Here is a 144179-nt window from a genome sequence, read left to right as displayed (position 1 = left end):
AAGATGTATATTGTGTGTCTACACATGCCACTCTCTCCTCAAGGAGGCTCCTAATCCCTGTTGAACTAACGTGTATTCTTTGTGTATGTAAGGTGTATAACAAGGCCTACTATTTCATACAAACAATTCCCCCAGACTGTGTATTTACACTATATAGTTACATAAAATGCAGGCTACCTGTTCCACCCCTTTGGGTCGGTACCGACCGCAAAATGACATGTTGTCATGAATCCATATTTTTCAGAGTGTTGCATATTTTTGCGATTTTTAAATCAAACGTTTTCAAGTATTAACATCACTAACATGTCACAAAAGCATGTAGAATGTATATTATCATCAATACGTTAGTTTAGCAATAGGTTAAAAGTGGCATTAGATAGTTTTAAGTTTTCGATTTTCGATCGTCTACCCAAGCCAGAAACGGAAATGGAAATTTTGAACCATGGGAATTGTAGTCTTTTTGCAGCCATTTTGTAGAGGACATGACGCACGAATGAATGTGGACTGTTCCATCAGAGGGGGGAGCTTCAGTGGTAATGTGAGTGGCTACAGACCGCTGCACTTAAATATAAACATTAGTCTACCTGGAGACTCAATGAGGTAATTGTAGATGTCGCCATAAGACGCGTCTGGCCATTTAGTGGGATAATTTTTTCATTATCCTGTTCGGCTGAAAGGACACTGGCCACCGAAGCTCCCCCCTCTGATGGAACAGTCCACATTCATTCGTGTGTCATCTCGCGTCGTCCAGACTCCATGGGCAATCTGCGCATGTGCAATGCGGAATAGGTGCTTTAAAATGGGCTATTTCTCTGCCGATTAGGAATGGGTTGCGCCGTGTTCAGGAGATTGAGGCGCATAAACGTCTATTCGATCATGTCTCTAGCACCCCCACAGCCGTATCTGCAACCACTTACAGTACATCACGGCTCTCATCCACATTCATTCATTTACTCCCCCCGCAATCTCCTCCCCGATTTCAATGTAACGCGGAAGTGTAGTGGTCTATAGCTGTCGACCAGCGTTGGAATTTTTCCGAACTACACTTCCTGGCAAGTTCTATGGGGGTTCAAAGTTCAGAGTTCTGAATGAATTATGTCAATAACTGTTATTATTCGCGATAATAAGCCACAAAAGGTAAAGTTTTTGACAAATATTGAAACGCAGTTAGTTTCTCCTCCCTATTGTTAGCATGTAGGAACAATTAGATCTGAAATTAGTTTCAAAACGGTTGCACTGTGGGGGAAATAAAAAAGTACACTAGATTACAGTAGATATCATTATCTGTTCTTATGCACGCCTGGTGATACTAAATCCAAATTGAACTCAGGCATTTGAAAGATAATATATGTATATATATATAAATGTGCGAATTGGCTATAATAAGGTAATGTATAAGCATCATATTCTATATTCTATAATAATATTTCAAATTGCATTGGTCCGGATGGGAGAATTCAGTACTGTATCTACAGAACCTTCGGTTTTATCATCTTCCCTTTATTAATTTCCTTAGATTTTTGTACACATGATCTCAAGAGGGTACTGAACGAGGTCAGTGGCAGTTTTTTAAGTTTGGTCATTATTATCATGGTGTTATTCACTGTCAAAGATGCAAAGAAAAATCATAATTCATATTCTCCTTTGTTTCATCACAATTTAAGCAAGCCTAGTAATAGACACAATATTTCTGACACTGTGAATACATTCCCTGAGGTCCATAGATGTACCTAGATACCAAGAATATGCAAATAGCCCTTGTAGAAGTGGAGCAATATTCCATTTACCTAGGTATATATTTTATGCAGATTTTCACATCATGAGTGATAATTTGCATCTTCTCACACTCATAAATGTCTAGATGCAACAGTACTGTCTACCTGTATGTCATGTATGTCATTTATGTTATGATGAATTGAAAATGGGGGACCCTGATGTAAACAAGACGAAAGTCTTTCTCTGGTCTGCATCCCCACAATTGTGTGTATTGAGCTGTACTGTATTGTACCCATTCTGCAATATGTTAATACAAGTTTCAATCAATCAATCAATCAATCAATCAATCAATCGGTGAAGGAAGAAATACTTGATGAATTGAAGTTAATGGAGATTTGGTTTTACAACAGCTAAACTATATCAAAACGTCGTAAGTGGAAAATCGTTAGCCTTAACTCATTGAGCGCCACACTGTTTTCCCATCTTTACTCAATGGCGCCAGCGTTATTGACCATTTTCACGATGTTTGCAGACCCATCGTATATTCTGTTATGGAAATGTCCATCTGTGTTAAATCTCTGTACAGCTTGACTAGTTTAATATGACCAACTAGTGAACTAGTCTGACTACAGCAGACACTAGGCTACATATTCGACTGTCTCTTTAAGAACTCCAAGCTGTGGGAGCCGTCGAGCCGTGCCAAGGTTCTTTCCCACTCCAGTTAGAGACGTAACAATAACACCCGCCTAGCCAAGGCTTGTTCATATTTTGGTTATCCTTTGTCATATCTGGATGTCTAATGTACGTCATTTCAATTATGCATTTAATCGTATGTCTGACCAGGGCTCTGGGTCACTTTCTGGCCAGACGCTTGTGTGTAAACATGTGTGTCTCTCTATAAACTGCTAATTTTCATGTGTGGCCACAATGAATAAATCTATGTTCTTTTTTTTTATATAACTCGACTCAGAATGATTTCACTCGGCTCATCCTTTGTTCTTAGTCATTTCCACGGCAATTCTATATTATAGCTATGGAGACAATAGTATGGCTCATTTGACAGACACTGTCATAGTCCAACACTGACAAACCAGTTCATTTCTACATACTTTTGTTTGTGCGCCATTCCATGCTAAACATCGCCCCTTTTCAAAATAATCCAGTATTTTTTTCTATATTGCGAGATATGACGTGTTATATGCATATTTCAATTCATCAACTATGGCTACTGGTTTTTGGATTCTTCGTTCACCGTGGAGACATGGGAGAGAAAATACATGTTCTAGAATTCAAGGCATCACAGGGTGAGTCATGTGATTTTTGGGTGAAGTGCTCCTTTTAAGGCTGAGGTTACACCTTTCGTATCATCTTCGTATTGTTTTCTTATACGTATCGCCGCGTATCGCCGCGACGTCATGCGCCTCGAGTCACACTTTCGTTTTTTTTTCGTTTTTGTCAGCCAAGCACACTGATGTAGTACACTGCCAAAGCAGTAGGTGGCAGTAGGTGGCAAACATGAAGGCAATTTCAACCAATCAGAACGAATGTGCCAATACACTTCCTGGTGGAAGCTCCAGCAAAAGAAAATGTCAATAAGGCAGGCGCCTATGCCGCGCCACCATCTTGCTTTACTCAATGCAGCAATAATTTTTCAGCAAAGCCTAATAAAAGTGCAATAAACAAAACGGATACATTCACTGTGTGTTCTGCCTGTCATTTGTTGATGAAACAAAACTAACATCAACACAAGTGACCACCAAGAGCGGATAGTTTAGGCTAAAAAACGATCGGTAGCATTGTAGCATTGTTAGCTGCATGCTAACGTCAATGGAGTATGCCATTATAACAATATAGCATTGTGGCTAGAAGCTAACGTTAGCTCACGCTACTTAGCCAGCATCAAAACTGATGATATCGCGAGCTATCAGTAGTTAGATAACATTAGAGACAACGCTGTGTGTATTAAACAAAGGTGAATAGATGACTGGGCCATTTTGTTTAATGCTTCTTAAGTTGAAAGAGGAACTCTGAGCTAACAGGGTCTGAATCCTGATAGCTCACGTTAGCCAGCTGCTCATGCAATCGGTAATGCTAGCAGAATGAATGGATGTAAACTTTATTTAACATATTGCATATGGGTACAATACAATACGGCTCAATACAAACAATTGTTAAGGGAATGCAGACTGTTGTAGCTTGGACTGGGGTCCTTATAACAATAACTTGACAACACATGGTAGCTGAAGCTATTTGGGACACGGAGCTCTGTCCCAAACACACACACTGTACACAGGAAGGGCACGCAGATGGTATCTACTGCGCATGGGCGTTTTCGCAACAACTGCTCCGTGCTGACTACACGCTGTTGTCGAAGCGTTTTTTTTGCGTATCTCCAAACGCAAACACAATTTTGCGTTTCAGCCGTATCCACAAAAAAACGCCAAAAAACGCATTTCTGTGTAGATAGGACATGAAACGTCGTCAAAAACGTATAAAAAAACGCCAGGAATACACTAGTCTAACCATAGCCTAAGTGTGAAGAAATCTTCCAGCAGCTCAGGCAGATGACTCCTCAGTCCACCAGCCTCAGCTGTGAGCCACACTGACTATTTGCATAAAACATTACTGCAGTCAGTGTTTGCTATGGAGTAGAGATAAGCTCAGTGTTTGCTGTGGAGTAGAGATAAGCTAGAACTCTGAGTCCTGAAGGGGAAACTTCAAATAAATAACACAGAGGAACTTTCATCAACAATAACTCCTAAACATTTAGTGCATGGCACTTGGAGAATTTAATTTCTATTCATTCATATTTTAGATTCTTCTTTAGGGTAGTACTTATTTTTGTTACAGAAGACCATGAAGTAAAACATTTTGACATTTAGAGTAAGCTTGTTACGTTGAAACCAATTCGAGACAATTTCTAGGTTAAACTGGCATAACCACATTGATAATGTCTGCAAAAAGTCAATGATGATGGTTGGAATATTGAGAAGGGTCTGCCCCATGATACATCCCTCTGCCCATCTAACCTTATATTATAGCTTTTTATTTCCTTACCTTAACTACTGCAATATAGTCTGGGCTGCAACATATCCATCATATCTCAACAAATTAGTCATAATCCAGAAGAGGTTCCTCAGGATCATTTCTCACTCTACCAGATATGAACCATCTGCACCCCTGTTCTGCAAATATTCCCTACTAACAATTGATAAACTAAATACTCTTTAAACATGCTCATTTATATACAAGTTCATAAACAATAGGCGAGATCTTCCTGACACCTTCCATAGTTTCTTAATTTTTTCATCAGAAATTCACTCATATCCAACAAACCATAGTAATAAACTCCACTTACCTTTCTGTCTGACATCTAGCCATCAATTCAACATTAGCTTTAGAGGTCTTAAACTCTGGAACACTCTAAGTTCATCATTGAGGTCAACAACCTCTGTATCTATATTAAAAAAAAACTATTAAAATCTCATTTAATTTCATCATAAATGATCAACATATTAAGTTACTCCTGTGCATCAGTGTTACATATATGGCTGCTTATTTTGTTCTTCTTCGTCATTATACTTTATATTTATATTATATACTTATTCTCCTCTCCTTTGCCTTCTTGTACCTTTTCGTTCCCTCCTAGCACTGTTTTTTTTTAAAGATTGTATGTGCTAAATAAATAAACGAAACTAAACGAAGGTCCAAAACAGTAGTTCTCAAACCTTTTCATGTCAAAGACCCCAAATTGCAACACAGTCTCACCAGAAAACGTGATTAAAGTACTAAGCGTGTGCGAGTGTGTGCAAATTTGTTTTGCATTAGGCAACCGGAAGTATTTTTCAGGAATTAATTTCCAGCATTCTCCATTGACTTTCATGTAGTCTTTCTGTGGAGAGTTTATAGAGTTACACCTTTGTACCGTTGTTTTTACCAACAGCGGCTTTCGCTCTGCATTCACAGGGGTCAGCACAGCCAAAGTGCAATGGTCGAGCCTCAGCCAATGAGATCTCATCAACAGCCCAATTGTTGTACCTGGCAACAGCTTGGGGCAATGATTATCATTTTGAAAATGACAATATAAACATTTTGTGATGTGAATAGTAAGTATGGCCACAGGCCGCTGAGCCTCACCCACCAGCGCACCTCTCGTTTCCAGTACCCAGCTTGTGTTACTCTGTTGCGTTTTGAGACTTCTGGTTGGGCAGTCAGAGTTTCAACTTCAAATTGTGGACTATCTAACTAAACGCTAGCATTTCTTATTGGAAACAACTTGTGTATGCTAAAGGCAACATCAATCTCAATGAAAGCCATAGACTCACACACATCCTGCCACAAGAGACGACATAAAACATGTGTACATGCCATAAGTCCTTCATTCATTGGGGGGGGGGGGGACATATTTATTACCATAGCATGCCGCGGACATAATGTGCTCCAACAAGCATCCGCTTCTTTTTGTGGTAATTAAGATTTATTTGATAGTGTAAAAAATTGTAGTGTGTGGGCGCTCTAGTAGGACACCATGTATCGCACTGCATCACGAAGCGGACGTCCCGGGTTCGCTTCCCACTTGCGGTGACTTCCATTTGTCGCATGTCTTCCCCGCCTCTTCTCCCGTTCATCCTCTCCTCATCTGTCGGTCATGTCTGACCATGAAAAAGCGATTAACGCTAAAAAAATTATCTTTCAAATTGTAGTGTGTCTCAAAACAATTTTTAGAATAGTTTGCTTTTCTCGTTTTCTTTTACATTTACATTTAGTCATTTAGCTGATGCTTTTATCCAAAGCGACTTACAAGTTCTGTACAACAGGTCAGCAGGAAGGGTACGATTCTTACAACTGAGTAACAATGTTGATCAAACAGTGTTGAGACTTGGGTGCTACAGTATTAAGACATATTAGTATAGTAGGTAGTAATATAGGCAAGGAAGATTATTTAGTGGAAAAGTGCATGATAGTAAAAGATGGTACGAATGTTATTGTAAATTTTTTTCTTCTTCATTTCAGATTGAAGAAGTGTGTTTTTAGTCACCGGCGAAAGATTGGTTGGGTTTCGGCTGTCCTGACTGTCGAACCATTGAATTTGCGGCTTCTTTGATGACCCCCCCCCCCCGTGCGGGGCTCGGATAGGAGTGGGTCTGAGGCGGCCCAGAAGATGTAGAACGGAGGGGTCTTGAGGGTGTGTCATTAGAGACCATTGAACGGAAGTAGGCGGGAGCCGCTCCCTTCGCATGGAGATGGTGCAGCTCTCTAAGGTAACATAGGCTGACTTTGGTAGGTTGGAGATCAGGCGGGCCGCTGTGTTTTGAATGAGTTGTGTGAAAAGACCAGCGAGCAGTGCATTGCAGTAGTCGAGGCGAGACATGACTGTTGATTGGACGAGGAGTTGAGTGGCTTCTTTTGTCAGGAAGGGGCGGATCCTTCTGACGTTGCTCAGGAGGAATTTGCAGGTTCTGGTTGTTCAGCCGGTTGTCAAGGACAACACCAAGGTTCTTGGTGGTCGGGAATAAAGCCATGGCTACATTCTCCACTGTGATGGAAAGGTCGATGGAAAGGTCGGTCAGCAAGGAGGATTTGGCCGGCAGGTGAAGTAACTCTGTTTTGCTTAGGTTCAGTTTGAGGTGGTTGGTCATCATCCAGGCGGAGATGTCGGACAGACAGGCCGTGATCCGCTCAGATACTTGGATATCTGAGTGAGGAAAGGAGAGGTGTCAACTACATAGCAGTGATACGAGAAGGCATGAGACGTGATAATGTTGCCCAGGGATTTGGTGTAGAGAGAGAAGAGGAGGGGTCCAAGGACAGAACCCTGGGGGACACCCTTCTGTAGGAGGCGGGGGAGCGACAGGGTGCCTCTCCATGATACTTGGTAGGAGCGGCCATCGATGTAGGATCACAGCTATGCCAGTGCAGAGCCAACAACTCCCATTCCTGTGAGGGATGTGAGGATGATCTGATGGTTGACTGTGTTGAATGCTGCCGACAGGTCCAGAAGAATCAGGAGAGAGGAGAGGCCCTGTGACCACTCTGGGCCGTCTCTGTGGAGTCTCAGTGACCAGTCCTGAAGCCTGACTGATCAGGGTCTAGGAGGTCATTCTGTAAGAGATAATCAGCGAGTTGGTTGGATACGGCACGTTCAAGTGTAGTGTAGTCTAGTGTGACAGTGACACAAATAAACGCTTCTACTCTCTTTTGTTCCACTGTGTCGTTCATTGACCTCATGATGAGGTAGAGAGAGAGAGAGAGAGAGAGAGAGAGAGAGAGAGAGAGAGAGAGAAACACTGACGCTGTTATGTATACATAGAGATACAGGTGTGTGGACTCACACACACACACACACACACACACACACACACTCGCATGCATACACACACACACACACTTGAATGCATACACACACACAAACACACACACACGCACACACAAACGCATGCATACATATACACGCACACACACTCACACATTCACATGCATGCATACATACACACGCACACACACACTTGCATAAACACATACACACACATACACACTTGCATGCATACACACACACACACAGAACGCACGCACATATAATAATAATAATATAATAATAATAATAATAATAATAATAATAATAATAATAATAATAATAATAATAATAATAATAATAATAATAATAATAATAATAATAATAATAATAATAATAATAATAATAATAATAATAATAATAATAATAATAATAATTCATTACATTTATATAGCGCTTTTCTAGACACTCAAAGCGCTCCCCACAATGTAGGGTGGAAATTGCCTCCTTCACCTCCACTGTGTAGCAGCCAACCTTGGGCTATGCATGCTCAATGGCTGCCATACACTGGCACCAGACACACAGCACACTACACAATGGCTGCCATACACTGGCACATTTACATTACATTTAGTCATTTAGCTGACGCTTTTATCCAAAGCGACTTACAAGTTCTGTATGACAAGACAGCAAGAAGGGTACAACTCTATCAGCTGAGTAACAATGTTCATCAAGTGTTGCGTGTTACAGTGTAGGTTAGTTTATTAGGACAAGTGCATGACAGTAAGGTTAGTCAGGGTTAGATTTTTTCTTTTTTTTTTTTTTTTTTAATCATTTCAGATAATGGTTGAAGAAGTGAGTCTTTAGTCGACGGCGAAAGATTGGACGGGATTCGGCTGTCCTAACTGGGATGGGTAGTTCATTCCACCATTGTGGGGCAAGGACTGAGAATAGGCGGCTTCTCTTTGATGACCCTCCGGGAGCTTGGATAGGAGTAGGTCTGAGGCGGCCAGAAGATGCAGAGCGTAGGGGTCTTGAGGGTGTGTAGTTAGAGACCATTGACCGGAGGTAGGCGGGAGCGGTTCCCTTTGCTGCACGGTATGCTAGGTCGAGGGCCTTGAAGCGGATACGTGCAGCAATGGGGAGCCAGTGCAGGTCCCTAAGAAGTGGGGTGACATGGGCCGACTTCGGTAGGTTTGATATCAGGCGGGCCGCTGCGTTTTGAATGAGTTGAAGAGGCTTGGTGGCAGTGGCCGGGAGGCCAGCTAGCAGTGCGTTGCAGTAGTCGAGGCGGGAGATGACTGTTGATTGGATGAGGAGTTGGGTGGCTTCTTTTGTCAGGAAGGGGCGTATCCTTCTGACGTTGCTCAGGAGGAATCTGCAGGTTCTGGTTGTCGCTGCGATGTGAGCAGAGAAGTTCAACTGGTCGTCGAGGACAACACCAAGGTTCTTGGCGGTCGGGGACGCGGTCACAGCTGCATTCTCGACTGTGATGGAGAGGTCGGTCAGGGGGGAGGATTTGGCCGGCAGGTGGAGCAATTCTGTTTTGCTTAGGTTCAGTTTGAGGTGGTTGGTCGTCATCCAGGCGGAGATGTCGGACAGACAGGCCGAGATCCGCTCAGAGACGTGGATATCTGAGGGAGGGAAGGAGAGGAAGAGTTGAGTATCATCGGCATAACAATGATATGAGAAGCCATGAGACGTGATAATGTTACCCAGTGATTTAGTGTAGAGGGAGAAGAGAAGGGGTCCTAGGACCGAGCCCTGGGGGACACCCGTCCGGAGGGGGCGGGTGGCCGACAGAGTCCCTCTCCATGACACTTGGTAGGAGCGGTCGTTGAGGTATGATGTCAGCCATGTCAGCGCAGATCCAGCCACTCCCATTCCTGCGAGGGCCGCGAGGAGGATCTGATGGTTGACTGTGTCGAAGGCTGCAGATAGATCTAGGAGAATCAGGACAGAGGAGAGGCCTTTCGCTTTTGCTAAGTGAAGTGCCTCTGTGACCGCAATGAGGGCCGTTTCTGTGGAGTGGCCAGTCCGGAAGCCAGACTGATTGGGGTCTAGGAGGTCATTCTGTAAGAGATAAGCAGTAAGTTGGTTGGATACAGCACAGGCACACATCACACTACACAATGGCTGCCATACACTGGCACCCGGCACACATCACACTACACAATGGCTGCCATACACTGGCACCAGGCACACATCACACTACACAATGGCTGCCATACACTGGCACCAGGACACATCACACTACACAATGGCTGCCATACACTGGCACCCGGCACACATCACACTACACAATGGCTGCCATACACTGGCACCCGGCACACATCACACTACACAATGGCTGCCATACACTGGCACCCGGCACACATCACACTACACAATGGCTGCCATACACTGGCACCAGGCACACATCACACTACACAATGACTGCCATACACTGGCACCCGGCACACATCACACTACACAATGGCTGCCATACACTGGCACCAGGACACATCACACTACACAATGGCTGCCATACACTGGCACCCGGCACACATCACACTACACAATGGCTGCCATACACTGGCACCAGGACACATCACACTACACAATGGCTGAACGGATCAGGAGACTGGGATTGATATCAGCCAAAGGGATGATTAGGTGGCCTTGATGTCAGAGACCTGATTGGGAATTTATCCAGGAACGTCAGGGAACCTCCTACTCTTTGCAATAGACGCTCTAGGTTCTTTAACGACCGAGATTCAGTCAGGACCTCGGTTTGGCGTCTCATCCGAAGGACGGCACTCGTAACAGGGTCCCTATCACCGTAACAGGGGCATTGTTACTGACTAGTCCAAAGGATAGAGTGCCCCCTGCTGGACAACAACACCACTTTCCGACAATGGCCTTGACCGGGGCTCGAACCTGTGATCAATCATGAGTCCGGAGCTCTACTCATGTAGCCACGCTACATACACATATACACGACATACACACTCACACTTGCATGCACGCCCGCCCGCCCGCGCACACACACACACACACACACACACACACACACACACACACACACACACACACACACACACACACACACACACACACACACACACACACACTCACACACACACACAGCCAAGCTGGCAGAAGACGAGCCAAACTAACTTCAATTAATATCTCAAACTACTAACCTTCATACCGTCTTTTACTATTATCCACTTTACTATTAGTAATCTGACTTGTCTATACTACTACTTACTATGCTAATAAATGAGCAGAGCTCACACCAAGTCAAAGCCTCCAGACGATTAATCTACATGGTGTCAGAAGTAAAGTAGACAGAAATGGCTCAATTGCACCCGCCAGCGAGTTTTCCTTTCGACAAACCAGGAGAATGGACCGATTGGAAGCAACGTTTTGTGAGATTCAGAACGGCTACCAAGTTGGATAAGGAAGATGGTGCCGTGCAGGTTAGCAGTCTGATATATGCTATGGGAAGCAAGTCGGAGAATATATTCCGTTAGTTTGTATTTGAAGAAGTAGCACATGGCGGCTGGGTGGCGCAGCGGTCTAAGCGCTCGTCACCAACGCGAGAGACACCGGTATCGAATCTGTCTGTCAGCGTTGCCTCCGGCTTGGGCCGGCCGTCATACTGACTCAATTGGCAGAGTCAGCGGGAGGGGAGTCGATGGGTGGTAATCTGGTCGTTGTAAACAGCGACTCCTACAGGTCGGTCAGGGCGCCTGCACAGCAAGGACAGGAGATGACGAGGGTAGTGTGAGCCTCCCACACGTTACTCCTCGCCAATGAGAGTCCACGCTGGCAGGTGAAAAGAAGTGGCTGGCTGACTGCATGTATCGGAGGGGACATGCGATAGATTCTTCAACCCTCCCTACGACCGACCAGTGGGGGGCACATGTGAGCAATGATCAAGACAGGGGAGGGGGGAATTGGCACGACTAAATTGGGATGGGAGAAAAACAGAAAAAGGAGAAAAAGTGGATAAAAAAAAGTACTACATGGAGATGACTTTACAAGAGTGCTAGCAAAGTTTGACGACTACTTTGTACCGCGATGGAACGTCATACACGAACGGGCATGTTTCCATCAACGAGTGCAGAGAGCAGGAGCACTGTGACCTAAAAGGGTAAGACACACACACCCACTCACAACTTATGTCATCCGGGGGCCTACAGTAAACAACCTACTCAGCAGGCCAATGTCAGTGAAAATGAATCTAGTGAGAAGAGTAGAGGAAACGGTGAACAGCAGCGGGAAAAATGAACATTGGCAGGCATACGGGGAGCATGGGACATTACAAACTGAACCAATAAGAATACTGCTGAATGATGGCGCCCAGCCGTACACTGTATATACAGCACGACGTGTACCTCTCCCTATGCTGCAGAAGGTCAAGGAGGAGCTCCAGAGGATGGAGGGGAACGGCATCATCGAGAGGGTGACACAGCCTACTGATTGGTGTGCACCCATGGTGCCGGTCCTGAAGAGCACAGGCAAAGCCTGCATCTGTGTGGATCTCAAGAGGCTGAACGAGGCTGTTAAAAGAGAACAGTACACCCTGCCCACTACCGACGAGATCACAGCAAAGCTAAGGCCACAGTCTTCACGTCACTCGATGCCGCCAGTGGATTCTTCCAAATCCTGTTGCACCCAGACAGCTGTAAACTCACCACCTTCATCACGCCGTTTGGCAGGTTCAACTTCAAGCGACTGCCATTCGGGATCACAAGCGTGCTGAAATCTTCCAGAGGAAGATGATGGAGACCCTGGATGGGTTAGAGGGCGTCGAGATCTTCATGGACGACATTCTCGTCTACGGGGCCACAGAAAAGGAGCATGACAGTCGCCTGGAGAAGGTGATGCAGCGCATAGAGACGGCTGGCCTGAAGCTGAATCGAGAAAAGGGCTCCATCAAGCAAAGTCAGCTACGGTTTCTCGGGCACGTTCATCGACCAGTCCGGAATCCGGGCTGACCCAGCGAAAGTGGAGGCTATCCGGCAGCTGGCGCCGCCAACAGATGTGCAGGAGCTGAGGAGGGTGCTGGGAATGGTGAATTATCTCAGCAAGTACGTCCTAGACCTCTCAACAGGACAGCCGCTGTATGAGCTCCTGAAGCACAAGAATGCATGGACATGGAATCATGCCCAGCAAACAGCTTTTCAGAGGATCAAAGAGCTGTTGACCACAGCACCAGTACTCGTCTTCTACGACGTGAGCAAGCCCACCGCCGTGTCTGCCGACGCAAGACGGGTTAGGGGGCGTGCTACTTCAACTTCATGGCGAGCAGTGGAAACCTGTGGCGTACTGCTCAAGACGCCTCACCGAAGCAGAAACGCGCTACGCCCAGATAGAAAAAGAAGGTCTGGTGGGCGTGTGAGAGGTTCAACTACCCAGCCGCCCATGTTATGGCAATTCATGATGTATTTTTGTACGTTTGGGTCCCGGGGAAACACCAAATTTCTCTTTTGGGTCTCGAGCTGAAAAAGTTTGGGAACCCCTGTTTGTATGTGGTATATTCTATGGTATGTGGTATGTTCTATGGTATGTTCTATGGTATGTGGTATGTTCTATGGTGTGTGGTATGTTCAAGTTCAAGTTTCAAGTTTCTTTATTAGTTGTCATACAGAAGTACAGAATACTTTTATACAAAATGCTTCTTTCTGTTACACTCCAGAGACTGTGCTAGACAAAAATAGATAAGTATAAAATAAGTATAGCAAGTATAAAATAGAAGTCACGTACGTAGACACAAGTGTTCAGTATGTACATATGTACAATGTTCAATGCAGAGTAGAAGTAACTGAGTTACCATACAATATACTAATATACAATATACTATATAGTGCAAAGCAGAAATGGGATGAGGTACAATTTACAGTAAGGTGTAATGAGGTATGGGTTGTAGTGCAAATTCTTTGCCAATAAATATAAAGTGTGTTTAGGTGTTCTAAATTGTGTAAAGTGGGTGCTGCAGTGAGTTGTTTGTTTAAAGTGATTGTGTGCGTGTGGATGTGTGTGCTGTGAGTGCATTTGATGGTTGTTACATAGTGTTATTGTTCGTTGAGCATCCTGATGGCCTGGGGATAGAAGTTTATTCTGAGTCTTTCTGTGCTTGCCATGAGACTCTGACATGGAACTTCCTTAGGCGCCTGAGGAAGTAGAGGCGTTGCCGTGCCTTCTTCACAACACTGTCAATGTGTGTGGTCCATGTCAAGTCCTCGGATATGTGGACTCCGAGGTACTTAAAACTGCTCACTCTCTCAACCGGTGCCCCGTCGATGCTGAGGGGGCTGTAGTCCCTGACCCCCGACCTCCTAAAGTCCACAATCATCTCCTTTGTTTTGCTGATATTCAGGGAGAGGCTGTTCTCTTGACACCATCCCGCTAGGACCTTGACCTCTTCCAGGTAGGCCCTCTCGTCGTTGGCAGAGATCAGGCCCACCACTACTGTGTCGTCAGAAAATGTGATGATTGTGTTGTTGTTCCGCTGTGCCACACAGTCATGTGTGTACAGGGAGTAGAGGAGGGGACTCAGAACACAGCCCTGGGGTTGTTGAGGGTGATGGATGAGGAGGTGCAGTTGCCTGCTCTCACCACCTGGGGTCTGCCCGTCAGGAAGTCCAAGACCCACTGGCAGAGGTCATAGTTCAAGCCCAGGTCCCTGAGCTTGGCTATGAGTTTGGAGGGGACTATGGTATTGAATGCTGAGCTGTAGTCGATGAACAGCATTCTCACATAGTTCCCCTGCCTCTTGTCCAGGTGTGATGCTGCTGTGTGCAGCACATGGGTATGTTCTATGGTGTGTGGTATGTTCTATGGTATGTGGTATGTTCTATGGTAAATTATTTATTTCAAATAGATTGAGAATGTACCCATTTTCAAAGTTGAATAAATGTTTAATTTTCATATTGTGTGATGCTTTGTGTGTTCTGCTTTATGTGTCCACCCCGTCATGTGCTGGTCCACCCTGTCATGCACTGGTCCACCCTGTCATCTTGATATTTTTTAATAATAATTTAATCATACTGTGAGATATCTGTTTAAATAATCTAGTGTGTTCAATAGCTAAGTGGGGGGCAATAATATGCAAATAAAAAACTGCATCCAAATATCACACTTTTCTCCTAATTATAAAATATATATGTGCGAATTGTATGTGTTCCTTTAAAAACAGATGGTTTACATAAAATCTTTTATTTATTTATAGTTAAAGCAAACAAATAACCATGTTCAGGAAAGGGACATCATACCTTTCAGAAAAAGTAATTTTCATCTTAATATTGCAATGAAAACATATTTAACAGTAATGCATTATGTCCATGACAGGGTGGACATATCTCATGGTTTATTCTCTGAATATATGCCCATAATTATCAGGGCATATCATAAAAATGTCTGAGTATTGTGAGGGTTGAAACGCACTGTCAATCACTCCATTCTGATTGACAAGCTAAAAGCAATTGGTTTTGATAGCTTATCAGTGAGCTGGATGCAATCCTACCTGGAGGGGAGAGAACAGATGGTAGAGGTAAACGGTACTCTACCCCCCCCCCCTCACAGTGAGCTGTGGTGTTCCACAAGGAAGCATACTAGGACCGCTACTCTTCCTAATTTATGCAAATGACATGTCGTTAGCCTGTGACTGCAACTTGTTCCTGTTTGCGGACGACTCAGCCCTGCTGGTCTCTGACAAGAACAAGTTGCAGGTTGAAAAAACCCTCAGCTCGGAACTAGGCAAAATCTGCATATGGCTCACTGATAACAAACTATCATTACACATGGGCAAAACAGAGTCCATTCTCTTCGGTTCAAATAACAAACTCAGCAAGACCGACGGCTTCTCAGTTACAGTGGGTGACAATATTGTCACGAGGAAAGAAGATATTACCTACCTGGGTTCCATCCTAGAGGCAAATCTTTCCTGTGACAAAATGGCATCCAATGTAATAAAAAAAAGTCAACCAACAAACTCGATTCTTGTACCGGATCTCCTCACTGGTAAACAAGAATACCCTGAAGACTCTGGCAGGAGCACTCATTCAAGGGTACTACGACTATGCTTGCACCTCATGGTACCAAAGCACCTCAAAGGCGCTAAAAACAAAATTACAAACATCTCAAAACAAACTGGTCAGACTACTGCTTGACCTTACTCCTAGAACCCACCTCACCCCTGCCCACTTTGACAACTTAGGATGGCTTAGAGTAGACGACAGAGTACAGCAACTTGCAATGGGCCTGGTCTACAAGATACACTACACGACCAAGGTACCCATGTACATGTCAAAATACTTCCCAAAGGTCAGTGAATACCACGATCACAACACCAGAGGGAGCTCCACAAATCATGTTAAACTCAGATTCGGCTCAAACAAGGGACTAAACACGTTTCGCAATTATGCCACATCAATGTGGAACGCCCTACCCAAAGCTGTAAAGGAATGTGAATCACTACCCACTTTCAAAAACACTCTCAAAAAACACCTACGGGAGACTGCAATTCGAAACTGGCCCCTGTAAATGTCCTAACACAACCCCCTCCAATGTACAGTAAATTACCAAGTATGGTCTTGTCAATATTCCAATGTACAGTTTTGTTTGTACAGTTGTACAGTGTACAGTGTCCCCCACCCACCCCTCCTACCCAACCCCCCCCCCCCCCCCACTCCTACCCAACCACCTCCAATGTACAGTCCCCCCCCCCCCACCTACCCAATCCAATGTACAGTTTCTACAGCAAATGTATAAACTTTTTTTTTTCTGGGCTCTCTTTGTATCACAAACAGTACTGTATTTACAATACAGTACTGTTTGTGTACTGTACATATAATGGCAGCAGGTACCTAGAGTAGGGTCCAGCTGCAGCGCCGGAAAATCCTCTCACTGGGCAACAAGCCTTTGGCAGCCACGAACCTACTTTCTAAGAAGCAGCTCGGAGGTGCGCTGTTTTAAGTGAGCGTGCGTCCGGCGCTGCAGCTGGACCCTATTGGCAGGTACCTACGTCACTGCACTGTGATTGACACATCTGATTGACAATCACTGTCAACAAGTCCAGAAGCAAAACTCTGATCGGACTTCGGAAGTCATATAATTTATTACAACTCGTCGAGGTCAGTTTCTCTCGAATAAAGCACCGTGTTCTTAAGTGCAAAGGGGTGCGAGAGAAAAGGTAAGAGAAAATGCACCACGGTTTCAGGGACTATTGTATTGGCTTTAGTCAGATCCACCGTTTGAATAGTTAATATTAATAACTCGATCTCGATTAGACTATGAGGCAGTTACAACAAGACAACACAATTAATACAAACATGATACAAATAATTGTTTTGCCTTTAAGTCATTTCTTCATGATGCTGGCCACCTCTGGTAAAATGGTCTACATCCTTAATTGAAAAGATCATGCTGTTCCTATACCCAGTTGTGAAATGATATAATAAATATCGTATATTCTATAATTTTGTTGTTTATTAGGTTTTCAAACAACTTGGACATTATTTTACGAGGTGACAATATGTAACTTGACTTTGATATAGTTAATAAAGGCTAAACATTTTGCCTGGTCACAGTCCTCACAATCCTGACTATACCTATACCTATATATTGTGTGTATTGAGCCGTACTGTATTGTACCCATTCTGCAATCTGTTAATAAAAATGTCAATCAATCAATCAATCAGGTATCACAGCAGTTTTCTGTTTACTGTAACACCCAGTCTCCCCCCCCCCCCCTCCATCTCTCACTCTCCTGTCCTCTTCCCTGGGACAGAAAATGGCTCAAACGATCATCGTGACCCAGCCTGGCTCAGGAACATGGACCACCGGACTCTGTGACTGTTGTGCTGATGCTGGCACCTGTAAGTCACGTCGTGTCAGACTTTAATAATGAAACGATACCCAACGACACAATTCCTCTGGTGTTTACACGCCTTTTATTTTTTTCTTCTTTTGGTCAAACAACTCCATGCAATGGCATAATGCCTACAGTACCCGCCACCCATTAATAGCCTAGGTGTCAAGGTCCAAGACTTCCATGTCCCTATGAGTCACTGCATTGCTATTATGTTACATTCAAATGTATTGCCGTTATGCATCACAAGTACAGTACAGCAAAAAGAGGTTTGGCATCCAGCCAGAGTGCAAAGGTAACTGTAAAGTGCAACAGTGTATAGGTAATTCAACTGGGTATAAAATATATAAATGAGTACTACTGAGTAATAGTACTAATCAGATGTATGTACAGAGTTGTAGTATTAATGTACAGTGATACAGCACTAATTGTACAGAATAAGAATACATTAGAGTGGTCAAATTAAGAGGTAAGGCAACTGTTGAAGCAATGTGCAGTATTACAAACATGTCAGACCAGTACACCAGGAAATGGTCAGAAAAGATCATAGCCGATCAACTGCACCCACTATGGTCTGAGTATGCACTCTCAGGGCGGAGGTACTGTACTGCATGCCCAGGACTAGAATTACGATGCATTAAGTGTTTTGTCCAACGCAGCATTCAGCTGCTTAAAGGATAACTCCACTATTTTGGGAAATTAGCTTATTTAACATCTTCCCTGGAGTTAGACAAGAAGATGCATACCTTTTTTGTCTCTGTGCGTGCATTTTAGCTTTGGGAATAGATGCTCCGTTAGCATAGCTTAGCTTCAATCAAAAGTTAGGGGGCTAATAACCCTTGCCATAATTTCAGTGCGCCCCTAACTTTTGATTGCAAGGTCTGACATTGACCCCCTTTTCAGGAGTTGACCTAGAGCCCACCAAGGTCATGCATATCAAGTTTGGTCAATGTCAGACCTTGCAATACACTGTAAGGCACTGTAAGGCTACTGTCCTGCCTCACTTCCAGTGATGAAGCTAAGCTATGCTAACGGAGCATCTATTCCCAAAGCTAAAATGCACGCACAGAGACAAAAAAGGTATGCATCTTCTTGTCTAACTCCAGGGAAGATGTTAAATAAGCTAATTTCCCAAAATAGTGGAGTTATCCTTTAACAACTTTTAATTATTTGGTATTTTTAGCACTTGCACCAACATCCTTTATCTACAGTCCCTCTCTCTTAATGTTAGCACGGTGTTATTCACCATCAAAGATGGGAAAAAAACGAATAATAATTTATATTCTCCTTTGGTTCATTACAGTTTACTCAAGCATAACAGACACAATATTTCTGACACTGGGAATACATTCCCTGAGGTTCATAGATGTCCCTAGATACCAAGAACATGCAAATGGTCCTTGTAGAAGTGGAGCAATCTTCCATTTACTTTGGGTGTACTTTTAGGCGAATCTTCTGAAAATATGGAGGGAGCTAATTGAAATCGATACTCGTAGAAGCCCTCCGAGGTAGAGCGGGTAGCATAGTTAGCACTTCACTCTAGTAATTCTCTCATAGCGAGAGGACAGAGGGAGGCTAGTACAGTAAGTGGTGTGTTTATTTTGTTTGGCTATTAGGCCTGTTGGCCCAGAAAGGGAAGGCGTTCTTAATGGAGAACTAGCGATTAACCACGTGTGGTCCAAAAAGGAAGCAGCAACAAAGCATTGATGCTATTACTGCACAATAGTCTTGTATGGTATGACACAACATTAACCACGTACTCCGTACCATGCCACCTCACATGCACTCAGGTCCATGTGCATCTACACCCGACACTTTGTATATAACGCACTGTATCTATGGATGCCGGATCGTGGGTCCGTAAGCCCAGAGGCAACCAGCTGCAACCGCAGCCAAATACAACACCGTCGGTGAAGCGTCAAGCGGCACGTTGGAGTATAGATTTGACTTTAGAGACGCCAGGATCAGAATGAGAACTGTTGCTACTGCCAGGAAATGTGCACCATTTCTTCCATTTGAATTGTTTAATCAGATTGTTTGTGCTTTTGTTTTGTGCCACTTGGATTACTGTTCTGTAGTGTGGGCTTCTGCTTCAAAACAGTTAATAAACAAATAAACAAATACGCACAGCTTGACTACTGAAATACTTCATAAAATAGCAGAAAATAAACCTGTGTGTGAATATGTTTGTCTCTGAGATAGTAATAAGATAGATAGATACAAATTCAAACCTACAGTAATCTGGTGGACGGTTATAAACATAGTCATCGTCGACGTCATCAACAGCACAACCTCTCACCGCCCTCGCGTCAAAAGATTTGTAGCAGTATTACTGTCAGTGTACCGGAACCTCTCTCTGCAGTATCAGTATTACTGTCACAGTACCATAACCCCTCTCTCTCTCCACAGTATCACTGTGTCAGTACCATAACCTCTCTCCCCCTCCTCCCTTGCGTCCCTCCCAGGCTGCTGTGCGTGGTGGTGTTTCCCCTGCATGCAGTGCAAGACGGCGGGTGACTTTGGCTGGTGCTGCTGCATGCCGGTGCTGGACAGCGTAAGCTGCATGGCGGTGTCGTGCTGCCTCCGCTCCTCCATGAGAGAGCGCTACGGCATCCAGGTGAGAACCCTCACTGTATAAAATTACCTATTGTGACCGTTAGGATAATCACAGCCTCCTGAAACTTTACAAGCACAGACTAGAGACATAACCTCCATTCAGAGGATACATGACATGTCTAGGTAGATTGAAAAGAAAGGGGTGTTCGTGTTTCTGAGACATTTTCAGAACAGAAGTGATTGCCATCCAATCGTGAGAAAACTTAATTCTTGGCGAAATCTCCAGAGGTTTTTGACATTTTCTAAGGTGTCCTTTAACTCTTTGACTGCCACCGACTTACCCCATCTCTACCGCCTGACACCAGCGTTATTGACCATCTTAGCGATGTTTGCAGACCCATCGTCTGCTCTGTATTATAGCTATGGAGACAATAGTATGGCTCATTTGACAGGCATTGTTCATAGTCCATTTATGACTAATTAGTTAGCTAAAATGAAAGTTGTTGTTTACATGTTACAGGCATGTATCCCCTCCATACTTCCCATTCCCCCACGTGGAATGCACATTATTGGATAAATGACAAGCTGGTGCTCTAGTGCGACATCTAGTGGGCGTGACAGTGGATCAGGAGGTAGGGCAGTCGTCTGGTAATCGGAAAGGTTCCTGCTCCTCCCGGGCAGCGTGTCGAAGTGTCCTTGAGCAAGACACTTAACCCCTAATTGCTCCTGATGAGCAGGTTGCCGTCGCTGTGTGAGCGAATGGGTGAATGTGAGGAACAGAAAATTGTAAAGCGTTGTTTGTGGTTCTCCTTCTCACAGGCTCTGTGATCCGTCACTGAGCGGGGGGTGTGGTGCAGTGGAAGACGGTGGTGGTGGGTGGTGATGACGTGGTCTGTTTCTATGGAAACGGCACTGGAAAAAAGTTCCTTAACCCTTTCACTGCCACACTTCTTCTTTCGTGTATCATCAGATGGCCAACTCTGTGTCCTGCAGCCCACGCCCTCGTCTATGGTCCTACGTCGAAAAGACCAGCTTCTGAGGGCGGGCTGTAGACGGGGAAGCTGGTGATTATATGCTCGGCAGTCTGTTCAGGCTCGCCACACTCGCATGCCGCACTGTCCGTGAGGCCCCACTTCTTCATGGAAGACTTGAAGCGCCCAACTCCAGTGCGTAGACGGTTCAGCGAGGTCCGTAGATGGCGTGGCAAATCGTCTCCTTTTACACCACCTCCTGGGTCCTGGATGTATCGCTGGATACGGGAGGGCCCAGCCGACTCCCATGATCGTTTCCAGGATGCTGCCAGCCAGGCGTCTCTGGACAAGTCCTCACAAATAGACTGTAGCATTTCTTGTGCTGCCTTGTTGTAGGGATGGCGAGAGTTTAGCCTGCCTGGTGGTGCCGGTGTTGTTGTGGCTTTGTGCAGGATGTGCCAGTCGTACTTCTGGGCTTTTCTTGCCAGGGTGAGGGTAGCCGCATCACGTCGGAGACTGGCTGGGGCGATTCCAGCTAGGACTGGCAGGTAGGACACGGGTGGGTTTCAGGCAACCAGTTACTGTCCGGAGGGCGCTGTTGATGACAGTATCTATCTTGTTGACGTGGGGACTTCTGCTCCAGACTGCCACACGACAGAAGGTTAATAACCCTTTACTATCACACAACCGACGGTCGCTGTTAACCTTCTGTGTATTGTCACAGTGAAAGGGTAAACCGTTTTGGTAGTGCGGCAGTGAAAGGGTTAAGATGATCAGAATTACAATTTTTCTTTCCCCACAAAGCCCAGACTAATCCTCTCTCCCTCTCTCTCTCTCTCTCTTTCTCTCTCCCTCCCTCTTTCTCTCTCCCCCTCTCCTCTCTTCTTCCCTCCCTCTCTTTCTCTATCTCTCTCCCTCTCTCTCCCCCCTCTCGCTTTCTCTCTCCCTCTTTCTTTCTCCCCCTCTTTTTCTCCCCCTCTCCTCTTCTTCCCTCCCTCTCTTTCTCTATCTCCCCCTCTCTCTTTCTCTCTCTTTCTCTCCCTCTCTCTCTTTCTCTCCCCATCTCCTCTCTCTCTCTCTCTCTCTCTCTCTCTCTCTCTCTCTCTCTCTCTCTCTCTCTCTCTCTCTCTCTCTCTCTCTCTCCCTCTCTCTCTCTCTCTCTCTCTCTCTCAGGGCTCATGCTGTGATGACTGCAGTGATGTGGTCTTCTGCTATCCCTGCACGTGGTGCCAGATGTCCCGCGAGGTGAAAAATCGCACCTAGGGCGGCGCAACCGTGATCACCACGCAGTACCAAAGCGCATAGGAGCCTGGCTAGCGTCTCCTAGAAGACTACCCACCTCCTAGTGTAGCATTTTGTTCTTTTTCTTTTTTACCCAAAACGGGTTTCAAACCGGCAACTAATTGATTCCCACATAATTATCCACCAAATAATTATAAGATGCTTCTTGTCAAGTCAAGTCAAGTCAAGAGTTTTAATTGTCACGGCATACAGGTATACAATGAAATGCGGGTTCAATGTTCAATGTTCTTGTTCAATGTTTCAGCGATGGAAGAGCAGGGGAATGTTAAAGGTGCATATGTTCTATAAATAGTCTGTGGTGGAAAACAACAGAGGCAGTAAATGCCATAATTTTAGCCTTTTCTGTTATTCAGAACTTAAAGGGACCAACAATGGTGATTGATTTAGCACGTAATCTCACTCACATCCAAAAACTGTGAAAAGGTTTGCACACATTCATTTAGTTTGACAGTTATTGAGAGTAAATTAGTTTGAATACGGCCGGTTAATTACACCTCAATGAATTGATCCAGTTCCTATAAGACAAGGTATTGCTATTTTCACATCTACATCATTTCATTGAGCTGTAATTGACACAAGGAATCAATGTCCCCGATGACATCACCATATTGGCCATATTCAAACTAATTTACTCTCAATAACTGTCAAACTAAATTAATGTGCAAAACTCTTTACAGTTTTTGCATGTGTGTGAGATTATGTGCAAAATCAATCAGCATTGTTTTTTTGCTAGTGCCCCTTTAAATTCACTAGATATTTCTGTAACGTTCTGGGTATTTCCATTCCAAGTATATACTGTATGACAATATCACACTGTAATATACACAAACTATTTGCACTTGAATGTTAAGATTTTATATTTTGCCTGTTTTGTAGCGACTGCAGTTATTTCTGTTCAATTTGTGTGACTTAAAATAAATCCTTGGCTCTATTTCAGGCAAGAGAGTTCAGTCTCATCTTTACCCTGGTGTATGCGATACATTTCATCTTTACCCTGGTGTACGCGATACATTTCATCTTTACCCTGGTGTACGCGATACATTTCATCTTTACCCTGGTGTACGCGATACATTTCATCTTTACCCTGGTGTACGCGATACATTTCATCTTTACCCTGGTGTACGCGATACATTTCATCTTTACCCTGGTGTACGCGATACATTTCATCTTTACCCTGGTGTACGCGATACATTTCTTATACTATGAAATGCAGTGGTGGAAAGTCAAGTATTTTTACTCCAGTACTGTACTTAAGTACAATTTCAAGCTATTTGTACTTTACTCCCTCGTTTTAGGGAACTTTATACTTTTACTCCACTACATTTCAAAGGAAATATTTTACTTTTTACTCCACTACATTTATCTGAACCTATCAGTTACTAGTTACTTTGACGAAAAAGACTGTGGACCACATACCACTTTAACATAACCTTTAATCAGAGCAGGATAATGACCACATACCACTTTAACATCACCTTTAATCAGAGCAGCAGAACTGGACCACATACCACTTTAACATCACCTTTAATCAGCAGCAGAACTGGACCACATACCACTTTAACACAACCTTTAATCAGAGCAGTAGAACTGGACCACATACCACTTTAACATAACCTTTAATCAGAGCAGCATAACTGGACCACATACCACTTTAACATAACCTTTAATCAGAGCAGCAGAACTGGACCACATACCACTTTAACGCAACCTTTAATCAGAGCAGTAGAACTGGACCACATACCACTTTAACATAACCTTTAATCAGAGCAGCAGAACTGGACCACATACCACTTTAACACTTTGATTGCCTAAGGCTAAATTCATAATATACCATAGGTTGCCAGCTCTATTTGTCTATGGAGAAGTTCCCCTTCTTTGCAGGGCTATAACTTTTTAAATTCTATTGCTAAATTGCCATTATTAGGGCCCATTCAATGTCCTATATGTATTGTTCAGGGTGTATGAACGTTTAACTTTTTCATTCACATATTCATACTAAAATATGATCTAGTATAAGTATGTTTTCATCTCTTTCTGCAGCTTTCTCCAGAACGTGATTTATAGCCCCAAATGCATTATATTGATGATCAAATACAGTTTGATAGCAATCGGCGCGATATAAAAAAATCCAACTGGACGGACTTCTGGAAGTTACTACACGTCATCTGATGTTGACCGGATGGGCGAGGGGGCGTTTATAATTCCGTGGGCAGCGTTATACCATTCATCTAATGTGGGTCAAATGTTCATCATAGCAGTTAGTGTCGAACACGGAAATATTACACGCTAAAACTCACCCCAGTCTCCGCGGGCCGTTGGGCGATCAGCGTGGGGTAGACAGTTTTCCATTATGGGATGTAAAAATATCCGGTCCATTTCCAGCTTGTATAATAGTATATACGTCCAAATCATGTTGTTTATCGAGTTATTGGCAACGGATCGCTATGTATTGTGACGAGCTAGAGTGCCGGAACCTATACCGAGTGCCCGGAAGTAATATGGGTGAACAGCACATCGTCCAAGTAACTTCCTGTTTGGCGATTGCGGCGATCGGCCACCAGATGGCGCTCTTGAACCGCTAGAGGGTTCAGTGGGGCTTTTTGGTGGGTCTCAGGCCAGCGGATGGGAAATATGAATCCGATCACAGATTTTTGAAATATTGATATCAAAGACGAGTTACGGCGTCTTCGGCAACTTGAGCATGGCGGGGAAGGACGCCTAAACTCGTCTTCTGGCAGTTAAAGTGTTAACATAACCTTTAGTCAGAGCAGCATAACTGGACCACATACCACTTTAACATAACCTTTAATCAGAGCAGCAGAACTGGACCACATACCACTTTAACATAACCTTTAATCAGAGCAGCATAACTGGACCACATACCACTTTAACATAACCTTTAATCAGAGCAGCATAACTGGACCACATACCACTTTAATATAACCTTTAATCAGAGCAGCATAACTGGACCACATACCACTTTAACATAACCTTTAATCAGAGCAGCATAACTGCACCACATACCACTTTAACATAACATTTAGTCAGAGCAGCATAACTGGACCACATACCACTTTAATATAACCTTTAATCAGAGCAGCATAACTGGACCACATACCACTTTAACATAACCTTTAATCAGAGCAGCATAACTGGACCACATACCACTTTAACATAACCTTTAATCAGAGCAGCATAACTGGATTACATACCACTTTAACATAACCTTTAGTCAGAGCAGCATAACTGGACCACATCCCACTTTAACATGACCTTTAATCAGAGCAGCAGAACTGGACCACATACCACTTTAACACAACCTTTAATCAGAGCAGTATAACTGGACCACATACCACTTTATCTCTTTACTACAACTCATACCTCATTGCACCTTACCCTAAGTTGTACCTCATCCCACTTCTGCATTGTACTGTATATTGTATTGTAACTCAGTTACTTTTTCTCTACTCTGCATTGTATATTGTATATGTATATTGAACACTTTTGTTTACACTTGTTTTACGTACTTGACTTTCTATTTTATACTTTTTTTATCTAGCACACTCTCAGGAGCAAAACAGAAAGAAGCATTTCATATAAAAGTATTCTGTATTTTTGTATGACAACAAATACCAGGGGAATATTAGAATATTGAATTATTTTAGGGAGCAGGGGGGCAGGGTGCTGCCGCCTCCTCAGACGAGGGTCACTCCGGGTTCCACCCAGACTTTGTTGACGTGTTGCTGGCAGCAGGGAGAACTCGGATCCTGACTCTGATACTTTGTCTGGAGCGCTGGTTCCCCAACAAAGTCCTCTCTACAGCCACGCTCTATCACTATTCTCACAGCACTGAGGAATATTCTTTGACCACTCACCATATTTTTCAGGATCTTTAACCCCCGACACTGTGCCTGGAGCCCTGCTGTGCCTCGGCCCTCAGGCTCTGGTACCATTTGATACAGTATTTTTGACTGCATTTCCAAGTGACTGTTTGACTGTTTCCCTGAAGCGCTGCTTGCTGTGCCCTCTTGTCTTCTGAGCTCATCCAAACATCCAAGCTCTAGTGCTACGGTTACAGACAAAATGTAATGTTTAACCCTTTACCACATTTCACAAGTTGTTTGATGGTTTCCCTCGTACTGTGCTGTGCCTTTCCACACCTCTTGCCCTTTACATCGAGGCTCTAGTGCAGCATTTCTCCACCTCCCCTCAAGGCCAGCAGATGGTGTCTCTCCCTTTGGGGTGTTGCTAAGTGTTCCCTGGCCTGCTTAGCTGACATAAATATAGGCCATTCGCGACTATTAGGTTTAATGAAAACCGGTATTAGTTTTACAGTCCCCTACATGGCCCTGAGACGACAAGACAACTGTCCGCTGGTCACAGAGACTGAGACATTTCAGAAACCAAAGTACTATTGTTGCAGCAGAGGGGGTTTTGTTATACAGTATATGTTTCCAGAATTCCTCCAGAAATCTGATAATTGCATGGCGGCCTGTGCTGCACAGTGAGCCCCATATGATTTCCTTAATGGAAGCCACTTCCTCCTCCAGCGTCATATGTTTACACCTTGCTAGAGTATGTAATGCTCCCTCAGACAGTGCCCCAATTACAGCTTCCTCCCAGGTTGCTCTGGTCCAGTTGGGCCCCAGTGGTATAGGAGAGAGGGAAAGAAAGAAGCGGGGAGGGAGAAACAGATAAAGTGAGTGGAAGAGTGAAAACTGTGGGGGGTGAAAGAGGTAGAAAAATTGGAAGAGAGAAAGAGTACGTGGGAGAAAGTAGGAGGGAGAGCGGGCAAAAAAAAGGAATGGGCCACCCTCCAGTGCAGGCCTTTATACCGGGTTGATTAGCATGCTGGGCTGTTTAAATTGCCTCCTGGAGGGCTCACGTGGAATCGAACAATATCCTCTGGCTTGCGAGACAGGCCCCATAGCTTCTAATTTATTTTCTGGAGGCTAGACATGAAGGAATCACTATGAGAACACAGTCTGTCAAGTTAATAAAATGTTAATAAAATAATTAATAAATACAGTGTCTGTGTTGTGTTGCTGCCCCAAACAGCGTTGTTTCCCCAACGAACGCCACATGGTGGACAATGTGGGCAACACAGAGTACAGCAACTTGCAATGGGCCTGGTCTACAAGATACACTACATGACTATAAGGTACCCATGTACATGTCAAAATACTTCCCAAACAAAGGTCAGTGAATACCATGCATGCGACCACAACACCAGAGGGAGCTCCACAAATCATGTTAAACCCAGATTCGGCTCAAACAAGGGACTAAACACGTTAATGTATAATATGTATAAATGTATAGATGTAGCAGTACTGTCTATCTGTATGTCATCATGTATGTCATATATTATGTCCTGATGAATTGAAAATGGGGGACCCTGATGTAAACAAGACGAAAGTCTCCCTCTGGTCTGCATCCCCTTAACAACTGTAAACAAGTCGAAAGTCTTTCTCTGGTCTGCATTCCCTTAACAATTGTGTGTATTGAGCTGTACTGTACTGTACCCATTCTGCAATCTGTTAATTAAAGTTAATTAAACTATATTCCATTAGTGGCCTCTGCAAGGTTGTGTGCAGCCATTTGTTTTTGTAACATCTGCTACATCTCGTCTTCACCTCCCGCTGCCTCCACCGCTCCAAATGTATCATCAAGGACCAGTCGCACCCAGCACATCACCTCTTTCAGCTCCTTCCCTCAGGGAGGAGATACCGGTCAATACATGCTAAGAGTACACGATTTAAGAACAGCTTTTTCCCCCAAGCAGTTAGACTGTTAAACACTCATTGACTGTCCCCTCACGTGCACCATGCACTTACCACTGCACTTGATAATCTCTGATTACCACCCATTATGCACTTTATTATTTAAAATATTCTGTTATGTACAGTGTTATGTGTTATGTGTTCATGTATGTATTATGTACTACGGTCTGTGGGAGCTCCCCTGAAATTTCGTTGTATACTGTGCAATGACAATTAAAAGTCTATTCTATTCTATCTGTCCCACGTGTTCTTTGCAGCTCACAGTTGTTAGTTCTGCCCCTCTTGACTGTGACAAAAAGGTTTTGAACAAACTTAATGTCATAGCTTGTATTTGATGATATTCTTCTTTGTTATTTACTTGAATGGTTTGATCATTGATTGATGGAGTAATATGGGGTTCTGATAAACTAAAATTATTTGTTAAAATAACATAAGCTAACATATATTTCTACATCTATGCAAATGCATATGCAATATGTATAACTTGAATAAGTAATAAATACAGAAACAACATGTTTAACAATATGTAAATGAGTAGCTACATTTATTTTACATTACATTAACATTAATACGGTCTTTGGCCCTTTGAGGGCAACCATAATGCTGATGTGGCCCTCTGTGAAAATGAGTTTGACACCCCTGTAGAGAGGAACTGAGGAGGGCAGAAAGAAAGAGAAGTCACCGCTGTAACAACAACTGACTCAATTTTGGATCTAGAAAAGGAGACTTATTAAGAAAGGCGAAAGCAAGGGAGGGGAATACAACAACTCTCCACATTGGAGCCTACAGACAGGGTAAGCTTCTTATTTCTTGTGATAATATAAATTAGATTGGGAGAGTAGCTTAATATAAGCCTAATCTACTGGGGGAAACCTTGTTTTAACCTTTGAATAGACTGCTATTAATAAGGTATTACACTCTTATCTTATGAGCTTGTATAGCACATCTGCAGACATATTGATCTAGTGTGTAGACTATTCTCTTATAGCCAACTTTTGTCATCACGACTTTATTGTTTTACAGGATAATATACTGTACCAATACTGTAGATCTGTCTCTGGGTACTTCTTCTCTTCTCTCATTTCTGGACTCTTTTTGTATCACAAACAGTACTGTATTTGCAAATCTGGTATGTCATAAATGTATCTGTACTGTCTATCTGTATGTCGTGTGTGTCATATATGTTATGATGAATTGAAAATGGGGGACCCTGAAGTAAAAAAAAATTGTAAAAAAAAAAATTCAGGGGGCCCCCATAGCTCTCAGGTGATAATTCGAACCCTGCCTATACCTATATATTGTGTGTATTGAGCCGTACTGTATTGTACCCATTCTGCAATCTGTTAATAAAAATGTCAATCAATCAATCAATCAATCAGGTATCACAGCAGTTTTCTGTTTAACACCCAGTCTCCCCCCCCCCCTCCATCTCTCTCTCTCCTGTCCTCTTCCCTGGGACAGAAAATGGCTCAAACGATCATCGTGACCCAGCCTGGCTCAGGAACATGGACCACCGGACTCTGTGACTGTTGTGCTGATGCTGGCACCTGTAAGTCACGTCGTGTCAGACTTTAATAATGAAACGATACCCAACGACACAATTCCTCTGGTGTTTACACGCCTTTTATTTTTTTCTTCTTTTGGTCAAACAACTCCATGCAATGGCATAATGCCTACAGTACCCGCCACCCATTAATAGCCTAGGTGTCAAAGTCCAAGACTTCCATGTCCCTATGAGTCACTGCATTGCTATTATGTTACATTCAAATGTATTGCCGTTATGCATCACAAGTACAGTACAGCAAAAAGAGGTTTGGCATCCAGCCAGAGTGCAAAGGTAACTGTAAAGTGCAACAGTGTATAGGTAATTCAACTGGGTATAAAATATATAAATGAGTACTACTGAGTAATAGTACTAATCAGATGTATGTACAGAGTTGTAGTATTAATGTACAGTGATACAGCACTAATTGTACAGAATAAGAATAAATTAGAGTGGTCAAATTAAGAGGTAAGGCAACTGTTGAAGCAATGTGCAGTATTACAAACATGTCAGACCAGTACACCAGGAAATGGTCAGAAAAGATCATAGCCGATCAACTGCACCCACTATGGTCTGAGTATGCACTCTTACCCTCAGGGCGGAGGAGGTACTGCATGCCCAGGACTAGAATTACGATGCATTAAGTGTTTTGTCCAACGCAGCATTCAGCTGCTTAACAACTTTTAATTATTTGGTCTTTTTAGCACTTGCACCAACATCCTTTATCTACAGTCCCTCTCTCTTAATGTTAGCACGGTGTTATTCACCATCAAAGATGGGAAAAAAACGTATAATAATTTATATTCTCCTTTGGTTCATTACAGTTTACTCAAGCATAACAGACACAATATTTCTGACACTGGGAATACATTCCCTGGGGTTCATAGATGTCCCTAGATACCAAGAACATGCAAATGGTCCTTGTAGAAGTGGAGCAATCTTCCATTTACTTGCGTGTACTTTTAGGCGAATCTTCTGAAAATATGGAGGGAGCTAATTGAAATCGATACTCGTAGAAGCCCTCCGAGGTAGAGCGGGTAGCATAGTTAGCACTTCACTCTATTCTCTCATAGCGAGAGGACAGAGGGAGGCTAGTACAGTAAGTGGTGTGTTTATTTTGTTTGGCTATTAGGCCTGATGGCCCAGAAAGGGAAGGCGTTCTTAATGGAGAACTAGCGATTAACCACGTGTGGTCCAAAAAGGAAGCAGCAACAAAGCATTGATGCTATTACTGCACAATAGTCTTGTATGGTATGATGACACAACATTAACCACGTACTCCGTACCATGCCACCTCACATGCACTCAGGTCCATGTGCATCTACACCCGACACTTTGTATATAACGCACTGTATCTATGGATGCCGGATCGTGGGTCCGTAAGCCCAGAGGCAACCAGCTGCAACCGCAGCCAAATACAACACCGTCGGTGAAGCGTCAAGCGGCACGTTGGAGTATAGATTTGACTTTAGAGACGCCAGGATCAGAATGAGAACAGCGTTCCTACGCTGGGTAGAGCTGTTGCTACTGCCAGGAAATGTGCACCATTTCTCCCATTTGAATTGTTTAATCAGATTGTTTGGTGCTTTGGTTTTGTGCCACTTGGATTACTGTTCTGTAGTGTGGGCTTCTGCTTCAAAACAGTTAATAAACAAATAAACAAATACGCACAGCTTGACTACTGAAATACTTCATAAAATAGCAGAAAATAAACCTGTGTGTGAATATGTTTGTCTCTGAGATAGTAATAAGATAGATAGATACAAATTCAAACCTACAGTAATCTGGTGGACGGTTATAAACATAGTCATCGTCGTCAACGTCATCAACAGCACAACCTCTCACCGCCTCGCGTCAAAAGATTTGTAGCAGTATTACCGTCAGTGTACCGGAACCTCTCTCTGCAGTATCAGTATTACTGTGTCACAGTACCATAACCCCTCTCTCTCCACAGTATCACTGTGTCAGTACCATAACCTCTCTCCCCCTCCTCCCTTGCGTCCCTCCCAGGCTGCTGTGCGTGGTGGTGTTTCCCCTGCATGCAGTGCAAGACGGCGGGTGACTTTGGCTGGTGCTGCTGCATGCCGGTGCTGGACAGCGTAAGCTGCATGGCGGTGTCCTGCTGCCTCCGCTCCTCCATGAGAGAGCGCTACGGCATCCAGGTAAGAACCCTCACTGTATAAAATTACCTATTGTGACCGTTAGGATAATCCCAGCCTCCTGAAACTTTACAAGCACAGACTAGAGAGACATAACCTCCATTCAGAGGATACATGACATGTCTAGGTAGATTGAAAAGAAAGGGGTGTTTCTGAGACATTTTCAGAACAGAAGTGATTGCCATCCAATCGTGAGAAAACTTAATTCTTGGCGAAATCTCCAGAAGTTTTTGACATTTTCTAAGGTGTTCTTTAACTCTTTGACTGCCACCGACTTACCCCATCTCTACCGCCTGACGCCAGCGTTATTGACCATCTTAGCGATGTTTGCAGACCCATCGTCTGCTCTGTATTATAGCTATGGAGACAATAGTATGGCTCATTTGACAGGCATTGTTCATAGTCCATTTCTGACTAATTAGTTAGCTAAAATGAAAGTTGTTGTTTACATGTTACAGGCATGTATCCCCTCCATACTTCCCATTCCCCCACGTGGAATGCACATTATTGGATAAATGACAAGCTGGTGCTCTAGTGCGACATCTAGTGGGCGTGACAGTGGATCAGGAGGTAGGGCGGTCGTCTGGTAATCGGAAAGGTTCCCGCTCCTCCCGGGCAGCGTGTCGAAGTGTCCTTGAGCAAGACACTTAACCCCTGATGAGCAGGTTGCCGTCGCTGTGTGAGTGAATGGGTGAATGTGAGGAACAGAAAATTGTAAAGCGTTGTTTGTGGTTCTCCTTCTCACAGGCTCTGTGATCCGTCACTGAGCGGGGGGTGTGGTGCAGTGGAAGACGGTGGTGGTGGGTGGTGATGACGTGGTCTGTTTCTATGGAAACGGCACTGGAAAAAAGTTCCTTAACCCTTTCACTGCCACACTTCTTCTTTCGTGTATCATCAGATGGCCAACTCTGTGTCCTGCAGCCAGGCATGCGTTGTTCATGGGACGGGGTAGCACGGTGTGCAAGCTCACTGAGTATTAAAGATTTGAGCAGAAGCGCGTGCACGCACATGCATGGTTGTGCACGCATGCGCGTGCACTCAAGAACGCGCTGCGCTCGACTCGGCTCGTCTGTTTACCTGCCTCCCGGCGCTACCTCGCATTATCATAACAATAGCCGCTAGGCCGGTGTCTTCAACCACGTCTGGACTCTTTGTGATGTAAATATGGAATGTCCCAAGTTGCTGCTGTTTACAGAGTGTATTGTTGTCCAAAGGTGAATGATGTATGAGGATACATTTTCCTACGTGTCTCACCGTTTGGAATTGACAACTGTTTTGATTTAACCCTTCATTCACCATCATTCACCTTTGGACAACAATACACTCTGTAAACAGCAGCAACTTGGGACATTCCATATTTACATCACAAACTTTGGGACTGAGTAGATAATTAATTAATCTTCTCTTTATTTTTATTATTTATATTAAAACTGAATCAAACCATAAACAAGGTTGCCTGTTGGGATGTTAGATCCTAATGTGAAAAACTGATTTTATATGTCTGCACTTTATGTGCTCATTTTATGCCTGTCTTTCTTCTGTTGTGAAGCACTTTGAGCTGCAGTTTCTGTATGAAAGGCTATACAAACAAAGTGTATTATTATACATGTGCGCGAGGGAACATATGCGCATGCGCGCGGGGCTGCGCGTGCGCGCGGCTGCATTATCCTGCGTGCCGGCTCAGTCCATATTAACATCGCACCACTGCCTGCAGCCCACGCCCTCGTCTATGGTCCTACGTCGAAAAGACCAGCTTCTGAGGGCGGGCTGTAGACGGGGAAGCTGGTGATTATATGCTCGGCAGTCTGTTCAGGCTCGCCACACTCGCACGCCGCACTGTCCGTGAGGCCCCACTTCTTCATGGAAGACTTGAAGCGCCCAACTCCAGTGCGTAGACGGTTCAGCGAGGTCCATAGATGGCGTGGCAAATCGTCTCCTTTTACACCACCTCCTGGGTCCTGGATGTATCGCTGGATACGGGAGGGCCCAGCCGACTCCCATGATCGTTTCCAGGATGCTGCCAGCCAGGCGTCTCTGGACAAGTCCTCAGAAATAGACTGTAGCATTTCTTGTGCTGCCTTGTTGTAGGGATGGCGAGAGTTTAGCCTGCCTGGTGGTGCCGGTGTTGTTGTGGCTTTGTGCAGGATGTGCCAGTCGTAATTCTGGGCTTTTCTTGCCAGGGTGAGGGTAGCCGCATCACGTCGGAGACTGGCTGGGGCGATTCCAGCTAGGACTGGCAGGTAGGACACGGTGGGTTTCAGGCAACCAGTTACTGTCTGGAGGGCGCTGTTGATGACAGTATCTATCTTGTTGACGTGGAGACTTCTGCTCCAGACTGCCACACGACAGAAGGTTAATAACCCTTTACTATCACACAACCGACGGTCGCTGTTAACCTTCTGTGTATTGTCACAGTGAAAGGGTAAACCGTTTTGGTAGTGCGGCAGTGGAAGGGTTAAGATGATCAGAATTACAATTTTTCTTTCCCCACAAAGCCCAGACTAATCCTCTCTCCCTCTCTCTCTCTCTCTCTCTCTCTCTCTCTTTCTCTCTCCCTCCCTCTTTCTCTCTCCCCCTCTCCTCTCTTCTTCCCTCCCTCTCTTTCTCTATCTCTCTCCCTCTCTCTCCCCCCTCTCGCTTTCTCTCTCCCTCTTTCTTTCTCCCCCTCTCCTCTTCTTCCCTCCCTCTCTTTCTCTATCTCCCCCTCTCTCTTTCTCTCTCTTTCTCTCCCTCTCTCTCTTTCTCTCCCCATCTCCTCTCTCTCTCTCTCTCTCTCTCTCTCTCTCTCTCTCTCTCTCTCTCTCTCTCTCTCTCTCTCTCTCTCTCTCTCTCGCTTTCTCTCTCTCTCTCTCTCTCTCTCTCTCTCTCTCTCAGGGCTCATGCTGTGATGACTGCTGTAAGGTGGTCTTCTGCTATCCCTGCACGTGGTGCCAGATGTCCCGCGAGGTGAAGATAAAAAATCGCACCCAGGGCGGCGCAACCGTGATCACCACGCAGTACCAAAGCGCATAGGAGCCTGGCTAGCGTCTCCTAGAAGACTACCCACCTCCTAGTGTAGCATTTTGTTCTTTTTCTTTTTTACCCAAAACGGGTTTCAAACCGACAACTAATTGATTCCCACATAATTATCCACCAAATAATTATAAGATGCTTCTTGTTCAATGTTTCAGCGATGGAAGAGCAGGGGAATGTTAAAGGTGCATATGTTCTATAAATAGTCTGTGGTGGAAAACAACAGAGGCAGTAAATGCCATAATTTTAGCCTTTTCTGTTATTCAGAACTTAAAGGGACCAACAATGGTGATTGATTTAGCCCGTAATCTCACTCACATCCAAAAACTGTGAAAAGGTTTGCACACATTCATTTAGTTTGACAGTTATTGAGAGTAAATTAGTTTGAATACGGCCGGTTAATTACACCTCAATGAATTGATCCAGTTCCTATAAGACAAGGTATTGCTATTTTCACATCTACATCATTTCATTGAGCTGTAATTGACACAAGGAATCAATGTCCCCGATGACATCACCATATTGGCCATATTCAAACTAATTTACTCTCAATAACTGTCAAACTAAATTAATGTGCAAAACTCTTTACAGTTTTTGCATGTGTGTGAGATTATGTGCAAAATCAATCAGCATTGTTTTTTTGCTAGTGCCCCTTTAAATTCACTAGATATTTCTGTAACGTTCTGGGTATTTCCATTCCAAGTATATACTGTATGACAATATCACACTGTAATATACACAAACTATTTGCACTTGAATGTTAAGATTTTATATTTTGCCTGTTTTGTAGCGACTGCAGTTATTTCTGTTCAATTTGTGTGACTTAAAATAAATCCTTGGCTCTATTTCAGGCAAGAGAGTTCAGTCTCATCTTTACCCTGGTGTATGCGATACATTTCATCTTTACCCTGGTGTACGCGATACATTTCATCTTTACCCTGGTGTACGCGATACATTTCATCTTTACCCTGGTGTACGCGATACATTTCATCTTTACCCTGGTGTACGCGATACATTTCTTATACTATGAAATGCAGTGGTGGAAAGTCAAGTATTTTTACTCCAGTACTGTACTTAAGTACAATTTCAAGCTATTTGTACTTTACTCCCTCGTTTTAGGGAACTTTATACTTTTACTCCACTACATTTCAAAGGAAATATTTTACTTTTTACTCCACTACATTTATCTGAACCTATCAGTTACTAGTTACTTTGACGAAAAAGACTGTGGACCACATACCACTTTAACATCACCTTTAATCAGAGCAGCAGAACTGGACCACATACCACTTTAACATCACCTTTAATCAGCAGCAGAACTGGACCACATACCACTTTAACACAACCTTTAATCAGAGCAGTAGAACTGGACCACATACCACTTTAACATAACCTTTAATCAGAGCAGCATAACTGGACCACATACCACTTTAACATAACCTTTAATCAGAGCAGCAGAACTGGACCACATACCACTTTAACACAACCTTTAATCAGAGCAGTAGAACTGGACCACATACCACTTTAACATAACCTTTAATCAGAGCAGCAGAACTGGACCACATACCACTTTAACACTTTGATTGCCTAAGGCTAAATTCATGATATACCATAGGTTGCCAGCTCTATTTGTCTATGGAGAAGTTCCCCTTCTTTGCAGGGCTATAACTTTTTAAATTCTATTGCTAAATTGCCATTATTAGGGCCCATTCAATGTCCTATATGTATTGTTCAGGGTGTATGAACGTTAAACTTTTTCATTCACATATTCATACTAAAATATGATCTAGTATAAGTATGTTTTCATCTCTTTCTGCAGCTTTCTCCAGAACGTGATTTATAGCCCCAAATGCATTATATTGATGATCAAATACAGTTTGATAGCAATCGGCGCGATATAAAAAAATCCAACTGGACGGACTTCTGGAAGTTACTACACGTCATCTGATGTTGACCGGATGGGCGAGGGGGCGTTTATAATTCCGTGGGCAGCGTTATACCATTCATCTAATGTGGGTCAAATGTTTATCATAGCAGTTAGTGTCGAACACGGAAATATTACACGCTAAAACTCACCCCAGTCTCCGCGGGCCGTTGGGCGATCAGCGTGGGGTAGACAGTTTTCCATTATGGGATGTAAAAATATCCGGTCCATTTCCAGCTTGTATAATAGTATATACGTCCAAATCATGTTGTTTATCGAGTTATTGGCAACGGATCGCTATGTATTGTGACGAGCTAGAGTGCCGGAACCTATACCGAGTGCCCGGAAGTAATATGGGTGAACAGCACATCGTCCAAGTAACTTCCTGTTTGGCGATTGCGCCGATCGGCCACCAGATGGCGCTCTTGAACCGCTAGAGGGTTCAGTGGGGCTTTTTGGTGGGTCTCAGGCCAGCGGATGGGAAATATGAATCCGATCACAGATTTTTGAAATATTGATATCAAAGACGAGTTACGGCGTCTTCGGCAACTTGAGCATGGCGGGGAAGGACGCCTAAACTCGTCTTCTGGCAGTTAAAGTGTTAACATAACCTTTAGTCAGAGCAGCATAACTGGACCACATACCACTTTAACATAACCTTTAATCAGAGCAGCAGAACTGGACCACATACCACTTTAACATAACCTTTAATCAGAGCAGCATAACTGGACCACATACCACTTTAACATAACCTTTAATCAGAGCAGCATAACTGGACCACATACCACTTTAATATAACCTTTAATCAGAGCAGCATAACTGGACCACATACCACTTTAACATAACCTTTAATCAGAGCAGCATAACTGGACCACATACCACTTTAACATAACCTTTAGTCAGAGCAGCATAACTGGACCACATACCACTTTAACATAACCTTTAATCAGAGCAGCATAACTGGACCACATACCACTTTAACATAACCTTTAATCAGAGCAGCATAACTGGACCACATACCACTTTAATATAACCTTTAATCAGAGCAGCATAACTGGACCACATACCACTTTAACATAACCTTTAATCAGAGCAGCATAACTGGACCACATACCACTTTAACATAACCTTTAGTCAGAGCAGCATAACTGGACCACATCCCACTTTAACATCACCTTTAATCAGAGCAGCAGAACTGGACCACATACCACTTTAACACAACCTTTAATCAGAGCAGTATAACTGGACCACATACCACTTTATCTCTTTACTACAACTCATACCTCATTGCACCTTACCCTAAGTTGTACCTCATCCCACTTCTGCATTGTACTGTATATTGTATTGTAACTCAGTTACTTTTTCGCTACTCTGCATTGTATATTGTATATGTATATTGAACACTTTTGTTTACACTTGTTTTACGTACTTGACTTTCTATTTTATACTTATCTATTTTTATCTAGCACACTCTCAGGAGCAAAACAGAAAGAAGCATTTCATATAAAAGTATTCTGTATTTTTGTATGACAACAAATACCAGGGGAATATTAGAATATTGAATTATTTTAGGGAGCAGGGGGGCAGGGTGCTGCCGCCTCCTCAGACGAGGGTCACTCCGGGTTCCACCCAGACTTTGTTGACGTGTTGCTGGCAGCAGGGAGAACTCGGATCCTGACTGTGATACTTTGTCTGGAGCGCTGGTTCCCCAACAAAGTCCTCTCTACAGCCACGCTCTATCACTATTCTCACAGCACTGAGGAATATTCTTTGACCACTCACCATATTCTTCAGGATCTTTAACCCCCGACACTGTGCCTGGAGCCCCGCTGTGCCTCGGCCCTCAGGCTCTGGTACCATTTGATACAGTATTTTTGACTGCATTTCCAAGTGACTGTTTGACTGTTTCCCTGAAGCGCTGCTTGCTGTGCCCTCTTGTCTTCTGAGCTCATCCAAACATCCAAGCTCTAGTGCTACGGTTACAGACAAAATGTAATGTTTAACCCTTTACCACATTTCACAAAAGGCTTCTGGACGCTAGAGCTGAAGCAAAATTCTCTAGTATGATGAAATCATACGACCAATGCAGTGAATCCTCCTTAAATCAGCAAGTGCAAAACTTCCACAGCACCTTGTCAACTGTGTTAGATACTGTTGCCCCTCTAAAGGTTAAAAAGGTAAAAACTGATAGAATCTCTCCATGGCTAAATAAAACCAATGTTAAAGATAACAAGAGAAAATGTAGGATAGCCGAGCGAAAATGGAGGAAACTCAAACTCACAGCTCACTTTAATTTATACAAAGACGCCATGGGCGCATACAATAAGGCAATACAACTTGCGAGAAAGGAATATTTTTCCAAAATGATCTCAGAAAATATGGGTAACTCGAGGGTACTTTTTTCCACCATTGACCGGCTGATTAACATACCACCCCCCCATATACCGCAGCAATCAGCCACAAAATGTGAAGAGTTCGCAGTTTTCTTTAATGAAAAAATATCATTGATTAGAGCAAGCATTACCGCTGATATGGATCTGGCTATGAGTGAAACCCCACCTGAGATAACTATGGGGGAATTCACATGTATTACATTACCTGACCTCTGTAAGATTGTCTCTGAGTGTAATTCCGCCACCTCCTGCCTCGATCCTATACCAACAGCATTTCTCAAGCGGGTGTTTGATAGTGTCTCAAATCATGTCCTTGAAATCATAAATATGTCTCTTCAAACAGGCACTTTTCCAGATGCATTTAAAACAGCTGTAGTAAAACCACTACTAAAGAAAACAAACTTAGATGTAAACGAACTAAAAAGCTATAGGCCAATATCGAACCTTCCATTTATCAGCAAGATATTAGAAAAGATAGTCTCAGTACAAATAAACTCCTTTCTCAAAGATAATAACATCATGGATGAACTACAATCAGGTTTCAGAACAAATCACAGCACTGAAACTGCCCTTACCAAAATAGTTAGCGACCTCAGGCTAAACTCCGATGCTGGCAAAGTCTCAATTCTTGTCCTATTGGACCTTAGTGCAGCGTTCGATACGATTGACCATAATATCTTGATCAGTCGTCTAGAAAGACTGGTTGGCTTTTCCGATCATGTACTAAATTGGCTCATAACATACATTAAGGGGAGAAGGTTCTATGTTAAGCTTGGAGACAATGTATCCGAGGAACATAACAGCAATTTTGGAGTCGCACAAGGAAGCTGCCTTGGTCCATTACTCTTCTCACTATATATGCTGCCCCTCGGGGACATCATTCGAGACCACAATGTATGCTTCCATAGTTATGCTGATGATACACAACTATATATCTCCGCAGAACCAAATAACACTACAGCCATACAGTCCATTACAAATTGTCTGTTAGCAATAAATAAGTGGATGAACAATAACTTCCTAAAATTAAACGAAAGCAAGACCGAAATCCTATTGATCGGCCCAAAAGCGAAAAGGGAAGTGCTTTGTAAAAACCTGGGGAGTCTGTCATCCTATGTAAAGACTGAGGTTACAAGCCTAGGTGTCATCTTGGACTCAGACCTGACCTTTAAGTCTCATATAAATAAGGCCATGAAAACGTCATTTTTCCACCTAAGAAACATAGCGAAAGTAAGACCTTTCGTAAATAAAAAGGATGCAGAGAAACTTATTCATGCTTTTGTATCAAGTCGGCTTGACTATTGTAATGCACTGTTCACTGGTCTTCCCAAAGCAACCATTGGGAAGCTTCAGCTTATCCAAAACTCTGCAGCTCGATTACTAACTCATACAAGGAGAAGAGAACATATCACTCCAGTCCTGGCCACTCTGCACTGGCTTCCAATAACTCATAGAATTGATTTTAAGGTCCTTTTCCTAACATATAAAGCTCTTAATGAGCAAGGCCCAAAATACATAGCAAATTCCCTAGTTAGTTATCTGCCCTCAAGAACGCTACGGTCATCCACTACAGGTTTACTAGACACGCCCAGAAACCAAAAAAGGATAGGAAGTATGGCATTTGCCAACTATGCCCCAAAACTATGGAACACACTACCAACACACATCAGAAACGCCAGCTCTATACACATTTTTAAAGGAAAATTAAAAACGTACCTATACAGTCTAGCTTACAAATAGTTATGGCTTGGAAAAACCTGATGGATCCATGAGGCTAGGATAAGCCTTGTGGACCCAACTTTTTAGATGAAGGAACGGGTACATAGGAGACACGCCTCCAGTTTTTCAAAAGTTTTTGACACGCCTCAGCTTCTGAGCTGAAGGCGTGTTTTTGCGGACCTCCCAAACTTTCAAACTTTTTAGATGAAGGAATGGATACAATAGGAGACACGCCTCCAGTTTTTCAAACGTTTTTGACACGCCTCAGCTTCTGAGCTGAAGGCGTGTTTTTGCGGACCTCCCAAACTTTCAAACTTTTTAGATGAAGAAATGGGTACAATAGGAGACACGCCTCCAGTTTTTCAAAAGTTTTTGACACGCCTCAGCTTCTGAGCTGAAGGCGTGTTTTTGCGGACCTCCCAAACTTTCAAACTTCTTAGATGAAGGAATGGGTACAATAGGAGACACGCCTCCAGTTTTTCAAACGTTTTTGACACGCCTCAGCTTCTGAGCTGAAGGCGTGTTTTTGCGGACCTCCCAAACTTTCAAACTTTAGACTGTTTTCTTTATACGTTTTTCTTTTTCTTTCTTTCTACCACAAGACGCGGCCACTGATGGGTCCATGGGACTTGGATAAGTCCTGTGGACCCAACTCTGGCCACTGACCACATGAGCGAACGGGTACATACGCACACAATACACGGCCACTGATGGATCCGTGGGACTTGGTAAAGCACTATGGACCCAACTATGACCACTGATAAAAACGTAACTACACTAGCATTATAAGACCTAAACATTGCTACCTACCATACAAGTGCATTGGTTTAGTGCACTTCCGGTTGCCACTGAGCGGAAATGTTTGTGCGGACCTGTTCTCCCAAACTGGTAAGCAAATGACTGTTTTTACGTTATTTTCATTTTTACGTTACTATTATTATTATTATTATTATTATTATTATTATTATTTTTTTTTTTTAACATTGATCTTAACTGATCACTATGACTTTATTGCTTTTATCGTTATATATGCCTATAATTGTGTACAGCACTTTGAGCTACATGACATGTATGAAAGGTGCTTTATAAATACTTACTTACTTACTTACTTACTTACCACATTTCACAAGTTGTTTGATGGTTTCCCTCGTACTGTGCTGTGCCTTTCCACACCTCTTGCCCTTTACATCGAGGCTCTAGTGCAGCATTTCTCCACCTCCCCTCAAGGCCAGCAGATGGTGTCTCTGCCTTTGGGGTGTTGCTAAGTGTTCCCTGGCCTGCTTAGCTGACATAAATATAGGCCATTCGCGACTATTAGGTTTAATGCAAACCGGTATTAGTTTTACAGTCCCCTACGCGGCCCTGAGACGACAAGACAACTGTCCGCTGGTCACAGAGACTGAGACATTTCAGAAACCAAAGTACTATTGTTGCAGCAGAGGGGGTTTTATTATACAGTATATGTTTCCAGAATTCCTCCAGAAATCTGATCATTGCATGGCGGCCTGTGCTGCACAGTGAGCCCCATATGATTTCCTTAATGGAAGCCACTTCCTCCTCCAGCGTCATATGTTTACACCTTGCTAGAGTATGTAATGCTCCCTCAGACAGTGCCCCAATTACAGCTTCCTCCCAGGTTGCTCTGGTCCAGTTGGGCCCCAGTGGTATAGGAGAGAGGGAAAGAAAGAAGCGGGGAGGGAGAAACAGATAAAGTGAGTGGAAGAGTGAAAACTGTGGGGGGTGAAAGAGGTAGAGAAATTGGAAGAGAGAAGGAGTACGTGGGAGAAAGTAGGAGGGAGAGCGGGCAAAAAAAAGGAATGGGCCACCCTCCAGTGCAGGCCTTTATACCGGGTTGATTAGCATGCTGGGCCCTGTTTCTCGTACCTGGTTCAACTAAGTCGATCAAGATGTCATTATCCAGATTCAGTTAACCCGATGTTTGAAGCCGGGATTTTCCTGTTCCTCGAAGGTGGATTCAGTCTCGTTAACTCGATTCAGACTTGAGACCCAGGCTAAGTGCGCGCGGCCGCTTCAGGTGAAAAGCCAGCACGTATCGATGGCAGAGATCCTGATTCTCTAACGGCATTGATTGATTAATTGATTTAAAACTTTATTGACAGATTGCAATACGGCTCAATCGCCTCGCCGACAAGTTAAATGCGTTATCTATAGGCTAATTTTAAGTCCCTCATTACCTCAATCAATCAGATTATATTTCTTTAAACTTGCCTGCTGGATTGAATAATCAAATGAGATCTTGCTAGCGAAAATAATTAGTTAAACTGTTATACAGAATTACGATACGGCTCTCTTACCCATTGATTGATGTATAGTCGATCTTTAACTTATCTCCACTGTGGTCTAACGGGTTGTTCTTTTGACTTTCACGCAGACGACCGGGGTTCGAAACCCTAGTCTTTTCCTTCTTTTTGCAATATAGGAATAATTCAATTTGGTGCACGTTGAGAGCTATATAAAGAATGACATCCTCAATGCATGTAGATTTATAATATTTTAACTTAAAACCAGGCTACTTTGGCGTATAATCATTAATATTATATTCAAAAAAATTATATTGGAAACACAGGGTTTCGAACACCGGTCGCTGGGTTGGCAGGCATTTTGGGTCTATTTTACATTTAAAAAGCCCCCTCTGGAAGAATGGAGCACAAAAACGTAATTCAGAATGGTATAATGCAGATCGTAGACTGTGGGAATAATTTCAGGAAACGGGCTGTCACTTTTTTGCGGGGGCGTGGCGATGGTTCAGGCTAACTTGAACTTAAACTCTGCTTTCGACCAGGCTCAAACTTTTGGATCTGTTGTCATGGTGATTTGGAAAATCCAGGTACGGGGAATCGGAAAGTCCGGCTTAAGTCAGACTTACCCGAAAGTTATCCGGCTAACTCAGTTATCCAGGTACGGGGAACGGGGCCCTGGGCTGTTTAAATTGCCTCCTGGAGGGCTCACGTGGAATCGAACAATATCCTCTGGCTTGCGAGACAGGCCCCATAGCTTCTCATTTATTTTCTGGAGGCTAGACATGAAGGAATCACTATGAGAACACAGTCTGTCAAGTTAATAAAATGTTAATAAAAAAATTAATAAATACAGTGTCTGTGTTGTGTTGCTGCCCCAAACAGCGTTGTTTCCCCAACGAACGCCACATGGTGGACAATGTGGGCAACACAGAGTACAGCAACTTGCAATGGGCCTGGTCTACAAGATACACTACATGACTATAAGGTACCCATGTACATGTCAAAATACTTCCCAAACAAAGGTCAGTGAATACCATGCATGCGACCACAACACCAGAGGGAGCTCCACAAATCATGTTAAACCCAGATTCGGCTCAAACAAGGGACTAAACACGTTAATGTATAATATGTATATATAAATGTATAGATGTAGCAGTACTGTCTATCTGTATGTCATATATTATGTCCTGATGAATTGAAAATGGGGGACCCTGATGTAAACAAGACGAAAGTCTCCCTCTGGTCTGCATCCCCTTAACAACTGTAAACAAGTCGAAAGTCTTTCTCTGGTCTGCATTCCCTTAACAATTGTGTGTATTGAGCTGTACTGTACTGTACCCATTCTGCAATCTGTTAATTAAAGTTAATTAAACTATCTTCCATTAGTGGCCTCTGCAAGGTTGTGTGCAGCCATTTGTTTTTGTAACATCTGCTACATCTGTCCCACGTGTTCTTTGCAGCTCACAGTTGTTAGTTCTGCCCCTCTTGACTGTGACAAAAAGGTTTTGAACAAACTTAATGTCATAGCTTGTATTTGATGATATTCTTCTTTGTTATTTACTTGAATGGTTTGATCATTGATTGATGGAGTAATATGGGGTTCTGATAAACTAAAATTATTTGTTAAAATAACATAAGCTAACATATATTTCTACATCTATGCAAATGCATATGCAATATGTATAACTTGAATAAGTAATAAATACAGAAACAACATGTTTAACAATATGTAAATGAGTAGCTACATTTATTTTACATTACATTAACATTAATACGGTCTTTGGCCCTTTGAGGGCAACCATAATGCTGATGTGGCCCTCTGTGAAAATGAGTTTGACACCCCTGTAGAGAGGAACTGAGGAGGGCAGAAAGAAAGAGAAGTCACCGCTGTAACAACAACTGACTCAATTTTGGATCTAGAAAAGGAGACTTATTAAGAAAGGCGAAAGCAAGGGAGGGGAATACAACAACTCTCCACATTGGAGCCTACAGGCAGGGTAAGCTTCTTATTTCTTGTGATAATATAAATTAGATTGGGAGAGTAGCTTAATATAAGCCTAATCTACTGGGGGAAACCTTGTTTTAACCTTTGAATAGACTGCTATTAATAAGGTATTACACTCTTATCTTATGAGCTTGTATAGCACATCTGCAGACATATTGATCTAGTGTGTAGACTATTCTCTTATGGCCAACTTTTGTCATCACGACTTTATTGTTTTACAGGATAATATACTGTACCAATACTGTAGATCTGTCTCTGGGTACTTCTTCTCTTCTCTCATTTCTGGACTCTTTTTGTATCACAAACAGTACTGTATTTGCAAATCTGGTATGTCATAAATGTATCTGTACTGTCTATCTGTATGTCGTGTGTGTCATATATGTTATGATGAATTGAAAATGGGGGACCCTGAAGTAAACAAGTCGAAAGTCTTTCTCTGGTCTGCATTCCCTTAACAATTGTGTGTATTGAGCTGTACTGTACTGTACCCATTCTGCAATCTGTTAATTAAAGTTAATTAAACTATCTTCCATTAGTTGGATGTATGGCCTCTGCAAGGTTGTGTGCAGCCATTTGTTTTTGTAACATCTGCTACATCTGTCCCACGTGTTCTTTGCAGCTCACAGTTGTTAGTTCTGCCCCTCTTGACTGTGACAAAAAGGTTTTGAACAAACTTAATGTCATAGCTTGTATTTGATGATATTCTTCTTTGTTATTTACTTGAATGGTTTGATCATTGATTGATGGAGTAATATGGGGTTCTGATAAACAAAAATTATTTGTTAAAATAACATAAGCTAACATATATTTTTACATCTATGCAAATGCATATGCAATATGTATAACTTGAATAAGTAATAAATACAGAAACAACATGTTTAACAATATGTAAATGAGTAGCTACATTTATTTTACATTACATTAACATTAATACGGTCTTTGGCCCTTTGAGGGCAACCATAATGCTGATGTGGCCCTCTGTGAAAATTAGTTTGACACCCCTGGTCTAATGATTAGAATGTTGTGTGATGTCATTATTACTTAGTATTAGACTAATCCTAATGAGATATTCCTCTAAATATGACTTCGAAAACAGCCACAATTCAAGGAAAAGAAATAGTAAAAAAAAAAAATTCAGGGGGCCCCCATAGCTCTCAGGTGATAATTCGAACCCTGCCTATACCTATATATTGTGTGTATTGAGCCGTACTGTATTGTACCCATTCTGCAATCTGTTAATAAAAATGTCAATCAATCAATCAATCAATCAGGTATCACAGCAGTTTTCTGTTTAACACCCAGTCTCCCCCCCCCCCCCTCCATCTCTCTCTCTCCTGTCCTCTTCCCTGGGACAGAAAATGGCTCAAACGATCATCGTGACCCAGCCTGGCTCAGGAACATGGACCACCGGACTCTGTGACTGTTGTGCTGATGCTGGCACCTGTAAGTCACGTCGTGTCAGACTTTAATAATGAAACGATACCCAACGACACAATTCCTCTGGTGTTTACACGCCTTTTATTTTTTTCTTCTTTTGGTCAAACAACTCCATGCAATGGCATAATGCCTACAGTACCCGCCACCCATTAATAGCCTAGGTGTCAAAGTCCAAGACTTCCATGTCCCTATGAGTCACTGCATTGCTATTATGTTACATTCAAATGTATTGCCGTTATGCATCACAAGTACAGTACAGCAAAAAGAGGTTTGGCATCCAGCCAGAGTGCAAAGGTAACTGTAAAGTGCAACAGTGTATAGGTAATTCAACTGGGTATAAAATATATAAGTGAGTACTACTGAGTAATAGTACTAATCAGATGTATGTACAGAGTTGTAGTATTAATGTACAGTGATACAGCACTAATTGTACAGAATAAGAATAAATTAGAGTGGTCAAATTAAGAGGTAAGGCAACTGTTGAAGCAATGTGCAGTATTACAAACATGTCAGACCAGTACACCAGGAAATGGTCAGAAAAGATCATAGCCGATCAACTGCACCCACTATGGTCTGAGTATGCACTCTTACCCTCATGGCGGAGGTACTGTACTGCATGTGTAACGGATATGTGCCGCGATAGTGTGACTACGGCACATAGAAGTGTGTAAAACTCACTCCCCAGAGGCAGATAAACCGAGCGCTTAGGGGGGAATTCCCTTCTTGGCGCAGCGGTTTGCTATACTGGCCCCGGAGCAGACGCTCGGGGTTCGACTCCCACTCGAGGCTGGTCGAAGTTTCGTGACGGGTACTAGGACGTACCCGTTATACTGGTGCCGTTGACCCGGATGCCTTGGGTGGTGTGAGTTTAGGGGGGGTGAATGTAACGGATATGTGCCGCGATAGTGTGACTACGGCACATAGAAGTGTGTAAAACTCACTCCCCAGAGGCAGATAAACCGAGCGCTTAGAGGGGAATTCCCTTCTTGGCGCAGCGGTTTGCTATACTGGCCCCGGAGCAGATGCTCGGGGTTCGACTCCCACTCGAGGCATGGTCGAAGTTTCGTGACGGGTACTAGGACGTACCCGTTATACATGCCCAGGACTAGAATTACGATGCATTAAGTGTTTTGTCCAACGCAGCATTCAGCTGCTTAACAACTTTTAATTATTTGGTCTTTTTAGCACTTGCACCAACGTCCTTTATCTACAGTCCCTCTCTCTTAATGTTAGCACGGTGTTATTCACCATCAAAGATGGGGAAAAAACGAATAATAATTTATATTCTCCTTTGGTTCATTACAGTTTACTCAAGCATAACAGACACAATATTTCTGACACTGGGAATACATTCCCTGAGGTTCATAGATGTCCCTAGATACCAAGAACATGCAAATGGTCGTTGTAGAAGTGGAGCAATCTTCCATTTACTTGCGTGTACTTTTAGGCGAATCTTCTGAAAATATGGAGGGAGCTAATTGAAATCGATACTCGTAGAAGCCCTCCGAGGTAGAGCGGGTAGCATAGTTAGCACTTCACTCTAGTAATTCTCTCATAGACAGAGGGAGGCTAGTACAGTAAGTGGTGTGTTTATTTTGTTTGGCTATTAGGCCTGTTGGCCCAGAAAGGGAAGGCGTTCTTAATGGAGAACTAGCGATTAACCACGTGTGGTCCAAAAAGGAAGCAGCAACAAAGCATTGATGCTATTACTGCACAATAGTCTTGTATGGTATGACACAACATTAACCACATACTCCGTACCATGCCACCTCACATGCACTCAGGTCCATGTGCATCTACACCCTGTTATGGTTTGTAACCGACCCCAATCGCACAACACAAGACAGGTATGAGAGTAAGCCAAGAACTGGGCATTTATTGAATACAACAGAAAAGCGGCACTGTCCTTTAAGAGGCGAGCAGGCTAAGGGGAAGGCTAAGGGAGAACACAAAATACTGGAAAACAAGAACTAGGGAAAATAGGCACTGTGCCTTTAAGAGGCTAAAGGACAGGGCCAGGGCAAGGACAGGGCAGGAACAGGGGCAACGGAGAGGGGAACAGGGACAGAGGCCCGCGGAGGCGGGCTGGAGACAGGGACAGAGAAAACAGGGTTAAGGCCTTGGACAGGGCGAGGGACTGGGGCACTGGAGAGGGGAACAGGGACAGAGGCCCGCGGAGGCGGGCTGGAGACAGGGACAGAGAGAACAGGGTTAAGGCCTTGGACAGGGCGAGGGACTAGGGTACTGGAGAGGGGAAACAGGGACAGAGGCCCGCGGAGGCGGGCTGGAGACAGGGACAGAGAGAACAGGGTTAAGGCCTTGGACAGGGCGAGGGGCAGAGCTGCTTACAGGGATGGAGTAGGAGCGCGCAGGCTAGACGTCTGGAGGAGAGCGCGCCGGCTCGGAGAGACGCATCCTCCCGTAGAGAATTAGAGAGCGATGCGCGTCTGGAGTGGAGCGCGTCTGCTTGGAGAACGCGCCGGTTCGGAGAGCGCGCCGGCTCAGAGAGACACATCCTCCCGTAGAGAATTAGAGAGCGATGCGCGTCTGGAGTGGAGCGCGTCTGCTGAAGGAGCGCGTCTGCTGTAGGAGCGCATCAGCGCGGAGTCTTGAGTGGTGCGCGTCTGCTTGGAGAACGCGCCGGTTCGGAGAGCGCGCCGGCTCGGAGAGACACATCCTCCCGTAGAGAATTAGAGAGCGATGCGCGTCTGGAGTGGAGCGCGTCTGCTGAAGGAGCGCGTCTGCTGTAGGAGCGCATCAGCGCGGAGTCTGGAGTGGTGCGCGTCTGCTTGGAGAACGCGCCGGTTCGGAGAGCGCGCCGGCTCGGAGAGACACATCCTCCCGTAGAGAATTAGAGAGCGATGCGCGTCTGGAGTGGAGCGCGTCTGCTGAATGAGCGCGTCTGCTGTAGGAGCGCATCAGCGCGGAGTCTGGAGTGGTGCGCGTCTGCTTGGAGAACGCGCCGGTTCGGAGAGCGCGCCGGCTCGGAGAGACACATCCTCCCGTAGAGAATTAGAGAGCGATGCGCGTCTGGAGTGGAGCGCGTCTGCTGAAGGAGCGCGTCTGCTGTAGGAGCGCATCAGCGCGGAGTCTGGAGTGGTGCGCGTCTGCTGTAGGAGCGCATCAGCGCGGAGTCTGGAGTGGTGCGCGTCTGCTGTAGGAGCGCATCAGCGCGGAGTCTGGAGTGGTGCGCGTCTGGCGCGGGGTCTGGAGTGGAACACTGGAATACCTCCCGTAGAGAATTAGAGAGCGCAGTACTGTGTCCCACTCCAGGCAAAACGGCGACAGGTGGTGAAGGCTGGCACCTCGTCTCACGCCGGAGATGAAACAGCATCCAGAATACAGAAACAGATACAGATAGGGAATCTCCCGTAGGAGCTTACAGATAGAGAACGACCCGACGAGGACTGGGGGGGAGATCGAGCTATTTAACACACAGGGGCGCTAATTAGAACACACATCAGGTGCGTGATGGTAATTGATACTTGATTTAGAAGTGTGTGTTCGGCAAGGACCAATCAAACACATAATGACAGGTAGTCCAAGGGTGTGGGCTGCTGAAGAGCAGACGAGAGTAAACGAACGCGAGGGTGGGGGCTGGAGAGGTGAGGAGACAGGGAATTAAAGGTCCAGGGAACAGGAATTAAAGGTCCAGGGAAGAGGCGAACCTCACAGTAACGACAACGCGAGGGTGGGGGCTGGTGAGGTGAGGAGACAGGGAATAAAAGGTCCAGGGAACAGGAATTAAAGGTCCAGGGAAGAGGCGAACCTCACACACCCGACACTTTGTATATAACGCACTGTATCTATGGATGCCGGATCGTGGGTCCGTAAGCCCAGAGGCAACCAGCTGCAACCGCAGCCAAATACAACACCGTCGGTGAAGCGTCAAGCGGCACGTTGGAGTATAGATTTGACTTTAGAGACGCCAGGATCAGAATGAGAACAGTGTTCATACGCTGGGTAGAGCTGTTGCTACTGCCAGGAAATGTGCACCATTTCTTCCGTTTGAATTGTTTAATCAGATTGTTTGTGCTTTGGTTTTGTGCCACTTGGATTACTGTTCTGTAGTGTGGGCTTCTGCTTCAAAACAGTTAATAAACAAATAAACAAATACGCACAGCTCGACTACTGAAATACTTCATAAAATAGCAGAAAATAAACCTGTGTGTGAATATGTTTGTCTCTGAGATAGTAATAAGATAGATAGATACAAATTCAAACCTACAGTAATCTGGTGGACGGTCATAAACATAGTCATCGTCAACGTCATCAACAGCACAACCTCTCACCGCCTCGCGTCAAAAGATTTGTAGCAGTATTACTGTCAGTGTACCGGAACCTCTCTCTGCAGTATCAGTATTACTGTCACAGTACCATAACCCCTCTCTCTCCACAGTATCACTGTGTCAGTACCATAACCTCTCTCCCCCTCCTCCCTTGCGTCCCTCCCAGGCTGCTGTGCGTGGTGGTGTTTCCCCTGCATGCAGTGCAAGACGGCGGGTGACTTTGGCTGGTGCTGCTGCATGCCGGTGCTGGACAGCGTAAGCTGCATGGCGGTGTCCTGCTGCCTCCGCTCCTCCATGAGAGAGCGCTACGGCATCCAGGTAAGAACCCTCACTGTATAAAATTACCTATTGTGACCGTCAGGATAATCACAGCCTCCTGAAACTTTACAAGCACAGACTAGAGACATAACCTCCATTCAGAGGATATATGACATGACTAGGTAGATTGAAAAGAAAGGGGTGTTTCTGAGACATTTTCAGAACAGAAGTGATTGCCATCCAATCGTGAGAAAACTTAATTCTTGGCGAAATCTCCAGAGGTTTTTGACATTTTCTAAGGTGTTCTTTAACTCTTTGACTGCCACCGACTTACCCCATCTCTACCGCCTGACACCAGCGCTATTGACCATCTTAGCGATGTTTGCCGTCGTCTGCTCTGTATTATAGCTATGGAGACAATAGTATGGCTCATTTGACAGGCATTGTTCATAGTCCATTTCTGACTAATTAGTTAGCTAAAATGAAAGTTGTTGTTTACATGTCACAGGCATGTATCCCCTCCATACTTCCCATTCCCCCACGTGGAATGCACATTATTGGATAAATGACAAGCTGGTGCTCTAGTGCGACATCTAGTGGGCGTGACAGTGGATCAGGAGGTAGGGCGGTCGTCTGGTAATCGGAAAGTTTCCTGCTCCTCCCGGGCAGCGTGTCGAAGTGTCCTTGAGCAAGACACTTAACCCCTAATTGCTCCTGATGAGCAGGTTGCCGTCGCTGTGTGAGTGAATGGGTGAATGTGAGGAACAGAAAATTGTAAAGCGTTGTTTGTGGTTCTCCTTCTCACAGGCTCTGTGATCCGTCACTGAACGGGGGGGGTGTGGTGCAGTGGAAGACGGTGGTGGTGGGTGGTGATGACGTGGTCTGTTTCTATGGAAACGGCACTGGAAAAAAGTTCCTTAACCCTTTCACTGCCACACTTCTTCTTTCGTGTATCATCAGATGGCCAACTCTGTGTCCTGCAGCCCACGCTCCTCGTCTATGGTCCTACGTCGAAAAGACCAGCTTCTGAGGGCGGGCTGTAGACGGGGAAGCCGGTGATTATATGCTCGGCAGTCTGTTCAGGCTCGCCACACTCGCATGCCGCACTGTCCGTGAGGCCCCACTTCTTCATGGAAGACTTGAAGCGCCCAACTCCAGTGCGTAGACGGTTCAGCGAGGTCCGTAGATGGCGTGGCAAATCGTCTCCTTTTACACCACCTCCTGGGTCCTGGATGTATCGCTGGATACGGGAGGGCCCAGCCGACTCCCATGATCGTTTCCAGGATGCTGCCAGCCAGGCGTCTCTGGACAAGTCCTCAGAAATAGACTGTAGCATTTCTTGTGCTGCCTTGTTGTAGGGATGGCGAGAGTTTAGCCTGCCTGGTGGTGCCGGTGTTGTTGTGGCTTTGTGCAGGATGTGCCAGTCGTACTTCTGGGCTTTTCTTGCCAGGGTGAGGGTAGCCGCATCACGTCGGAGACTGGCTGGGGCGATTCCAGCTAGGACTGGCAGGTAGGACACGGTGGGTTTCAGGCAACCAGTTACTGTCCGGAGGGCGCTGTTGATGACAGTATCTATCTTGTTGACGTGGGGACTTCTGCTCCAGACTGCCACACGACAGAAGGTTAATAACCCTTTACTATCACACAACCGACGGTCGCTGTTAACCTTCTGTGTATTGTCACAGTGAAAGGGTAAACCGTTTTGGTAGTGCGGCAGTGAAAGGGTTAAGATGATCAGAATTAACAGCGGTGTTGACATCGGTCACTGAATGGTTGACTAACTCATGTCTGCATTTAATTACCAAAAAGACTGTTTGCATGTTTTTTACAAAGAGGCTGATGAATACTGTCTCACCTGATGTCTATGTCAGAGGAGAAAGGTTGACAGTTGTATCCGAATATAGATACCTTGGGATAAAAATGGACTCCAATCTTACATTTAAAAAACAAATCAAATCGGTGGTAAACAATGCAAAGTTTCACTTATCAAACTTCCGTCACATCAGAAACTCTCTGTCAACAAAAGCAGCAGCACTGTATTTTAATGCCATTATTATGTCACACTTAACATACTGTCTGACTAGCTGGACACAAGCCTCCTGTACAACATTACGATCTGTACAGGTAGTTTACCATCAGGCTGTGAAAGTTCTGGACAGGAAAACAAACAGCCACCACCATTGTTATAGCATAGCAAACCAGAACCTACTGAGCTGGGACAATCTTGTCAAATTCAAAGATGCCTGCCTTACCTATAAAATCCTACATGGCTTGGCTCCTCCCCCCCTCTGTACTTTCATAAAACAGAAAGCATCTGCTGATAGATATACCAGGTCTGTAGTCAGAGGGGACTGTGTAGTCCCAAACAGGAGGTCTGCTTTTAGTCAGACAGCCTTTTCCGTGAGAGCAGCCCACACCTGGAACAGTCTGCCAACACGGCTCAGGGAGTATCAAAGTTACATCTCATTTAAAACTAACTTAAAATCATGGTTGAGAGATGGTCAAGTGTGCGACCATTTTAACTGAGGGGTTGTATTTTAATGTATTGTAACCTATACTGATTCCTACTGTGTATTATTGTTGTGCTCATGTCACCTGCCCCAGAGACTACAGTTGAAAATTAGCCAACTTGGCTAAACTGGCATATTTACAGTCAAATGTTCCTTAATATGCACTGTCTCTGTATTTTAAACCAATAAATACAAATACAAATTACAATTTTTCTTTCCCCACAAAGCCCAGACCAGACTAATCCTCTCTCCCTCTCTCTCTCTCTTTCTCTCTCCCTCCCTCTTTCTCTCTCCCCCTCTCCTCTCTTCTTCCCTCCCTCTCTTTCTCTATCTCTCTCCCTCTCTCTCCCCCCTCTCGCTTTCTCTCTCCGTCTTTCTTTCTCCCCCTCTCCTCTTCTTCCCTCCCTCTCTTTCTCTATCTCCCCCTCTCTCTTTTTCTCTCTTTCTCTCCCTCTCTCTCTTTCTCTCCCCATCTCCTCTCTCTCTCTCTCTCTCTCTCTCTCTCTCTCTCTCTCTCTCTCTCTCTCTCTCTCTCTCTCTCTCTCTCTCTCTCTCTCTCTCAGGGCTCATGCTGTGATGACTGCTGTAAGGTGGTCTTCTGCTATCCCTGCACGTGGTGCCAGATGTCCCGCGAGGTGAAGATAAAAAATCGCACCCAGGGCGGCGCAACCGTGATCACCACGCAGTACCAAAGCGCATAGGAGCCTGGCTAGCGTCTCCTAGAAGACTACCCACCTCCTAGTGTAGCATTTTGTTCTTTTTCTTTTTTACCCAAAACGGGTTTCAAACCGACAACTAATTGATTCCCACATAATTATCCACCAAATAATTATACAGGGTAAGATGCTTCTTGTTCAATGTTTCAGCGATGGAAGAGCAGGGGAATGTTAAAGGTGCATATGTTCTATAAATAGTCTGTGGTGGAAAACAACAGAGGCAGTAAATGCCATAATTTTAGCCTTTTCTGTTATTCAGAACTTAAAGGGACCAACAATGGTGATTGATTTAGCCCGTAATCTCACTCACATCCAAAAACTGTGAAAAGGTTTGCACACATTCATTTAGTTTGACAGTTATTGAGAGTAAATTAGTTTGAATACGGCCGGTTAATTACACCTCAATGAATTGATCCAGTTCCTATAAGACAAGGTATTGCTATTTTCACATCTACATCATTTCATTGAGCTGTAATTGACACAAGGAATCAATGTCCCCGATGACATCACCATATTGGCCATATTCAAACTAATTTACTCTCAATAACTGTCAAACTAAATTAATGTGCAAAACTCTTTACAGTTTTTGCATGTGTGTGAGATTATGTGCAAAATCAATCAGCATTGTTTTTTTGCTAGTGCCCCTTTAAATTCACTAGATATTTCTGTAACGTTCTGGGTATTTCCATTCCAAGTATATACTGTATGACAATATCACACTGTAATATACACAAACTATTTGCACTTGAATGTTAAGATTTTATATTTTGCCTGTTTTGTAGCGACTGCAGTTATTTCTGTTCAATTTGTATGACTTAAAATAAATCCTTGGCTCTATTTCAGGCAAGAGAGTTCAGTCTCATCTTTACCCTGGTGTATGCGATACATTTCATCTTTACCCTGGTGTACGCGATACATTTCATCTTTACCCTGGTGTACGCGATACATTTCATCTTTACCCTGGTGTACGCGATACATTTCATCTTTACCCTGGTGTACGCGATACATTTCATCTTTACCCTGGTGTACGCGATACATTTCATCTTTACCCTGGTGTACGCGATACATTTCTTATACTATGAAATGCAGTGGTGGAAAGTCAAGTATTTTTACTCCAGTACTGTACTTAAGTACAATTTCAAGCTATTTGTACTTTACTCCCTCGTTTTAGGGAACTTTATACTTTTACTCCACTACATTTCAAAGGAAATATTTTACTTTTTACTCCACTACATTTATCTGAACCTATCAGTTACTAGTTACTTTGACGAAAAAGACTGTGGACCACATACCACTTTAACATAACCTTTAATCAGAGCAGGATAATGACCACATACCACTTTAACATCACCTTTAATCAGAGCAGCAGAACTGGACCACATACCACTTTAACATCACCTTTAATCAGCAGCAGAACTGGACCACATACCACTTTAACACAACCTTTAATCAGAGCAGTAGAACTGGACCACATACCACTTTAACATAACCTTTAATCAGAGCAGCATAACTGGACCACATACCACTTTAACATAACCTTTAATCAGAGCAGCAGAACTGGACCACATACCACTTTAACGCAACCTTTAATCAGAGCAGTAGAACTGGACCACATACCACTTTAACATAACCTTTAATCAGAGCAGCAGAACTGGACCACATACCACTTTAACACTTTGATTGCCTAAGGCTAAATTCATGATATACCATAGGTTGCCAGCTCTATTTGTCTATGGAGAAGTTCCCCTTCTTTGCAGGGCTATAACTTTTTAAATTCTATTGCTAAATTGCCATTATTAGGGCCCATTCAATGTCCTATATGTATTGTTCAGGGTGTATGAACGTTAAACTTTTTCATTCACATATTCATACTAAAATATGATCTAGTATAAGTATGTTTTCATCTCTTTCTGCAGCTTTCTCCAGAACGTGATTTATAGCCCCAAATGCATTATATTGATGATCAAATACAGTTTGATAGCAATCGGCGCGATATAAAAAAATCCAACTGGACGGACTTCTGGAAGTTACTACATGTCATCTGATGTTGACCGGATGGGCGAGGGGGCGTTTATAATTCCGTGGGCAGCGTTATACCATTCATCTAATGTGGGTCAAATGTTCATCATAGCAGTTAGTGTCGAACACGGAAATATTACACGCTAAAACTCACCCCAGTCTCCGCGGGCCGTTGGGCGATCAGCGTGGGGTAGACAGTTTTCCATTATGGGATGTAAAAATATCCGGTCCATTTCCAGCTCGTATAATAGTATATTCGTCCAAATCATGTTGTTTATCGAGTTATTGGCAACGGATCGCTATGTATTGTGACGAGCTAGAGTGCCGGAACCTATACCGAGTGCCCGGAAGTAATATGGGTGAACAGCACATCGTCCAAGTAACTTCCTGTTTGGCGATTGCGCCGATCGGCCACCAGATGGCGCTCTTGAACCGCTAGAGGGTTCAGTGGGGCTTTTTGGTGGGTCTCAGGCCAGCGGATGGGAAATATGAATCCGATCACAGATTTTTGAAATATTGATATCAAAGACGAGTTACGGCGTCTTCGGCAACTTGAGCATGGCGGGGAAGGACGCCTAAACTCATCTTCTGGCAGTTAAAGTGTTAACATAACCTTTAGTCAGAGCAGCATAACTGGACCACATACCACTTTAACATAACCTTTAATCAGAGCAGCAGAACTGGACCACATACCACTTTAACATAACCTTTAATCAGAGCAGCATAACTGGACCACATACCACTTTAACATAACCTTTAATCAGAGCAGCATAACTGGACCACATACCACTTTAATATAACCTTTAATCAGAGCAGCATAACTGGACCACATACCACTTTAACATAACCTTTAATCAGAGCAGCATAACTGGACCACATACCACTTTAACATAACCTTTAGTCAGAGCAGCATAACTGGACCACATACCACTTTAATATAACCTTTAATCAGAGCAGCATAACTGGACCACATACCACTTTAACATAACCTTTAATCAGAGCAGCATAACTGGACCACATACCACTTTAACATAACCTTTAGTCAGAGCAGCATAACTGGACCACATCCCACTTTAACATCACCTTTAATCAGAGCAGCAGAACTGGACCACATACCACTTTAACACAACCTTTAATCAGAGCAGTATAACTGGACCACATACCACTTTATCTCTTTACTACAACTCATACCTCATTGCACCTTACCCTAAGTTGTACCTCATCCCACTTCTGCATTGTACTGTATATTGTATTGTAACTCAGTTACTTTTTCTCTACTCTGCATTGTATATTGTATATGTATATTGAACACTTTTGTTTACACTTGTTTTACGTACTTGACTTTCTATTTTATACTTATCTATTTTTATCTAGCACACTCTCAGGAGCAAAACAGAAAGAAGCATTTCATATAAAAGTATTCTGTATTTTTGTATGACAACAAATACCAGGGGAATATTAGAATATTGAATTATTTTAGGGAGCAGGGGGGCAGGGTGCTGCCGCCTCCTCAGACGAGGGTCACTCCGGGTTCCACCCAGACTTTGTTGACGTGTTGCTGGCAGCAGGGAGAACTCGGATCCTGACTGTGATACTTTGTCTGGAGCGCTGGTTCCCCAACAAAGTCCTCTCTACAGCCACGCTCTATCACTATTCTCACAGCACTGAGGAATATTCTTTGACCACTCACCATATTTTTCAGGATCTTTAACCCCCGACACTGTGCCTGGAGCCCCGCTGTGCCTCGGCCCTCAGGCTCTGGTACCATTTGATACAGTATTTTTGACTGCATTTCCAAGTGACTGTTTGACTGTTTCCCTGAAGCGCTGCTTGCTGTGCCCTCTTGTCTTCTGAGCTCATCCAAACATCCAAGCTCTAGTGCTACGGTTACAGACAAAATGTAATGTTTAACCCTTTACCACATTTCACAAGTTGTTTGATGGTTTCCCTCGTACTGTGCTGTGCCTTTCCACACCTCTTGCCCTTTACATCGAGGCTCTAGTGCAGCATTTCTCCACCTCCCCTCAAGGCCAGCAGATGGTGTCTCTCCCTTTGGGGTGTTGCTAAGTGTTCCCTGGCCTGCTTAGCTGACATAAATATAGGCCATTCGCGACTATTAGGTTTAATGCAAACCGGTATTAGTTTTACAGTCCCCTACGCGGCCCTGAGACGACAAGACAACTGTCCGCTGGTCACAGAGACTGAGACATTTCAGAAACCAAAGTACTATTGTTGCAGCAGAGGGGGTTTTGTTATACAGTATATGTTTCCAGAATTCCTCCAGAAATCTGATAATTGCATGGCGGCCTGTGCTGCACAGTGAGCCCCATATGATTTCCTTAATGGAAGCCACTTCCTCCTCCAGCGTCATATGTTTACACCTTGCTAGAGTATGTAATGCTCCCTCAGACAGTGCCCCAATTACAGCTTCCTCCCAGGTTGCTCTGGTCCAGTTGGGCCCCAGTGGTATAGGAGAGAGGGAAAGAAAGAAGCGGGGAGGGAGAAACAGATAAAGTGAGTGGAAGAGTGAAAACTGTGGGGGGTGAAAGAGGTAGAGAAATTGGAAGAGAGAAGGAGTACGTGGGAGAAAGTAGGAGGGAGAGCGGGCAAAAAAAAGGAATGGGCCACCCTCCAGTGCAGGCCTTTACACCGGGTTGATTAGCATGCTGGGCTGTTTAAATTGCCTCCTGGAGGGCTCACGTGGAATCGAACAATATCCTCTGGCTTGCGAGACAGGCCCCATAGCTTCTCATTTATTTTCTGGAGGCTAGACATGAAGGAATCACTATGAGAACACAGTCTGTCAAGTTAATAAAATGTTAATAAAAAAATTTATAAATACAGTGTCTGTGTTGTGTTGCTGCCCCAAACAGCGTTGTTTCCCCAACGAACGCCACATGGTGGACAATGTGGGCAACACAGAGTACAGCAACTTGCAATGGGCCTGGTCTACAAGATACACTACATGACTATAAGGTACCCATGTACATGTCAAAATACTTCCCAAACAAAGGTCAGTGAATACCATGCATGCGACCACAACACCAGAGGGAGCTCCACAAATCATGTTAAACCCAGATTCGGCTCAAACAAGGGACTAAACACGTTAATGTATAATATGTATATCACTGATTCTTGAGAGTCGGGACAAAACACTTTTTAATATTATATTTTGAGAATGCACACTATATTGATTAGAGTTGTATATTCATGTAGAGAAAGGTCTGAGCTATTTAACCATGTAAAGGTGCGGGCTCTACATAGAAAAACATTTTCAACAAATTCACATGTTTCCCTTTGAAACTTGATTTGTGTTAACTTCGTCAGACACACAAAAAAGTATATAATTCTAATTATTCCAGTCCAACAAGAATCTAAAGTTCTGAAGTATGTTGTAATAGTGTTTAGTTACTCTGGTATGCAATCAAAATTATAATATATAAACCTCAGGTGTAATTTCACACTATTCTGAAAACCCAGATTTAGAAATATCTGCATTTTCAAACTTTGTTTTTAATTTTGATATGATAAAAAAAAGATCATTAAGTAAATAAGACAAGAGGATGAAGATCTGATGCTCCTTTATTACTTAAACAACATAAACTGAGGAAGGAATTTGTATTTCCCCCAAAATTAACAAAAACAAACATCTGACGGTGTTGACAAAGATCTGACGGTGTTGACGAGAAACTGACGGAGTTGACAAAATTGTATATGCATCTCTGATAAATGAACACATGCATTTTTTAAACAGATGGAAGTGACGATGATAAGAACTAATAACTCCTTGTCTTATACTGAACATTTTGTTAACACTTTGGTTGCCTAAGGTTAAATTAATGATATACCATAGATTGCCAGCGCTATTTGTCTATGGAGAAAGTCCCCTTCTTTGCAGGGCTATAACTTTTTAAATTCTATTGCTACATTGCCATTATTAGGGCCCATTCAAAGTCCTATATGTATTGTTCATTGTGTAGCAACGTTAAACTTTTTCATTCACATATTCATAGTAAAGTATGGTCTAATGCAGGGGTGGCCAACCAGTCAGAGACTAAGAGCCACAAAAAAATTACTGTGGTACCACAAAGAGCCACACCATATACCAGCGTTTCTCAACCTTTTTTTTCAGTCACGGCACCCTTCATGTGTTTATAGGTCTCACCCTCTGGCCTCTGAAGTTGCTAATGTCTTTTTTATTTGGGCCTCACAGGGTTAAAAGTACCCTGTGAGACCCACGGTTGCAAAATTACAAAATCACTTTTAGCCATTTAAAAAAATAATGTTTATTTAAAAAATGTTAAAGGGGAACTATTTTACTATTTCTTTCACTATTTGGGCACTTTTACACAATTCCTGTGAGTCTATGGAACACCTAGGTTTTTTTCAAAAAAAATGCATTGTTTTGTATTTCTAATCAAGTACTAAAAACCACATTTTTCTACCTCAAGATCTTAAGCCGTTTTGAGGCTGGGCTCCAACCACTGTGTGGCCTGGTGCCAACTGCCACATCAACTGCCACATTATTATGCAGCTGAGAAATCTCTGACATCACAGATATGCACATTTTCAGATGACTCAGTTCAGTGAGGGTGAATATTGTGAGAGGAGAATTGGAAGAATTCGCCAATATGAGAATTAGAGACATATATCCTATTAATATAAGTCCACATAGCTAAGAAACAATGGTAAACACTGAAAAAAGCCATTTATAAGATAGTTCCCCTTTAAGCACATGTATAGTCAATTGGTCCTGTTGATCAGCCTCACAATGCTATTTGATAGTAAATGTGTTTATATGTCCCACCCTCTGGCCTCTGAAGTTGCTAATTTCTTTTTAATTTGGGCCTCACAGGGTTAACCTCTTAAGCCCGAGATATACAGTAAAAGTGTATATTTTCAGCATTATGTTTGTTTACCAATTATTTTAACTGTTATTAGTGAAATATAAGATTATAGAAATCTCAGGGCATTGAGTCGGAAACCGGCGCATATTGACAGGAGGAAGTGGCACAGCCAAAAGTGAGTGTAGTCTTTTGAAGGAAGAGACTCAGGGCTTTCAAATTTCGAAAAACTACCCTACCCAGCTCACACCAGCCCCTGTCAATCATCTGACTTCTGGATTTACTTTTTAATTTCTCTTATTTTTTGGGATTATCTCCCACAAACCTGAACATTATTGCCATAAAACAGAACGCAGTTAGTTTCTCTACCTTTCTGTGAACGTCTTGCAAAAAACGGTGTTGCAATATGATGAAAAATGGTGGAGAAATTTACATTATAAAAAAGATGGCAGAATTCAGTACTGTATCTACAAAACCTTCTGTTTAATCATCTTCCCTTTATTCATTTGCTTAGATTTTTCAGGTCTGGTCAATTTTAGCATGGTGTTATTTACAGTCAAAGATAATTTTTTTTTTAAATAGAATTGATATTCTCCTTTGGTTCATTACAATTTACTCAAGCCTAGTAACAGACACACTATTTCTGACACTGATCCATATATGTCCCTAGATTCAGATACCAAGAACATGCAAATGGACCATTTAAAAAAAAATTGTAAATGTTTATTCTACGTCCTTATGGAATGAGTGACATAAAAAAAAAAGTTAAAAAAAAAAAAAAAAAAAAAATTATGGATGGAAGAGCCGCACATTGACGGGCAAAGAGCCGCATGCGGCTCGCGAGCCGCGGGTTGGCCACCCCTGGTCTAATGTATAAGTATGTTTTCATCTCTTTCTGCAGCTTTCTCCAGAACGTGATATATAGCCCCAAATGCATTATATTGATGATGAAATACAGTTTGATGGCAATCAGCGCGATATAAAAAATTCCAACTAGACGTACTTCTAGAAGTTACTACACGTCATCTGATGTTGACCGGATGGGCGAGGGGGCGTTTATAATTCCGTGGGCAGCGTTATACCAATCATCTAATGTGGGTCAAATGTTGATAATATCAGTTATTATCGAAGACGGTAACGTTACACGCTGAAACTCACCCCAGTCTCCGCGCGCCGTTGGGCGATCATCGTCGAGTAGACATTTTATCATTATGGGATATATTATTACCCGGTCCATCTCCAGCTTGTATAATGGTATATACGTCCAAATCATGTTGTTTATCGAGTTATTGGCAATCGATCGCTATGTAGTGTGACGAGCTAGAGTCACGGGACATGTACCGAGTGGCCGGAAGCAATACGGACGTCTAGCAAAACCTCTACTGCGCTTCCTGTTAAGCGGTTGCGCCGATCGGCCACCAGATGGCACTCCTGAACCGCCAGAGAGCTCAGTGGGTCCTGCTGGTGGATCTCAGGCCAGCGGAGGGACATTATGAATCCGATCGCAGATTTTTGAAATATTGATATAAGGACGCTGTACAGCGTCCCCCGGCAACTTTAGCATGGCCAGCAAAGACGTGAGAAGACGTGTCCCGGCACCCAAAGTGTTAACCTAATTGTAATAACAACAAACTTTACATACACCGTTTCCAACTATTACAAAATGCACTGTTTCCAACAACAAAAACAGTAATGGAGACCAGGACCCCTTCTTCTCATCCCTGTTTTCATCTACCTCTTCTACACCACTTCCTGATCTTCACTTTCTCACCCACTTCTCCGCTTCGTTTCCTTCTGCATTTCCGATTAGTTTCACTATGATGTCTTGAACTGGGCAGAAACAGAACCTTTTCTGTTGGACCATGGGGATGCAGAAATTCCACTTTCACATCTTGTTGATCAGTATCCACATCGATGGTCTTGGCTAGCCACCAGTGGTCAGCATATTAGGGCGGGCCATACTTTTGTGAAAACATGAATTTTAAAGAAATCTTAACATGAGGGGTGTCTAAAATATGTGTTTATTGTGGGGAATTCAAATATAGGATAATTTTTCGGATATGATAACTCTAACCTACATCATTTTGGATTTCAAAATGGCAGATTTGACCATTTTTCACCCCTTCGCAGGGCCGGACTGGGGGAATTATTCAGGCCAGGAAATATAGTGCGAAATATAGCCCAAGTCAGGCCACTTTTTAATTCCCTGCATGCTGGTGCAGGACCTTTAAAATGTTTACCCTTTAAATGCCATTGTTTGTGATGGCATCACAAATTATTGTTAAAAAAACACACACAAACATTTAAATATTTTCAATATACCAAATGCAAAGTGGATTTTTCTGGGGGGGATTATTACAGGCTAATAATTGTTATAATCATCATGTGTCAATGATTAGCAACAACACTGATTTTGATGGATTTTTTGTTTTTGTAATGTCAGACTTAACAACTCTTATCAGAAAAGTGAGAGTATTTCATTTCTAATCTGACATTACAAGAACAATGAAAAATTAAAATAGTTATCAGGACTGAAGTTGAATAAAAGATTTATGGGGGGGAAAAAGTGACAGGGGATGATGATGATGCATGGTAACGTTAGCTATGTTAGCTAGCTAGCATGTTTATTTTTATCAATGACTAACCTGCTGGTCCTGTGGTGCAAGAAAACATTTGGTCAATGTTGCCACATTTAGCGGCATCTCCTGCAAGGGCCTTTATTTTTATTTCTCTCTCCCTCTCTGCTCCATGCTTCCTCTTTTTTTCCACTGTTGAAGTGTTGAAACATTTAATTTCCAGTAATTTCCATCTGACTGTTCTGTGAAATACAAGCAGTCAGCAGCAGTATGTATTTTTCTCTCCCTCCCTCTCTGCTCCACCTTCCTCTTTTTTCCACTGTTGAAACATTTCATTTCCAGTCATTTCCATCTTGACTGTTCTGTGCAATACAAGCAGTAAGCAGTATGTATTTTTCTCTTTCCCTCTGCTCGACCCTTCCTCTTTTTTCACTGTCCATTTTCAAGCGCAGGTTATGCTTGAAATGTTTTGTCTTTCGCTGTCTCTTCCTGTCATTTTGCAGAAGTGCCATTCCATTCGCCATCTCCACTGTCAATCAGTTGTATGGCCTGGTCCCGCCTCCACCAATCACATGCGGCTCCCTTTGTGTGTGTGTGACAGACAGACAGACAGACAGAGCTCCCGATGGCCAGTCCGGGCCTTCGCCATACATGGATGCCAACATGAATCTGAAGGAAATCCTAACATGCAAAGTGTCTAAATTATGTGTTTCTTAATGGGGAATTTAAATATGAGTAAAATTTTTGGGATAGGATAACTCTAACCTACATCATTCCCTTTCTTTTAAAAGATATGGGAAATAATTTATAATGACAAAGCCATCAATAGCACTATCCATCGTCACACGTGCAGAGTTCAGGAAGAAATCCTGCACAGTCTGTGTTACACCCTGTATGAATGTTGGCCTTTTCTGAGGATGCTCCCTTTCTCTCATTAACTTATAGGTTAACCCAGAGTCTTTCATTTGTTGAAGAAGACGATACTTTTTAAGAATCGTGCCTGATGACACACTCAGTGCTGGTTTTTGGCGCCATGGGCCAGGAGTTTGTTTGTTTGTCTTCAGCTCTCTTCTGAGGATGTGGTGGAATAGCAGGGCCTTTTGGATTTTCTGATTCCTTACTTTGCTTCCTGATAGCATATTCTTTGTTTCCGTGCCTGGAGAGTCCAGTGGTGATGTATTTGTAGCCTTTTTTCAGCACATTATTGTTTTTCTCAGGTTGTTTTGTTGCTTTGTTACATTTGTAATCTTCTCTTTTAAAGTTTGTATTTCTCTTGAATGCCTTTTTCGCGTTTTACTTTGTTTCTGTTCCTGTCTGAGAGACTCTGCGCTGTTTGGCATTGTTATCTAGAATATCCTGATCTGGGGGGGTGTCTGCCTCCAGCACCGCACCTTCACAGGACCTTTTCAATCTGCACCTTTTTTGGACCTCTCTCCAATATTTTCTCCGATACCTCTTTGCCCTGTCTCCCATCTTGTCTATTTCTTTTTTTTGATCCACTTTTTCTTCCATTTTCTATATTTTCTCCCATCCCAATTTCGTATCATCCAATTCAACCCTCCCCTGTCACGGACGCTGTTTCTTGCCTCCCACAAGCCGGATGCAATGTGGACTAAGTCATACACAAGTCCCCTCCGGTACTTGAGGTAACAGCAGTCGCATCTTTTCACCTGCGCAGCTCGATCTCTCAGTGGCGAGGAGTAACGCGTGGGAGGCTCACGCTGCCCCCGACACTTCCTGATTCTACTGCGCAGGCGCACCAACCAACCTGTAGGAGTCGCTGTCCACAACGCCCGATCCCCACCCATCAGTTTCCCACCCCCTAATACGGCCAATGTGTATTAATATGAACGACCAGCTAAACTGAAAGCAATGTGGAGCGCTGGGCTCGAACAGGCGAGCCCAGCGTCTCTGTCATTTGTGGCGAGCGCCTTGCCCACTACGCCACGTAGCCGCCCCCCATCTTGTCTATTTCTATTACTTTGTTTTGCCCATGCTCTAAAAGTCAGAAGTGTATTGTAATGCATGCTATTATATGCACACTTCTGTGCAGATACAACTCTGAAATAACATTTAAATCCTTTACCATGTTCAAAAATAGTATAATAATAGCATATTATGAGGTTATTAATGGATTTGTCAACTCCGTCAGCTTACACGTCAACTCCGTCAGACACAAAATCTGATGGAGTTGACGTCTGACAGAGTTGACAAAAGGGCACACATTTTCCCTCCAAGCCTGTATTGTGCACTGCAGCTAGCTAGTTTTTTGGCAGTTGCTAGCTGTCTTAATAATCTCACTGAAACACTTGAATTCAATCCACTATTGTTTTTTAAAAGTATAATAACGGAGAGACGGTGTTAACATGTTCCAGCTGTGACCATCGGAATATTGACATTGTTTGTCTAAAATATCAAAAAGTGTAAAACTTACCAGACCATGTGTGGTAGTGTTGCATTCACCACATTCAGGGGAAGGAAAAGGGGTCCTCAGGGATAGAGCTGGCCATGCTATTGCCTGATTTAATTAGGTTTATGAAAAGGTCTGACAGAGTTGACATAAACTGAGGACACAACTTTGATAGGTAGATTTCTATGGACAATATTATTTGAGTTTCATGGCATGCATTGTTTTATACATGTATAACCATTATCTTTGATTTGATATGTATGTTTTCACAAGTGGAGAGGTCTTTCAAGCTTGTTTGGGCTGGTCAATAATGTGACCCCTTGCTGAGGACAAGATAATTAACATGGGAGCTTCTAACCACAGATTATACATTTAAACAAATATCCCCCAAAAAACAAATATATGTGCTAAAACATAACATCAGTATACACAATACCTTTAGATGTAACTTTGTGAGTATATCACTCATTATGAATTTCTTTCTTTTTTATATAAATTAGACTTTTCTATGTAGGACATGTTTTGTCCCAACTCTCAAGAATCAGTGATATATAAATGTATAGATGTAGCAGTACTGTCTATCTGTATGTCATCATGTATGTCATATATTATGTCCTGATGAATTGAAAATGGGGGACCCTGATGTAAACAAGACGAAAGTCTCCCTCTGGTCTGCATCCCCTTAACAACTGTAAACAAGTCGAAAGTCTTTCTCTGGTCTGCATTCCCTTAACAATTGTGTGTATTGAGCTGTACTGTACTGTACCCATTCTGCAATCTGTTAATTAAAGTTAATTAAACTATCTTCCATTAGTGGCCTCTGCAAGGTTGTGTGCAGCCATTTGTTTTTGTAACATCTGCTACATCTGTCCCACGTGTTCTTTGCAGCTCACCTGTAGTTCTGCCCCTCTTGACTGTGACAAAAAGGTTTTGAACAAACTTAATGTCATAGCTTGTATTTGATGATATTCTTCTTTGTTATTTACTTGAATGGTTTGATCATTGATTGATGGAGTAATATGGGGTTCTGATAAACTAAAATTATTTGTTAAAATAACATAAGCTAACATACATTTCTACATCTATGCAAATGCATATGCAATATGTATAACTTGAATAAGTAATAAATACAGAAACAACATGTTTAACAATATGTAAATGAGTAGCTACATTTATTTTACATTACATTAACATTAATACGGTCTTTGGCCCTTTGAGGGCAACCATAATGCTGATGTGGCCCTCTGTGAAAATGAGTTTGACACCCCTGTAGAGAGGAACTGAGGAGGGCAGAAAGAAAGAGAAGTCACCGCTGTAACAACAACTGACTCAATTTTGGATCTAGAAAAGGAGACTTATTAAGAAAGGCGAAAGCAAGGGAGGGGAATACAACAACTCTCCACATTGGAGCCTACAGGCAGGGTAAGCTTCTTATTTCTTGTGATAATATAAATTAGATTGGGAGAGTAGCTTAATATAAGCCTAATCTACTGGGGGAAACCTTGTTTTAACCTTTGAATAGACTGCTATTAATAAGGTATTACACTCTTATCTTATGAGCTTGTATAGCACATCTGCAGACATATTGATCTAGTGTGTAGACTATTCTCTTATAGCCAACTTTTGTCATCACGACTTTATTGTTTTACAGGATAATATACTGTACCAATACTGTAGATCTGTCTCTGGGTACTTCTTCTCTTCTCTCATTTCTGGACTCTTTTTGTATCACAAACAGTACTGTATTTGCAAATCTGGTATGTCATAAATGTATCTGTACTGTCTATCTGTATGTCGTGTGTGTCATATATGTTATGATGAATTGAAAATGGGGGACCCTGAAGTAAACAAGTCGAAAGTCTTTCTCTGGTCTGCATTCCCTTAACAATTGTGTGTATTGAGCTGTACTGTACTGTACCCATTCTGCAATCTGTTAATTAAAGTTAATTAAACTATCTTCCATTAGTTGGATGTATGGCCTCTGCAAGGTTGTGTGCAGCCATTTGTTTTTGTAACATCTGCTACATCTGTCCCACGTGTTCTTTGCAGCTCACAGTTGTTAGTTCTGCCCTTCTTGACTGTGACAAAAAGGTTTTGAACAAACTTAATGCTTGTATTTGATGATATTCTTCTTTGTTATTTACTTGAATGGTTTGATCATTGATTGATGGAGTAATATGGGGTTCTGATAAACTAAAATTATTTGTTAAAATAACATAAGCTAACATATATTTTTACATCTATGCAAATGCATATGCAATATGTATAACTTGAATAAGTAATAAATACAGAAACAACATGTTTAACAATATGTAAATGAGTAGCTACATTTATTTTACATTACATTAACATTAATACGGTCTTTGGCCCTTTGAGGGCAACCATAATGCTGATGTGGCCCTCTGTGAAAATTAGTTTGACACCCCTGGTCTAATGATTAGAATGTTGTGTGATGTCATTATTACTTAGTATTAGACTAATCCTAATGAGATATTCCTCTAAATATGACTTCGAAAACAGCCACAATTCCAGGAAAAAAAATAGTAAAAAAAAAAATTCAGGGGGCCCCCATAGCTCTCAGGTGATAATTCAAACCCTGCCTATACCTATATATTGTGTGTATTGAGCCGTACTGTATTGTACCCATTCTGCAATCTGTTAATAAAAATGTCAATCAATCAATCAATCAATCAGGTATCACAGCAGTTTTCTGTTTAACACCCAGTCTCCCCCCCCCCCTCCATCTCTCACTCTCCTGTCCTCTTCCCTGGGACAGAAAATGGCTCAAACGATCATCGTGACCCAGCCTGGCTCAGGAACATGGACCACCGGACTCTGTGACTGTTGTGCTGATGCTGGCACCTGTAAGTCACGTCGTGTCAGACTTTAATAATGAAACGATACCCAACGACACAATTCCTCTGGTGTTTACACGCCTTTTATTTTTTTCTTCTTTTGGTCAAACAACTCCATGCAATGGCATAATGCCTACAGTACCCGCCACCCATTAATAGCCTAGGTGTCAAAGTCCAAGACTTCCATGTCCCTATGAGTCACTGCATTGCTATTATGTTACATTCAAATGTATTGCCGTTATGCATCACAAGTACAGTACAGCAAAAAGAGGTTTGGCATCCAGCCAGAGTGCAAAGGTAACTGTAAAGTGCAACAGTGTATAGGTAATTCAACTGGGTATAAAATATATAAATGAGTACTACTGAGTAATAGTACTAATCAGATGTATGTACAGAGTTGTAGTATTAATGTACAGTGATACAGCACTAATTGTACAGAATAAGAATAAATTAGAGTGGTCAAATTAAGAGGTAAGGCAACTGTTGAAGCAATGTGCAGTATTACAAACATGTCAGACCAGTACACCAGGAAATGGTCAGAAAAGATCATAGCCGATCAACTACACCCACTATGGTCTGAGTATGCACTCTTACCCTCAGGGCGGAGGAGGTACTGCATGCCCAGGACTAGAATTACGATGCATTAAGTGTTTTGTCCAACGCAGCATTCAGCTGCTTAACAACTTTTAATTATTTGGTCTTTTTAGCACTCGCACCAACGTCCTTTATCTACAGTCCCTCTCTCTTAATGTTAGCACGGTGTTATTCACCATCAAAGATGGGAAAAAAACTAATAATAATTTATATTCTCCTTTGGTTCATTACAGTTTACTCAAGCATAACAGACACAATATCTCTGACACTGGGAATACATTCCCTGAGGTTCATAGATGTCCCTATAGATACCAAGAACATGCAAATGGTCCTTGTAGAAGTGGAGCAATCTTCCATTTACTTGCGTGTACTTTTAGGCGAATCTTCTGAAAATATGGAGGGAGCTAATTGAAATCGATACTCGTAGAAGCCCTCCGAGGTAGAGCGGGTAGCATAGTTAGCACTTCACTCTAGTAATTCTCTCATAGCGAGAGGACAGAGGGAGGCTAGTACAGTAAGTGGTGTGTTTATTTTGTTTGGCTATTAGGCCGGTTGGCCCAGAAAGGGAAGGCGTTCTTAATGGAGAACTAGCGATTAACCACGTGTGGTCCAAAAAGGAAGCAGCAACAAAGCATTGATGCTAGTACTGCACAATAGTCTTGTATGGTATGATGACACAACATTAACCACGTACTCCGTACCATGCCACCTCACATGCACTCAGGTCCATGTGCATCTACACCCGACACTTTGTATATAACGCACTGTATCTATGGATGCCGGATCGTGGGTCCGTAAGCCCAGAGGCAACCAGCTGCAACCGCAGCCAAATACAACACCGTCGGTAAAGCGTCAAGCGGCACGTTGGAGTATAGATTTGACTTTAGAGACGCCAGGATCAGAATGAGAACAGTGTTCCTACGCTGGGTAGAGCTGTTGCTACTGCCAGGAAATGTGCACCATTTCTCCCGTTTGAATTGTTTAATCAGATTGTTTGTGCTTTGGTTTTGTGCCACTTGGATTACTGTTCTGTAGTGTGGGCTTCTGCTTCAAAACAGTTAATAAACAAATAAACAAATACGCACAGCTTGACTATACTGAAATACTTCATAAAATAGCAGAAAATAAACCTGTGTGTGAATATGTTTGTCTCTGAGATAGTAATAAGATAGATAGATACAAATTCAAACCTACAGTCATCTGGTGGACGGTTATAAACATAGTCAGGGGCGTAGCTGGGGGGGGGTAGCTTAGGATGATTCCAAGGGCCCAGCACTGGGGGGGGGGGGGGGGGGGGGGGCCAAAAAAAAAAAAAAAAATTCTAGACATCACTCAGGTGTATTATTGATGCTTTCATTGATACTATGTTTCTTTCTGAAGTGTGTGTGTGTGTGTGTGTGTGTGTGTGTGTGTGTGTGTGTGTGTGTGTGTGTGTGTGTGTGTGTGTGTGTGTGTGTGTGTGTGTGTGTGTGTGTGTGTGTGTGTGTGTGTGTGAGAGATATATATAGAGAGAGGGGGGGCTTTGGTAGACTAATTGCATTGGTCCATTCATTGAAGATGAACGCAATGCGACATCCTTTACTAGGCTCACCCACCAACAGTGCAGGTGCTGAACTGCTGATCCGAATGTATAGGTGAAAACCATATTATGCGTTTTCATCAATAAAAAAATGGCCAAAAAAAATTCCGCTCGCGCGCTCGCATTCACTGGGGGCCTACAAATACATTCTTTCATGGGGCCCAGAATCTGGAGCTACACCCCTGAACATAGTCATCGTCAACGTCATCGACAACAGCACAACCTCTCACCGCCTCGCGTCAAAAGATTTGTAGCAGTATTACTGTCAGTGTACCGAAACCTCTCTCCGCAGTATCAGTATTACTGTCACAGTATACCATAACCCCTCTCTCTCCACAGTATCACTGTGTCAGTACCGTAACCTCTCTCCCCCTCCTCCCTTGCGTCCCTCCCAGGCTGCTGTGCGTGGTGGTGTTTCCCCTGCATGCAGTGCAAGACGGCGGGCGACTTTGGCTGGTGCTGCTGCATGCCGGTGCTGGACAGCGTGAGCTGCATGGCGGTGTCCTGCTGCCTCCGCTCCTCCATGAGAGAGCGCTACGGCATCCAGGTAAGAAGAACCCTCACTGTATAAAATTACCTATTGTGACCGTTAGGATAATCACAGCCTCCTGAAACTTTACAAGCACAGACTAGAGACATAGCCTCCATTCAGAGGATACATGACATGTCTAGGTAGATTGAAAAGAAAGGGGTGTTTCTGAGACATTTTCAGAACAGAAGTGATTGCCATCCAATCGTGAGAAAACTTAATTCTTGGCGAAATCTCCAGAAGTTTTTGACATTTTCGAAGGTGTTCTTTAACTCTTTGACTGCCACCGACTTACCCCATCTCTACCGCCTGACACCAGCGCTATTGACCATCTTAGCGATGTTTGCAGACCCATCGTCTGCTCTGTATTATAGCTATGGAGACAATAGTATGGCTCATTTGACAGGCATTGTTCATAGTCCATTTCTGACTAATTAGTTAGCTAAAATGAAAGTTGTTGTTTACATGTCACAGGCATGTATCCCCTCCATACTTCCCATTCCCCCACGTGGATAAATGACAAGCTGGTGCTCTAGTGCGACATCTAGTGGGCGTGACAGTGGATCAGGAGGTAGGGCGGTCGTCTGGTAATCGGAAAGGTTCCTGCTCCTCCCGGGCAGCGTGTCGAAGTGTCCTTGAGCAAGACACTTAACCCCTAATTGCTCCTGATGAGCAGGTTGCCGTCGCTGTGTGAGCGAATGGGTGAATGTGAGGAACAGAAAATTGTAAAGCGTTGTTTGTGGTTCTCCTTCTCACAGGCTCTGTGATCCGTCACTGAGCGGGGGGTGTGGTGCAGTGGAAGACGGTGGTGGTGGGTGGTGATGACGTGGTCTGTTTCTATGGAAACGGCACTGGAAAAAAGTTCCTTAACCCTTTCACTGCCACACTTCTTCTTTCGTGTATCATCAGAGATGGCCGACTCTGTGTCCTGCAGCCCACGCCCTCGTCTATGGTCCTACGTCGAAAAGACCAGCTTCTGAGGGCGGGCTGTAGACGGGGAAGCTGGTGATTATATGCTCGGCAGTCTGTTCAGGCTCGCCACACTCGCATGCCGCACTGTCCGTGAGGCCCCACTTCTTCATGGAAGACTTGAAGCGCCCAACTCCAGTGCGTAGACGGTTCAGCGAGGTCCGTAGATGGCGTGGCAAATCGTCTCCTTTTACACCACCTCCTGGGTCCTGGATGTATCGCTGGATACGGGAGGGCCCAGCCGACTCCCATGATCGTTTCCAGGATGCTGCCAGCCAGGCGTCTCTGGACAAGTCCTCAGAAATAGACTGTAGCATTTCTTGTGCTGCCTTGTTGTAGGGATGGCGAGAGTTTAGCCTGCCTGGTGGTGCCGGTGTTGTTGTGGCTTTGTGCAGGATGTGCCAGTCGTACTTCTGGGCTTTTCTTGCCAGGGTGAGGGTAGCCGCATCACGTCGGAGACTGGCTGGGGCGATTCCAGCTAGGACTGGCAGGTAGGACACGGTGGGTTTCAGGCAACCAGTTACTGTCCGGAGGGCGCTGTTGATGACAGTATCTATCTTGTTGACGTGGGGACTTCTGCTCCAGACTGCCACACGACAGAAGGTTAATAACCCTTTACTATCACACAACCGACGGTCGCTGTTAACCTTCTGTGTATTGTCACAGTGAAAGGGTAAACCGTTTTGGTAGTGCGGCAGTGAAAGGGTTAAGATGATCAGAATTACAATTTTTCTTTCCCCACAAAGCCCAGACTAATCCTCTCTCCCTCTCTCTCTCTCTTTCTCTCTCCCTCCCTCTTTCTCTCTCCCCCTCTCCTCTCTTCTTCCCTCCCTCTCTTTCTCTATCTCTCTCCCTCTCTCTCCCCCCTCTCGCTTTCTCTCTCCGTCTTTCTTTCTCCCCCTCTCCTCTTCTTCCCTCCCTCTCTTTCTCTATCTCCCCCTCTCTCTTTCTCTCTCTTTCTCTCCCTCTCTCTCTTTCTCTCCCCATCTCCTCTCTCTCTCTCTCTCTCTCTCTCTCTCTCTCTCTCTCTCTCTCTCTCTCTCTCTCTCTCTCTCTCTCTCTCTCTCTCTCTCTCTCTCAGGGCTCATGCTGTGATGACTGCTGTAAGGTGGTCTTCTGCTATCCCTGCACGTGGTGCCAGATGTCCCGCGAGGTGAAAAATCGCACCTAGGGCGGCGCAACCGTGATCACCACGCAGGTCCAAAGCGCATAGGAGCCTGGCTAGCGTCTCCTAGAAGACTACCCACCTCCTAGTGTAGCATTTTGTTCTTTTTCTTTTTTACCCAAAACGGGTTTCAAACCGGCAACTAATTGATTCCCACATAATTATCCACCAAATAATTATAAGATGCTTCTTGTCAAGTCAAGTCAAGTCAAGAGTTTTAATTGTCACGGCATACAGGTATACAATGAAATGCGGGTTCAATGTTCAATGTTCTTGTTCAATGTTTCAGCGATGGAAGAGCAGGGGAATGTTAAAGGTGCATATGTTCTATAAATAGTCTGTGGTGGAAAACAACAGAGGCAGTAAATGCCATAATTTTAGCCTTTTCTGTTATTCAGAACTTAAAGGGACCAACAATGGTGATTGATTTAGCACGTAATCTCACTCACATCCAAAAACTGTGAAAAGGTTTGCACACATTCATTTAGTTTGACAGTTATTGAGAGTAAATTAGTTTGAATACGGCCGGTTAATTACACCTCAATGAATTGATCCAGTTCCTATAAGACAAGGTATTGCTATTTTCACATCTACATAATTTCATTGAGCTGTAATTGACACAAGGAATCAATGTCCCCGATGACATCACCATATTGGCCATATTCAAACTAATTTACTCTCAATAACTGTCAAACTAAATTAATGTGCAAAACTCTTTACAGTTTTTGCATGTGTGTGAGATTATGTGCAAAATCAATCAGCATTGTTTTTTTGCTAGTGCCCCTTTAAATTCACTAGATATTTCTGTAACATTCTGGGTATTTCCATTCCAAGTATATACTGTATGACAATATCACACTGTAATATACACAAACTATTTGCACTTGAATGTTAAGATTTTATATTTTGCCTGTTTTGTAGCGACTGCAGTTATTTCTGTTCAATTTGTGTGACTTAAAATAAATCCTTGGCTCTATTTCAGGCAAGAGAGTTCAGTCTCATCTTTACCCTGGTGTATGCGATACATTTCATCTTTACCCTGGTGTATGCGATACATTTCATCTTTACCCTGGTGTACGCGATACATTTCATCTTTACCCTGGTGTACGCGATACATTTCATCTTTACCCTGGTGTATGCGATACATTTCATCTTTACCCTGGTGTACGCGATACATTTCATCTTTACCCTGGTGTACGCGATACATTTCATCTTTACCCTGGTGTACGCAATACATTTCATCTTTACCCTGGTGTACGCGATACATTTCTTATACTATGAAATGCAGTGGTGGAAAGTCAAGTATTTTTACTCCAGTACTGTACTTAAGTACAATTTCAAGCTATTTATACTTTACTCCCTCGTTTTAGGGAACTTTATACTTTTACTCCACTACATTTCAAAGGAAATATTTTACTTTTTACTCCACTACATTTATCTGAACCTATCAGTTACTAGTTACTTTGACGAAAAAGACTGTGGACCACATACCACTTTAACATAACCTTTAATCAGAGCAGGATAATGACCACATACCACTTTAACATCACCTTTAATCAGAGCAGCAGAACTGGACCACATACCACTTTAACATCACCTTTAATCAGCAGCAGAACTGGACCACATACCACTTTAACACAACCTTTAATCAGAGCAGTAGAACTGGACCACATACCACTTTAACATAACCTTTAATCAGAGCAGCAGAACTGGACCACATACCACTTTAACGCAACCTTTAATCAGAGCAGTAGAACTGGACCACATACCACTTTAACATAACCTTTAATCAGAGCAGCAGAACTGGACCACATAACACTTTAACACTTTGATTGCCTAAGGCTAAATTCATGATATACCATAGGTTGCCAGCTCTATTTGTCTATGGAGAAGTTCCCCTTCTTTGCAGGGCTATAACTTTTTAAATTCTATTGCTAAATTGCCATTATTAGGGCCCATTCAATGTCCTATATGTATTGTTCAGGGTGTATGAACGTTTAACTTTTTCATTCACATATTCATACTAAAATATGATCTAGTATAAGTATGTTTTCATCTCTTTCTGCAGCTTTCTCCAGAACGTGATTTATAGCCCCAAATGCATTATATTGATGATCAAATACAGTTTGATAGCAATCGGCGCGATATAAAAAAATCCAACTGGACGGACTTCTGGAAGTTACTACACGTCATCTGATGTTGACCGGATGGGCGAGGGGGCGTTTATAATTCCGTGGGCAGCGTTATACCATTCATCTAATGTGGGTCAAATGTTCATCATAGCAGTTAGTGTCGAACACGGAAATATTACACGCTAAAACTCACCCCAGTCTCCGCGGGCCGTTGGGCGATCAGCGTGGGGTAGACAGTTTTCCATTATGGGATGTAAAAATATCCGGTCCATTTCCAGCTTGTATAATAGTATATACGTCCAAATCATGTTGTTTATCGAGTTATTGGCAACGGATCGCTATGTATTGTGACGAGCTAGAGTGCCGGAACCTATACCGAGTGCCCGGAAGTAATATGGGTGAACAGCACATCGTCCAAGTAACTTCCTGTTTGGCGATTGCGCCGATCGGCCACCAGATGGCGCTCTTGAACCGCTAGAGGGTTCAGTGGGGCTTTTTGGTGGGTCTCAGGCCAGCGGATGGGAAATATGAATCCGATCACAGATTTTTGAAATATTGATATCAAAGACGAGTTACGGCGTCTTCGGCAACTTGAGCATGGCGGGGAAGGACGCCTAAACTCGTCTTCTGGCAGTTAAAGTGTTAACATAACCTTTAGTCAGAGCAGCATAACTGGACCACATACCACTTTAACATAACCTTTAATCAGAGCAGCAGAACTGGACCACATACCACTTTAACATAACCTTTAATCAGAGCAGCATAACTGGACCACATACCACTTTAATATAACCTTTAATCAGAGCAGCATAACTGGACCACATACCACTTTAACATAACCTTTAATCAGAGCAGCATAACTGCACCACATACCACTTTAACATAACCTTTAGTCAGAGCAGCATAACTGGACCACATACCACTTTAATATAACCTTTAATCAGAGCAGCATAACTGGACCACATACCACTTTAACATAACCTTTAATCAGAGCAGCATAACTGGACCACATACCACTTTAACATAACCTTTAATCAGAGCAGCAGAACTGGACCACATACCACTTTAACACAACCTTTAATCAGAGCAGTATAACTGGACCACATACCACTTTATCTCTTTACTACAACTCATACCTCATTGCACCTTACCCTAAGTTGTACCTCATCCCACTTCTGCATTGTACTGTATATTGTATTGTAACTCAGTTACTTTTTCTCTACTCTGCATTGTATATTGTATATGTATATTGAACACTTTTGTTTACACTTGTTTTACGTACTTGACTTTCTATTTTATACTTATCTATTTTTATCTAGCACACTCTCAGGAGCAAAACAGAAAGAAGCATTTCATATAAAAGTATTCTGTATTTTTGTATGACAACAAATACCAGGGGAATATTAGAATATTGAATTATTTTAGGGAGCAGGGGGGCAGGGTGCTGCCGCCTCCTCAGACGAGGGTCACTCCGGGTTCCACCCAGACTTTGTTGACGTGTTGCTGGCAGCAGGGAGAACTCGGATCCTGACTGTGATACTTTGTCTGGAGCGCTGGTTCCCCAACAAAGTCCTCTCTACAGCCACGCTCTATCACTATTCTCACAGCACTGAGGAATATTCTTTGACCACTCACCATATTTTTCAGGATCTTTAACCCCCGACACTGTGCCTGGAGCCCCGCTGTGCCTCGGCCCTCAGGCTCTGGTACCATTTGATACAGTATTTTTGACTGCATTTCCAAGTGACTGTTTGACTGTTTCCCTGAAGCGCTGCTTGCTGTGCCCTCTTGTCTTCTGAGCTCATCCAAACATCCAAGCTCTAGTGCTACGGTTACAGACAAAATGTAATGTTTAACCCTTTACCACATTTCACAAGTTGTTTGATGGTTTCCCTCGTACTGTGCTGTGCCTTTCCACACCTCTTGCCCTTTACATCGAGGCTCTAGTGCAGCATTTCTCCACCTCCCCTCAAGGCCAGCAGATGGTGTCTCTCCCTTTGGGGTGTTGCTAAGTGTTCCCTGGCCTGCTTAGCTGACATAAATATAGGCCATTCTCGACTATTAGGTTTAATGCAAACCGGTATTAGTTTTACAGTCCCCTACGCGGCCCTGAGACGACAAGACAACTGTCCGCTGGTCACAGAGACTGAGACATTTCAGAAACCAAAGTACTATTGTTGCAGCAGAGGGGGTTTTGTTATACAGTATATGTTTCCAGAATTCCTCCAGAAATCTGATCATTGCATGGCGGCCTGTGCTGCACAGTGAGCCCCATATGATTTCCTTAATGGAAGCCACTTCCTCCTCCAGCGTCATATGTTTACACCTTGCTAGAGTATGTAATGCTCCCTCAGACAGTGCCCCAATTACAGCTTCCTCCCAGGTTGCTCTGGTCCAGTTGGGCCCCAGTGGTATAGGAGAGAGGGAAAGAAAGAAGCGGGGAGGGAGAAACAGATAAAGTGAGTGGAAGAGTGAAAACTGTGGGGGGTGAAAGAGGTAGAGAAATTGGAAGAGAGAAGGAGTACGTGGGAGAAAGTAGGAGGGAGAGCGGGCAAAAAAAAGGAATGGGCCACCCTCCAGTGCAGGCCTTTATACCGGGTTGATTAGCATGCTGGGCTGTTTAAATTGCCTCCTGGAGGGCTCACGTGGAATCGAACAATATCCTCTGGCTTGCGAGACAGGCCCCATAGCTTCTTATTTATTTTCTGGAGGCTAGACATGAAGGAATCACTATGAGAACACAGTCTGTCAAGTTAATAAAATGTTAATAAAAAAATTAATAAATACAGTGTGTCTGTGTTGTGTTGCTGCCCCAAACAGCGTTGTTTCCCCAACGAACGCCACATGGTGGACAATGTGGGCAACACAGAGTACAGCAACTTGCAATGGGCCTGGTCTACAAGATACACTACATGACTATAAGGTACCCATGTACATGTCAAAATACTTCCCAAACAAAGGTCAGTGAATACCATGCATGCGACCACAACACCAGAGGGAGCTCCACAAATCATGTTAAACCCAGATTCGGCTCAAACAAGGGACTAAACACATTAATGTATAATATGTATATATAAATGTATAGATGTAGCAGTACTGTCTATCTGTATGTCATCATGTATGTCATATATTATGTCCTGATGAATTGAAAATGGGGGACCCTGATGTAAACAAGACGAAAGTCTCCCTCTGGTCTGCATCCCCTTAACAACTGTAAACAAGTCGAAAGTCTTTCTCTGGTCTGCATTCCCTTAACAATTGTGTGTATTGAGCTGTACTGTACTGTACCCATTCTGCAATCTGTTAATTAAAGTTAATTAAACTATCTTCCATTAGTGGCCTCTGCAAGGTTGTGTGCAGCCATTTGTTTTTGTAACATCTGCTACATCTGTCCCACGTGTTCTTTGCAGCTCACAGTTGTTAGTTCTGCCCCTCTTGACTGTGACAAAAAGGTTTTGAACAAACTTAATGTCATAGCTTGTATTTGATGATATTCTTCTTTGTTATTTACTTGAATGGTTTGATCATTGATTGATGGAGTAATATGGGGTTCTGATAAACTAAAATTATTTGTTAAAATAACATAAGCTAACATATATTTCTACATCTATGCAAATGCATATGCAATATGTATAACTTGAATAAGTAATAAATACAGAAACAACATGTTTAACAATATGTAAATGAGTAGCTACATTTATTTTACATTACATTAACATTAATACGGTCTTTGGCCCTTTGAGGGCAACCATAATGCTGATGTGGCCCTCTGTGAAAATGAGTTTGACACCCCTGTAGAGAGGAACTGAGGAGGGCAGAAAGAAAGAGAAGTCACCGCTGTAACAACAACTGACTCAATTTTGGATCTAGAAAAGGAGACTTATTAAGAAAGGCGAAAGCAAGGGAGGGGAATACAACAACTCTCCACATTGGAGCCTACAGGCAGGGTAAGCTTCTTATTTCTTGTGATAATATAAATTAGATTGGGAGAGTAGCTTAATATAAGCCTAATCTACTGGGGGAAACCTTGTTTTAACCTTTGAATAGACTGCTATTAATAAGGTATTACACTCTTATCTTATGAGCTTGTATAGCACATCTGCAGACATATTGATCTAGTGTGTAGACTATTCTCTTATAGCCAACTTTTGTCATCACGACTTTATTGTTTTACAGGATAATATACTGTACCAATACTGTAGATCTGTCTCTGGGTACTTCTTCTCTTCTCTCATTTCTGGACTCTTTTTGTATCACAAACAGTACTGTATTTGCAAATCTGGTATGTCATAAATGTATCTGTACTGTCTATCTGTATGTCGTGTGTGTCATATATGTTATGATGAATTGAAAATGGGGGACCCTGAAGTAAACAAGTCGAAAGTCTTTCTCTGGTCTGCATTCCCTTAACAATTGTGTGTATTGAGCTGTACTGTACTGTACCCATTCTGCAATCTGTTAATTAAAGTTAATTAAACTATCTTCCATTAGTTGGATGTATGGCCTCTGCAAGGTTGTGTGCAGCCATTTGTTTTTGTAACATCTGCTACATCTGTCCCACGTGTTCTTTGCAGCTCACAGTTGTTAGTTCTGCCCTTCTTGACTGTGACAAAAAGGTTTTGAACAAACTTAATGCTTGTATTTGATGATATTCTTCTTTGTTATTTACTTGAATGGTTTGATCATTGATTGATGGAGTAATATGGGGTTCTGATAAACTAAAATTATTTGTTAAAATAACATAAGCTAACATATATTTTTACATCTATGCAAATGCATATGCAATATGTATAACTTGAATAAGTAATAAATACAGAAACAACATGTTTAACAATATGTAAATGAGTAGCTACATTTATTTTACATTACATTAACATTAATACGGTCTTTGGCCCTTTGAGGGCAACCATAATGCTGATGTGGCCCTCTGTGAAAATGAGTTTGACACCCCTGGTCTAATGATTAGAATGTTGTGTGATGTCATTATTACTTAGTATTAGACTAATCCTAATGAGATATTCCTCTAAATATGACTTCGAAAACAGCCACAATTCCAGGAAAAAAAATAGTAAAAAAAAAAATTCAGGGGGCCCCCATAGCTCTCAGGTGATAATTCGAACCCTGCCTATACCTATATATTGTGTGTATTGAGCCGTACTGTATTGTACCCATTCTGCAATCTGTTAATAAAAATGTCAATCAATCAATCAATCAATCAGGTATCACAGCAGTTTTCTGTTTAACACCCAGTCTCCCCCCCCCCTCCATCTCTCACTCTCCTGTCCTCTTCCCTGGGACAGAAAATGGCTCAAACGATCATCGTGACCCAGCCTGGCTCAGGAACATGGACCACCGGACTCTGTGACTGTTGTGCTGATGCTGGCACCTGTAAGTCACGTCGTGTCAGACTTTAATAATGAAACGATACCCAACGACACAATTCCTCTGGTGTTTACACGCCTTTTATTTTTTTCTTCTTTTTGTCAAACAACAAATTTGTCAAGCAATGGCATAATGCCTACAGTACCCGCCACCCATTAATAGCCTAGGTGTCAAAGTCCAAGACTTCCATGTCCCTATGAGTCACTGCATTGCTATTATGTTACATTCAAATGTATTGCCGTTATGCATCACAAGTACAGTACAGCAAAAAGAGGTTTGGCATCCAGCCAGAGTGCAAAGGTAACTGTAAAGTGCAACAGTGTATAGGTAATTCAACTGGGTATAAAATATATAAATGAGTACTACTGAGTAATAGTACTAATCAGATGTATGTACAGAGTTGTAGTATTAATGTACAGTGATACAGCACTAATTGTACAGAATAAGAATAAATTAGAGTGGTCAAATTAAGAGGTAAGGCAACTGTTGAAGCAATGTGCAGTATTACAAACATGTCAGACCAGTACACCAGGAAATGGTCAGAAAAGATCATAGCCGATCAACTGCACCCACTATGGTCTGAGTATGCACTCTTACCCTCAGGGCGGAGGTACTGTACTCAGGGGTGTAGCTCCAGATTCTGGGCCCCATGAAAGAATTTATTTGTAGGCCCCCAGTGTATGCGAGCGCGCGTAAGCGCGCGAGCGAATTTTTTTTGGCCATTTTCTTATTGATGAAAACGCATAATATGGTTTTTACCTATACATTCGGATCAGCAGTTCAGCACCTGCACTGTTGGTGGGTGAGCCTAGTAAAGGATGTCGCATTGCGTTCATCTTCAATGAATGGACCAATGCAATAGTCTACCAAAGCCCCCCCTCTCTCTCTATATATCTCACACACACACACACACACACACACACACACACACACACACACACACACACACACACACACACACACACACACACACACACACTTCAGAAACAAACATAGTATCAATGAGAGCATCAATAATACACCTGAGTGATGTCTAGTAAAAAAAAAAAAGAAAAAAAAAAAAAATGTTTGGGCCCCCCCTCAGTGCTGGGCCCTTGGAATCATCCTAAGCTACCCCCCCCCAGCTACGCCCCTGACTGTACTGCATGCCCAGGACTAGAATTACGATGCATTAAGTGTTTTGTCCAACGCAGCATTCAGCTGCTTAACAACTTTTAATTATTTGGTCTTTTTAGCACTCGCACCAACGTCCTTTATCTACAGTCCCTCTCTCTTAATGTTAGCACGGTGTTATTCACCATCAAAGATGGGAAAAAAAAACGAATAATAATTTATATTCTCCTTTGGTTCATTATACAGTTTACTCAAGCATAACAGACACAATATTTCTGACACTGGGAATACATTCCCTGAGGTTCATAGATGTCCCTAGATACCAAGAACATGCAAATGGTCCTTGTAGAAGTGGAGCAATCTTCCATTTACTTGCGTGTACTTTTAGGCGAATCTTCTGAAAATATGGAGGGAGCTCATTGAAATCGATACTCGTAGAAGCCCTCCGAGGTAGAGCGGGTAGCATAGTTAGCGCTTCACTCTAGTAATTCTCTCATAGCGAGAGGACAGAGGGAGGCTAGTACAGTAAGTGGTGTGTTTATTTTGTTTGGCTATTAGGCCGGTTGGCCCAGAAAGGGAAGGCGTTCTTAATGGAGAACTAGCGATTAACCACGTGTGGTCCAAAAAGGAAGCAGCAACAAAGCATTGATGCTATTACTGCACAATAGTCTTGTATGGTATGATGACACAACATTAACCACGTACTCCGTACCGTGCCACCTCACATGCACTCAGGTCCATGTGCATCTACACCCGACACTTTGTATATAACGCACTGTATCTATGGATGCCGGATCGTGGGTCCGTAAGCCCAGAGGCAACCAGCTGCAACCGCAGCCAAATACAACACCGTCGGTGAAGCGTCAAACGGCACGTTGGAGTATAGATTTGACTTTAGAGACGCCAGGATCAGAATGAGAACAGTGTTGCAGAGCTGTTGCTACTGCCAGGAAATGTGCACCATTTCTTCCATTTGAATTGTTTAATCAGATTGTTTGTGCTTTGGTTTTGTGCCACTTGGATTACTGTTCTGTAGTGTGGGCTTCTGCTTCAAAACAGTTAATAAACAAATAAACAAATACGCACAGCTTGACTACTGAAATACTTCATAAAATAGCAGAAAATATTAAACCTGTGTGTGAATATGTTTGTCTCTGAGATAGTAATAAGATAGATAGATACAAATTCAAACCTGCAGTAATCTGGTGGACGGTTATAAACATAGTCATCGTCAAACGTCATCAACAGCACAACCTCTCGCCGCCTCGCGTCAAAAGATTTGTAGCAGTATTACTGTCAGTGTACCGAAACCTCTCTCTGCAGTATCAGTATTACTGTCACAGTACCATAACCCCTCTCTCTCTCCACAGTATCACTGTGTCAGTACCATAACCTCTCTCCCCCTCCTCCCTTGCGTCCCTCCCAGGCTGCTGTGCGTGGTGGTGTTTCCCCTGCATGCAGTGCAAGACGGCGGGTGACTTTGGCTGGTGCTGCTGCATGCCGGTGCTGGACAGCGTAAGCTGCATGGCGGTGTCCTGCTGCCTCCGCTCCTCCATGAGAGAGCGCTACGGCATCCAGGTAAGAACCCTCACTGTATAAAATGACCTATTGTGACCGTTAGGATAATCACAGCCTCCTGAAACTTTACAAGCACAGACTAGAGACATAACCTCCATTCAGAGGATACATGACATGTCTAGGTAGATTGAAAAGAAAGGGGTGTTTCTGAGACATTTTCAGAACAGAAGTGATTGCCATATCCAATCGTGAGAAAACTTAATTCTTGGCGAAATCTCCAGAGGTTTTTGACATTTTCTAAGGTGTTCTTTAACTCTTTGACTGCCACCGACTTACCCCATCTCTACCGCCTGACACCAGCGCTATTGACCATCTTAGCGATGTTTGCAGACCCATCGTCTGCTCTGTATTATAGCTATGGAGACAATAGTATGGCTCATTTGACAGGCATTGTTCGTAGTCCATTTCTGACTAATTAGTTAGCTAAAATGAAAGTTGTTGTTTACATGTTACAGGCATGTATCCCCTCCATACTTCCCATTCCCCCACGTGGAATGCACATTATTGGATAAATGACAAGCTGGTGCTCTAGTGCGACATCTAGTGGGCGTGACAGTGGATCAGGAGGTAGGGCGGTCGTCTGGTAATCGGAAAGGTTCCTGCTCCTCCCGGGCAGCGTGTCGAAGTGTCCTTGAGCAAGACACTTAACCCCTAATTGCTCCTGATGAGCAGGTTGCCGTCACTGTGCGAGTGAATGGGTGAATGTGAGGAACAGAAAATTGTAAAGCGTTGTTTGTGGTTCTCCTTCTCACAGGCTCTGTGATCCGTCACTGAGCGGGGGGTGTGGTGCAGTGGAAGACGGTGGTGGTGGGTGGTGATGACGTGGTCTGTTTTCTATGGAAACGGCACTGGAAAAAAGTTCCTTAACCCTTTCACTGCCACACTTCTTCTTTCGTGTATCATCAGATGGCCAACTCTGTGTCCTGCAGCCCACGCTCCTCGTCTATGGTCCTACGTCGAAAAGACCAGCTTCTGAGGGCGGGCTGTAGACGGGGAAGCTGGTGATTATATGCTCGGCAGTCTGTTCAGGCTCGCCACACTCGCATGCCGCACTGTCCGTGAGGCCCCACTTCTTCATGGAAGACTTGAAGCGCCCAACTCCAGTGCGTAGACGGTTCAGCGAGGTCCATAGATGGCGTGGCAAATCGTCTCCTTTTACACCACCTCCTGGGTCCTGGATGTATCGCTGGATACGGGAGGGCCCAGCCGACTCCCATGATCGTTTCCAGGATGCTGCCAGCCAGGCGTCTCTGGACAAGTCCTCAGAAATAGACTGTAGCATTTCTTGTGCCGCCTTGTTGTAGGGATGGCGAGAGTTTAGCCTGCCTGGTGGTGCCGGTGTTGTTGTGGCTTTGTGCAGGATGTGCCCGTCGTACTTCTGGGCTTTTCTTGCCAGGGTGAGGGTAGCCGCATCACGTCGGAGACTGGCTGGGGCGATTCCAGCTAGGACTGGCAGGTAGGACACAGGGGTGGGTTTCAGGCAACCAGTTACTGTCCGGAGGGCGCTGTTGATGACAGTATCTATCTTGTTGACGTGGGGACTTCTGCTCCAGACTGCCACACGACAGAAGGTTAATAACCCTTTACTATCACACAACCGACGGTCGCTGTTAACCTTCTGTGTATTGTCACAGTGAAAGGGTTAACCGTTTTGGTAGTGCGGCAGTGAAAGGGTTAAGATGATCAGAATTACAATTTTTCTTTCCCCACAAAGCCCAGACTAATCCTCTCTCCCTCTCTCTCTCTCTTTCTCTCTCCCTCCCTCTTTCTCTCTCCCCCTCTCCTCTCTTCTTCCCTCCCTCTCTTTCTCTATCTCTCTCCCTCTCTCTCCCCCCTCTCGCTTTCTCTCTCTGTCTTTCTTTCTCCCCCTCTCCTCTTCTTCCCTCCCTCTCTTTCTCTATCTCCCCCTCTCTCTTTCTCTCTCTTTCTCTCCCTCTCTCTCTTTCTCTCCCCATCTCCTCTCTCTCTCTCTCTCTCTCTCTCTCTCTCTCTCTCTCTCTCTCTCTCTCTCTCTCTCTCTCTCTCTCTCTCTCTCTCTCTCTCTCTCTCTCAGGGCTCATGCTGTGATGACTGCTGTAAGGTGGTCTTCTGCTATCCCTGCACGTGGTGCCAGATGTCCCGCGAGGTGAAGATAAAAAATCGCACCCAGGGCGGCGCAACCGTGATCACCACGCAGTACCAAAGCGCATAGGAGCCTGGCTAGCGTCTCCACCTAGAAGACTACCCACCTCCTAGTGTAGCATTTTGTTCTTTTTCTTTTTTACCCAAAACGGGTTTCAAACCGACAACTAATTGATTCCCACATAATTATCCACCAAATAATTATAAGATGCTTCTTGTTCAATGTTTCAGCGATGGAAGAGCAGGGGAATGTTAAAGGTGCATATGTTCTATAAATAGTCTGTGGTGGAAAACAACAGAGGCAGTAAATGCCATAATCTTAGCCTTTTCTGTTATTCAGAACTTAAAGGGACCAACAATGGTGATTGATTTAGCCCGTAATCTCACTCACATCCAAAAACTGTGAAAAGGTTTGCACACATTCATTTAGTTTGACAGTTATTGAGAGTAAATTAGTTTGAATACGGCCGGTTAATTACACCTCAATGAATTGATCCAGTTCCTATAAGACAAGGTATTGCTATTTTCACATCTACATCATTTCATTGAGCTGTAATTGACACAAGGAATCAATGTCCCCGATGACATCACCATATTGGCCATATTCAAACTAATTTACTCTCAATAACTGTCAAACTAAATTAATGTGCAAAACTCTTTACAGTTTTTGCATGTGTGTGAGATTATGTGCAAAATCAATCAGCATTGTTTTTTTGCTAGTGCCCCTTTAAATTCACTAGATATTTCTGTAACGTTCTGGGTATTTCCATTCCAAGTATATACTGTATGACAATATCACACTGTAATATACACAAACTATTTGCACTTGAATGTTAAGATTTTATATTTTGCCTGTTTTGTAGCGACTGCAGTTATTTCTGTTCAATTTGTGTGACTTAAAATAAATCCTTGGCTCTATTTCAGGCAAGAGAGTTCAGTCTCATCTTTACCCTGGTGTATGCGATACATTTCATCTTTACCCTGGTGTATGCGATACATTTCATCTTTACCCTGGTGTACGCGATACATTTCATCTTTACCCTGGTGTACGCGATACATTTCATCTTTACCCTGGTGTATGCGATACATTTCATCTTTACCCTGGTGTACGCGATACATTTCATCTTTACCCTGGTGTACGCGATACATTTCATCTTTACCCTGGTGTACGCGATACATTTCATCTTTACCCTGGTGTACGCGATACATTTCATCTTTACCCTGGTGTACGCGATACATTTCATCTTTACCCTGGTGTACGCGATACATTTCATCTTTACCCTGGTGTACGCGATACATTTCTTATACTATGAAATGCAGTGGTGGAAAGTCAAGTATTTTTACTCCAGTACTGTACTTAAGTACAATTTCAAGCTATTTGTACTTTACTCCCTCGTTTTAGGGAACTTTATACTTTTACTCCACTACATTTCAAAGGAAATATTTTACTTTTTACTCCACTACATTTATCTGAACCTATCAGTTACTAGTTACTTTGACGAAAAAGACTGTGGACCACATACCACTTTAACATAACCTTTAATCAGAGCAGGATAATGACCACATACCACTTTAACATCACCTTTAATCAGAGCAGCAGAACTGGACCACATACCACTTTAACATCACCTTTAATCAGCAGCAGAACTGGACCACATACCACTTTAACACAACCTTTAATCAGAGCAGTAGAACTGGACCACATACCACTTTAACATAACCTTTAATCAGAGCAGCATAACTGGACGACATACCACTTTAACATAACCTTTAATCAGAGCAGCAGAACTGGACCACATACCACTTTAACACAACCTTTAATCAGAGCAGTAGAACTGGACCACATACCACTTTAACATAACCTTTAATCAGAGCAGCAGAACTGGACCACATACCACTTTAACACTTTGATTGCCTAAGGCTAAATTCATGATATACCATAGGTTGCCAGCTCTATTTGTCTATGGAGAAGTTCCCCTTCTTTGCAGGGCTATAACTTTTTAAATTCTATTGCTAAATTGCCATTATTAGGGCCCATTCAATGTCCTATATGTATTGTTCAGGGTGTATGAACGTTAAACTTTTTCATTCACATATTCATACTAAAATATGATCTAGTATAAGTATGTTTTCATCTCTTTCTGCAGCTTTCTCCAGAACGTGATTTATAGCCCCAAATGCATTATATTGATGATCAAATACAGTTTGATAGCAATCGGCGCGATATAAAAAAATCCAACTGGACGGACTTCTGGAAGTTACTACACGTCATCTGATGTTGACCGGATGGGCGAGGGGGCGTTTATAATTCCGTGGGCAGCGTTATACCATTCATCTAATGTGGGTCAAATGTTTATCATAGCAGTTAGTGTCGAACATGGAAATATTACACGCTAAAACTCACCCCAGTCTCCGCGGGCCGTTGGGCGATCAGCGTGGGGTAGACAGTTTTCCATTATGGGATGTAAAAATATCCGGTCCATTTCCAGCTTGTATAATAGTATATACGTCCAAATCATGTTGTTTATCGAGTTATTGGCAACGGATCGCTATGTATTGTGACGAGCTAGAGTGCCGGAACCTATACCGAGTGCCCGGAAGTAATATGGGTGAACAGCACATCGTCCAAGTAACTTCCTGTTTGGCGATTGCGCCGATCGGCCACCAGATGGCGCTCTTGAACCGCTAGAGGGTTCAGTGGGGCTTTTTGGTGGGTCTCAGGCCAGCGGATGGGAAATATGAATCCGATCACAGATTTTTGAAATATTGATATCAAAGACGAGTTACGGCGTCTTCGGCAACTTGAGCATGGCGGGGAAGGACGCCTAAACTCGTCTTCTGGCAGTTAAAGTGTTAACATAACCTTTAGTCAGAGCAGCATAACTGGACCACATACCACTTTAACATAACCTTTAATCAGAGCAGCAGAACTGGACCACATACCACTTTAACATAACCTTTAATCAGAGCAGCATAACTGGACCACCTACCACTTTAACATAACCTTTAGTCAGAGCAGCATAACTGGACCACATACCACTTTAATATAACCTTTAATCAGAGCAGCATAACTGGACCACATACCACTTTAACATAACCTTTAATCAGAGCAGCATAACTGGACCACATACCACTTTAACATAACCTTTAGTCAGAGCAGCATAACTGGACCACATCCCACTTTAACATCACCTTTAATCAGAGCAGCAGAACTGGACCACATACCACTTTAACACAACCTTTAATCAGAGCAGTATAACTGGACCACATACCACTTTATCTCTTTACTACAACTCATACCTCATTGCACCTTACCCTAAGTTGTACCTCATCCCACTTCTGCATTGTACTGTATATTGTATTGTAACTCAGTTACTTTTTCTCTACTCTGCATTGTATATTGTATATGTATATTGAACACTTTTGTTTACACTTGTTTTACGTACTTGACTTTCTATTTTATACTTATCTATTTTTATCTAGCACACTCTCAGGAGCAAAACAGAAAGAAGCATTTCATATAAAAGTATTCTGTATTTTTGTATGACAACAAATACCAGGGGAATATTAGAATATTGAATTATTTTAGGGAGCAGGGGGGCAGGGTGCTGCCGCCTCCTCAGACGAGGGTCACTCCGGGTTCCACCCAGACTTTGTTGACGTGTTGCTGGCAGCAGGGAGAACTCGGATCCTGACTGTGATACTTTGTCTGGAGCGCTGGTTCCCCAACAAAGTCCTCTCTACAGCCACGCTCTATCACTATTCTCACAGCACTGAGGAATATTCTTTGACCACTCACCATATTTTTCAGGATCTTTAACCCCCGACACTGTGCCTGGAGCCCCGCTGTGCCTCGGCCCTCAGGCTCTGGTACCATTTGATACAGTATTTTTGACTGCATTTCCAAGTGACTGTTTGACTGTTTCCCTGAAGCGCTGCTTGCTGTGCCCTCTTGTCTTCTGAGCTCATCCAAACATCCAAGCTCTAGTGCTACGGTTACAGACAAAATGTAATGTTTAACCCTTTACCACATTTCACAAGTTGTTTGATGGTTTCCCTCGTACTGTGCTGTGCCTTTCCACACCTCTTGCCCTTTACATCGAGGCTCTAGTGCAGCATTTCTCCACCTCCCCTCAAGGCCAGCAGATGGTGTCTCTCCCTTTGGGGTGTTGCTAAGTGTTCCCTGGCCTGCTTAGCTGACATAAATATAGGCCATTCGCGACTATTAGGTTTAATGCAAACCGGTATTAGTTTTACAGTCCCCTACGCGGCCCTGAGACGACAAGACAACTGTCCGCTGGTCACAGAGACTGAGACATTTCAGAAACCAAAGTACTATTGTTGCAGCAGAGGGGGTTTTGTTATACAGTATATGTTTCCAGAATTCCTCCAGAAATCTGATCATTGCATGGCGGCCTGTGCTGCACAGTGAGCCCCATATGATTTCCTTAATGGAAGCCACTTCCTCCTCCAGCGTCATATGTTTACACCTTGCTAGAGTATGTAATGCTCCCTCAGACAGTGCCCCAATTACAGCTTCCTCCCAGGTTGCTCTGGTCCAGTTGGGCCCCAGTGGTATAGGAGAGAGGGAAAGAAAGAAGCGGGGAGGGAGAAACAGATAAAGTGAGTGGAAGAGTGAAAACTGTGGGGGGTGAAAGAGGTAGAGAAATTGGAAGAGAGAAGGAGTACGTGGGAGAAAGTAGGAGGGAGAGCGGGCAAAAAAAAGGAATGGGCCACCCTCCAGTGCAGGCCTTTACACCGGGTTGATTAGCATGCTGGGCTGTTTAAATTGCCTCCTGGAGGGCTCACGTGGAATCGAACAATATCCTCTGGCTTGCGAGACAGGCCCCATAGCTTCTCATTTATTTTCTGGAGGCTAGACATGAAGGAATCACTATGAGAACACAGTCTGTCAAGTTAATAAAATGTTAATAAAAAAATTAATAAATACAGTGTCTGTGTTGTGTTGCTGCCCCAAACAGCGTTGTTTCCCCAACGAACGCCACATGGTGGACAATGTGGGCAACACAGAGTACAGCAACTTGCAATGGGCCTGGTCTACAAGATACACTACATGACTATAAGGTACCCATGTACATGTCAAAATACTTCCCAAACAAAGGTCAGTGAATACCATGCATGCGACCACAACACCAGAGGGAGCTCCACAAATCATGTTAAACCCAGATTCGGCTCAAACAAGGGACTAAACACGTTAATGTATAATATGTATATATAAATGTATAGATGTAGCAGTACTGTCTATCTGTATGTCATCATGTATGTCATATATTATGTCCTGATGAATTGAAAATGGGGGACCCTGATGTAAACAAGACGAAAGTCTCCCTCTGGTCTGCATCCCCTTAACAACTGTAAACAAGTCGAAAGTCTTTCTCTGGTCTGCATTCCCTTAACAATTGTGTGTATTGAGCTGTACTGTACTGTACCCATTCTGCAATCTGTTAATTAAAGTTAATTAAACTATCTTCCATTAGTGGCCTCTGCAAGGTTGTGTGCAGCCATTTGTTTTTGTAACATCTGCTACATCTGTCCCACGTGTTCTTTGCAGCTCACAGTTGTTAGTTCTGCCCCTCTTGACTGTGACAAAAAGGTTTTGAACAAACTTAATGTCATAGCTTGTATTTGATGATATTCTTCTTTGTTATTTACTTGAATGGTTTGATCATTGATTGATGGAGTAATATGGGGTTCTGATAAACTAAAATTATTTGTTAAAATAACATAAGCTAACATATATTTTTACATCTATGCAAATGCATATGCAATATGTATAACTTGAATAAGTAATAAATACAGAAACAACATGTTTAACAATATGTAAATGAGTAGCTACATTTATTTTACATTACATTAACATTAATACGGTCTTTGGCCCTTTGAGGGCAACCATAATGCTGATGTGGCCCTCTGTGAAAATTAGTTTGACACCCCTGGTCTAATGATTAGAATGTTGTGTGATGTCATTATTACTTAGTATTAGACTAATCCTAATGAGATATTCCTCTAAATATGACTTCGAAAACAGCCACAATTCAAGGAAAAAAAAATTGTAAAAAAAAAAAATTCAGGGGGCCCCCATAGCTCTCAGGTGATAATTCGAACCCTGCCTATACCCATATATTGTGTGTATTGAGCCGTACTGTATTGTACCCATTCTGCAATCTGTTAATAAAAATGTCAATCAATCAATCAATCAGGTATCACAGCAGTTTTCTGTTTAACACCCAGTCTCCCCCCCCCCCCCCTCCATCTCTCTCTCTCCTGTCCTCTTCCCTGGGACAGAAAATGGCTCAAACGATCATCGTGACCCAGCCTGGCTCAGGAACATGGACCACCGGACTCTGTGACTGTTGTGCTGATGCTGGCACCTGTAAGTCACGTCGTGTCAGACTTTAATAATGAAACGATACCCAACGACACAATTCCTCTGGTGTTTACACGCCTTTTATTTTTTTCTTCTTTTGGTCAAACAACTCCATGCAATGGCATAATGCCTACAGTACCCGCCACCCATTAATAGCCTAGGTGTCAAAGTCCAAGACTTCCATGTCCCTATGAGTCACTGCATTGCTATTATGTTACATTCAAATGTATTGCCGTTATGCATCACAAGTACAGTACAGCAAAAAGAGGTTTGGCATCCAGCCAGAGTGCAAAGGTAACTGTAAAGTGCAACAGTGTATAGGTAATTCAACTGGGTATAAAATATATAAATGAGTACTACTGAGTAATAGTACTAATCAGATGTATGTACAGAGTTGTAGTATTAATGTACAGTGATACAGCACTAATTGTACAGAATAAGAATAAATTAGAGTGGTCAAATTAAGAGGTAAGGCAACTGTTGAAGCAATGTGCAGTATTACAAACATGTCAGACCAGTACACCAGGAAATGGTCAGAAAAGATCATAGCCGATCAACTGCACCCACTATGGTCTGAGTATGCACTCTTACCCTCAGGGCTGCATGCCCAGGACTAGAATTACGATGCATTAAGTGTTTTGTCCAACGCAGCATTCAGCTGCTTAACAACTTTTAATTATTTGGTCTTTTTAGCACTTGCACCAACATCCTTTATCTACAGTCCCTCTCTCTTAATGTTAGCACAGTGTTATTCACCATCAAAGATGGGAAAAAAACGAATAATAATTTATATTCTCCTTTGGTTCATTACAGTTTACTCAAGCATAACAGACACAATATTTCTGACACTGGGAATACATTCCCTGAGGTTCATAGATGTCCCTAGATACCAAGAACATGCAAATGGTCCTTGTAGAAGTGGAGCAATCTTCCATTTACTTGCATGTACTTTTAGGCGAATCTTCTGAAAATATGGAGGGAGCTAATTGAAATCGATACTCGTAGAAGCCCTCCGAGGTAGAGCGGGTAGCATAGTTAGCACTTCACTCTTGTAATTCTCTCATAGCGAGAGGACAGAGGGAGGCTAGTACAGTAAGTGGTGTGTTTATTTTGTTTGGCTATTAGGCCGGTTGGCCCAGAAAGGGAAGGCGTTCTTAATGGAGAACTAGCGATTAACCACGTGTGGTCCAAAAAGGAAGCAGCAACAAAGCATTGATGCTATTACTGCACAATAGTCTTGTATGGTATGATGACACAACATTAACCACGTACTCCGTACCATGCCACCTCACATGCACTCAGGTCCATGTGCATCTACACCCGACACTTTGTATATAACGCACTGTATCTATGGATGCCGGATCGTGGGTCCGTAAGCCCAGAGGCAACCAGCTGCAACCGCAGCCAAATACAACACCGTCGGTGAAGCGTCAACGGCACGTTGGAGTATATAGATTTGACTTTAGAGACGCCAGGATCAGAATGAGAACAGTGTTGCAGAGCTGTTGCTACTGCCAGGAAATGTGCACCATTTCTTCCATTTGAATTGTTTAATCAGATTGTTTGTGCTTTGGTTTTGTGCCACTTGGATTACTGTTCTGTAGTGTGGGCTTCTGCTTCAAAACAGTTAATAAACAAATAAACAAATACGCACAGCTTGACTACTGAAATACTTCATAAAATAGCAGAAAATATTAAACCTGTGTGTGAATATGTTTGTCTCTGAGATATAGTAATAAGATAGATAGATACAAATTCAAACCTACAGTAATCTGGCGGACGGTTATAAACATAGTCATCGTCAACGACGTCATCGACAGCACAACCTCTCACCGCCTCGCGTCAAAAGATTTGTAGCAGTATTACCGTCAGTGTACCGAAACCTCTCTCTGCAGTATCAGTATTACTGTCACAGTACCATAACCCCTCTCTCTCCACATTATCACTGTGTGTCAGTACCATAACCTCTCTCCCTCTCCTCCCTTGCGTCCCTCCCAGGCTGCTGTGCGTGGTGGTGTTTCCCCTGCATGCAGTGCAAGACGGCGGGTGACTTTGGCTGGTGCTGCTGCATGCCGGTGCTGGACAGCGTGAGCTGCATGGCGGTGTCCTGCTGCCTCCGCTCCTCCATGAGAGAGCGCTACGGCATCCAGGTGAGAACCCTCACTGTATAAAATTACCTATTGTGACCGTTAGGATAATCACAGCCTCCTGAAACTTTACAAGCACAGACTAGAGAGACATAACCTCCATTCAGAGGATATAATATGACATGTCTAGGTAGATTGAAAAGAAAGGGGTGTTTCTGAGACATTTTCAGAACAGAAGTGATTGCCATCCAATCGTGAGAAAACTTAATTCTTGGCGAAATCTCCAGAAGTTTTTGACATTTTCTAAAGTGTTCTTTAACTCTTTGACTGCCACCGACTTACCCCATCTCTACTGGCTGACAGATCCAGTGAGAGAACAAAGACAGGTCCTGAGAGCAGCTGAAAGGAAGTATAGAAAGTCACGCCTCACTGCTGACATCGACACATATCACAACCTCTTGTTAACATTCTCCAAAACCATCACTAATGCCAAAGCTTCTTTCTTCCACCATAGGATCGAGGCCTCTGCCAAGAATCTTCGCAAACTGCATGCTACCATGTCCTCCCTCCTCACTCCCCCCCCACCCCCCCCTCCCTCATCTTTCTCTGCCGAAGACTTTGCGATCTTCTTTGAGGAAAAAGTGGAGAACATCCGCAGCTCCTTCTCCCAACCCCCACCCATTCCAAATGCTGAATCGAGAACCTCATCCTTCACTCTGTCATCTTTCTCTCCCATTACAGAAGCAGAGACCCTGACACTGGTAACGTCAAACCGTCCGACTACTTGCCAGCTGGACCAGCTACCCTCCCCACTCCTCCAGACCATAGCACCAGACATCCTCCCATTCCTAACTGCAACCATCAACTCCTCACTCAACTCGGGGGTGGTCCCCACCTCCCTAAAACAAGCCAGAGTCACGCCGCTCATAAAAAAACCAACCCTGAACCCTACTGTCATAGGCAACTACCGTCCTGTCTCTCTTCTCTCCTTCCTTTCTAAAACACTTGAACGTGCTGTATCCAACCAACTTACTACTTATCTCTTACAGAATGACCTCCTAGACCCTAATCAGTCAGGCTTCAGGACTGGTCACTCCACAGAGACAGCCCTCATTGCGGTCACAGAGGCACTTCACTTAGCAAAAGCGAAAGGCCTCTCCTCTGTCCTGATTCTCCTAGATCTATCTGCAGCCTTCGACACAGTCAACCACCAGATCCTCCTTGCGGCCCTCGCAGGAATGGGAGTGGCTGGCTCTGCGCTGACATGGCTGTCATCATACCTCAATGACCGCTCCTACCAAGTGTCATGGAGAGGGACCCTGTCGGCCACCCGCCCCCTGCGGACGGGTGTCCCCCAGGGCTCGGTTTTAGGACCCCTTCTCTTCTCCCTCTACACTAAATCACTGGGTAACATTATCACGTCTCATGGCTTCTCCTACCATTGTTATGCCGACGATACTCAACTCTTCCTCTCCTTCCCTCCCTCAGATATCCACGTCTCTGTGCGGATCTCGGCCTGTCTGTCCGACATCTCAGCCTGGATGACGTCCAACCACCTCAAACTGAACCTAAGCAAAACAGAATTGCTCCACCTGCCGGCCAAATCCTCCCCCCTAACCGACCTTTCAATCACAGTCGAGAATGCAGCTGTGACTGCGTCCCCGACCGCCAAGAACCTTGGTGTTGTCCTCGACGACCAATTGAACTTCTCTGCTCACATCGCAGCGACGACCAGAACCTGCCGATTCCTCCTGAGCAATGTCAGAAGGATACGCCCCTTCCTGACAAAAGAAGCCACCCAACTCCTCGTCCAATCAACAGTCATCTCCCGCCTCGACTACTGCAATGCACTGCTCGCTGGCCTCCCGGCCACTGCCACTAAGCCTCTTCAACTCATTCAGAACGCAGCGGCCCGCCTGATCTCAAACCTACCGAAGTCGGCCCATGTCACCCCACTTCTTAGGGACCTGCACTGGCTCCCCATTGCTGCACGAATCCGCTTCAAGGCCCTCGACCTAGCATACCGTGCGGCAAAGGGAACCGCTCCCGCCTACCTCCGGTCAATGGTCTCTAACTACACACCCTCAAGACCCCTACGCTCTGCATCTTCTGGCCGCCTCAGACCTACTCCTATCCAAGCTCCGGGAGGGTCATCAAAGAGAAGTCGCCTATTCTCAGTCCTTGCCCCACAATGGTGGAATGAACTACCCACCCCAGTTAGGACAGCCGAATCACGTCCAATCTTTCGCCGTCGACTAAAGACGCACTTCTTCAACCATTATCTGAATTAAAAAAAAATAATAATAAATAAATAAAAATCTAACCCTAACTAACCGTACTGTCATGCACTTGTCCTAATAAACTAACCTACACTGTAGCACTCAACACTTTGATGAACATTGTTGCTCAGCTGATAGAGTTGTGCCCTTCCTGATGGCTTGTCGTACAGAACTTGTAAGTCGCTTTGGATAAAAGCGTCAGCTAAATGACTAAATGTAAATGTAAATGTACCGCCTGACGCCAGCGTTATTGACCATCTTAGCGATGTTTGCAGACCCATCGTCTGCTCTGTATTATAGCTATGGAGACAATAGTATGGCTCATTTGACAGGCATTGTTCATAGTCCATTTCTGACTAATTAGTTAGCTAAAATGAAAGTTGTTGTTTACATGTTACAGGCATGTATCCCCTCCATACTTCCCATTCCCCCACGTGGAATGCACATTATTGGATAAATGACAAGCTGGTGCTCTAGTGCGACATCTAGTGGGCGTGACAGTGGATCAGGAGGTAGGGCGGTCGTCTGGTAATCGGAAAGGTTCCTGCTCCTCCCGGGCAGCGTGTCGAAGTGTCCTTGAGCAAGACACTTAACCCCTAATTGCTCCTGATGAGCAGGTTGCCGTCGCCGTCGTGTGAGTGAATGGGTGAATGTGAGGAACAGAAAATTGTAAAGCGTTGTTTGTGGTTCTCCTTCTCACAGGCTCTGTGATCCGTCACTGAGCGGGGGGTGTGGTGCAGTGGAAGACGGTGGTGGTGGGTGGTGATGACGTGGTCTGTTTCTATGGAAACGGCACTGGAAAAAAGTTCCTTAACCCTTTCACTGCCACACTTCTTCTTTCGTGTATCATCAGATGGCCAACTCTGTGTCCTGCAGCCCACGCCCTCGTCTATGGTCCTACGTCGAAAAGACCAGCTTCTGAGGGCGGGCTGTAGACGGGGAAGCTGGTGATTATATGCTCGGCAGTCTGTTCAGGCTCGCCACACTCGCATGCCGCACTGTCCGTGAGGCCCCACTTCTTCATGGAAGACTTGGAAGCGCCCCCAACTCCAGTGCGTAGACGGTTCAGCGAGGTCCATAGATGGCGTGGCAAATCGTCTCCTTTTACACCACCTCCTGGGTCCTGGATGTATCGCTGGATACGGGAGGGCCCAGCCGACTCCCATGATCGTTTCCAGGATGCTGCCAGCCAGGCGTCTCTGGACAAGTCCTCAGAAATAGACTGTAGCATTTCTTGTGCTGCCTTGTTGTAGGGATGGCGAGAGTTTAGCCTGCCTGGTGGTGCCGGTGTTGTTGTGGCTTTGTGCAGGATGTGCCAGTCGTACTTCTGGGCTTTTCTTGCCAGGGTGAGGGTAGCCGCATCACGTCGGAGACTGGCTGGGGCGATTCCAGCTAGGACTGGCAGGTAGGACACGGGTGGGTTTCAGGCAACCAGTTACTGTCCGGAGGGCGCTGTTGATGACAGTATCTATCTTGTTGACGTGGGGACTTCTGCTCCAGACTGCCACACGACAGAAGGTTAATAACCCTTTACTATCACACAACCGACGGTCGCTGTTAACCTTCTGTGTATTGTCACAGTGAAAGGGTTAACCGTTTTGGTAGTGCGGCAGTGAAAGGGTTAAGATGATCAGAATTACAAATTTTCTTTCCCCACAAAGCCCAGACTAATCCTCTCTCCCTCTCTCTCTCTCTCTTTCTCTCTCCCTCCCTCTTTCTCTCTCCCCCTCTCCTCTCTTCTTCCCTCCCTCCCTCTCTTTCTCTATCTCTCTCCCTCTCTCTCCCCCCTCTCGCTTTCTCTCTCCGTCTTTCTTTCTCCCCCTCTCCTCTTCTTCCCTCCCTCTCTTTCTCTATCTCCCCCTCTCTCTTTCTCTCTCTTTCTCTCCCTCTCTCTCTTTCTCTCCCCATCTCCTCTCTCTCGCTCTCTCTCTCTCTCTCTCTCTCTCTCTCTCTCTCTCTCTCTCTCTCTCTCTCTCTCTCTCTCTCTCTCTCTCTCTCTCTCTCTCAGGGCTCATGCTGTGATGACTGCTGTAAGGTGGTCTTCTGCTATCCCTGCACGTGGTGCCAGATGTCCCGCGAGGTGAAGATAAAAAATCGCACCCAGGGCGACGCAACCGTGATCACCACGCAGTACCAAAGCGCATAGGAGCCTGGCTAGCGTCTCCTAGAAGACTACCCACCTCCTAGTGTAGCATTTTGTTCTTTTTCTTTTTTACCCAAAACGGGTTTCAAACCGACAACTATCCACCAAATAATTATAAGATGCTTCTTGTTCAATGTTTCAGCGATGGAAGAGCAGGGGAATGTTAAAGGTGCATATGTTCTATAAATAGTCTGTGGTGGAAAACAACAGAGGCAGTAAATGCCATAATTTTAGCCTTTTCTGTTATTCAGAACTTAAAGGGACCAACAATGGTGATTGATTTAGCCCGTAATCTCACTCACATCCAAAAACTGTGAAAAGGTTTGCACACATTCATTTAGTTTGACAGTTATTGAGAGTAAATTAGTTTGAATACGGCCGGTTAATTACACCTCAATGAATTGATCCAGTTCCTATAAGACAAGGTATTGCTATTTTCACATCTACATCATTTCATTGAGCTGTAATTGACACAAGGAATCAATGTCCCCGATGACATCACCATATTGGCCATATTCAAACTAATTTACTCTCAATAACTGTCAAACTAAATTAATGTGCAAAACTCTTTACAGTTTTTGCATGTGTGTGAGATTATGTGCAAAATCAATCAGCATTGTTTTTTTGCTAGTGCCCCTTTAAATTCACTAGATATTTCTGTAACGTTCTGGGTATTTCCATTCCAAGTATATACTGTATGACAATATCACACTGTAATATACACAAACTATTTGCACTTGAATGTTAAGATTTTATATTTTGCCTGTTTTGTAGCGACTGCAGTTATTTCTGTTCAATTTGTATGACTTAAAATAAATCCTTGGCTCTATTTCAGGCAAGAGAGTTCAGTCTCATCTTTACCCTGGTGTATGCGATACATTTCATCTTTACCCTGGTGTATGCGATACATTTCATCTTTACCCTGGTGTACGCGATACATTTCATCTTTACCCTGGTGTACGCGATACATTTCATCTTTACCCTGGTGTACGCGATACATTTCATCTTTACCCTGGTGTACGCGATACATTTCATCTTTACCCTGGTGTACGCGATACATTTCATCTTTACCCTGGTGTACGTGATACATTTCATCTTTACCCTGGTGTACGCAATACATTTCATCTTTACCCTGGTGTACGCGATACATTTCATCTTTACCCTGGTGTACGTGATACATTTCATCTTTACCCTGGTGTACGCAATACATTTCATCTTTACCCTGGTGTACGCGATACATTTCATCTTTACCCTGGTGTATGCGATACATTTCATCTTTACCCTGGTGTACGTGATACATTTCATCTTTACCCTGGTGTACGCAATACATTTCATCTTTACCCTGGTGTACGCGATACATTTCATCTTTACCCTGGTGTACGCAATACATTTCATCTTTACCCTGGTGTACGCAATACATTTCATCTTTACCCTGGTGTACGCGATACATTTCATCTTTACCCTGGTGTACGCGATACATTTCTTATACTATGAAATGCAGTGGTGGAAAGTCAAGTATTTTTACTCCAGTACTGTACTTAAGTACAATTTCAAGCTATTTGTACTTTACTCCCTCGTTTTAGGGAACTTTATACTTTTACTCCACTACATTTCAAAGGAAATATTTTACTTTTTACTCCACTACATTTATCTGAACCTATCAGTTACTAGTTACTTTGACGAAAAAGACTGTGGACCACATACCACTTTAACATAACCTTTAATCAGAGCAGGATAATGACCACATACCACTTTAACATCACCTTTAATCAGAGCAGCAGAACTGGACCACATACCACTTTAACATCACCTTTAATCAGCAGCAGAACTGGACCACATACCACTTTAACACAACCTTTAATCAGAGCAGTAGAACTGGACCACATACCACTTTAACATAACCTTTAATCAGAGCAGCATAACTGGACCACATACCACTTTAACATAACCTTTAATCAGAGCAGCAGAACTGGACCACATACCACTTTAACACAACCTTTAATCAGAGCAGTAGAACTGGACCACATACCACTTTAACATAACCTTTAATCAGAGCAGCAGAACTGGACCACATACCACTTTAACACTTTGATTGCCTAAGGCTAAATTCATGATATACCATAGGTTGCCAGCTCTATTTGTCTATGGAGAAGTTCCCCTTCTTTGCAGGGCTATAACTTTTTAAATTCTATTGCTAAATTGCCATTATTAGGGCCCATTCAATGTCCTATATGTATTGTTCAGGGTGTATGAACGTTAAACTTTTTCATTCACATATTCATACTAAAATATGATCTAGTATAAGTATGTTTTCATCTCTTTCTGCAGCTTTCTCCAGAACGTGATTTATAGCCCCAAATGCATTATATTGATGATCAAATACAGTTTGATAGCAATCGGCGCGATATAAAAAAATCCAACTGGACGGACTTCTGGAAGTTACTACACGTCATCTGATGTTGACCGGATGGGCGAGGGGGCGTTTATAATTCCGTGGGCAGCGTTATACCATTCATCTAATGTGGGTCAAATGTTTATCATAGCAGTTAGTGTCGAACACGGAAATATTACACGCTAAAACTCACCCCAGTCTCCGCGGGCCGTTGGGCGATCAGCGTGGGGTAGACAGTTTTCCATTATGGGATGTAAAAATATCCGGTCCATTTCCAGCTTGTATAATAGTATATACGTCCAAATCATGTTGTTTATCGAGTTATTGGCAACGGATCGCTATGTATTGTGACGAGCTAGAGTGCCGGAACCTATACCGAGTGCCCGGAAGTAATATGGGTGAACAGCACATCGTCCAAGTAACTTCCTGTTTGGCGATTGCGCCGATCGGCCACCAGATGGCGCTCTTGAACCGCTAGAGGGTTCAGTGGGGCTTTTTGGTGGGTCTCAGGCCAGCGGATGGGAAATATGAATCCGATCACAGATTTTTGAAATATTGATATCAAAGACGAGTTACGGCGTCTTCGGCAACTTGAGCATGGCGGGGAAGGACGCCTAAACTCGTCTTCTGGCAGTTAAAGTGTTAACATAACCTTTAGTCAGAGCAGCATAACTGGACCACATACCACTTTAACATAACCTTTAATCAGAGCAGCAGAACTGGACCACATACCACTTTAACATAACCTTTAATCAGAGCAGCATAACTGGACCACATACCACTTTAACATAACCTTTAATCAGAGCAGCATAACTGGACCACATACCACTTTAATATAACCTTTAATCAGAGCAGCATAACTGGACCACATACCACTTTAACATAACCTTTAATCAGAGCAGCATAACTGGACCACATACCACTTTAACATAACCTTTAGTCAGAGCAGCATAACTGGACCACATACCACTTTAATATAACCTTTAATCAGAGCAGCATAACTGGACCACATACCACTTTAACATAACCTTTAATCAGAGCAGCATAACTGGACCACATACCACTTTAACATAACCTTTAGTCAGAGCAGCATAACTGGACCACATCCCACTTTAACATCACCTTTAATCAGAGCAGCAGAACTGGACCACATACCACTTTAACACAACCTTTAATCAGAGCAGTATAACTGGACCACATACCACTTTATCTCTTTACTACAACTCATACCTCATTGCACCTTACCCTAAGTTGTACCTCATCCCACTTCTGCATTGTACTGTATATTGTATTGTAACTCAGTTACTTTTTCTCTACTCTGCATTGTATATTGTATATGTATATTGAACACTTTTGTTTACACTTGTTTTACGTACTTGACTTTCTATTTTATACTTATCTATTTTTATCTAGCACACTCTCAGGAGCAAAACAGAAAGAAGCATTTCATATAAAAGTATTCTGTATTTTTGTATGACAACAAATACCAGGGGAATATTAGAATATTGAATTATTTTAGGGAGCAGGGGGGCAGGGTGCTGCCGCCTCCTCAGACGAGGGTCACTCCGGGTTCCACCCAGACTTTGTTGACGTGTTGCTGGCAGCAGGGAGAACTCGGATCCTGACTGTGATACTTTGTCTGGAGCGCTGGTTCCCCAACAAAGTCCTCTCTACAGCCACGCTCTATCACTATTCTCACAGCACTGAGGAATATTCTTTGACCACTCACCATATTTTTCAGGATCTTTAACCCCCGACACTGTGCCTGGAGCCCCGCTGTGCCTCGGCCCTCAGGCTCTGGTACCATTTGATACAGTATTTTTGACTGCATTTCCAAGTGACTGTTTGACTGTTTCCCTGAAGCGCTGCTTGCTGTGCCCTCTTGTCTTCTGAGCTCATCCAAACATCCAAGCTCTAGTGCTACGGTTACAGACAAAATGTAATGTTTAACCCTTTACCACATTTCACAAGTTGTTTGATGGTTTCCCTCGTACTGTGCTGTGCCTTTCCACACCTCTTGCCCTTTACATCGAGGCTCTAGTGCAGCATTTCTCCACCTCCCCTCAAGGCCAGCAGATGGTGTCTCTCCCTTTGGGGTGTTGCTAAGTGTTCCCTGGCCTGCTTAGCTGACATAAATATAGGCCATTCTCGACTATTAGGTTTAATGCAAACCGGTATTAGTTTTACAGTCCCCTACGCGGCCCTGAGACGACAAGACAACTGTCCGCTGGTCACAGAGACTGAGACATTTCAGAAACCAAAGTACTATTGTTGCAGCAGAGGGGGTTTTGTTATACAGTATATGTTTCCAGAATTCCTCCAGAAATCTGATCATTGCATGGCGGCCTGTGCTGCACAGTGAGCCCCATATGATTTCCTTAATGGAAGCCACTTCCTCCTCCAGCGTCATATGTTTACACCTTGCTAGAGTATGTAATGCTCCCTCAGACAGTGCCCCAATTACAGCTTCCTCCCAGGTTGCTCTGGTCCAGTTGGGCCCCAGTGGTATAGGAGAGAGGGAAAGAAAGAAGCGGGGAGGGAGAAACAGATAAAGTGAGTGGAAGAGTGAAAACTGTGGGGGGTGAAAGAGGTAGAGAAATTGGAAGAGAGAAGGAGTACGTGGGAGAAAGTAGGAGGGAGAGCGGGCAAAAAAAAGGAATGGGCCACCCTCCAGTGCAGGCCTTTATACCGGGTTGATTAGCATGCTGGGCTGTTTAAATTGCCTCCTGGAGGGCTCACGTGGAATCGAACAATATCCTCTGGCTTGCGAGACAGGCCCCATAGCTTCTTATTTATTTTCTGGAGGCTAGACATGAAGGAATCACTATGAGAACACAGTCTGTCAAGTTAATAAAATGTTAATAAAATAATTAATAAATACAGTGTCTGTGTTGTGTTGCTGCCCCAAACAGCGTTGTTTCCCCAACGAACGCCACATGGTGGACAATGTGGGCAACACAGAGTACAGCAACTTGCAATGGGCCTGGTCTACAAGATACACTACATGACTATAAGGTACCCATGTACATGTCAAAATACTTCCCAAACAAAGGTCAGTGAATACCATGCATGCGACCACAACACCAGAGGGAGCTCCACAAATCATGTTAAACCCAGATTCGGCTCAAACAAGGGACTAAACACGTTAATGTATAATATGTATAAATGTATAGATGTAGCAGTACTGTCTATCTGTATGTCATCATGTATGTCATATATTATGTCCTGATGAATTGAAAATGGGGGACCCTGATGTAAACAAGACGAAAGTCTCCCTCTGGTCTGCATCCCCTTAACAACTGTAAACAAGTCGAAAGTCTTTCTCTGGTCTGCATTCCCTTAACAATTGTGTGTATTGAGCTGTACTGTACTGTACCCATTCTGCAATCTGTTAATTAAAGTTAATTAAACTATATTCCATTAGTGGCCTCTGCAAGGTTGTGTGCAGCCATTTGTTTTTGTAACATCTGCTACATCTGTCCCACGTGTTCTTTGCAGCTCACAGTTGTTAGTTCTGCCCCTCTTGACTGTGACAAAAAGGTTTTGAACAAACTTAATGTCATAGCTTGTATTTGATGATATTCTTCTTTGTTATTTACTTGAATGGTTTGATCATTGATTGATGGAGTAATATGGGGTTCTGATAAACTAAAATTATTTGTTAAAATAACATACGCTAACATATATTTCTACATCTATGCAAATGCATATGCAATATGTATAACTTGAATAAGTAATAAATACAGAAACAACATGTTTAACAATATGTAAATGAGTAGCTACATTTATTTTACATTACATTAACATTAATACGGTCTTTGGCCCTTTGAGGGCAACCATAATGCTGATGTGGCCCTCTGTGAAAATGAGTTTGACACCCCTGTAGAGAGGAACTGAGGAGGGCAGAAAGAAAGAGAAGTCACCGCTGTAACAACAACTGACTCAATTTTGGATCTAGAAAAGGAGACTTATTAAGAAAGGCGAAAGCAAGGGAGGGGAATACAACAACTCTCCACATTGGAGCCTACAGGCAGGGTAAGCTTCTTATTTCTTGTGATAATATAAATTAGATTGGGAGAGTAGCTTAATATAAGCCTAATCTACTGGGGGAAACCTTGTTTTAACCTTTGAATAGACTGCTATTAATAAGGTATTACACTCTTATCTTATGAGCTTGTATAGCACATCTGCAGACATATTGATCTAGTGTGTAGACTATTCTCTTATAGCCAACTTTTGTCATCACGACTTTATTGTTTTACAGGATAATATACTGTACCAATACTGTAGATCTGTCTCTGGGTACTTCTTCTCTTCTCTCATTTCTGGACTCTTTTTGTATCACAAACAGTACTGTATTTGCAAATCTGGTATGTCATAAATGTATCTGTACTGTCTATCTGTATGTCGTGTGTGTCATATATGTTATGATGAATTGAAAATGGGGGACCCTGAAGTAAACAAGTCGAAAGTCTTTCTCTGGTCTGCATTCCCTTAACAATTGTGTGTATTGAGCTGTACTGTACTGTACCCATTCTGCAATCTGTTAATTAAAGTTAATTAAACTATCTTCCATTAGTTGGATGTATGGCCTCTGCAAGGTTGTGTGCAGCCATTTGTTTTTGTAACATCTGCTACATCTGTCCCACGTGTTCTTTGCAGCTCACAGTTGTTAGTTCTGCCCCTCTTGACTGTGACAAAAAGGTTTTGAACAAACTTAATGCTTGTATTTGATGATATTCTTCTTTGTTATTTACTTGAATGGTTTGATCATTGATTGATGGAGTAATATGGGGTTCTGATAAACTAAAATTATTTGTTAAAATAACATAAGCTAACATATATTTTTACATCTATGCAAATGCATATGCAATATGTATAACTTGAATAAGTAATAAATACAGAAACAACATGTTTAACAATATGTAAATGAGTAGCTACATTTATTTTACATTACATTAACATTAATACGGTCTTTGGCCCTTTGAGGGCAACCATAATGCTGATGTGGCCCTCTGTGAAAATTAGTTTGACACCCCTGGTCTAATGATTAGAATGTTGTGTGATGTCATTATTACTTAGTATTAGACTAATCCTAATGAGATATTCCTCTAAATATGACTTCGAAAACAGCCACAATTCAAGGAAAAAAAATAGTAAAAAAAAAAAATTCAGGGGGCCCCCATAGCTCTCAGGTGATAATTCGAACCCTGCCTATACCTATATATTGTGTGTATTGAGCCGTACTGTATTGTACCCATTCTGCAATCTGTTAATAAAAATGTCAATCAATCAATCAATCAGGTATCACAGCAGTTTTCTGTTTAACACCCAGTCTCCCCCCCCCCCCCTCCATCTCTCTCTCTCCTGTCCTCTTCCCTGGGACAGAAAATGGCTCAAACGATCATCGTGACCCAGCCTGGCTCAGGAACATGGACCACCGGACTCTGTGACTGTTGTGCTGATGCTGGCACCTGTAAGTCACGTCGTGTCAGACTTTAATAATGAAACGATACCCAACGACACAATTCCTCTGGTGTTTACACGCCTTTTATTTTTTTCTTCTTTTGGTCAAACAACTCCATGCAATGGCATAATGCCTACAGTACCCGCCACCCATTAATAGCCTAGGTGTCAAAGTCCAAGACTTCCATGTCCCTATGAGTCACTGCATTGCTATTATGTTACATTCAAATGTATTGCCGTTATGCATCACAAGTACAGTACAGCAAAAAGAGGTTTGGCATCCAGCCAGAGTGCAAAGGTAACTGTAAAGTGCAACAGTGTATAGGTAATTCAACTGGGTATAAAATATATAAATGAGTACTACTGAGTAATAGTACTAATCAGATGTATGTACAGAGTTGTAGTATTAATGTACAGTGATACAGCACTAATTGTACAGAATAAGAATAAATTAGAGTGGTCAAATTAAGAGGTAAGGCAACTGTTGAAGCAATGTGCAGTATTACAAACATGTCAGACCAGTACACCAGGAAATGGTCAGAAAAGATCATAGCCGATCAACTGCACCCACTATGGTCTGAGTATGCACTCTTACCCTCAGGGCTGCATGCCCAGGACTAGAATTACGATGCATTAAGTGTTTTGTCCAACGCAGCATTCAGCTGCTTAACAACTTTTAATTATTTGGTCTTTTTAGCACTTGCACCAACGTCCTTTATCTACAGTCCCTCTCTCTTAATGTTAGCACGGTGTTATTCACCATCAAAGATGGGAAAAAAAACGAATAATAATTTATATTCTCCTTTGGTTCATTACAGTTTACTCAAGCATAACAGACACAATATTTCTGACACTGGGAATACATTCCCTGAGGTTCATACAGTAGATGTCCCTAGATACCAAGAACATGCAAATGGTCCTTGTAGAAGTGGAGCAATCTTCCATTTACTTGCGTGTACTTTTAGGCGAATCTTCTGAAAATATGGAGGGAGCTAATTGAAATCGATACTCGTAGAAGCCCTCCGAGGTAGAGCGGGTAGCATAGTTAGCACTTCGCTCTAGTAATCCTCTCATAGCGAGAGGACAGAGGGAGGCTAGTACAGTAAGTGGTGTGTTTATTTTGTTTGGCTATTAGGCCTGTTGGCCCAGAAAGGGAAGGCGTTCTTAATGGAGAACTAGCGATTAACCACGTGTGGTCCAAAAAGGAAGCAGCAACAAAGCATTGATGCTATTACTGCACAATAGTCTTGTATGGTATGATGACACAACATTAACCACGTGCTCCGTACCATGCCACCTCACATGCACTCAGGTCCATGTGCATCTACACCCGACACTTTGTATATAACGCACTGTATCTATGGATGCCGGATCGTGGGTCCGTAAGCCCAGAGGCAACCAGCTGCAACCGCAGCCAAATACAACACCGTCGGTGAAGCGTCAACGGCACGTTGGAGTATAGATTTGACTTTAGAGACGCCAGGATCAGAATGAGAACAGTGTTCATACAGTACGCTGGGTAGAGCTGTTGCTACTGCCAGGAAATGTGCACCATTTCTTCCATTTGAATTGTTTAATCAGATTGTTTGTGCTTTGGTTTTGTGCCACTTGGATTACTGTTGTTCTGTAGTGTGGGCTTCTGCTTCAAAACAGTTAATAAACAAATAAACAAATACGCACAGCTTGACTACTGAAATACTTCATAAAATAGCAGAAAATAAACCTGTGTGTGAATATGTTTGTCTCTGAGATAGTAATAAGATAGATAGATACAAATTCAAACCTACAGTAATCTCTGGTGGACGGTTATAAACATAGTCATCGTCAACGTCATCAACAGCACAACCTCTCACCGCCTCGCGTCAAAAGATTTGTAGCAGGATTACCGTCAGTGTACCGGAACCTCTCTCTGCAGTATCAGTATTACTGTCACGGTACCATAACCCCTCTCTCTCCACAGTATCACTGTGTCAGTACCATAACCTCTCTCCCCCTCCTCCCTTGCGTCCCTCCCAGGCTGCTGTGCGTGGTGGTGTTTCCCCTGCATGCAGTGCAAGACGGCGGGTGACTTTGGCTGGTGCTGCGGCATGCCGTTGCTGGACAGCGTAAGCTGCATGGCGGTGTCCTGCTGCCTCCGCTCCTCCATGAGAGAGCGCTACGGCATCCAGGTAAGAACCCTCACTGTATAAAATTACCTATTGTGACCGTTAGGATAATCCCAGCCTCCTGAAACTTTACAAGCACAGACTAGAGAGACATAACCTCCATTCAGAGGATACATGACATGTCTAGGTAGATTGAAAAGAAAGGGGTGTTTCTGAGACATTTTCAGAACAGAAGTGATTGCCATCCAATCGTGAGAAAACTTAATTCTTGGCGAAATCTCCAGAAGTTTTTGACATTTTCTAAGGTGTTCTTTAACTCTTTGACTGCCACCGACTTACCCCATCTCTACCGCCTGACGCCAGCGTTATTGACCATCTTAGCGATGTTTGCAGACCCATCGTCTGCTCTGTATTATAGCTATGGAGACAATAGTATGGCTCATTTGACAGGCATTGTTCATAGTCCATTTCTGACTAATTAGTTAGCTAAAATGAAAGTTGTTGTTTACATGTTACAGGCATGTATCCCCTCCATACTTCCCATTCCCCCACGTGGAATGCACATTATTGGATAAATGACAAGCTGGTGCTCTAGTGCGACATCTAGTGGGCGTGACAGTGGATCAGGAGGTAGGGCGGTCGTCTGGTAATCGGAAAGGTTCCCGCTCCTCCCGGGCAGCGTGTCGAAGTGTCCTTGAGCAAGACACTTAACCCCTGATGAGCAGGTTGCCGTCGCTGTGTGAGTGAATGGGTGAATGTGAGGAACAGAAAATTGTAAAGCGTTGTTTGTGGTTCTCCTTCTCACAGGCTCTGTGATCCGTCACTGAGCGGGGGGTGTGGTGCAGTGGAAGACGGTGGTGGTGGGTGGTGATGACGTGGTCTGTTTCTATGGAAACGGCACTGGAAAAAAGTTCCTTAACCCTTTCACTGCCACACTTCTTCTTTCGTGTATCATCAGATGGCCAACTCTGTGTCCTGCAGCCAGGCATGCGTTGTTCATGGGACGGGGTAGCACGGTGTGCAAGCTCACTGAGTATTAAAGATTTGAGCAGAAGCGCGTGCACGCACATGCATGGTTGTGCACGCATGCGCGTGCACTCAAGAACGCGCTGCGCTCGACTCGGCTCGTCTGTTTACCTGCCTCCCGGCGCTACCTCGCATTATCATAACAATAGCCGCTAGGCCGGTGTCTTCAACCACGTCTGGACTCTTTGTGATGTAAATATGGAATGTCCCAAGTTGCTGCTGTTTACAGAGTGTATTGTTGTCCAAAGGTGAATGATGTATGAGGATACATTTTCCTACGTGTCTCACCGTTTGGAATTGACAACTGTTTTGATTTAACCCTTCATTCACCATCATTCACCTTTGGACAACAATACACTCTGTAAACAGCAGCAACTTGGGACATTCCATATTTACATCACAAACTTTGGGACTGAGTAGATAATTAATTAATCTTCTCTTTATTTTTATTATTTATATTAAAACTGAATCAAACCATAAACAAGGTTGCCTGTTGGGATGTTAGATCCTAATGTGAAAAACTGATTTTATATGTCTGCACTTTATGTGCTCATTTTATGCCTGTCTTTCTTCTGTTGTGAAGCACTTTGAGCTGCAGTTTCTGTATGAAAGGCTATACAAACAAAGTGTATTATTATACATGTGCGCGAGGGAACATATGCGCATGCGCGCGGGGCTGCGCGTGCGCGCGGCTGCATTATCCTGCGTGCCGGCTCAGTCCATATTAACATCGCACCACTGCCTGCAGCCCACGCCCTCGTCTATGATCCTACGTCGAAAAGACCAGCTTCTGAGGGCGGGCTGTAGACGGGGAAGCTGGTGATTATATGCTCGGCAGTCTGTTCAGGCTCGCCACACTCGCATGCCGCACTGTCCGTGAGGCCCCACTTCTTCATGGAAGACTTGAAGCGCCCAACTCCAGTGCGTAGACGGTTCAGCGAGGTCCATAGATGGCGTGGCAAATCGTCTCCTTTTACACCACCTCCTGGGTCCTGGATGTATCGCTGGATACGGGAGGGCCCAGCCGACTCCCATGATCGTTTCCAGGATGCTGCCAGCCAGGCGTCTCTGGACAAGTCCTCAGAAATAGACTGTAGCATTTCTTGTGCTGCCTTGTTGTAGGGATGGCGAGAGTTTAGCCTGCCTGGTGGTGCCGGTGTTGTTGTGGCTTTGTGCAGGATGTGCCAGTCGTAATTCTGGGCTTTTCTTGCCAGGGTGAGGGTAGCCGCATCACGTCGGAGACTGGCTGGGGCGATTCCAGCTAGGACTGGCAGGTAGGACACGGGTGGGTTTCAGGCAACCAGTTACTGTCTGGAGGGCGCTGTTGATGACAGTATCTATCTTGTTGACGTGGAGACTTCTGCTCCAGACTGCCACACGACAGAAGGTTAATAACCCTTTACTATCACACAACCGACGGTCGCTGTTAACCTTCTGTGTATTGTCACAGTGAAAGGGTAAACCGTTTTGGTAGTGCGGCAGTGGAAGGGTTAAGATGATCAGAATTACAATTTTTCTTTCCCCACAAAGCCCAGACTAATCCTCTCTCCCTCTCTCTCTCTCTCTCTCTCTCTCTCTCTTTCTCTCTCCCTCCCTCTTTCTCTCTCCCCCTCTCCTCTCTTCTTCCCTCCCTCTCTTTCTCTATCTCTCTCCCTCTCTCTCCCCCCTCTCGCTTTCTCTCTCCCTCTTTCTTTCTCCCCCTCTCCTCTTCTTCCCTCCCTCTCTTTCTCTATCTCCCCCTCTCTCTTTCTCTCTCTTTCTCTCCCTCTCTCTCTTTCTCTCCCCATCTCCTCTCTCTCTCTCTCTCTCTCTCTCTCTCTCTCTCTCTCTCTCTCTCTCTCTCTCTCTCTCTCTCTCTCTCTCTCTCTCTCGCTTTCTCTCTCTCTCTCTCTCTCTCTCTCTCTCTCTCAGGGCTCATGCTGTGATGACTGCTGTAAGGTGGTCTTCTGCTATCCCTGCACGTGGTGCCAGATGTCCCGCGAGGTGAAGATAAAAAATCGCACCCAGGGCGGCGCAACCGTGATCACCACGCAGTACCAAAGCGCATAGGAGCCTGGCTAGCGTCTCCTAGAAGACTACCCACCTCCTAGTGTAGCATTTTGTTCTTTTTCTTTTTTACCCAAAACGGGTTTCAAACCGACAACTAATTGATTCCCACATAATTATCCACCAAATAATTATAAGATGCTTCTTGTTCAATGTTTCAGCGATGGAAGAGCAGGGGAATGTTAAAGGTGCATATGTTCTATAAATAGTCTGTGGTGGAAAACAACAGAGGCAGTAAATGCCATAATTTTAGCCTTTTCTGTTATTCAGAACTTAAAGGGACCAACAATGGTGATTGATTTAGCCCGTAATCTCACTCACATCCAAAAACTGTGAAAAGGTTTGCACACATTCATTTAGTTTGACAGTTATTGAGAGTAAATTAGTTTGAATACGGCCGGTTAATTACACCTCAATGAATTGATCCAGTTCCTATAAGACAAGGTATTGCTATTTTCACATCTACATCATTTCATTGAGCTGTAATTGACACAAGGAATCAATGTCCCCGATGACATCACCATATTGGCCATATTCAAACTAATTTACTCTCAATAACTGTCAAACTAAATTAATGTGCAAAACTCTTTACAGTTTTTGCATGTGTGTGAGATTATGTGCAAAATCAATCAGCATTGTTTTTTTGCTAGTGCCCCTTTAAATTCACTAGATATTTCTGTAACGTTCTGGGTATTTCCATTCCAAGTATATACTGTATGACAATATCACACTGTAATATACACAAACTATTTGCACTTGAATGTTAAGATTTTATATTTTGCCTGTTTTGTAGCGACTGCAGTTATTTCTGTTCAATTTGTGTGACTTAAAATAAATCCTTGGCTCTATTTCAGGCAAGAGAGTTCAGTCTCATCTTTACCCTGGTGTATGCGATACATTTCATCTTTACCCTGGTGTACGCGATACATTTCATCTTTACCCTGGTGTACGCGATACATTTCATCTTTACCCTGGTGTACGCGATACATTTCATCTTTACCCTGGTGTACGCGATACATTTCTTATACTATGAAATGCAGTGGTGGAAAGTCAAGTATTTTTACTCCAGTACTGTACTTAAGTACAATTTCAAGCTATTTGTACTTTACTCCCTCGTTTTAGGGAACTTTATACTTTTACTCCACTACATTTCAAAGGAAATATTTTACTTTTTACTCCACTACATTTATCTGAACCTATCAGTTACTAGTTACTTTGACGAAAAAGACTGTGGACCACATACCACTTTAACATAACCTTTAATCAGAGCAGGATAATGACCACATACCACTTTAACATCACCTTTAATCAGAGCAGCAGAACTGGACCACATACCACTTTAACATCACCTTTAATCAGCAGCAGAACTGGACCACATACCACTTTAACACAACCTTTAATCAGAGCAGTAGAACTGGACCACATACCACTTTAACATAACCTTTAATCAGAGCAGCATAACTGGACCACATACCACTTTAACATAACCTTTAATCAGAGCAGCAGAACTGGACCACATACCACTTTAACACAACCTTTAATCAGAGCAGTAGAACTGGACCACATACCACTTTAACATAACCTTTAATCAGAGCAGCAGAACTGGACCACATACCACTTTAACACTTTGATTGCCTAAGGCTAAATTCATGATATACCATAGGTTGCCAGCTCTATTTGTCTATGGAGAAGTTCCCCTTCTTTGCAGGGCTATAACTTTTTAAATTCTATTGCTAAATTGCCATTATTAGGGCCCATTCAATGTCCTATATGTATTGTTCAGGGTGTATGAACGTTAAATTTTTTCATTCACATATTCATACTAAAATATGATCTAGTATAAGTATGTTTTCATCTCTTTCTGCAGCTTTCTCCAGAACGTGATTTATAGCCCCAAATGCATTATATTGATGATCAAATACAGTTTGATAGCAATCGGCGCGATATAAAAAAATCCAACTGGACGGACTTCTGGAAGTTACTACACGTCATCTGATGTTGACCGGATGGGCGAGGGGGCGTTTATAATTCCGTGGGCAGCGTTATACCATTCATCTAATGTGGGTCAAATGTTTATCATAGCAGTTAGTGTCGAACATGGAAATATTACACGCTAAAACTCACCCCAGTCTCCGCGGGCCGTTGGGCGATCAGCGTGGGGTAGACAGTTTTCCATTATGGGATGTAAAAATATCCGGTCCATTTCCAGCTTGTATAATAGTATATACGTCCAAATCATGTTGTTTATCGAGTTATTGGCAACGGATCGCTATGTATTGTGACGAGCTAGAGTGCCGGAACCTATACCGAGTGCCCGGAAGTAATATGGGTGAACAGCACATCGTCCAAGTAACTTCCTGTTTGGCGATTGCGCCGATCGGCCACCAGATGGCGCTCTTGAACCGCTAGAGGGTTCAGTGGGGCTTTTTGGTGGGTCTCAGGCCAGCGGATGGGAAATATGAATCCGATCACAGATTTTTGAAATATTGATATCAAAGACGAGTTACGGCGTCTTCGGCAACTTGAGCATGGCGGGGAAGGACGCCTAAACTCGTCTTCTGGCAGTTAAAGTGTTAACATAACCTTTAGTCAGAGCAGCATAACTGGACCACATACCACTTTAACATAACCTTTAATCAGAGCAGCAGAACTGGACCACATACCACTTTAACATAACCTTTAATCAGAGCAGCATAACTGGACCACCTACCACTTTAACATAACCTTTAGTCAGAGCAGCATAACTGGACCACATACCACTTTAATATAACCTTTAATCAGAGCAGCATAACTGGACCACATACCACTTTAACATAACCTTTAATCAGAGCAGCATAACTGGACCACATACCACTTTAACATAACCTTTAGTCAGAGCAGCATAACTGGACCACATCCCACTTTAACATCACCTTTAATCAGAGCAGCAGAACTGGACCACATACCACTTTAACACAACCTTTAATCAGAGCAGTATAACTGGACCACATACCACTTTATCTCTTTACTACAACTCATACCTCATTGCACCTTACCCTAAGTTGTACCTCATCCCACTTCTGCATTGTACTGTATATTGTATTGTAACTCAGTTACTTTTTCTCTACTCTGCATTGTATATTGTATATGTATATTGAACACTTTTGTTTACACTTGTTTTACGTACTTGACTTTCTATTTTATACTTATCTATTTTTATCTAGCACACTCTCAGGAGCAAAACAGAAAGAAGCATTTCATATAAAAGTATTCTGTATTTTTGTATGACAACAAATACCAGGGGAATATTAGAATATTGAATTATTTTAGGGAGCAGGGGGGCAGGGTGCTGCCGCCTCCTCAGACGAGGGTCACTCCGGGTTCCACCCAGACTTTGTTGACGTGTTGCTGGCAGCAGGGAGAACTCGGATCCTGACTGTGATACTTTGTCTGGAGCGCTGGTTCCCCAACAAAGTCCTCTCTACAGCCACGCTCTATCACTATTCTCACAGCACTGAGGAATATTCTTTGACCACTCACCATATTTTTCAGGATCTTTAACCCCCGACACTGTGCCTGGAGCCCCGCTGTGCCTCGGCCCTCAGGCTCTGGTACCATTTGATACAGTATTTTTGACTGCATTTCCAAGTGACTGTTTGACTGTTTCCCTGAAGCGCTGCTTGCTGTGCCCTCTTGTCTTCTGAGCTCATCCAAACATCCAAGCTCTAGTGCTACGGTTACAGACAAAATGTAATGTTTAACCCTTTACCACATTTCACAAAAGGCTTCTGGACGCTAGAGCTGAAGCAAAATTCTCTAGTATGATGAAATCATACGACCAATGCAGTGAATCCTCCTTAAATCAGCAAGTGCAAAACTTCCACAGCACCTTGTCAACTGTGTTAGATACTGTTGCCCCTCTAAAGGTTAAAAAGGTAAAAACTGATAGAATCTCTCCATGGCTAAATAAAACCAATGTTAAAGATAACAAGAGAAAATGTAGGATAGCCGAGCGAAAATGGAGGAAACTCAAACTCACAGCTCACTTTAATTTATACAAAGACGCCATGGGCGCATACAATAAGGCAATACAACTTGCGAGAAAGGAATATTTTTCCAAAATGATCTCAGAAAATATGGGTAACTCGAGGGTACTTTTTTCCACCATTGACCGGCTGATTAACATACCACCCCCCCATATACCGCAGCAATCAGCCACAAAATGTGAAGAGTTCGCAGTTTTCTTTAATGAAAAAATATCATTGATTAGAGCAAGCATTACCGCTGATATGGATCTGGCTATGAGTGAAACCCCACCTGAGATAACTATGGGGGAATTCACATGTATTACATTACCGGACCTCTGTAAGATTGTCTCTGAGTGTAATTCCGCCACCTCCTGCCTCGATCCTATACCAACAGCATTTCTCAAGCGGGTGTTTGATAGTGTCTCAAATCATGTCCTTGAAATCATAAATATGTCTCTTCAAACAGGCACTTTTCCAGATGCATTTAAAACAGCTGTAGTAAAACCACTACTAAAGAAAACAAACTTAGATGTAAACGAACTAAAAAGCTATAGGCCAATATCGAACCTTCCATTTATCAGCAAGATATTAGAAAAGATAGTCTCAGTACAAATAAACTCCTTTCTCAAAGATAATAACATCATGGATGAACTACAATCAGGTTTCAGAACAAATCACAGCACTGAAACTGCCCTTACCAAAATAGTTAGCGACCTCAGGCTAAACTCCGATGCTGGCAAAGTCTCAATTCTTGTCCTATTGGACCTTAGTGCAGCGTTCGATACGATTGACCATAATATCTTGATCAGTCGTCTAGAAAGACTGGTTGGCTTTTCCGATCATGTACTAAATTGGCTCATAACATACATTAAGGGGAGAAGGTTCTATGTTAAGCTTGGAGACAATGTATCCGAGGAACATAACAGCAATTTTGGAGTCGCACAAGGAAGCTGCCTTGGTCCATTACTCTTCTCACTATATATGCTGCCCCTCGGGGACATCATTCGAGACCACAATGTATGCTTCCATAGTTATGCTGATGATACACAACTATATATCTCCGCAGAACCAAATAACACTACAGCCATACAGTCCATTACAAATTGTCTGTTAGCAATAAATAAGTGGATGAACAATAACTTCCTAAAATTAAACGAAAGCAAGACCGAAATCCTATTGATCGGCCCAAAAGCGAAAAGGGAAGTGCTTTGTAAAAACCTGGGGAGTCTGTCATCCTATGTAAAGACTGAGGTTACAAGCCTAGGTGTCATCTTGGACTCAGACCTGACCTTTAAGTCTCATATAAATAAGGCCATGAAAACGTCATTTTTCCACCTAAGAAACATAGCGAAAGTAAGACCTTTCGTAAATAAAAAGGATGCAGAGAAACTTATTCATGCTTTTGTATCAAGTCGGCTTGACTATTGTAATGCACTGTTCACTGGTCTTCCCAAAGCAACCATTGGGAAGCTTCAGCTTATCCAAAACTCTGCAGCTCGATTACTAACTCATACAAGGAGAAGAGAACATATCACTCCAGTCCTGGCCACTCTGCACTGGCTTCCAATAACTCATAGAATTGATTTTAAGGTCCTTTTCCTAACATATAAAGCTCTTAATGAGCAAGGCCCAAAATACATAGCAAATTCCCTAGTTAGTTATCTGCCCTCAAGAACGCTACGGTCATCCACTACAGGTTTACTAGACACGCCCAGAAACCAAAAAAGGATAGGAAGTATGGCATTTGCCAACTATGCCCCAAAACTATGGAACACACTACCAACACACATCAGAAACGCCAGCTCTATACACATTTTTAAAGGAAAATTAAAAACGTACCTATACAGTCTAGCTTACAAATAGTTATGGCTTGGAAAAACCTGATGGATCCATGAGGCTAGGATAAGCCTTGTGGACCCAACTTTTTAGATGAAGGAACGGGTACATAGGAGACACGCCTCCAGTTTTTCAAAAGTTTTTGACACGCCTCAGCTTCTGAGCTGAAGGCGTGTTTTTGCGGACCTCCCAAACTTTCAAACTTTTTAGATGAAGGAATGGATACAATAGGAGACACGCCTCCAGTTTTTCAAACGTTTTTGACACGCCTCAGCTTCTGAGCTGAAGGCGTGTTTTTGCGGACCTCCCAAACTTTCAAACTTTTTAGATGAAGAAATGGGTACAATAGGAGACACGCCTCCAGTTTTTCAAAAGTTTTTGACACGCCTCAGCTTCTGAGCTGAAGGCGTGTTTTTGCGGACCTCCCAAACTTTCAAACTTTAGACTGTTTTCTTTATACGTTTTTCTTTTTCTTTCTTTCTACCACAAGACGCGGCCACTGATGGGTCCATGGGACTTGGAAATGTTTGTGCGGACCTGTTCTCCCAAACTGGTAAGCAAATGACTGTTTTTACGTTATTTTCATTTTTACGTTACTATTATTATTATTATTATTATTATTATTATTATTATTTTTTTTTTAACATTGATCTTAACTGATCACTATGACTTTATTGCTTTTATCGTTATATATGCCTATAATTGTGTACAGCACTTTGAGCTACATGACATGTATGAAAGGTGCTTTATAAATACTTACTTACTTACTTACTTACTTACCACATTTCACAAGTTGTTTGATGGTTTCCCTCGTACTGTGCTGTGCCTTTCCACACCTCTTGCCCTTTACATCGAGGCTCTAGTGCAGCATTTCTCCACCTCCCCTCAAGGCCAGCAGATGGTGTCTCTCCCTTTGGGGTGTTGCTAAGTGTTCCCTGGCCTGCTTAGCTGACATAAATATAGGCCATTCTCGACTATTAGGTTTAATGCAAACCGGTATTAGTTTTACAGTCCCCTACGCGGCCCTGAGACGACAAGACAACTGTCCGCTGGTCACAGAGACTGAGACATTTCAGAAACCAAAGTACTATTGTTGCAGCAGAGGGGGTTTTGTTATACAGTATATGTTTCCAGAATTCCTCCAGAAATCTGATAATTGCATGGCGGCCTGTGCTGCACAGTGAGCCCCATATGATTTCCTTAATGGAAGCCACTTCCTCCTCCAGCGTCATATGTTTACACCTTGCTAGAGTATGTAATGCTCCCTCAGACAGTGCCCCAATTACAGCTTCCTCCCAGGTTGCTCTGGTCCAGTTGGGCCCCAGTGGTATAGGAGAGAGGGAAAGAAAGAAGCGGGGAGGGAGAAACAGATAAAGTGAGTGGAAGAGTGAAAACTGTGGGGGGTGAAAGAGGTAGAGAAATTGGAAGAGAGAAGGAGTACGTGGGAGAAAGTAGGAGGGAGAGCGGGCAAAAAAAAGGAATGGGCCACCCTCCAGTGCAGGCCTTTATACCGGGTTGATTAGCATGCTGGGCTGTTTAAATTGCCTCCTGGAGGGCTCACGTGGAATCGAACAATATCCTCTGGCTTGCGAGACAGGCCCCATAGCTTCTCATTTATTTTCTGGAGGCTAGACATGAAGGAATCACTATGAGAACACAGTCTGTCAAGTTAATAAAATGTTAATAAAAAAATTAATAAATACAGTGTCTGTGTTGTGTTGCTGCCCCAAACAGCGTTGTTTCCCCAACGAACGCCACATGGTGGACAATGTGGGCAACACAGAGTACAGCAACTTGCAATGGGCCTGGTCTACAAGATACACTACATGACTATAAGGTACCCATGTACATGTCAAAATACTTCCCAAACAAAGGTCAGTGAATACCATGCATGCGACCACAACACCAGAGGGAGCTCCACAAATCATGTTAAACCCAGATTCGGCTCAAACAAGGGACTAAACACGTTAATGTATAATATGTATATCACTGATTCTTGAGAGTCGGGACAAAACACTTTTAATATTATATTTTGAGAATGCACACTATATTGATTAGAGTTGTATATTCATGTAGAGAAAGGTCTGAGCTATTTAACCATGTAAAAGTGCGGGCTCTACATAGAAAAACATTTTGAACAAATTCACATGTTTCCCTTTGAAACTTGATTTGGGTTAACTCCGTCAGACACACAAAAAAGTATATAATTCTAATTATTCCAGTCCAACAAGAATCTAAGGTTCTGAAGTATGTTGTAATAGTGTTTAGTTACTCTGGTATGCAATCAAATATAATATATAAACCTCAGGTGTAATTTCACACTATTCTGAAAACACAGATTTAGAAATATTTGCATTTTCAAACTTTGTTTTTAATTTTGATATGATAAAAAAAAGATCATTAAGTAAATAAGACAAGAGGATGAAGATCTGATGCTCCTTTATTACTTAAACAACATAAACTGAAGAAGGAATTTGTATTTTCCACATAATTAACAAAAACAAACATCTGACGGTGTTGACAAAGATCTGACGGAGTTGACGAGAAACTGACAGAGTTGACTAAATTGTATGCATCTCTGATAAATGAACACATGCATTTTTTAAACAGATGGAAGTGACAATGATAAGAACTAATAACTCCTTGTTAATGTTAATACTGAACATTTTGTTAACTCAATTGTAATAACAATAAACTTTACATACACTGTTTCCAACTATTACAAAATGCACTGTTTCCAACAACAAAAACAGTCATGGAGACCAGGACCCCTTCTTCTCGTCCCTGTTTTCATCTACCCAACTTCCTGATCTCCACGTTCTCACCCTGCACTTCTCCTCTTCGTTTCCTTCTGCATTTCCGATTAGTTTCACTATGATGTCTTGAACTGGGCAGAAACAGAACCTTTTCTGTTGGACCATGGGGATGCAGAAATTCCACTTTTACATCTTGTTGATCAGTATCCACATCGATGATCTTGGCTAGCCACCAGTGGTCATCATATTAGGGCGGGCCATACTTTTGTGCAAACATGAATTTTAAAGAAATCTTAACATGAGGGGTGTCTAAAATATGTGTTTCTTGTGGGGAATTAAAATATAGGAAACATTTTCGGATATGATAACTAACTTACATCATTTTGTATTTCAAACTGGCAGATTTGACCATTTTTCACCCCTTTGCAGGGCCGGACTGGGGGAATTATTCAGGCCAGGAAATATAGTGCGAAATATAGCCCAAGTCAGGCACATTTTTAAGCAGGGGGTCTGGGGGTCCCCCACCAGGAAGATTTTTGTTACAATGACTTAATTCCCTACATGCTGGTGCAGGACTTTTAAAATGTTTACCCTTTAAATGCCATTGTTTGTGATGGCATCACAAATTATTGTTAAAAAAACACACACATTTAAATATTTTCAATATATCAAATGCAAAGTGGATTTTTCTGGGGGGGATTATTACAGGCTAATAATTGTTATAATCATCATGTGTCAATGATTAGCAACAACACTGATTTTGATGGATTTTTAGTTTTTGTAATGTCAGACTTAACAACTCAGAAATCAGAAAAGTTAGAGTATTTCATTTTTAATCTGACATTACAAGAAACATTTAAATGGTTATGATCAGGACTGAAGTTGAATAAAAGATTTATGCGGGGAAAAAATGACAGGGGATGATGATGATGCATGGTAACATTAGCTATGTTAGCTAGCTAGCATGTTTATTTTTATCACTGACTAACCTGGTGGTCCCGTGGTGCAAGAAAACATTTGGTCAATGTTGCCACATTTAGCGGCAACATTTAGGGCGTCCCGTCTCTGCTCCATGCTTCCTCTTTTTTTCACTGTTGAAGTGTTGAAACATTTCATTTCCAGTAATTCCCATCTGACTGTTCTGTGAAATACAAGCAGTCAGCAGTATGTATTTTTCTCTCCCTCCCTCTCTGCCCCACCCTTCCTCTTTTTTCCACTGTTGAAACATTTCATTTCCAGTCATTTCCATCTGACTGTTCTGTGAAATACAAGCAGTAAGCAGTATGTATTTTTCTCTCTTTCCCTCTCTGCTCGACCCTTCCTCTTTTTCCACTGTCCATCTTCAAGCGCAGGTTATGCTTGAAATTTCTTGTCTTTCGCTGTCTCTCCCTGTCATTTTGCAGAAGTGCCATCTGCCATTCCATTCGCCATCTGAAGACATGGCTCAAAAGGGACTATACCTAGACACTTAGCTTAAGGCACCCTTGCATGTTGTATGAGTCTGTATGTATATAAATGTTAAATGGTATATGTGATGTGTTGTGATGTCACGTTTTGTATGATGCATGTTTTAAGCATCACATTCCCCCACCCCTCTACAAGGACCACAATGGAAATAAGCTCTGAGCTTTTTTGTGTTTCATCCTTGGCAGTATATCCCGACTGTGCTCTTCTGTCACATGTTTATTTTTTATATTGTCAAATAAAGTCATTCATTCATTCATTCATTCATCTCAACTGTCAATCAGTTGTATGGCCTGGTACCGCCTCCACCAATCACATGCGGCTCCCTTTGTGTGTGTGTGACAGACAGACAGAGCTCCCGATGGCCAGTCCGGGCCTTCGCCATACATGGATGCCAACATGAATCTGAAGGAAATCCTAACATGCAAGGTGTCTAAATGATGCATTTCTTAATGGGGAATTTAAATATGAGTACATTTTTGGGATAGGATAACTCTAACCTACATAATTTTGTATTGCAAAATTTTGAAGATTTTAAAAGATATGGGAAATAATTTATAATGACAAAGCCATCATTAGCACTATCCATCATCACACATCGTCACACGTGCAGAGTTCAGGAAGAAATCCTGGACATTCTGTGTTACACCCTGTATGAATGTTGGCTTTTTCTGAGGATGCTCCCTTTCCAGTGGCGGACTGGCCATCGGGACGTTCGGGACGAATCCCGATGGGCCGGGACCAAAGTGGGCTGGTCCAAAAAAAAAAAAAAAAAAAAATTATACTTTTTTTTACTTTTTTACTTTTTTTTTTTTTGGCCAGTGTGTGGGCCAGTGTGTGGGCCACTAATGTGGGCCGATGTGTGGGCCAGTGTGTGGGCCAGTGTGTGGGCCAGTGTGTGAGTCGGTGTGTGGGCCACTAATGTGGGCCAGTGTGTGGGCCGGTGTGTGGGCCAGTGTGTGAGTCGGTGTGTGGGCCACTAATGTGGGCCAGTGTGTGGGCCAGTATGTGGGCCGGTGTGTGGGCCGGTGTGTGGGCCAGTATGTGGGCCAGTCTGTGGGCCGGTGTGTGGGCCAGTGTGTGAGTCGGTGTGTGGGCCACTAATGTGGGCCAGTGTGTGGGCCGGTGTGTGGGCCAGTATGTGGGCCGGTGTGTGGGCCGGTGTGTGGGCCAGTATGTGGGCCAGTGTGTGGGCCGGTGTGTGGGCCAGTGTGTGGGCCAGTGTGTGGGCCACTAATGTGGGCCGGTGTGTGGGCCGGTGTAGTGTGTGGGCCGGTGTAGTGTGTGGGCCAGTGTGTGGGCCATATGTGGGCCGGTGTGTGGGCCATTATGTGGGCCGGTGTGTGGGCCAGTGTGTGGGCTGGCAATAAAACAATAAACAAGTTGCATAAACTAAATCAGATTAAAAATGATCACAGTTCTGGTTTGCCTTAAGATGCAGTTTAAGATGGGTCTTGAACATGGAGTATGTAGGGCACTCTCTAATCACAACTGGCAGGCTATTCCAGTAGTTACCACTTTTAACAGAGAACACAGTTTTTGCAATGGTATACCGAAAAGGCACCTTACAGTCCCCTCTACTGATGGCCCTGGTGGTAATGCCAGTGTCTGCTTTCTGTTGGATGAACTCATTCAATGGGGGAGGGGCAAGTCCATGCAGAACCTTGTACATGAAGCAAGTATATTTGAAAACTTGGAAATTCTCGAAACTTAGCATGTTATGTTTTTCTAAAACATTACAGTGATGAAATGAAATTGGTTTCCTATCAAATACTTTTATGGCTTTTTTGTAGAGTAATTATATTGGTGTAAGAGTAGTGACATATGAAAGAGACCAGTTGATAAAACAGTAGGCCTACTCGATGTGTGATAAAATCATTGAATGCAGAAACATCCTTGAACAGGGCCTGATCTGCCTGAAGTTTTCGATGTTAAACTTGACTGTTTGTCACTTTATTCACATGACTTTTTGAAGGTCAATGTAGAGTCCAATGTGACCCCAAGATACTTGAATGAATGTACAATGTCCAGCTCCGCCTCTCCCAGAAACACATTAGAGTGAGTGACCTCTACTGGTGACTTTGTGAACATCATACACACTGTTTTCTTGGTGTTAAGTGAAAGACATGCTTTTGTTAGCCAGTCTTGAATGAGACATGAGACATCAGTGAATGAGATTCACGTTTCCTCCCAACCGCGAGTAGGCCTAGAAGCGCAGAAATGGAGAATGCAAAAAAAAGAAAGGGTGGAGCTGAAAAAGCTAGAATTAAAAAACTAAAATTGCTAGTAAAAGACGCAGAACAATGTTCTAAAATTACAGACATGTTTACCCGCTGCTGCTGCTAATGATGATGAAGTTCAAGTGGAAGGAACCAACAGTAACATGACAGGTGCATGCAGTAGCCTAGTGCATATTCTACTGTTGGTGTCTGCCGGTTCATGAGGGCTAGCTAGCCTATACTAGCTCTTGCAGTGATTTCAGTCATTCTATTACAAGACAATGTGCTTTCCGTATTCCTGATTCCTTACAGCACGTGGACGTAAATAGTTGTGACTCGTGACGTTTTTTCTCGGACTAAAAGTTTAGTTAGCAATGTTAGGACTAGTGCCCACCACAGCATCAGAAGCTAAAGTGCTAACCTAGAGAGCCAATCAGAACCTAGGACGGGCTGCAAATTAATCGGCTACTAATATTATAATAGTAAATACTAAAATAAAATACTATTATGTTCCCTTCCAAATTTTCATGTTGATATAATATTGGTAATCTAATTGATTGAATTGATTAGTTGCCATTTTACATGCTTAAATAAGATGTACCTTAGAATTCCCAACTGTTAGCCATGTTCTCGATCTGTATATGATTAGTCTCATCTACATGTTTGTAAATAACCACAGCTAACTAGCTTAAGCTAACAACTAGGTCAACTACTACCCTGTAGTTAAACATATGTGATTGCATATAACAGCTAACTGCTACAGCTAAGTTGGTAGTTAGCCTATTCCATTAATGTTGAATCTATTTATGAAGGTTGTTGATGGTGGTTGGCGCTGATTAGCAGACATGATTCCGTCAGTCTGCCACAGGGCAGCTGTGTTTGCTGATGCTGCTCACAACCACCAGTAGTGTATGACTGTGTGAATGCTTGATGGTTTCTGTGAAGCGCTTTGTGGAACAATGCTGATATACAGTTAAGAATGAGTAATTCGCTTTTGGTTTTTAAGAAAAATTTGTAAAGCTATTTTTGAAAACTACAGGGGTGAATAATACTGTTTTCTTTTGCTATTTTCTTTTAGAATACTGTTTTGGAGTCTTAATTTTTTAAATTTTTGTTTTTTTTTATCCACTTTTTCTCCCATTTTCTACATTTTCTCCCATCCCAATTTCGTATCATCCAATTCAACCCTCCCCTGTCACGAACGCTGTTTCTTGCCTCCCACAAGCCGGCTGCAATGTGGACTAAGTCATACATAGCACAAGTCCCCTCCGGTACTTGAGGTAACAGCAGTCGCATCTTTTCACCTGCGCAGCTCGATCTCTCAGTGGCGAGGAGTAACGCGTGGGAGGCTCACGCTGCCCCCGACACTTCCTGATTCTACTGCGCAGGCACACCAACCGACCTGTAGGAGTCGCTGTCCACAACGCCCAATCCCCACCCATCAGTTTCCCACCCCCTAATACGGCCAATGTGTATTAGTATGAACGACCAGCTAAACTGAAAGCAATGTGGAGCGCTGGGCTCGAACAGGCGAGCCCAGCGTCTCCAGTATTTGTGGCGAGCGCCTTGCCCACTACGCCACGTAGCCGCCAATTTTTTTATTTTTTGTTAAGAATATAGGACAGGCATATATAAGCATTATGCTTCAGTCTGTACCTTTTCAGTCACTGTAAAATCAAATATTGTTAAATGATGGGGTATATTGTATTGTGTGAGATGATGACTGAATAAACTACTACTACTACTACTACTACTACTTTGGGTGTTTTCAAAAGGCTGAAAAACGCTGTATGAATTCAAGCCATTATTATTGATTGCTGATGTTCTTCTTATGCAGTTGACTCTGAGGAAGAGAGAGAGAGAGAGAGAGAGAGAGAGAGAGAGAGAGAGAGAGAGAGAGAGAGAGAGAGAGAGAGAGAGAGAGAGAGAGAGAGAGAGAGAGAGAGAGAAAACAGGCTCTTGGAATGGGTGTCTGGGAGGAAGTGGGGGGTCTTTCAATGTTGATTAAACGGCAAGCAACTAATGTCATGAGTGCCAAATTAAAGGACAATAAATCCAATCTAACTGAAATTGTGTAGCACAGACCTTTCTATTAGGGATGCTCGATATTGGCTTTTTTACCGATACCGATATACCGATATTGTCCAACTCTTAATTTCCGATACCGATATCAACCGATATCAACCGATACCGATATATGCAGGGTTTCCCGCCCCAAGAAATGGAATAATTTCAGGTAATTAACATTACATATCTCTTGTTGTGGAATTAACACAACATTATGCATACTTTTGACAATAAATAAAATCAGAATTGGTTCTTACTTGCTTGCCTGGGTAAATAAAGGTTATAGAAATGTACATAAAATATTATTTCTTTAAAACCGATACAGATATTTTTCGATATCACATTTTAATGCCGATATCGGCCGATAATATCGGTAGGCCGATAATATCGGACATCCCTACTTTCTATGGATCAAAACCTCAATATTATTATGGTGTAGTTAATACTTCATGTATCCTTAATCCCTAGGCTAATGAGGCACTAAGATGTTAGTAAAAAAAAAACATATGCCAATGACGGGAAGTAACGGTATATGTATGTGTGTGTCTGTGTGTGTGTGTGTGTGCACTGTGCATGAGTGCACATCTAGGGGCGGTGTGTAGATTTGGTCTCCCTGATGTTGACTCCTCTGGACAAGTGTTTCATAACGCCCGTTGTGTGGGCCGGTTTCGGGGCCGGTGCGTGGGCCGGTGCGTGGGCCGGTGTGTGGGCTGGTGCGTCTGAATGTCCCGGGCTGAATTTGTGTCCCAGTCCGCCACTGTCCCTTTCTCTCATTAACTTATAGGTTAACCCAAAGTCTTTCATTTGTTGAAGAAGACGATACTTTTTAAGAATCGTGCCTGATGAACTCAGTGCTGGTTTTTGGCGCCGTGGGCCAGGAGTTTGTTTGTTTGTCTTCAGCTCTCTTCTGAGGATGTGGTGGAATAGCAGGGCCTTTTGGATTTTCTGATTCCTTACTTTGCTTCCTGATAGCATATTCTTTGTTTCCGTGCCTGGAGAGTGCATGACATGTTTGCTCTCTTCGTCACTGTGTAATTCTTCTCTTCTCTTTCATTGGTACTCTCTATTTCTTCTCCTTCGCTCCTCAACTGACAATTTCTGTCTAGCCATGCTTTCCTATAATACAAAAGTCATGAAAATGTATTAGAATAAGACTATAAAATCAGGTGTCTATTTACTAAACATGATTGATTGATTGACGTTAAAGCTGCAGTGCGTAGTTTCTACAACTAGATGTTGCAAACATCTTCACACTGGCTTGTGCAGACAAAATCCATGTTCAGTGGAAGCAGTGGGAGAAAATTCAAAGACATTCATTCCAATAATCCTAGGAGATATTACAACTAGTGCTGTCAATGGATTAAAATATATAATCGTGATTAATCGCATGATTGTCCATAGTTAACTCGCGATTAATCATGAATTAATCGCATTTTTTTTTAACATATCTTTTTTTATCTACCTTAAACAGATATTTTTCAAGTTCCAAGTTTTAATAATCTTATCAACATGAGTCAACAAATGCTTGCTTTATGCAGCCATTTAACACAAAAGGATGACCCTCATGCATTGCAAATTTGCATCAAATTCAAAACAGAGTGATGCACAAAATAACTTAAAAGAAAATAATAATTTAAAACAATGAATAAAGTGTGCATGAAATAATAGGGGAAAGAAAACGTTAGGAACTTGTTACATTCACCCACACAAGGGCTGAGTAATCACACACCCCCCCCCCCTCTCTCTCTCTCACACTCACACTCTCCCGGCTCTCTTTCTCTCTTGCCCCTTCCTCATCTCTCTCACCCCCCTCTCTCTCTATATATATCTCACACACACACACACACACTTCAGAAACAAACATAGTATCAATGAGAGCATCAATAATACACCTGAGTGAAGTCTAGTAATACAAAAATAATAATAATCTTAAAAGTTAATCGTGAGTTAAAAAAAATAGTGGCGTTAATAGAATCGGGCGATAACGCGTTAATACCGTGTTAACTTTGACAGCCTTAATTACAACTGATAAGATTGTGACAACTGACTAGCAAAGAATTATCCTGTTGATCACTCCATACCATAATGTATTACATTATGGATGGAAAGTCAGAGAAAGGATGATGCAGCAATCTAGACACGCATGGACCAGTCCTATATTAAGAATTATTATAAAGATATTAAGATGAAATCAAATCAAATCAAATTTATTTGTAAGGCCCGACAACACACGTTAATGTCCCCATGGGCCGTACACGTCTTCTTTAAACAAGTCAAGAAGAAACATAACAATAAGTCAAGAACAGAACAAGAACACCATAAGGTCCAACAAATTTAAAAGAAATGCAAATAAATGAAAGAATGCAAGCACTCCCAGACATACCCCACGTGAAGGTAAGGAACAACTCACTAAAACCTAACAAATATCCACAGTTTACCACCGTGCCCCTCTGCTCTGATGATCTAAGTAAACAGTATAATAACAAGAATAACTGTTTTCTTCTGTCTTGTATCTCTTCTGGGATATGAAAGGGCAACATGGAACTCCTTCCCCGCTCTATAAGAGGCAAGAGTGTAGATGTTTGGTAGTGAAAACTACACACTGCACCATATTTTACATCAATCAATCAATCAACGTAGACAAGTGATATATTTATATTTATTTATTAACACATGTGCTGGGAAAGTAAGACAATTATTCAATAAGCAGACCACAGCCTGCCCATGCTCTGATGCATGCTATTATATGCACACTTCTGTGCAGATAAAACTCTGAAATAACATTTAAATCCTTTACCATGTTCAAAAATAGTATAATAATAGCATATTATGAGGTTATTGATGGATTTGTCAACTCCATCAGTTTACACGTCAACTCCGTCAGACACACAATCTGATGGAGTTGACGTCTGACGGAGTTGACAAAAGGGCACACATTTTCCCTCCAAGCCTGTATTGTGCACTGCAGCTAGCTAGTTTTTTTGGCAGTTGCTAGCTGTCTTAATAATCTCACTGAAACACTTGAATTCAATCCACTATTGTTTTTTTAAAAGTAGAATAACGGAGAGACGGTGTTGACATGTTCCAGCTGTGACCATCGGAATATTGACATTGTTTGTCTAAAATATCAAAAAGTGTAAAACTTACCAGACCATGTGTGGTAGTGTTGCATTCACCACATTCAGGGGAAGGAAAAGGGGTCCTCAGGGATAGAGCTAGCCATGCTATTGCCTGATTTAATTAGGTTTATGAAAAGGTCTGACAGAGTTGACATAAACTGAGGACACAACTTTGATAGGTAGATTTATATGGGCAATATTATTTGAGTTTCATGGCATGCATTGTTTTATACATGTATAACCCTTATCTTTGATTTGATATGTATGTTTTCACAAGTGGAGAGGTCTTTCAAGCTTTTTTGGGCTGGTCAATAATGTAACCCCTTGCTGAGGACAAGATAATTAACATGGGAGCTTCTAACCACAGATTATACATTTAAACAAATATCCCCCAAAAAACAAATATATGTGCTAAAACATAACATCAGTATACACAATACCTTTAGATGTAACTTTGTGAGTATATCACTCATTATGAATTTCTTTATTTTTTATATAAATTAGACTTTTCTATGTAGGACATGTTTTGTCCCAACTCTCAAGAATCAGTGATATATAAATGTATAGATGTAGCAGTACTGTCTATCTGTATGTCATCATGTATGTCATATATTATGTCCTGATGAATTGAAAATGGGGGACCCTGATGTAAACAAGACGAAAGTCTCCCTCTGGTCTGCATCCCCTTAACAACTGTAAACAAGTCGAAAGTCTTTCTCTGGTCTGCATTCCCTTAACAATTGTGTGTATTGAGCTGTACTGTACTGTACCCATTCTGCAATCTGTTAATTAAAGTTAATTAAACTATATTCCATTAGTGGCCTCTGCAAGGTTGTGTGCAGCCATTTGTTTTTGTAACATCTGCTACATCTGTCCCACGTGTTCTTTGCAGCTCACAGTTGTTAGTTCTGCCCCTCTTGACTGTGACAAAAAGGTTTTGAACAAACTTAATGTCATAGCTTGTATTTGATGATATTCTTCTTTGTTATTTACTTGAATGGTTTGATCATTGATTGATGGAGTAATATGGGGTTCTGATAAACTAAAATTATTTGTTAAAATAACATAAGCTAACATATATTTCTACATCTATGCAAATGCATATGCAATATGTATAACTTGAATAAGTAATAAATACAGAAACAACATGTTTAACAATATGTAAATGAGTAGCTACATTTATTTTACATTACATTAACATTAATACGGTCTTTGGCCCTTTGAGGGCAACCATAATGCTGATGTGGCCCTCTGTGAAAATGAGTTTGACACCCCTGTAGAGAGGAACTGAGGAGGGCAGAAAGAAAGATTAGTCACCGCTGTAACAACAACTGACTCAATTTTGGATCTAGAAAAGGAGACTTATTAAGAAAGGCGAAAGCAAGGGAGGGGAATACAACAACTCTCCACATTGGAGCCTACATTGGGGTAAGCTTCTTATTTCTTGTGATAATATAAATTAGATTGGGAGAGTAGCTTAATATAAACCTAATCTACTGGGGGAAACCTTGTTTTAACCTTTGAATAGACTGCTATTAATAAGGTATTACACTCTTATCTTATGAGCTTGTATAGCACATCTGCAGACATATTGATCTAGTGTGTAGACTATTCTCTTATAGCCAACTTTTGTCATCACGACTTTATTGTTTTACAGGATAATATACTGTACCAATACTGTAGATCTGTCTCTGGGTACTTCTTCTCTTCTCTCATTTCTGGACTCTTTTTGTATCACAAACAGTACTGTATTTGCAAATCTGGTATGTCATAAATGTATCTGTACTGTCTATCTGTATGTCGTGTGTGTCATATATGTTATGATGAATTGAAAATGGGGGACCCTGAAGTAAACAAGTCGAAAGTCTTTCTCTGGTCTGCATTCCCTTAACAATTGTGTGTATTGAGCTGTACTGTACTGTACCCATTCTGCAATCTGTTAATTAAAGTTAATTAAACTATCTTCCATTAGTTGGATGTATGGCCTCTGCAAGGTTGTGTGCAGCCATTTGTTTTTGTAACATCTGCTACATCTGTCCCACGTGTTCTTTGCAGCTCACAGTTGTTAGTTCTGCCTCTCTTGACTGTGACAAAAAGGTTTTGAACAAACTTAATGCTTGTATTTGATGATATTCTTCTTTGTTATTTACTTGAATGGTTTGATCATTGATTGATGGAGTAATATGGGGTTCTGATAAACTAAAATTATTTGTTAAAATAACATAAGCTAACATATATTTTTACATCTATGCAAATGCATATGCAATATGTATAACTTGAATAAGTAATAAATACAGAAACAACATGTTTAACAATATGTAAATGAGTAGCTACATTTATTTTACATTACATTAACATTAATACGGTCTTTGGCCCTTTGAGGGCAACCATAATGCTGATGTGGCCCTCTGTGAAAATTAGTTTGACACCCCTGGTCTAATGATTAGAATGTTGTGTGATGTCATTATTACTTAGTATTAGACTAATCCTAATGAGATATTCCTCTAAATATGACTTCGAAAACAGCCACAATTCCAGGAAAAAAAATAGTAAAAAAAAAATTCAGGGGGCCCCCATAGCTCTCAGGTGATAATTCGAACCCTGCCTATACCTATATATTGTGTGTATTGAGCCGTACTGTATTGTACCCATTCTGCAATCTGTTAATAAAAATGTCAATCAATCAATCAATCAATCAGGTATCACAGCAGTTTTCTGTTTAACACCCAGTCTCCCCCCCCTCCTCCATCTCTCTCTCTCCTGTCCTCTTCCCTGGGACAGAAAATGGCTCAAACGATCATCGTGACCCAGCCTGGCTCAGGAACATGGACCACCGGACTCTGTGACTGTTGTGCTGATGCTGGCACCTGTAAGTCACGTCGTGTCAGACTTTAATAATGAAACGATACCCAACGACACAATTCCTCTGGTGTTTACACGCCTTTTATTTTTTTCTTCTTTTGGTCAAACAACTCCATGCAATGGCATAATGCCTACAGTACCCGCCACCCATTAATAGCCTAGGTGTCAAAGTCCAAGACTTCCATGTCCCTATGAGTCACTGCATTGCTATTATGTTACATTCAAATGTATTGCCGTTATGCATCACAAGTACAGTACAGCAAAAAGAGGTTTGGCATCCAGCCAGAGTGCAAAGGTAACTGTAAAGTGCAACAGTGTATAGGTAATTCAACTGGGTATAAAATATATAAATGAGTACTACTGAGTAATAGTACTAATCAGATGTATGTACAGAGTTGTAGTATTAATGTACAGTGATACAGCACTAATTGTACAGAATAAGAATACATTAGAGTGGTCAAATTAAGAGGTAAGGCAACTGTTGAAGCAATGTGCAGTATTACAAACATGTCAGACCAGTACACCAGGAAATGGTCAGAAAAGATCATAGCCGATCAACTGCACCCACTATGGTCTGAGTATGCACTCTTACCCTCAGGGAGGAGGTACTGTACTGCATGCCCAGGACTAGAATTACGATGCATTAAGTGTTTTGTCCAACGCAGCATTCAGCTGCTTAACAACTTTTAATTATTTGGTCTTTTTAGCACTTCCACCAACATCCTTTATCTACAGTCCCTCTCTCTTAATGTTAGCACGGTGTTATTCACCATCAAAGATGGGGAAAAAAACGAATAATAATTTATATTCTCCTTTGGTTCATTACAGTTTACTCAAGCATAACAGACACAATATTTCTGACACTGGGAATACATTCCCTGAGGTTCATAGATGTCCCTAGATACCAAGAACATGCAAATGGTCCTTGTAGAAGTGGAGCAATCTTCCATTTACTTGCGTGTACTTTTAGGCGAATCTTCTGAAAATATGGAGGGAGCTCATTGAAATCGATACTCGTAGAAGCCCTCCGAGGTAGAGCGGGTAGCATAGTTAGCACTTCACTCTAGTAATTCTCTCATAGCGAGAGGACAGAGGGAGGCTAGTACAGTACAGTAAGTGGTGTGTTTATTTTGTTTGGCTATTAGGCCTGTTGGCCCAGAAAGGGAAGGCGTTCTTAATGGAGAACTAGCGATTAACCACGTGTGGTCCAAAAAGGAAGCAGCAACAAAGCATTGATGCTATTACTGCACAATAGTCTTGTATGGTATGATGACACAACATTAACCACGTACTCCGTACCATGCCACCTCACATGCACTCAGGTCCATGTGCATCTACACCCGACACTTTGTATATAACGCACTGTATCTATGGATGCCGGATCGTGGGTCCGTAAGCCCAGAGGCAACCAGCTGCAACCACAGCCAAATACAACACCGTCGGTGAAGCGTCAAACGGCACGTTGGAGTATAGATTTGACTTTAGAGACGCCAGGATCAGAATGAGAACAGTGTCCATACGCTGGGTAGAGCTGTTGCTACTGCCAGGAAATGTGCACCATTTCTTCCATTTTAATTGTTTAATCAGATTGTTTGTGCTTTGGTTTTGTGCCACTTGGACACACTGTTCTGTAGTGTGGGCTTCTGCTTCAAAACAGTTAATAAACAAATAAACAAATACGCACAGCTTGACTACTGAAATACTTCATAAGATAGCGGAAAATAAACCTGTGTGTGAATATGTTTGTCTCCGAGATAGTAATAAGATAGATAGATAGATACAAATTCAAACCTACAGTAATCTGGTGGACGGTTATAAACATAGTCATCGTCAACAACGTCATCAACAGCACAACCTCTCACCGCCTCGCGTCAAAAGATTTGTAGCAGTATTACCGTCAGTGTACCGAAACCTCTCTCTGCAGTATCAGTATTACTGTCACGGTACCATAACCCCTCTCTCTCCACAGTATCACTGTGTCAGTACCATAACCTCTCTCCCCCTCCTCCCTTGCGTCCCTCCCAGGCTGCTGTGCGTGGTGGTGTTTCCCCTGCATGCAGTGCAAGACGGCGGGTGACTTTGGCTGGTGCTGCTGCATGCCGGTGCTGGACAGCGTAAGCTGCATGGCGGTGTCCTGTTGCCTCCGCTCCTCCATGAGAGAGCGCTACGGCATCCAGGTAAGAACCGTTAGGATAATCACAGCCTCCTGAAACTTTACAAGCACAGACTAGAGACATAACCTCCATTCAGAGGATATTATGACATGTCTAGGTAGATTGAAAAGAAAGGGGTGTTTCTGAGACATTTTCAGAACAGAAGTGATTGCCATCCAATCGTGAGAAAACTTAATTCTTGGCGAAATCTCCAGACGTTTTTGACATTTTCTAAGGTGTTCTTTAACTCTTCGACTGCCACCGACTTACCCCATCTCTACCGCCTGACACCAGCGTTATTGACCATCTTAGCGATGTTTGCAGACCCATCGTCTGCTCTGTATTATAGCTATGGAGACAATAGTATGGCTCATTTGACAGGCATTGTTCATAGTCCATTTCTGACTAATTAGTTAGCTAAAATGAAAGTTGTTGTTTACATGTTACAGGCATGTATCCCCTCCATACTTCCCATTCCCCCACGTGGAATGCACATTATTGGATAAATGACAAGCTGGTGCTCTAGTGCGACATCTAGTGGGCGTGACAGTGGATCAGGAGGTAGGGCGGTCGTCTGGTAATCGGAAAGGTTCCCGCTCCTCCCGGGCAGCGTGTCGAAGTGTCCTTGAGCAAGACACTTAACCCCTAATTGCTCCTGATGAGCAGGTTGCCGTCGCTGTGTGAGTGAATGGGTGAATGTGAGGAACAGAAAATTGTAAAGCGTTGTTTGTGGTTCTCCTTCTCACAGGCTCTGTGATCCGTCACTGAGCGGGGGGTGTGGTGCAGTGGAAGACGGTGGTGGTGGGTGGTGATGACGTGGTCTGTTTCTATGGAAACGGCACTGGAAAAAAGTTCCTTAACCCTTTCACTGCCACACTTCTTCTTTCGTGTATCATCAGAGATGGCCGACTCTGTGTCCTGCAGCCCACGCCCTCGTCTATGGTCCTACGTCGAAAAGACCAGCTTCTGAGGGCGGGCTGTAGACGGGGAAGCTGGTGATTATATGCTCGGCAGTCTGTTCAGGCTCGCCACACTCGCATGCCGCACTGTCCGTGAGGCCCCACTTCTTCATGGAAGACTTGAAGCGCCCAACTCCAGTGCGTAGACGGTTCAGCGAGGTCCATAGATGGCGTGGCAAATCGTCTCCTTTTACACCACCTCCTGGGTCCTGGATGTATCGCTGGATACGGGAGGGCCCAGCCGACTCCCATGATCGTTTCCAGGATGCTGCCAGCCAGGCGTCTCTGGACAAGTCCTCAGAAATAGACTGTAGCATTTCTTGTGCTGCCTTGTTGTAGGGATGGCGAGAGTTTAGCCTGCCTGGTGGTGCCGGTGTTGTTGTGGCTTTGTGCAGGATGTGCCAGTCGTACTTCTGGGCTTTTCTTGCCAGGGTGAGGGTAGCCGCATCACGTCGGAGACTGGCTGGGGCGATTCCAGTAGGGACTGGCAGGTAGGACACGGGTGGGTTTCAGGCAACCAGTTACTGTCTGGAGGGCGCTGTTGATGACAGTATCTATCTTGTTGACGTGGGGACTTCTGCTCCAGACTGCCACACGACAGAAGGTTAATAACCCTTTACTATCACACAACCGACGGTCGCTGTTAACCTTCTGTGTATTGTCACAGTGAAAGGGTAAACCGTTTTGGTAGTGCGGCAGTGAAAGGGTTAAGATGATCAGAATTAACAGCGGTGTTGACATCGGTCACTGAATGGTTGACTAACTCATGTCTGCATTTAAACACCAAAAAGACTGTTTGCATGTTTTTTACAAAGAGGCTGATGAATACTGTCTCACCTGATGTCTATGTCAGAGGAGAAAGGTTGACAGTTGTATCCGAATATAGATACCTTGGGATACAAATGGACTCCAATCTTACATTTAAAAAACAAATCAAATCGGTGGTAAACAATGCAAAGTTTCACTTATCAAACTTCCGTCACATCAGAAACTCTCTGTCAACAAAAGCAGCAGCACTGTATTTTAATGCCATTATTATGTCACACTTAACATACTGTCTGACTAGCTGGACACAAGCCTCCTGTACAACATTACGATCTGTACAGGTAGTTTACCATCAGGCTGTGAAAGTTCTGGACAGGAAAACAAACAGCCACCACCATTGTTATAGCATAGCAAACCAGAACCTACTGAGCTGGGACAATCTTGTCAAATTCAAAGATGCCTGCCTTACCTATAAAATCCTACATGGCTTGGCTCCTCCCCCCCTCTGTACTTTCATAAAACAGAAAGCATCTGCTGATAGATATACCAGGTCTGTAGTCAGAGGGGACTGTGTAGTCCCAAACAGGAGGTCTGCTTTTAGTCAGACAGCCTTTTCCGTGAGAGCAGCCCACACCTGGAACAGTCTGCCAACACGGCTCAGGGAGTATCAAAGTTACATCTCATTTAAAACTAACTTAAAATCATGGTTGAGAGATGGTCAAGTGTGCGACCATTTTAACTGAGGGGTTGTATTTTAATGTATGTATTTTAGTGTATTGTAACCTATACTGATTCCTACTGTGTATTATTGTTGTGCTCATGTCACCTGCCCCAGAGACTACAGTTGAAAATTAGCCAACTTGGCTAAACTGGCATATTTACAGTCAAATGTTCCTTAATATGCACTGTCTCTGTATTTTAAACCAATAAATACAAATACAAATTACAATTTTTCTTTCCCCACAAAGCCCAGACCAGACTAATCCTCTCTCCCTCTCTCTCTCTCTTTCTCTCTCCCTCCCTCTTTCTCTCTCCCCCTCTCCTCTCTTCTTCCCTCCCTCTCTTTCTCTATCTCTCTCCCTCTCTCTCCCCCCTCTCGCTTTCTCTCTCCGTCTTTCTTTCTCCCCCTCTCCGCTTCTTCCCTCCCTCTCTTTCTCTATCTCCCCCTCTCTCTTTCTCTCTCTTTCTCTCCCTCTCTCTCTTTCTCTCCCCATCTCTCTCTCTCTCTCTCTCTCTCTCTCTCTCTCTCTCTCTCTCTCTCTCTCTCTCTCTCTCTCTCTCTCTCTCTCTCTCTCTCTCTCTCTCTCTCTCTCAGGGCTCATGCTGTGATGACTGCTGTAAGGTGGTCTTCTGCTATCCCTGCACGTGGTGTCACATGTTCATACTAAAATATGATCTAGTATAAGTATGTTTTCATCTCTTTCTGCAGCTTTCTCCAGAACGTGATTTATAGCCCCAAATGCATTATATTGATGATCAAATACAGTTTGATAGCAATTGGCGCGATATAAAAAAAATCCAACTGGACGGACTTCTGGAAGTTACTACACGTCATCTGATGTTGACCGGATGGGCGAGGGGGCGTTTATAATTCCGTGGGCAGCGTTATACCATTCATCTAATGTGGGTCAAATGTTTATCATAGCAGTTAGTGTCGAACACGGAAATATTACACGCTAAAACATCTCATTACATCTCATTTAAAACTAACTTAAAATCATGGTTGAGAGATGGTCAAGTGTGCGACCATTTTAACTGAGGGGTTGTATTTTAATGTATGTATTTTAGTGTATTGTAACCTATACTGATTCCTACTGTGTATTATTGTTGTGCTCATGTCACCTGCCCCAGAGACTACAGTTGAAAATTAGCCAACTTGGCTAAACTGGCATATTTACAGTCAAATGTTCCTTAATATGCACTGTCTCTGTATTTTAAACCAATAAATACAAATACAAATTACAATTTTTCTTTCCCCACAAAGCCCAGACCAGACTAATCCTCTCTCCCTCTCTCTCTCTCTTTCTCTCTCCCTCCCTCTTTCTCTCTCCCCCTCTCCTCTCTTCTTCCCTCCCTCTCTTTCTCTATCTCTCTCCCTCTCTCTCCCCCCTCTCGCTTTCTCTCTCCGTCTTTCTTTCTCCCCCTCTCCGCTTCTTCCCTCCCTCTCTTTCTCTATCTCCCCCTCTCTCTTTCTCTCTCTTTCTCTCCCTCTCTCTCTTTCTCTCCCCATCTCTCTCTCTCTCTCTCTCTCTCTCTCTCTCTCTCTCTCTCTCTCTCTCTCTCTCTCTCTCTCTCTCTCTCTCTCTCTCTCTCTCAGGGCTCATGCTGTGATGACTGCTGTAAGGTGGTCTTCTGCTATCCCTGCACGTGGTGCCAGATGTCCCGCGAGGTGAAGATAAAAAATCGCACCCAGGGCGGCGCAACCGTGATCACCACGCAGTACCAAAGCGCATAGGAGCCTGGCTAGCGTCTCCTAGAAGACTACCCACCTCCTAGTGTAGCATTTTGTTCTTTTTCTTTTTTACCCAAAACGGGTTTCAAACCGACAACTAATTGATTCCCACATAATTATCCACCAAATAATTATAAGATGCTTCTTGTTCAATGTTTCAGCGATGGAAGAGCAGGGGAATGTTAAAGGTGCATATGTTCTATAAATAGTCTGTGGTGGAAAACAACAGAGGCAGTAAATGCCATAATTTTAGCCTTTTCTGTTATTCAGAACTTAAAGGGACCAACAATGGTGATTGATTTAGCCCGTAATCTCACTCACATCCAAAAACTGTGAAAAGGTTTGCACACATTCATTTAGTTTGACAGTTATTGAGAGTAAATTAGTTTGAATACGGCCGGTTAATTACACCTCAATGAATTGATCCAGTTCCTATAAGACAAGGTATTGCTATTTTCACATCTACATCATTTCATTGAGCTGTAATTGACACAAGGAATCAATGTCCCCGATGACATCACCATATTGGCCATATTCAAACTAATTTACTCTCAATAACTGTCAAACTAAATTAATGTGCAAAACTCTTTACAGTTTTTGCATGTGTGTGAGATTATGTGCAAAATCAATCAGCATTGTTTTTTTGCTAGTGCCCCTTTAAATTCACTAGATATTTCTGTAACGTTCTGGGTATTTCCATTCCAAGTATATACTGTATGACAATATCACACTGTAATATACACAAACTATTTGCACTTGAATGTTAAGATTTTATATTTTGCCTGTTTTGTAGCGACTGCAGTTATTTCTGTTCAATTTGTATGACTTAAAATAAATCCTTGGCTCTATTTCAGGCAAGAGAGTTCAGTCTCATCTTTACCCTGGTGTATGCGATACATTTCATCTTTACCCTGGTGTACGCGATACATTTCATCTTTACCCTGGTGTACGCGATACATTTCATCTTTACCCTGGTGTACGCGATACATTTCATCTTTACCCTGGTGTACGCGATACATTTCATCTTTACCCTGGTGTACGCAATACATTTCATCTTTACCCTGGTGTACGCGATACATTTCATCTTTACCCTGGTGTACGCGATACATTTCTTATACTATGAAATGCAGTGGTGGAAAGTCAAGTATTTTTACTCCAGTACTGTACTTAAGTACAATTTCAAGCTATTTGTACTTTACTCCCTCGTTTTAGGGAACTTTATACTTTTACTCCACTACATTTCAAAGGAAATATTTTACTTTTTACTCCACTACATTTATCTGAACCTATCAGTTACTAGTTACTTTGACGAAAAAGACTGTGGACCACATACCACTTTAACATAACCTTTAATCAGAGCAGGATAATGACCACATACCACTTTAACATCACCTTTAATCAGAGCAGCAGAACTGGACCACATACCACTTTAACATCACCTTTAATCAGCAGCAGAACTGGACCACATACCACTTTAACACAACCTTTAATCAGAGCAGTAGAACTGGACCACATACCACTTTAACATAACCTTTAATCAGAGCAGCATAACTGGACCACATACCACTTTAACATAACCTTTAATCAGAGCAGCAGAACTGGACCACATACCACTTTAACACAACCTTTAATCAGAGCAGTAGAACTGGACCACATACCACTTTAACATAACCTTTAATCAGAGCAGCAGAACTGGACCACATACCACTTTAACACTTTGATTGCCTAAGGCTAAATTCATGATATACCATAGGTTGCCAGCTCTATTTGTCTATGGAGAAGTTCCCCTTCTTTGCAGGGCTATAACTTTTTAAATTCTATTGCTAAATTGCCATTATTAGGGCCCAATGTCCTATATGTATTGTTCAGGGTGTATGAACGTTAAACTTTTTCATTCACATATTCATACTAAAATATGATCTAGTATAAGTATGTTTTCATCTCTTTCTGCAGCTTTCTCCAGAACGTGATTTATAGCCCCAAATGCATTATATTGATGATCAAATACAGTTTGATAGCAATTGGCGCGATATAAAAAAAATCCAACTGGACGGACTTCTGGAAGTTACTACACGTCATCTGATGTTGACCGGATGGGCGAGGGGGCGTTTATAATTCCGTGGGCAGCGTTATACCATTCATCTAATGTGGGTCAAATGTTTATCATAGCAGTTAGTGTCGAACACGGAAATATTACACGCTAAAACTCACCCCAGTCTCCGCGGGCCATTGGCCAATCAGCGTGGGGTGGACAGTTTTCCATTATGGTGTAGAAATCGTCGGAAAGGAGAGACGCACAATTTCTATCTTGCAACCACACCAAGTAAGTGGTGTGTCATTTATTATCTTCTTAGCACAAGTGACAGCTGTCAGATCTATGCCGTGCTAAACTCTGACAGCTCCTCGTCACCAAAAACATTTTATGAATGACATTCCACCAGCGCGTCTTCTCTAAGCCCAACCCCCAACCAACCTCATTAAAGTGACAGTGCCCCATCAATACATCAAAACAATCTAATGGTGAATTATGTCCATAGCACCCACTACATACGTCCCCCCAGAATTCATCATAACAAAAGAAGTCAATGAACAGGAGGGCGGAGAACCCTGCCATAACGGCTCCGCCTGACCCCTGTAGCGGCCGGCACCGCTGTAGGGAAAACTTTAAGGGCCCTACGGCCACTCGGGCACAGGATAGGTGGCGAGGGGGTCTCGTGGGCCTTACTCGGAAGACTGGGCAAGGTAGGGGGTCGTCCCCGCCGTGGGGGCTGGGCCAGTCCAACAGGTTTGCCCAAGTCCACATGAGCCGGTTTAAGGCGGTCTATGGAAATGTGTTCCAGCTTCCCGCCCATGTCCACCACAAAGTACTTGTCTCCAGCCTCCTGGACACGGAACGGACCGTCGTATGGAGGTTTCAAGGGGTCCCGGTGGGCATCGTGACCGATGAAAACATATTCCGCTGACTGCAGACTTGTAGGGACGTGCGACCGGGGAAGGCCGTGCTGTGAGGTGGGGACCGGCGTGAATACCTTAGCCTTCTCCAGAAGTGCTGTCCGCTGCTGGGCTGCACACCAGGGGGCAGTAATGTTAGGGATGAAATCCTCTGGCACCCGCAGAGGCTAACCGTAAACCAGCTCAGCCGAGGAGGTCTGAAGGTCTTCCTTGGGGGCCGTCCTGAGACCAAGCATGACCCACGGGAGCCGGTCGACCCAGCCGCTGTCAGTAAGGCTGGCCCGAAGTGCTGCTTTCATTGAGCGGTGAAAGCGCTCGCATAACCCATTGGCCTGCGGGTGGTATGACGTAGTCCGGTGTAGCTTCACGCCCAGGCTCTTGGCGACCGTGTTCCAGAGCTCGGATGTGAACTGTGGGCCCCGGTCTGAAGAGAGGTCGGCTGGAGTGCCAAACCGGGCGACCCAGGTTCCAATAAAGGCTCTGGCCACCTCGGCGGACGTCGTGCCTGACAGTGGAACTGCCTCTGGCCAACGGGTAGTCCTGTCTACCATAGTAAAGAGGTAACTGAAGCCGTGTGAGGGGGGCAGGGGGCCCACTAGGTCAACGTTCACGTGGTCGAACCTCCTTTCAGGTACAGGGAAGTGCTGCAGGGGGGCCTTGGTGTGACGGTACACTTTAGCGCGCTGGCACTCCAAACAGGAGTCAGCCCAGTCTCTTACATCTTTTCTAAGCCCAGGCCAGACAAACTTGGCGGACACTAGCCTCTGCGTAGGTTTCTTTCCCGGGTGGGAGAGGCCGTGAACAGCGTCATAAACACGCCGCCTCCATCCCGTGGGAACAATGGGGCGGGCCTGTCCCATAGAGACATCACACAGGAGTGTGGTGCCAGCGCTGTCAAAAACCACATCCTCTAACCGCAGGCTTGAGGTGGCTGACCTGAAATCCTGCACTTCAGGGTCGGTAGCCTGGTCCGCCGCCATATCGGTGTAATCCAGCCCCAAGTGGATGGCGCCCACTACAGCCCGGGAGAGGCAGTCTGCGACAAGGTTTGCTTTACCTGCCACATGTTGAATGTCAGTAGTGAACTCTGAGACATATGAGAGCTGTCGCTGTTGACGGGCGGACCATGGCTCAGACACCTTGGCCATGGCGAACGTCAGTGGCTTGTGATCCACGAAGGCCGTGAACTGGCGGGCCTCCAGCAGGAAACGAAAATGGCGGATGGCAAGGTAGAGGCCGAGGAGCTCCCGATCGAAGGTGCTATACCTCCGCTCGCTGGGGCTTAACTGGCGGCTGAAAAAAGCGAGCGGCTGGCAAGCCCCGCCTACCCACTGTTCAAACACTGCGCCCACGGCAAAATCTGAGGCGTCGGTGGTGATGGAGATTGGGGCCTTAAAGGAAGGATGTGCCAGCATGGTGGCGTTGGCTAGGGCAGCCTTGGCATCCAGAAAAGCTTTGTCTCTCTCTGCAGACCAGTCAACCGCCTGTTTTGGCGCTTTACCCCTAAGAGCCTCATACAACGGCCGCATAATCCGAGCCGCCTGGGGAATAAAGCGGTGATAAAAGTTGATCATTCCGAGAAACTCCTGCAGTGACCTAACCGTGGGCGGCCGGGGAAAATTCATCACCGCTTCCACCTTCATGGGAAGAGGGACCGCTCCCTCTTTAGTGACTCTGTGCCCCAGGAAGTCAATGGTCGACCGCCCAAACTGGCATTTGGCCGGGTTGATTATCAGTCCATGCTCATTTAGCCGCTCAAAAAGCATCCTGAGGTGGGACATGTGCTCAGCCTTAGAGGCGCTGGCTATGAGGATATCATCCAAGTATACAAAAATAAAATCCAAGTCTCGTAGCACAGAGTCCATAAGGCGCTGGAACGTCTGTGCAGCGTTTTTGAGGCCGAATGGCATGCGCAGAAACTCAAATAGTCCAAATGGAGTTATGACTGCTGTTTTGGGGACATCCAGCGGTTGGACGGGCACCTGATGATACCCACGCACAAGGTCCACCTTGGAAAACATTAATTTCCCTGAAAGGCGGGCAGAAAAGTCCTGAATGTGCGGGA

The 144179-nt window shown here is 43.2% G+C and overlaps 8 protein-coding genes across 8 annotated transcripts; all 8 read left to right on the top strand.

The window, feature by feature from the left end:
• The first annotated feature begins 17056 nt into the window (after positions 1-17056).
• On the top strand, positions 17057-23635 carry LOC311230028 (placenta-specific gene 8 protein-like). The gene is made up of 4 exons (XM_084316168.1): positions 17057-17192; positions 17790-17877; positions 20336-20487; positions 22571-23635. Exons 2-4 carry the CDS (start codon positions 17793-17795, stop codon positions 22658-22660), a joined length of 327 nt encoding a protein of 108 aa, XP_084172294.1. The 5' UTR covers positions 17057-17192; positions 17790-17792; the 3' UTR covers positions 22661-23635.
• A 6304-nt stretch (positions 23636-29939) lies between these two features.
• On the top strand, positions 29940-36043 carry LOC311229974 (cornifelin homolog B-like). Its single transcript, XM_084316082.1, has 3 exons — positions 29940-30028; positions 32033-32184; positions 35056-36043. The coding sequence occupies exons 1-3, from the start codon at positions 29944-29946 to the stop codon at positions 35191-35193; spliced, it is 375 nt and encodes a 124-aa protein (XP_084172208.1). The 5' UTR covers positions 29940-29943; the 3' UTR covers positions 35194-36043.
• Positions 36044-46849: 10806 nt separating this feature from the next.
• LOC311229767 (cornifelin homolog B-like) lies at positions 46850-54690 on the top strand (the record flags this gene model as incomplete). The annotated part of the gene is made up of 3 exons (XM_084315842.1): positions 46850-46938; positions 51388-51539; positions 54553-54690. Exons 1-3 carry the CDS (start codon positions 46854-46856, stop codon positions 54688-54690), a joined length of 375 nt encoding a protein of 124 aa, XP_084171968.1. The 5' UTR covers positions 46850-46853.
• A 14612-nt stretch (positions 54691-69302) lies between these two features.
• Positions 69303-74251, top strand: LOC311229765 (placenta-specific gene 8 protein-like; the record flags this gene model as incomplete). Its single annotated transcript, XM_084315840.1, has 3 exons — positions 69303-69418; positions 71978-72129; positions 74162-74251. Exons 1-3 carry the CDS (start codon positions 69334-69336, stop codon positions 74249-74251), a joined length of 327 nt encoding a protein of 108 aa, XP_084171966.1. The 5' UTR covers positions 69303-69333.
• Positions 74252-81676: 7425 nt separating this feature from the next.
• LOC311229764 (cornifelin homolog B-like) lies at positions 81677-86641 on the top strand (the record flags this gene model as incomplete). The annotated part of the gene is made up of 3 exons (XM_084315839.1): positions 81677-81765; positions 84299-84450; positions 86504-86641. Exons 1-3 carry the CDS (start codon positions 81681-81683, stop codon positions 86639-86641), a joined length of 375 nt encoding a protein of 124 aa, XP_084171965.1. The 5' UTR covers positions 81677-81680.
• A 6239-nt stretch (positions 86642-92880) lies between these two features.
• Positions 92881-99471, top strand: LOC311229763 (cornifelin homolog B-like; the record flags this gene model as incomplete). The annotated part of the gene is made up of 3 exons (XM_084315838.1): positions 92881-92965; positions 94958-95109; positions 99334-99471. The coding sequence occupies 3 exons, from the start codon at positions 92881-92883 to the stop codon at positions 99469-99471; spliced, it is 375 nt and encodes a 124-aa protein (XP_084171964.1).
• Positions 99472-107251: 7780 nt separating this feature from the next.
• On the top strand, positions 107252-113356 carry LOC311230029 (placenta-specific gene 8 protein-like; the record flags this gene model as incomplete). The annotated part of the gene is made up of 3 exons (XM_084316169.1): positions 107252-107336; positions 109343-109494; positions 112369-113356. The coding sequence occupies 3 exons, from the start codon at positions 107252-107254 to the stop codon at positions 112504-112506; spliced, it is 375 nt and encodes a 124-aa protein (XP_084172295.1). The 3' UTR covers positions 112507-113356.
• Positions 113357-132755: 19399 nt separating this feature from the next.
• On the top strand, positions 132756-139976 carry LOC311230432 (cornifelin homolog B-like; the record flags this gene model as incomplete). The annotated part of the gene is made up of 3 exons (XM_084316705.1): positions 132756-132840; positions 134859-135010; positions 139028-139976. The coding sequence occupies 3 exons, from the start codon at positions 132756-132758 to the stop codon at positions 139163-139165; spliced, it is 375 nt and encodes a 124-aa protein (XP_084172831.1). The 3' UTR covers positions 139166-139976.
• Between the last annotated feature and the right edge of the window lie 4203 nt (positions 139977-144179).

Source organism: Notolepis coatsorum, assembly GCF_963971535.1.
Source record: "Notolepis coatsorum genome assembly, chromosome: 6".
Classification (NCBI taxonomy): Eukaryota; Metazoa; Chordata; class Actinopteri; order Aulopiformes; family Paralepididae; genus Notolepis; species Notolepis coatsorum.
The sequence above is the reverse complement of the archived record's forward strand: the minus strand, read 5'-3'. Positions and strand labels throughout refer to the sequence as shown.

Bases quoted from the DNA above. Each gene is read 5' to 3' on its own strand.
- LOC311230028 (XM_084316168.1), top strand. From the start codon at position 17,793: ATGGCTCAAACGATCATCGTGACCCAGCCTGGCTCAGGAACATGGACC. The intron at 17,878-20,335 runs GTAAGTCACGTC...CGTCCCTCCCAG, and splicing joins TTGTGCTGATGCTGGCACCT to GCTGCTGTGCGTGGTGGTGT. The intron at 20,488-22,570 runs GTGAGAACCCTC...TCTCTCTCTCAG, and splicing joins GAGAGCGCTACGGCATCCAG to GGCTCATGCTGTGATGACTG.
- LOC311229974 (XM_084316082.1), top strand. From the start codon at position 29,944: ATGGCTCAAACGATCATCGTGACCCAGCCTGGCTCAGGAACATGGACC. The intron at 30,029-32,032 runs GTAAGTCACGTC...CGTCCCTCCCAG, and splicing joins TTGTGCTGATGCTGGCACCT to GCTGCTGTGCGTGGTGGTGT. The intron at 32,185-35,055 runs GTAAGAACCCTC...TCTCTCTCTCAG, and splicing joins GAGAGCGCTACGGCATCCAG to GGCTCATGCTGTGATGACTG.